The sequence below is a fragment of the Tiliqua scincoides genome, chromosome 11 (genome assembly GCF_035046505.1).
Source record: "Tiliqua scincoides isolate rTilSci1 chromosome 11, rTilSci1.hap2, whole genome shotgun sequence".
Taxonomy (NCBI): Eukaryota; Metazoa; Chordata; class Lepidosauria; order Squamata; family Scincidae; genus Tiliqua; species Tiliqua scincoides.
In genome coordinates this window covers 2,228,834-2,367,226 of record NC_089831.1, presented here as the reverse complement: position 1 = coordinate 2,367,226, position 138,393 = coordinate 2,228,834, and the positions used below count along the sequence as shown (strand labels likewise).

Here is a 138,393-nt window from a genome sequence, read left to right as displayed (position 1 = left end):
CTTTCCCATCCAGACCCTGAATGGTCATTTGCAGAACCTAGAGGTTGAAAAGGAGGCCTTGATGTGAGCAAAGGAACGTCTGGCAGGAGCGTGACTGTGTCAGGTGGAAGGATGACGACAATGATTAAAATATGAATGCACCACTTTTCAGTAAAAATTCACCCAGCATTTTACACAGTAAATGAATGAAAAAGGATTGTTCCCTGAACCTAAAAGGGCTCATGTTTAAGGAAAAAAAGATACTACTAGAGAGATACCAGCAGCCAGCACTGAAAATGGGGGGGGGGGGGGAATGTGTTGGACTGAATAAGGATAGTTCCTTCCTTCCTGTTAAATACGAGTGAAACATCATTTTAAAAGTGCCTCTTTGCCTAATTAGTCAGAGCCAACTTTAACCAGCTTTAGGTCATTTTTATAGCTCATAGGTGAGCAAAAGAAGATATTTTCTTAAAGGAGAATTGATGGCTAGTGATTCCTTGCTGCTACACGCAGCCCACCTGCTTGGGGGGAACCTGGAGAGAAGCAGTTGTGCAGTGCAGCTGTTGCCAGTAAAGGAGATAGATAGTTGCAACTGACTAGGGGAGGGACTCCAAGGAGAGACTTTTGGCATGGCTGAGGTGGGCAGAAAGAAATGGTGATGGCTTTGTAATCTAGAGGTGTAAGAACAGAAGGAGAGCCCTGCTGGATCAGGCCAAAGGGCTGTTCCGAATTCCTGTATCTCACAGTGCCCCACCAGATGCCTCAGGGAGCACACAAGACCACAAGATACCTGCATCCTGGTGCCACCCCCTTGCATTTGGCATTCAGATATAGCCTACTTCTAGAACCAGGTGGCTGCACATACCCATCATGGCTTAAGAACATAAGAACAGCCCTGCTGGATCAGGCCAAAGGCCCATCTAGTCCAGCTTCCTGTATCTCACAGTGGCCCACCAAATGCCCCAGGGAGCACACAAGACAACAGACACAATCTGCGTCCCGGTGCCCATCCTTGCATAGCCTGCGATAGGCGTTTCCTCCATAAATCTGTGCAATCACCTCTAAAAGGCATCTAGGCCAGATGCCATCACCACATCCGGTGGCAAGGAGTTCCACAGATTAATTACATGCTGGGTAAAGAAATATTTCTTTTTGTCTGTTCTAACTCTCCTGACACTCAGTTTTAGTGGATGCGTCCTGTATATGTCTGTGTGCCTGCCTGTTCCAGATTTTACACTTGCAAGTAAACAGGTGTGACACACAGAGCTCTGCTGCCGAGACTGACCGTTTCAGTGTGCTTCTCTGTGATACGCAGCCCCATCAGCCCAAAGGCAAGGACGACCAGAACAATCACCACCACGACCACCACCCCAATCAAGAGCTTCTTGCAAGGGAGTCCAGGAAGCCTGGGGGACGATGCCAAATAATCCTGCGAGGACAGAAGGAAAAGGGAAAAAAAGGAAGGAAGATGTCTCCACACATCCACTGCAACCCACTGCTCTCCTCTCTGCCACCCATTCTCCTCCACTCCCTTTCCCTCTTCCTTTGCCAACCCAAGGAGTGGGAGGAAGAGGAGGATCAATGGAGGCAAATGAGGAGGTGATGGTAGGTGCCCCCTCCCCAATCAGCTACCCCAGTTGGCCTAGTGGAAGAGACGGCTCTTTCGGTGGGGTGCATGCTGGGGAATGTCCTCTGCTGCCAGTGCTCCCCACAACCAAGCATACAGATGCTTACCTGGGGAAGACTGTCTTCTTCTTCCAACCATTGTATCTTCCAGTGCTGGAGGGCGGTGGCATAGCTGGAGGGGGGCAGAGCACTCAGTCCAGTGAGGAGGCTCAGTGGGGTGGGCAAGCGGCCCCTCCCTTTGGAGCCATTCCCGGCAGGGGGAACAAACGGAGCTTTTGCTCCTCCCGCCGGGAATGGCTCCAAAGGGGGGGCGCTTGCCCACCCCACTGAGCCTCCCCACTGGACTGAGTGCTCCGCCCCCCTCCAGCTACGCCACTGCTGGAGGGTGTGGGGTATCTGAGAATTGTTGAATAGCTCCAGGAAATGGCAAAGACTGTGGCCACCGGCTCCTCTCTGGTCCTGGACCCCTGGCTGTCTTCGGGGCAAGTCCTCTACTGCTGCCATCTTGCAAACACTTTGGCCACTGTTGCCCCCCAGTAAGCCAGCCAGGGGCCCAAGAGGGAGGTTTACCAGGGGGCAGCGGGGAACAGGTGGTGGTAGCAGGTGTGAGTTGTCCTTCATGCCATCACCTGTTACCGCAGCAGACAAGTAAAGGAGGACTGTTGCCCCTCTGCTGCCTGGTTCCTGGGCACCACATGGAAGGAGCATGTGCTTTCCAAAGCATGCTAGGAATTGAGAATATACAACTGAAGAGCCTTCACAGAGCTTTTTCTACAAGGTCCCCCATCCAAAAAAAAGCTGGCGTTCTGCTTTCAGAACTCCTATTAGTTTCAGTGGGGCTTGTGCAGGAGAACTTCCTGATGGACTGTGCTGTGTGTGAATAATTGGGTTCCTTCATATACAAAAGTGCAGGAGTACGAAATCTGCCCCAGGAGACTCACCGGCGGTGACTCCATTAGAAGAATCTTCTTGCTGTCACTCTCCATCTTGTTAGTTTTCTCACCAGCTCCTGGCTCTTGGTTCTGTGTTCCTCTTTGCACCCTGGCAGGTTTCTGACAGAAGGGAGCTCGTATTTATACACCCAGAACTCAAGCGCTGTGACTGACAAGGAGGTCCCCTGACCTTCTTGCAGCTTCTGCTGGCTGGCAGCCCAGGCATCTTTCAGAACCTTTCAGAAGGTGATGTTTACAGTAAGTGACACTTGAGCTTGTGACGCTTGAGAAGCCCTTAGGAAACTTGTCTGTGGGCCCAAGGGGCCTCTTGACGGCCAATGGCCTCTTGTCCTTCTGAAGGACCAAGTCAACTTGCTCTGAAGGCCTTGAAGGGCCTTACCCTGGTCAAGTGCAGCTCATTCATGTCCTCCTCGCTGATCACCTGCCGTGCGGTAAGTTCTTGAGATGTTCAAAGCAAGAATGTGAGCAGCTCAGTCACGTAGCTCAAGCAGGTGCAAAGCACTAAGTTTTGCATGAGCTTCACCATGGCATGCAAGCGGCCCCTCCCCCTCCGGTGCCTCCATTTTGATCTCATGACCTGGAATGGCTCTGAAGGGGAGGGGGAGGAGCTGCTTGCATGCCTCGGTGAGGCTCCCTGCAAAACTTAGTGCTCTGCACCCCCTCTGGCTACGCCAGTGGAGCAGCCCTCAAGTTCCTTTGAGGGAATAGCAGAACTCAGTTCCAAGAGTGGGGAAAGCACTAGCTTTTGTGCCAGTGGATGGCACATGTGCCAGCAGATCTACAAAGGCCTGCTGGAGGAGGGCAGCAGGTGCAGAGGTTTGGAGGGGGACAGGGAAGGGATAGGATGGGCTGGGCAGTGACAGGGGCAGGGAGAAGGGCAGATCAGGTCCGGGAGGGGGGCCAGATGGGAAGTGGTGATGGCACCCTGAATCCTGACCCCCTTCCTGGGCCTGATCTGCCTGCATGGATCAACTTGGACTTGTTCCAGTGACTGAGCTGGCACACGTCTGAATGGACCCGTAGTGGCTGCTGGGGACAAATGTCCCCTTACCCCGAAGAGACCTCCGGCAGACCCAGCTCCCCCAGTGGGATGCAGTGGAAGCCATGCTTGTGCTGCTACATTGCCATGCAGGGATTTGGATAGGATTGGGCCATTAGAGTGCTGCCCAGCACTCTAATGTTTACTCAGCAGTAAGTCCACTGTGTTCAATAGGATTTGCTTCCAGGTAAATTTGCCTCCAATTGTAGCCTAAATGTAACATGAGCAGGGCTGACCCTTTCATTAGGTCAAGTGAAGTGGTCGCTTCAAGCAGCAGATTGACGGGGGTTGCCCATGTCTGTTCACCTACTTGCCTCCACTCCTCCTCCTTCCACTCCCTGGATTGGAAAAGGTTTTCCAGTGGGCCTATGGCCTGATCCAAAGGTTTTCCTGGGCCTATGGCCTGATCCAGTGGGGCTGTTCTTATGTTCTTAAGAACAGCCCCACTGGATCAGGCCATAGGCCCATCTAGTCCAGCTTCCTGTATCTCATAACGGCCCACCAAATGCCCCAGGGAGCACACCAGATAACAAGAGACCTCATCCTGGTGCCCTCCCCTGCATCTGGCATTCTGACATAGGAAGAGCACAGGACAGGGCTGAGCTAGAACCTGGAAGTGAGAGGAGCAGGGTCTCTCCAGCACATTATTGGGGAAGGGGGCAGCATTTGGCATGCTGTGTCAGGAGGTCTTGGGTCATCCCTGAACATGAGTTATTGTCTCTCAGGCAGCCTTTAGAAAAAATGATGGCCTAGATATTACTGGTAATATTAGTTATTTGATTTTTCTCTGTAAACCACGTTGTGAACTTTTGTTGAAAAGCGGTATATAAATATTGCTAATAATAATTGCTAATATCAGTCCCTAGGCACATTTCTCAGTTTGCCTCTTGCTGAGCGTGGTGTTTCTTCTCAACACCTGAGCACTGCTGCTGGTGATGACATCATGGCTTCTGTGGCAGGAGAAGTTCTGGAGCTCCCCTCACTCACTGGTTCACACTCCTGGACCCTCTACGTACAAAGCAGATGCTTTGCCACTGAGCTCCATGCTCCCCCCCCCCCCAATGTGGCAAGAATGCACTTTAGAATGATTGCCTGTCTTGATATACTGATGGTTTTTTCCTCCATAATCCATCCTGCCCCAAGACGTGCGGAATCTTTCCACCAGGGAGCAAGCTGCTGGTATTTTTCTCCACTGAAGCCTTTGAGGGGGATGGGGGAAGGGCTTGTGCACCCCTCAGCCCTGTGCTCCAAGTGGCTAAGAATGGGTGGCATACATTTGTGCACACTTTGCCCATTGTTGTCTGGGACGCAGCTGCGCCTGGAACGAGGGATGTTTGCGACCGTGCCACACGCGGCTCTCGCCAGCAGCTCGTGTGCCATAAAATATCCAAAAGCAACTCTTGAGCCTGCTGGGATCATGGGGATGAAAGAGACAAGGCAATACGGGGGAGTGGTGGGGCTACAGAGATGATCAACATCCTTTGTGGTTATAGATGCCTCCTCTGGTTTCTTTCTTTGTCTGTTTGATAAGTGTAGGTGTGTGTGCATGGAAAAAATGATCACAGATAAAGGCATCTGCAGGACCCAAAACCAGAAGCGTCTGTCAGAAGACTCTGGCAGGCTTGCTGAGGTGTGGGGAGGCCTCAGTCAAATCCACATGTGCCAAACCTGCGGATAAGGACAATGGTACTCACTATGAACATTAAATTTACGTTTTAATCCAGTGGCCTCTCAGTTCATACCTGGTAAATAATTATAAACCTTGATTTTTTTTAAAAATTTACCTTTTATATTAATTGTGCTGCAAAAAGCAGCTCAGCCAACATATTTCTGTGAGCCACGCGTGAAATGTCAAAAAGCTGCATGTGGCTTGTGAGCTGCGGTTTGGCCACCCCTGCAATATGCTCTTGTGTGTACCACCAAACAGAGAGCCTCAGAAACCACCTGCTGGATACCACTGACCTGGGGCAAGGATTGAGCAAGCCCATCAATCGTCAGTGGCCTGCCTCAGTGGCCGTGCTGCACTGTCCGAAAGCTCTGATGCGCATTCTGAGGTGGCACATGCTGCTAAGAGCAGTGCCTCCAGCCTCATCTGTGACACTGGCGCATGCATCTCAGGTCACACCCTCTCCTTTTGGTTCCCCAAGGCACGGCTGGGCTTGATGGGACAGGCCAGCCCTGATGCTCTGCCTCAGACCATCCTCATTCCTTACGGACAACCGTGTACCAAGGTCATATGGCACCCGCGGCCCATAAATTTTTGGCAACCCCCCCCTCCCAGATATCAAAATTATTTTCAATAATAGTCATGACCTGAAATGAATAATAATAATAGCCACAAAAGAAGCTCAGAGTATATTTATACATAACTTTATAACTTCATATACGTATAGAATCATTCCAATAAAAAATCGAAAAATTGAAAAAAATGCGGCTAACCCAGGGTCAGCCCTGCCATCTTGGGGCAACCTCTCAGGCACCCCCCTGTGGCCTGGCACCCGCCCCCAGCCACCCCCTTCGTACTCTTCACTCTTCTTTCTTTAAGAAAGCTGGAAGTGCTTCTGATGGGCACAGCTGCTCTCTGCTGCCGTGCATGGCAGTGAGTGCCAGCCTGCCCCTTTCCCCCTCCCCACTCCCACTGACAATCCCCATGGCAGGGCTGCATCCCTAATAATGCTCTTACTCCCCCCCCCCCCAGCATCACTCAATAGCTTGGTGCTTGCGCTCTCGCTCTCTCTCCCTCCTCCACCCCCACATCAGGCAGAGAGGAGTGCAGGCAGGATCTTGCAGCCTGCCAGCCTGGCTGCTGCAGCAGCAGCCCTGAAGACACACAGTCGGCTGTGGAGGAGGAGAGAGGGCAACCGAAAGGGCACCTGCTTGGGGGGCTGCTCTTGAGGAGAACCCCAATCTGCAAGGTGTTTCTCCTCCACCAAGAAAGGAGAGGGGTCAGGGAAAAGCCATGGCTGAGCTGCAGTGGTTGGGGAAAGTCTTCCCTGGGGGGCACCTTCTCCTCCTCTGCCTGCTGGGCCTGGCTTGCATGTGGCCACCTGCCACCTCCCGGAGAGCCCCTCGACCTCCTCCCTGCCCCCCAAGCTGCTCCTGCACCAGAGACACAGCCTTCTGCGTGGACTCCAAGAGCATCCCCAAGAACCTGCCCCGGGATGTCATTTCGCTGTAAGTGACAAATGGGGAGATCTCCGGCAGGGTGAAGCTGGGGAGAGTGTGTGTGTGTGTGTGTGTGTGTGTGTGTGTGTGAAGGGGATAGTAGATGATTGAAACATTGCAGCAGTTGGGGTGCAAAGCAAGGGGTTGACCCTAACTCCGAGCTGGATCGCATGGGGTTCATGCTGAGAAGGTGGAAGAGCTGAAGAAATTGGGTCAGATTGAGTGTGCTAAACGGAATGGAGCTGTCTTTGCCTGAGCATCAGAGCGGTACTGGAGGCACATTTTCAGGAGTTCCACTTGCTTCTGGGAAGAGATTATATAGAGCTTCTTGGATTCAAACAATGTGTTGGAGTATGTCATGCTCAATTGAAACTGTGCATGCCTGAGATTGGGGGTTGTTTCACAGATCACGCACACACACACACACCCCCAAACACTCAACTTCTCTGCACTCAGCTCCCTGAATGTCATGCTGCTTTCCTGGCCCTTCTAAAGTGTTGCAGTTGAGCATGTGAAAAGTTCTCATTGTGGCTCTAGATCTACAGCAGTTCATTCAGGTGTCCTTGCTGGACGTTGCAGTACTCAGGAAAGTGCAGGCCTTGCTCTTCAAGGTGAGCATTGGGTGTGTAGGTGGGTGCAGACTGTCCTCCTAGTCAGTCCCCCAGTTCATGGGAGATCTGCTTCGCAAAGGGAAGAGAACTAGCCACCCCCCTCCTGCCCTCATTCCTCAAGTGTGTTGCTGGCAAACCACATTGCTATAATAACCAGCTCCCTGCAAAACAGTGGCGTAGCTAAGGGGGGGAGGGGTAAATTGCTCTAGGTACCACACCTTTAGGGGATGTCTTAGAGGCCTCCAAAAAGCACTTCCAGTTTTCCCCAAAAACCAGAAGTGCCTTTCAGAGGCCTCAAGACACCCCCTCAGGGTACCTAGTCTATGGGGGGGGGTGTTTAACATTTGGGGGGTGTTATGGGGAGTATGGGGTTTCGGGGTGCTAAAAATTTTTGTGCCCCTGGGTGCCTGATGCTTTAGTTATGCCACTGCTGCAGAATTGCTCTTGACACCTGGGGCAGTGAATGCTTCTTGGGGGAGGAGACTGGAGTGGGCCCTGAGACTTCCAGTGGCTCACCTTCCTAGCATATTGATGAGCGCATTTCAGATATTAAATTAGGGAAGGGGTTGAAGCTGTTGCATGCAGAAGGTCCCAAATTCAATCCCTGCAATATCCATAAAAGGCTGAAAGACACCCTCACCTGAACTTGAAAAACTGTGGTCAACATAGACAACGGTAAGCTAAACTGACTTGGTCAGACTTTTTAGGAAGAAGTGCTTCATATATTATACGTTGTAACTTCTTGCTGGGTGCAAGAACAATACACACTTCATGTGCAATGAAGTCAGAGTTGCATGCCTGTCACACAGCTATGGGACTGGGCGCATATACAGCACATTGGGTACATGGCATCAAATTAAGCATCACAAGTGTCTCAATATTTTTTTTTTAAGTTTCTAGCTCTTATGATTGTGGAGAAAAGCTTAGGGAAAAAAATGTTTGTGCAGTTAAAGTCACAAAATGAGATACTGGGAGAACAGCATGTCATGAGTCCAGCTTGCATATCCCGAATACATCAGATCCCTAAATGGTTGGCACTGATACAAATGAGATGTTCTTTCATATGGGGATGATTCATACATGCAGGCAGATTGCTTGATAACTCTCTGTTTGTAGGCAGTAGTGTAGCTAGAGGTTTTGCAGAGAACCTCACTGGGCAAGGGGCCCCTCCCCCTGGGAGATATTCCAGGTGGTGGGAGCAAAACAGAGGCATATGTCTGGACCTGAAGGGGGAGGGGCTGCTTACATGCTGCAGTGAGGCTCCCTGCAAAACTTAGTGCTTTGCACCCAGGTTGACCAGATACAATAGAGGACGGAGTGCCTGTACCTTTAACCATTGGATAGAAGAGGGAATTTTGGCAGGTACAGCTCCACATGAAAGGGCTTAAAAAGCTGCACCTGCCCAAACCCCTCTGTTATACAATAGTTAAAGGTAGAGGCACTCCGTCCTCTGTTGCATTTGGTCACCCTGTTTGTACCTCCTCTAAGCTACACCACTGTTTGTAGGGTTACACAGGCATGCTGAACCTCACCAACCAAAGATGAGAATCAATTGAAGAAGACAGCACAGGCTCTGCAGGCAACCATGGCTGGATCACACCACCATCAACTCCCTTGAAAACTCTTTTGTTTCTGACTTTAAAACGAGAGCTAGGAAGTCCTGAGTTCAAATGTCACCCCAGCCTCACAAGGTGGCTTTAAGCAGGATGCTCTTCTCTCAGCTCATTCCTCCCCACAGTATGCAAAACTGGGGTGCATAATCCTGGCCTATCTTAAAGGGCTGTTGTAGAAATCCCTAAAATAATGACTTTAAACTTCTTCTTCCTTAACACTCCTTAAACTTGCTAAAGCTATTTTATATGGAAACACCAATGATGCTAATTGCAGCTCTGAGCATATGCTGTGGCGCCTACATGATGCTCTATACCGTGCATACACCAGGCATGTAAATAGGAAGAACTGGCATGCATCCACGCACCAAAAATGAGGCACTTGTGGGGGCTGTGAATGGAGGAGCCTGGTGTTGCGAGCCAGCTGGGACACCTGGCAGGAAAAACAATCTGCCTGACTTTGTGGGAATGGGAGGAAGTGACATCAGGGATGGAAGGCAAGAGAACTTCACTGGTCGGTCCCCAGAAATATCTAAAATTTCCATCAGAATATAAAGATTTTCACCTTTTCCCTAAACTTTGTGAAGGCCACCACCGTTTTTGTCTTTAACATAAACCCACATTACAAGCATTACACAAAAATGAAGTGGCCAAATTCCAGGGATGAAGACTCGAGTTCTGTGACTTAAACTTGGGACCAAGAGGTAGAGACTCGCAATTCAGATTTTCCTGTCTGAGTTTCATATCTGAGTTTGCGCGTGTGTGCAAAAGAATACTAAGTATACATAGTTACTACAGAAAACTAACCTTTGAAGGTGTGTGTGTTGTAGTTTTGAATTCTTTCCCTCCATAAAAATTCCCTGCATGGCAAGGCTATGCTAATCCTCTTCCTCTGATAGGCTGGCCAACTTGGTTGCAGTTCTATATGCACTTACCTGGGAGTAAGTCCCATTGAATACAGAAGGACTTAATTCTGAGAAAACACACAGAGGTGCTGTAGATGTGAGGAACTTTTTACAGAGAGTAGTGGGATAGCATTCAAAAATATGACACCTCCCCTGGCTGCAGACTCCAGGGGAATAGACCATAGCGCCACAAAATCTCCTGAGCATCTGGAAGCAAGCACAATCACACTTCCTGCCTTGCCTGGGTGATAATGCTGCCACTGGTGACTCCAAACTGCCTGCAATACTTTGATCTCCACAAACAGCTGGATGGCAGAGCAGTACCAGCCATCAGGGGTGTGTTTACAACTCCCCACCCATACCCCACTACCGCCTTCCTTTTTTCTTTAAATTTGGCTCAGAGACTTAAGAGACATGGGCTCTAGACTCAACTTGAGAATTTGAGCAAGGACTTGAGGCTAGAGGCTTGAAACTTGACTCGAGAGTTGGGGTTAGGGACTTGAGAACATCAGTGCCAAATTCTGGCCTGTGCCACTACAGGTGGAATCTGCAGGGTCTTATACTTAGTGTGCCTCTCACATAACCCTCACTCCCAGCATATCACAGAGAAGCCATTAATGCAGCTTGTTCACTCCTATGTTAGTTTACAGGATATGGGATCTTTTTAGTGCACATGGGAACAGTGGCGTAGCTAATGATCATGTAGCCCTGTGCCAAGCTCAAATTTGAATTTAGGAATTTATTGCATAACCATTGGTCATTACAATGTATAAAAGCACATACTACAGTATACACATATAAAACAGGCAATAACATTTCAGCCTTCCAGACACATAAAATGGGACAAAGAAAATTAATACTCAACATGGGTCAGAATCATAAAATATTTAAAATGATTCAAAAGTGAGAAAGGCTTCAAAAATTGGAACAGAGCAATAATGTTAAATAAATATTTTGATCTAGGAAGCTCATATAAAGGGCACTTTAGTAAATAGTGAGAAATATCCTCTATTTCACCAGAATTGCAAATGTAAGTCCTGAAGTAATAGGGAGTATTTTTATATCTGCCTTCAAGGACAGTAGTCTGCATACACTGAAAGCGCAGAGCAGTAAAGGCTTTGCACAATGCTTGTGCCAAGCTCAAAATGTTGCCCCGAAAGTGATATCAAAACCCGAAGTGACATCACACTCAGGCTTTTTAAAAAGTGAAAATTGGGAGGAACCCACCTTCTCCCCCCAGCTGCACACCACCTACTTGGTCTGTTGCCTCCCCCAGTGGCATAGCTAAGGCATCTAGGGTGGGGTCAAAGAAGAAGGCATCTGCTACCTGGGGTCAAAGAAGATTTTATAGCCCCCCCCCCCATGCCGAGACTGAAGGTTGCCAACCATTTAAGAGACACGCCAGAGAAAGAAGACGAAGAGAGAGGCTGGTGAAGAATGTGTGACTGACATGCCCTCACTTAGACTTAACTACAGTGTAGGGATTAGGTGACCAGGTGGATTTCCTTAACTCAAAACTGACCAATGACCAACTAACCTATTATTGTTCCAACAGCCAATGAGGTGATATTAGATACAGCAGGGAACCAATAAGGTTTTAGTATAAGTCAGCTCTCATTTCCATATATCAGAGCTCATACTAGAGCTCTTATGCAGTGGTGTGAGTGTCATCAAGTTGGCCACCAGTTTTTGGCTGGTTACTGATTTTTGGGGTGACCTGTACTTTTATATATTCACACAAAGAAAGTGAATGGGGCTGTGGTGTAGCTGGAGGGGGACTCCACTTTGCTCCCCCTGCTGGGAATGGCTCCGAAGAGAGGGGCCGCTTGCCCACCGCACGGAGGCTCCCTGTCAGACTGGGGGCACGGCCCCCCCTCCAGCTATGCCACCGGAATGGGGTGACACCAACCCTAGTGGTGTCACTGCATTTATTCCGTGTGTATGATATTGTGATTTCTTTTGAATGATCTGGTATGAGAGGAGGTCCATCACAGGGGTGACGCAATGAGCTTTCGCACCAGGCGATGCAAACTGTAATGACGCCTCTGCCCGCAACCTTACTCTAGGTAGCAATTCCAGGAAAAGCCACCGTCTCTCACGCCCCGGCGTATTCCCACTGCGCATTTCTGGGACTCCCAGCGCTCTCGTCCCAGATTGCTCTGACTCGCTCAGTACGCGGGCCAAGGCTGATGCCTGCATTGATTTGTTTAAGTGGTTTCTGAGCCTTCCTCCAACGAGCCGTCATTAATCACAGCAAAACGGAGCGATCGTTAAATGTGACTTTTCTGCCAAGGGACTTTCTGCGTGGTAGTTGCAGTCACTGCAGCCTCGTCCATGAGGCCACCTGCTGCGGGCTGCATCAGAAAGCCCATTCGTTCTTTCCGTGGTCCAGTTGAAGGCAGGGATGAGGTCCAGCTCACCTCCCAGTGTCGTGATGTTGGGCCATGATTCCAGACTTAACACTAGTGCTAGATAGCAGGGATCTTTGGCACGAGAGCTTAGCTGTGGCAAGCATACTTGTCCAATTTTTATCCGTGAAATGTTGGTCAATGCCAGCCCTGAACTTTTGCAGGGTTTCAAGCAATCAGCCCTGCTCTGGTCCTTTTGCAAGGCTCGGATGCCTCCTTCTGCCAGCAGACTCTGAGCATCTCTCTTTACATCTTCTTTCCTGCAGGACACTGATAAATGCGGGCTTCAGCGAAATCAAAGAAGCCTCCTTTGCGCACCTCCCGTTCCTGCAGTTCCTGTATGTATTTCCCTCTGGCTGTGGTGGTGTCTTGGGGAGGAGGGCAGATTCCCGCACTGTCACTGCTCTCTGGGCTGCCTGCTGCACCAGTGGGGTGTCTGCACCTGGCACTTGGGGTGGAAGCACTTTTGCTGCAGCAGCTGGTGGCAGAGACCAGGCTGGGTCACTTGTCTGACCAGGCAATGGCAGGAGGCAGTGCCCAAGCTGCATTTCTCATATCTATGAATTTGAAAATGTGAAAAACCCCTTCTCTTGTTCTGGTGCCAGGCTGCTGCATATCCTGCAGCCAAGTCCTGCCCTGATGCCACCCCTTGGTATCAAATAGCATGCCTTCACTGGCACTGGTTCAGGGGATGCAGTAAGTCCAGCTACTGATCCCTGTCTCTGGTGGGGGCCCTTGTCTAGTGCATGACTGGAGCGACTCCTGACACCAGCCCTGCCCCTTCAGAGTCTCACCAGTCAGGTGAGTCTGGAAGAAGAAGCCACTGCTGTTCCTTGGTGCGACTCAAAAGGAAGCTTAACGCAAAGTGCTTCTGGGATTGTGCATCCCTGCAAACATCCAGCCTTTAACATCTTGCCTTTTTTATTTTGCAGCCTGCTGAACTCCAACAAGTTCACCATGATCAGGGACAACGCGTTCATGGGGCTATCGCACCTGCAGTACCTGTAAGGGCTTTGAGCCATCCTCTTAGAGTCACCACCAGAGCTGAAAGGGGATGGGGCACCCTAGAGCAGTAACTTTCAGCGCTTTGCTTCTCACTGTGCACTGAATTCAGTGGTCTTCTCTCTGGTCTTTGGCACTTGTGATGTCACTTCCGGCTTCTGGGAGACTCTTCCAGGTTCTGCAGCTCTGTTTCTAGAACAACTGTCTGTAGTAAGGAATTGGAAGGAATTCATTCTTCCTCCATTGGAAGGAATTCATCACTACAGGCAGTTACTACAGGCTCATTGCCCCACACAGTTGCCTTAAAAACAGAACTGCAAAACCAAGATGGGTTTTTTAGCTGTTTTCAAAAGGTCCCATGGACTTTTTGCAGCACATCAATGTGTCATGGGACACCAGTTGAAAAGCCCTAGAGCGAAGTTTATAGCCAAGGACAGGGGAAGGAGAGAGTTACAGCTGACACCTTCTGCCATGGACTGGGGGGAATCAGAAAGGAGCACACAGTTGCTGATCTGGCTTGGAGCCAGGCTGATCAGTCGGCTAGAGAGATGGGACCCTGATCAAGCTTTCAGGCAGTTTTGGAGTATCTCGCCTTGCTGTTCCCTGTGCACATTGAAATGACTAGAGCAAACATTTTGGGTGGAAGGGGAGGAGCAACTGCAAGGCTGGAAGGGACAGGAAGGGAACAGAGCAGGCGATGGGCTAAACTAGACATGCATCTGAATATGCACTGGTGAAATGCAATGGGCCCTAGAGAGAAATAATTATAACTATTATTAAGGATATTTATATACTGCTTTTCTATAGGAATAGTTCACAAAACAGTTTATGTAGTAAAATCAACAAATGGTTCCCTGTCCCCAAAGGGTGGGAATATCGCCAAACCCCTACCCAAGAGTGGTCATAGACCTGCCAGCCTTGCCTAGAAAATGTGCGCATACAGGCAGAGTGGTTCCCTCTGTTGCTGGGGGGGACACACATGGGAAAGAAGCATCTCCATTTCCTGAGAGTGGGAGTGGCGGCTTGAGCGACAGCATCCAGATGCAGCAGCTGGAAAGAGGACGTCTCATTCTGTGCCCTCAGGTTCATCGAGAACAACGAAATCCAGGCTCTGTCCAAGAACACCTTTCGTGGGCTCAAGTCCCTGACACACCTGTAAGTCATTCCTTGCACATAAGCCTCAGAGGGGCCTTCCTAACATGCGTTCCTTAGTTCCTAAGATCCCTTGCATGCTCCCAGGAGTTGTGGGACATCAATTAAGAAGCAAACGGAATGCTTATAGGCAACTGGGATGTGTCAGGAGGGAGGTTTCTCCATGGCACAGACACCTGGGGGGGGCACAAGTTGTCTCTGCACTAGGTATGCAGGCACCCCTCCCTTGGGGTCCTTAGCTGGAATTGCACCAGCATCCCCAAGAGCATCCCTCTGCTGGTCCACCCAGGAGTGATTAGCAACATTTCACGTGGACGGGAGAAAGTCTGCACTCAGGGTACCCTCGGACTGGGAGTTCCACTTGATCCTGCCCTTGGTCATTCCTGCTGCTGAGATTCACGCCTGAATGGGGCTGTCTTGGATTCTGTTGCAGCTCTTATGACTGCAAGCAGAGAGTTAACTGCTGTTCCCCATGCCTGATGATTAATGTCACATGTACTGTGGCCCTTTCTGCTGTTAAGGTCCATGGCAATAGACAAGAGCGCACGAGTGTGTTCTCATGCAATTAGCAGGCCTGCCTGCCCACCTGTGGTGCTTCACATACAATAGATGTGCCCACCTCCTTGACCGCCAGCCTAATTCCTTGATGACAATCTCTTGCCTTTGTCCTTTTTGTTAATAACTTTTGTTGATTTCCCCTCTTTGGTGAAAATCTTTGGGGTTTGCTATGAAAGGGAACAAAAGCTTTCAGGACTTAGTACTGCCCTTACATGAAATTGGTCTTGATTGCTCTCGGTGGTATCCACATGTAGCCAAATCTGATTGGCTGTTAGTATTGTGACATCATCATGTTCGCCATGTGATCCCTGATTAGCTAGCTATTCCAGGAGAAAGATGACCAGAAGAAGAAAGCACCAAAGCTGCGGGAGATTAAGGGTTTTTCCAGAAATGTTCCTCATTCTCCCAAAAGACTACCTGGAAAACTCAAGTGGAAGAACGTTGATCCTCCACAACACCAGGACAACCTGATTCTCCTTTCTTCCTTTGTTTTTAGATCTTTGGCCAACAACAATCTGCAGACCCTGCCCAAGGACCTCCTGAAGCCTGTGGATATCCTAAGTGACCTGTAAGGTTCCTCCTCACCTCGGTGCTAGTAATTTACCTCCCTGGTCTTTTCTTTGTCTTGTGAATTGAAGGATGAATCCCTGACAAGTTCCACCCACTCATATTGTAGCTGACTGACTTGCTGGCAGCCAGCAAATGCTACCCCCTCTTGCCTGGCAGTGCAGGAGCCATCGCTGCCACTTCTCCTTCTACACCCTCTCTCTGGAACCGGAAAGGAAGCCTGGAAAGGGATGGCGTGGAAGAGCAGGTGTGAAGGCTGGAGTGGAGTGTGGCAGAGAGTGGTCCGAGAGCGCCCGAGTGGGCTGGAGTGTCCAAGAGGGGTGTGCGATCTATGCTGTTTTCAATTCCAAAATCACCCTGCTGGAGTGGCTCTTTCACCCAAAGTGCTGTCATAACCAATGGCACTTGGGGGGGAAGGGGGTCAAATAGCCGGGGGAGGGGAAAATTTTCTGCAGAAAAATGGCACAGATGGAAGCAGCAGACATGTTAGGGCAAAACTGGACCCCTTACGTAGATGTCTCATCTAGGTTGGCTCTAAGTCCATTTTCAGTGTTTTCCTTCTCATGACACCCTGACTTCTGTGGTCTTCACCTCTTGTGATGCCACTTCTGGGAGATTTTTCTGGGTTCTGCAGCTCTGTTTCTAGGGCAACTGTCTGTAGTAACAAATTGTCTGTCCCTCCTGGTGGCCTATGGTGTTATGTAAGAGGTTGCCAGTTGCCTTAGAAACTTAGCCACCGAACCTGGAGGAGCTTTTCAGAGATTTTCAACTGCTATGCTTCAAACCCCTGCCACACACCTGTGGACCTTTCACGGCACACCACTTGAAAATTGCTGCCCTAATGAAATCCCCGTGAGCGATCGTGCTCTCAGAACACATCAGGCACTGGGCTCACCAGTGAGACTCAAGCAACCAGGTCGGATTTTGCACCTTTCCCCTGTAAGAGGCTGAGCATTTATACTTTGAGATCTGCAGTCCAGGCCTTTGGGATGTGCTCAGAGACTATGATCAGCTTTGTCCTGAGCAGGAAAGGGAGGGGCTCTGTTGGTTGAGTGATGCTTCCTGCATGGTCTCTTCCAAACAGAGACCTCCGAGGCAATTCCTTGACCTGTGACTGCAACATCAAGTGGTTGGTAGAGTGGATGGAGAACACCAATGCCAGCGTCCCTGCCATCTTCTGTGGGAGCCCTCCACAATACCAAGGCCAGAAGATCCGGGACCTGCCACTCAAGGAGTTTGATTGCGTCACCACAGGTATTGCGTCATTCTGGGAAAGGGGGAGGGGAGCAGGAGGGCTTGGCTCCTAAGTGTCAGAGTGAGAATCCAGCATCTTTCATTGTTTTTTTCCCGGTTATCTATCTAGCTTGAAAAATTTCAGGCTCAATTTTTAGTCATGCACCAGCCAAGATCATGTCCCTTATATTGATGAAGATGCATGTCATGCCTCATCTAGTTTGACCCCAAGTACTAATGCAGCAATTTTCAAAGTTTCCCTTCTTATGATACACTGACTTCTGTGGTCTTGTGATGTCACTTCCTGCTTCCAGGAGACTCTTCCGGCTTCTGTTGTAATGAATTCTCTGTCCCTCTTCCTCCTGGTTAAAAGTGTCACTGAGTGTGGTGGCCTTTTTGAAGCCACTGCAGACGAACCCCAAACTGCATGAAACCCAAAGGGCTCTGGCTCCACTTTCATTTAACAGCCCTGCCTCTATTCAGAGGCTGATGCTTCCAATGTAAGGCTGGTTAGGATGCTCAGGCTCACTGTGGTTCTTTCCTGCATCAGACTTTGTGGTGCACCAGGTCCTGCCTTTCCAGTCCGTGTCCGCAGAGCCGTTCACCTACTCAAGTGACCTCTATGTGGCCATGGCCCAGCCGAGCACCAGCAGCTGCACCATTCTCAAGTGGGACTATGTGGAGAGGAAACTGCGGGACTTTGACCGCATCCCTGGTAAGGAGGCGTCATGGCGAGCAATGGCAACCTCTTGCAGAACACCATAGGAAGCAGCCTGAGACCTGGTTATGTCCATTAGAAACTGGATTCACGTAGCTCAGGACTAGTGACACTAGGATTCCAGATGGGGATCTTCTGTTGTCCCACCTAGAAATTGAGCCTGCGGTCATCTGCATGCAAAGTACAGTAGTCCTCTTTATCTGTAGATTTGACCTACTACGGGTTCTAAACCCACATCTGGAGGTCCCACAGAGAACCTCCAGCACTCAACTGGAGGTTGCATCTGGGAGGTCTTCTGAGTTGCAGGGAGACAGTGTGTAGCCTCCCCATGACACCAAATGCCTGCCGGAGTCTTCTAGCAAGCATTTCCAGTTTTTGCTCATTCCAGGATTCATCTCTTCCACTTAAAACTGCTCCCAGGGCTCAGTTTTCCTGAGCTGCTGATAAAGTGCTGTGTAGGAGGGTGGTAAGACCAGAGCTGGACATTTGCATATGTTCAGAGGGGCACATTGTGTGCCCCGATGCTACAGAGTTCCATGGCTATGTGCGTGCTTGCTTGATATTTCATTCCTAATGCTTCTTACAGCTCACTCAGCCGTCTACTGCAAGCCAATTGTGGCTGTGTCGCAGCTCTATGTGGTGGTGGCCCAGCTCTTTGGCGGCTCCTACATCTACCGCTGGGACACCAACATCGACAAGTTCATCAAGATCCAAGACATTGACAGCCAGAAGATCCGCAAGCCCAACGACATTGAGGCCTTCCAGATCGAGGGCGACTGGTTCTTCGTCATTGCTGACAGTTCCAAAGCCGGCTCCACCAGCCTCTACCGCTGGAACCAAAACGGCTTCTACTCCCACCAGGACCTCCACTCTTGGCACCGTGATACCGATGTGGAGTATGTGGAGATAGATGGCAAGCCCCGCCTTATCATCTCCAGCAGCTCCCAGGCACCCATCATCTACCAGTGGAACCGCTCCCAGAAGCAGTTTGCCCCTCTGGGCGATGTGGCAGAGGTGATGGACGTGCAGATGGTCAAGCATTTCCGGAACAAGAAGGACCACTACCTGTGCCTGAGCCGCTACATCGGTGACTCCAAGGTGGTCAAGTGGGAGGGGCTGCGTTTCACAGAGGTGCAGATCTTGCCGTCCCGTGGCTCCATGGTCATGGAACCCTTCCGGATCTCTCAGCACCAGTACATGGCCCTGGGCAGTGACTTCTCCTTCACCCACATCTATCTTTGGGATGAAGAAAAGCAGAAGTTTGTCAGATTCCAGGAACTGTCTGTCCAAGCCCCAAGAGCCTTTCGCCCCATCCCCTTGGAGGGCATGGATATCCTCCTGGCACCCAGCTTCAAGGGAAACACGCTGGTCTACAAGCATATTGTGGTAGACCTCAGCTTGTAGGGTGGGTGGGTCCTGGCCTTCTCCTGCACACACATGCACCCCTGTGCACACACGGAGTTTCTTCCACACCAGGTACTCTTTGTGTTAAAGGGTCTCAGAGCACCAGATTCACTTGCAACAAGGCTGACGACTCACCATCCCCCAAACTGCCTCTCCCTGTATGTGCTTCTCCCCAGGGGGTGGGTGGATCCAGGCCCTCTGTGATGCATACACTTCTACAGAGTACGAAAGGGACCTAACACACACTCACACTCTTTTGCAGACTCAGATCGGTGTGCAACAACACACGTATAGATTTCACGCTTCTATATCCTGCTCTCTTGTTGGAGATTTTCAATAGTAGCTGGACAAGCTGCCTGTCAGGGATGCTGTCGCAGTTGCCTACACTGAGCAGGGAGCTGGGTAAGATGACCTCCAAGGTCCCTTCCATCTTGGATGTTCTATGATTCCACTATCTGTACCCACAACAAAATATCCCCAGCAGTCAGCAGGGACAAAATTTTGCATACATGCAAACTGTAGGGAAACTTTGTAAAAGTGCAGTTTTGGAATGTGAAAACTGATGTGATGATTGCTCCTGCTCCCTGACTTGTTTCCGATTCAAGTTAGAGAATCCAAATTAGAGAATTTAATTCGAATCAGAGAATCCAGCACAAGCAGCACATGAAGGTGACTGTCTTGCCTTTTCTCATCAGGAAGAAGGGTCCAAGGTATCAGCCACAAGGGGCATTCCTGGGACTTTGGACTGTGAAAGCCTGGATTTGGGGTGCAGAACTGGCTTCTTTTCCACACCGTTGAAATTCAGCCCTTGTCACCTCACTTTGAGCACTGACAGACAGCAGGCCCTCACGCATGCACCAGTAAAGCTCACCACCCTGACGGTGGCACTTCGAAAGCGATCCTTTGACTCCGACCAGTCAGGGAGTGGAACCAGGATCCTGTCCTGACAGGCCAGGAGCACACCCAGGGGGAACTCATGAATGTGAAGTGCCTCGTGGAAATAAAGCTAAGCTAAGGGAAGAAGCCAGAGCCCCTGTGGTGTGTGTTGCTGCTTGGAGAAATCCTGGAAATTTGAGTCCATTTATTAATTTATTCATTCATCTAAGTTCCATCTCTAATGTATTTATTTAAATTTTATATTTAAAATCTATTTTTTTTCCAGCCCTCAACACTGTGCCAGATGCAGCCCTCTGGATCTTTTTTTTTTTTTTTTTTACCGTCATTATTTTTTATACACGTCTCTCCACCACCTGGATTTTAGGTAGTCGGTGCCATTTCAGTAGGGCTGACACAAGGCCTCCTGAGCTGCCCAGCACCCAGAGGAGCAGTAATGCCAAAATGGCTACTGCTTCATCCTATGCATGCTGGGCAGCTGCCAGCGTCTCCTCAAGGGAAAGAGACAATCATCCCCTTCCCCGGGGAAAGGGTGCAGGCCCCGCAATGTCTGTGCCAGCTCAAGTTGAGGCCAACTCAAGTCTGTGCCAGCTAGTCTGCTGGTACAGAGTTGAGAATCCCCATGTTGGGCTGGAAGGCCCGACAGTGTTCAGGATATGGCAGATCAGAGCTCTGCAGATCCTGACCCCTCCACCTGGTTCCCCCCCTTCCTGGCCCTCCGCACACCATTCCCTCACCCCAGCTGACTTCTCCACCACCGGAGCTCTCCCCTTGATCCAGGGATGATGTGTGACTGGTCTCCAGCTGGTGCTGACCCAGCACTGACTGTCATGGATGTGCTTATGGCATGTTTGCAACACTCCGCACCAGTGCTGAGAACTCAGGACTGGGCTCTGAGGTGGCAGGCTGGTGCTGGCCCCTGACCCAGTGTTGAGCCAGCCTTTGCTCCCCCCACGCTCCTATGTTCTCGCACAGCACTCTCATTCCCTCCCCATTTCCTCCTCCTCTCTGTCCCCCACTTCCTTTTCCAACCCAGAAAAAGTTAGCGGAGACAAGCGGGAGGACCCATCACCAGGCTGCTGCCTGACGCCAACGCTTCATGGGTGGGACAGCCCTGCATCTTAGAAAAGCATTCCCCTTTCTCAGGAATGCTACAGCCAGGATGCTGTTGAGTGCAGCGATGGCCTCTTGCAGCTTGGTCTCTTTGTTGCAAGCTTTTCTTTGCCCAAGCAGGGTTTTAATTTTTACTGATATGCAAATGTAAGGAGATTTCATAGATAATTAATTGATTGAAATTCCTGCAATTAACCTGACTTAAAAGTTCCTTCACTGAGAGCTCGACATATCTGTTTGTGTGTGTGTGTGTGAGTGTTCTAACAGCACACGTTTATTTTGCAAGAATGACAAGTCACGTGTATATGTGCCTGTCAGAAACATCTAACAAACAGGAAGAAATTATGTAATGTTATGTGAGCCGGATTGGTGTGCCACAAATACCGAGACCAAAGGCACCTGGAGAGGAACATGACTGAGGGCACAATCCTAACCAGGTTTACTCAGAAGTAAGTCCTATTTTGTTCAATGGGGCTTGCTCTCAGGACAGTGTGGTTAGGGTTGCAGCCTGAGATGTATAAAGTTTTGAATGGGATGAATACTGTGGATAGAGGGAGGTTCATTGCCCTCTCACACGACACCACAACCAGGGGACACCCACTGAAATGGACTGGTGGGAGAGTCAGAACAGACAAAAGGAAACAATTCTTCACCCACCATGTAATTAATCTGTGGAACTCCTTGCCATAGGATGTGGCGCCTGGCCTAGATGCCTTTAAAAGGGGATTGGACAGATCAATAGAGGAAAACTCCATCACAGGTTACAAGCCATGATGGGCAACCTCCTGATTTTAGAAGTAGGCTATCTCTGAATGTTGGACATGGGGGGTGGGGGGGAACGGGACAGGATGCAGGTCTCTTGTGTCTTGTGTGCTCCCTGAGGCATCTGTTAGGCTGCTGTTTAAGATCAGGAGATCTTAAGATGTGTGAGATCCAGGAAGTGTGTCTCAGTGGAGGCTCTTCTTATGTGGTAATGCAGCAAGTACCAGCAGAGGCACCTTGCTGTCTGGTTCTGTGCAAAACCCAGGTAAAATTGTAACATTTTGCAGGAAGCACAGCAGGTGCAGCATCAGGAGACACAGCTAATTTTTTGGAGTGCAAACAAAAAAAGCGAACCCAGCGAACACTCCACGCCCCAGCCTGCTGCTGCTGGAGCTGGTGTGTGCCAAAAGCTGCTTCCCGGATGAACGCAAGAGCTTTTTCTTGCAAGAGGGACACAACTGACCTGCAACTCAAGTTGTTGGAATGCAATGTGAGTCATGGGTCAGGGGGGTCCTGACTTGAGTGTTTTTCAGTCTACACGCACATGACTCCCGAGTCCCCAAGTCACCAAAAAACATGCATTTTCACAACTCAAGTCAAAGTCACTTGACTCAAGTTCCCACCATTGTCCATTTGTAACTTTTTATTAGCTTTACACATACAATGTTGCTCTTTCCATTAGATACACCTTCTACTTCCAGATTTTGTTTGAGGATAGCATCCGCAGGGCTTGCAGCCTGTCTCCCATCCAGGTGCTCTCAGGTTCGGATGTGCCTGGAACACATGCCATACATTAATCTTGCTCTTCCCCAACACGTACCCATTTGGCTATTTCCCCCATTCCCACTTCTCAAACTACAGGCTCTCAAGTAACGTGTGATTTCCCTTCATTGTATTATTTGTGAATTAACCTCTGAAACAGGGACAGTATTTTAGTTTGGATGGATGGGAAGAGGCCTCAGATCCCACAGGCCTCAGGGCTACACCTTGTTTAGTTGGAGCAAATGCCCTCCCCCCAGTGGCATAACCAATGATTGTGTGGCCCGGTGCTGAGCTCAAAATGATGACCCAGAAGTGATGTCATGTCTGGAAGTGACGTCACACCCAGGCTTTTAAAAAAGTGACAATCAGGGGGAACCTGCTTCCCCCCCATCAACTCACCACTCACTTGCTCTGCCACCTCCCCCCCCAGCCAGAAGCATAGCTAAGGCATCTATCTGCCACCTGGGGCCAAAGAGGATTTTGTAGCCCCCCCACAACAAAATCAAATTTAATTAAGTAAATAAATAAAAAGTGTGCCCCTGATTGGTTAGAATCACTGTGCTGGGGTGAAGAGGGATGGTTATTCTCGCCCTGCTAAATATAAAAGTAGCACCACTTGAAAAAGTGCCTCGTTACCCAGTGAGAAGGAGTAACTGTATTACGATATGTGGAAATGAGAGCTGACTCATATTAACACCTTATTGGTTCCATGCTGTATCGTAATAACATCTCATTGGCTCTCAGAATAATCAGTCTCATAGGTCAATTTTGAATTAAGAAAATCAACTTTTTGTTCCATAAGTCAGTTATGTTTTCATTTTCTAGTTAATTGCCCATAACTTTTGATAGATGGGAGGTTGGCATCCCCTGCCTCAGGGACTCCGGCTCCGGATTTTGCCTCGAGGTTGACTCCTGAAGCCTCTTCCATAACTGGATGTAGCCACAAGGCAGGGGAGGTTTGGAATCAGAGTTTTCCTTCTCTCAGATGAGCTGCCTTCCCAGGCTAATGAGTCCCATCTACCTGGTATCTTTTGATAGATCCAATACAGATATTCCAATGTTTCATTGCATTCCACATTAAATTACCTTTTCAATGATATATAACATGATGGTATTGGGTGCCCTTCGGGGAGAAAGGCAGATTACAAGTCCAATAAATAAATAATAAATAAATAAGCATACCAAGATTTTCACAATTTGGGCCACTAGTGTCAATCTCAGCCTATTGCCCCCTAAAGCTTGTTGCCTGGTGCAATTGCTACCCCTACACCCTCTTAGCTATGCCACAGTCCCCCCCACCCCATTGAGTATCATGTCTTCAGGATGGTGGAGCAGTTCACCTCACAAGCTATTTGTTCAGAAGGGTGAGGCTATAACAGTGGTCCCCGAACCGTGGCAGGGGAGCCGCAGAACCCTTGCAGAAAACACCCCCCCCAATACAGTGTATAGGATTGTAGCTCTAATGGGGAGCCTCAGCCCAGTAGATCAAGGTTGCCACCAGTTGAAAAAGTTTGGGAACTACTGAACTATAACAATGATGGGCCGTTTTATTCTTGCCTGTTTTATATCAATCAACAGAACTGAAAGCCAGAAAACCTGCTGACTTCCTTAGCCTTAATCTTTCCACAAGCATTTTTATCAGGCAGCTGACACAACTGGTGGTGCCCAGGCTGCCTCCTGTCTTCTCCTGTTGATCTGCCTCCCCTGAAGTGGGGCTTTATTCCTAATTATATCGACTGATGTCAGACCTTGGTGTTGGAAAAATTTACCCCACAGGCAAGTTTTCCCAGTTGAGAATGTAGGGCCCAGGAGAAACAGCACTCAGACCAACACCAAGATGTATAAAAATCAGTGACGTGCAGTGAGATCCAGGCCGGGGCAGGGGGGGGGCATCACACACTCACTCTTCCCCAGGTGCTGTTAGGTTTGGGAAAGAGGAAGTGCTTTGTGCTCACATTTTTCCAATGTTCTAAGACTTGGGGAGCCCTGCAGAGGGCTGCACAGGACATCCTGCAACATCCTGCAACCATCAGTTGGTAAAAGCACATCCCTTGCACCCCTGTTAGTGATGTGATCCCCTGGATCCCCCCTCCCCCCCTCCCCTGCAAAGCCTTACCCTAGGAGTTGTTTGAGAACCACTGGTCTAGACAGTACAGACATGCCTGTAAGAGAGCGACTAAGATGATTACTGGGCTGGGGCACCTTCCTTATGAGGAAAGGCTACGGCGTTTGGGCCTCTTCAGCCTAGAAAAGAGACGCCTGAGGGGGGACATGATTGAGACATACAAAATTATGCAGGGGATGGACAGAGTGGATAGGGAGATGCTCTTTACACTCTCACATAACACCAGAACCAGGGGACATCCACTAAAATTGAGTGTTGGGCGGGTTACGACAGACAAAAGAAAATATTTCTTTACTCAGCGTGTGGTTGGTCTGTGGAACTCCTTGCCACAGGATGTGGTGCTGGCGTCTAGCCTAGATGCCTTTAAAAGGGGATTGGACGAGTTTCTGGAGGAAAAATCCATTATGGGGTACAAGCCATGATGAGTATGCGCAACCTCCTGATTTTAGGAATGGGTTAAGTCAGAATGCCAGATGTAGGGGAGGGCACCAGGATGAGGTCTCTTGTTATCTGGTGTGCTCCCTGGGGCATTTGGTGGGCCGCTGTGAGATACAGGAAGCTGGACTGGATGGGCCTATGGCCTGATCCAGTGGGGCTGTTCTTATGTTCTTATGTTCTTATGCCTCCATATCTATGAGGGATTCCATTCTGGAACCCCTCCTGGATACGGTGATTCCGCAGATGGGAGGAGGCCTAGCCCTACCCTCCAAAGTCAAGGAAAGCTCTGCTCCCCTTGCCTCTGGAGGATCCTCTGAGCCCAGCAGAGCCCACACACATCCATCCACAGCCTCTGCCAGGTTCAAACTGAGCTTTATAATGAAAAAGTCGTTTCCATTTTTTTTTTCTCGTAAAACTCTTGCCTCTTTGTATGCAGGGCTGAAGGTCAAACTTGACATCACAAAGAAGGGGCACTGGGGGTGGGATGGTGTAAGGACTTTAATTAGGATAGTGTCACCAGAGAGCGAGCATGCTCAGAAGCATCCTTACAACAAGCTGAAGCAGCTTGTCGTTAGGATGCTTCTGACCATCTAGAGGGTAGAATTTCCTCCCTGGCATCCTGAAAGATGTTCAAATAGTATTGTATTGGCAACCTTCAGTCTCGAAAGACTATGGTATCGCGCTCTGAAAGGTGGTTCTGGCACAGCGTCTAGTGTGGCTGAAAAGGCCAATCCGGGAGTGACAATCCCTTCCACACCGGGAGCAAGTGCAGTCTGTCCCTGGTCTGTCTCCCTGGCTATGGGCCTTCCTTCTTTGCCTCTTTGCCTCAGTCTGTTGGCCAAGTGTCTCTTCAAACTGGGAAAGGCCATGCTGCACAGCCTGCCTCCAAGCGGGCCGCTCAGAGGCCAGGGTTTCCCACTTGTTGAGGTCCATCCCTAAGGCCTTCAGATCCCTCTTGCAGATGTCCTTGTATCGCAGCTGTGGTCTACCTGTAGGGCGCTTTCCTTGCACGAGTTCTCCATAGAGGAGATCCTTTGGGATCCGGCCATCATCCATTCTCACGACATGACCAAGCCAACGCAGACGTCTCTGTTTCAGCAGTGAATACATGCTAGGGATTCCAGCACGTTCCAGGACTGTGTTGTTTGGAACTTTGTCCTGCCAGGTGATGCCGAGGATGCGTCGGAGGCAGCGCATGTGGAAAGCGCTCAGTTTCCTCTCCTGTTGTGAGCGAAGAGTCCATGACTCGCTGCAGTACAGAAGTGTACTCAGGACGCAAGCTCTGTAGACCTGGATCTTGGTATGTTCCGTCAGCTTCTTGTTGGACCAGACTCTCTTTGTGAGTCTGGAAAACGTGGTAAATAGTTCAAATAGTTCAAATAGTATGCAAGAAGATATTCAATAGTTGCAATCACTGGAGAGGCAAACTCAGGCACAGAGGCAATCAAATGTTCATGGATAGACTGGAGAGAGGGAAGTTCTTTTCCATGTTGCACAATGCAAGAACCAGGGACATTTGCTGAAATTGACTGGTGGGAGAGTCAGAACAGAATTACCCAGTGTGGAATCTGTGGAACTCCAAGCCACAGGATGTGGTGAGGGCTATGAAGCTAGATGCCTTTAAAGGGGAATGGACAGATTGATGGAGGAAAAGTTCATGATAGGTTACAAGTCACGATGAGTGTGTGCAGCCTCTGGGTTTTAGATGAATATCAGGTGCAAGGGTATGGAAATAAGACACAGGTATCTTGTTGTCTTGTGTGCTCCCAGGGGCATCCGGTAGGCCACTCTGATACAGGATGCTGGACATCCCAATTTCATCCCCACTTTGGCCTCTCCACTAGTGGAGTTACACGTAGTGCCCAAATGACATCTGGGCCACGTTGGTGTGTCTTCTTTTCAGTGTTGTGCTGTCATCTGTGGTGGGTGAGCTTCTACACTGGCAGGGCTGTCATTGCCCAGGTGTATGTGGCAACCTGTTGACATATTTCAGGGCAGGATTGGACATTCTGATGCTCCTCGGTTGGAGCCAGCGCTTGCCAGGTGTGTGTCAATTTTTGATTTATGTACGGTGCCTTGTTACCTTTATGTGCAGACATTATTCACAGGGTGGGGAGTCACAGGGTGGGGAGAGATGTTTCCAGAAGAAAGTTTCCTCTGTGTGTGCACATGCGCATTGCTCATCCTTGCGCAGTTTGCACTTGAGAGCAGTTTGGAACGGCGAGAGAGGAGGGAGTGTGCGCTTCCCACATGTAACTCTGCCTTCTCCTGCAAACAATGCCTAGCAGTGCAGCCCTCACCACGGGAAGGAGAGGTGGTGGCTCTCATGCGTCGTGCGGAAGGATGAATGGCTCCTTTCAGGTGCTGTTTGTCAGTTGCATAAGTTCATTTCAAGAGTCCCATTAGAGGGGAAGCCAAGCATGTACTTAGACACTCCCGGTGGAAATCAATCTGTCCAAGGGCATGAGGGCTTTGCAGGGCTGGCCTTAAGGCAATTTGACCAAATTGGGCCCCACGCTTGGAGGGGCCCCGCACTGGGGTGGCGAGCGAAGCGGCTGCTGCTGAGGGTCCCGCATGGAATCTTCCATGCTGAGGCATCGCAAGGAGAGAGCAGTGAGTGGAGCGTTGCTGCTGGACAGCCCTCTCTCCTGCCTGTCCCAGGGTCTGATTGGCTTGAAATTGTCCTCCCGGAAGCAGTTGGTGGGGCCACCACTGCTGGGTGCTTCGCCACTGTCACTCATCCTGGTGAGTAGGGGGTTCCAGGTTGGGGGGGGCATAAAATGTTTTGCATTGAGTCCTGAAGCTCCCAAGACTGGCTCTGGGGCTTTGGCTTGTATGCAGAGCCAGTCCTCCTTAACCTAATCAGTAGCTAGGAGGCGTATGCCTCCATTTTGCTCTAGTGGCCTGGAATGGCTCCCGAGGGGAGGGAGAGGGGCCTCTTGCATGCTGCAGATGAGGCTCCCTGCAAAACTCTAGCAGTCCTGTGGCCCTTTAAAGACAGAACTGGGCCACCATCCCTGCACTGGGGAACTTGTGGAGCACAGTGGCTCTGGGTCTGGACTCAGTATCCGCAGTTCCCTCTTTCAGCTCTTGCTTCTGCTGTGAGTTCAGGCAGTGGCCCAGCATCAGCTATTCCAGGCTGATCTATACCTGCCCCTAAAGTGCTGCTTCCTATTTTACAGACTGAAAACTGTCGGGACCCCTACACTGCGCTGCCCTCCCTCTCGTTCTGCTACCCTTCTGCTTGCCGAAGACTTCTGTAGAACTCCAAAGCTTGCTCTTTGATGATGGTTTATTTAGAACAATCCAAAAGTGCAACTGTCCTTGGAATTGTATTTCTTCTCGTGAATTAACACAGTCACAGACTTGGTCTGTTTGCTACCCAGAGGAAATATCGCTGCTTCGGCAGCAGAATAGGAGAGAGTGCAAGGATTTAGAAATGACAACTGAGCACCAGCAAAGTCAGCTCTGCAGCCAGCTCAGTGCTGTTGTGCTATGCCACAGATGTTGCACACTTACGTGGGTATTTCCAAACACATCATCCACTTGACTCCTGAACAGTCCCTGCCTGCCAGGAACTGGAGACATGGAGGCAGTGGCGACATTCCCAGGTGGAAGCTGAGCTCGAAGGCAGGTGACACTGAGGTTGCAGGCAATGTGGGATCTCTGATTGGGTGTGATTTCCCTAGAGCTTCCCCACTGGCTGGGCCTGTGCCATGCACAGCCCTCCTTGTCCAGCCGCACAATAAAAAGGAGAGCTGCAGGGCCTCTGGCACAACCACACACAGCATGGCCATGTTGCAACTGTTGCTGCTCACTCTGCTTGGGGGGCACTCAGGTAAGCCCACAGTGAGGGAGTGTGGGGTGGGGGGTGAGCTTTCTCCCCAACAGCTTGACGCCTGTTTAGCATGACTCTGGGTGAATGTGGCCATATCTCATGGTTTGCATGAAACCTGCTGGCAAGCTGCCACCTGTGTTGGCCAGTTGACGGCACCTGGTCATGCCTGAGCATGTGTGTGTAGGGGGGGGTGCAGGTGATCAAGTGGTCCTCCTCACCACTTGGCAGGTGTATGTGCTGCGAGGCGCTAGACAGGAACCAGAGATGTTGTACAGAGTGCTTTAGACAGTAGCTAAATGCCAAAAAGAGAGTTCTCTGTCCCTGTGAACTCACAGTCTATAGTTTGAATATTCAGGGAGGTCGCAGATGAAGAGAGCAAATACGGTTCTGTCTCCTTGGTTCTGTTCTGGCTGGGAGGGATGTGCCTGAGTTGACAAAGACGTCAGCCCAGACTCCACAGAGCTCTCCAGGATGTTGTGTGTGTTCCGTGCATCAAACCTGCAATTGACCAGTCAGACAAGATGACCAGCCTTTTGGGAGGCTCCCCCAAACCTGCTTTCCTGCTTGTGATTTCATTCATTGCCTTTCAGCTATTTGTCTTAGAATCCAAGCACCAGTCTTGTCCAAAGCTTTCCACTTCTTTTTTCTGGGCCTCTCCATTCAGAAATTGGTGACCCAATCAAGAGACCTTTCCTATGGTCCAAAACCAATTGCCTGGGCAGACCTTTCTTCTTTGTGTCCTTTCACTCCTGCACTCTCAGGGAAGGGAGAGTCAAGTGCTGGTGCTGAGGAGCAGCCCTTCTCTCGCTCCATGGAGAGGCCTCTCTTCAAGTGGCTCTGTTGTCCTCACCTCTTAAGGGGCTGCAGGAGACAAAGAGTCAACAGACCTGGAGGGTGTTCAAGGCTCCACCAATCACTGCTCGGCTGCCTCTGACTAGAGTTTCTCAGTATATGTTGACACAACAAGCCTCAGAAGTTGGTGAAGCTGAGAAGGGGTACCAGGGAGCAAAACCTGGCTGTTCATTGTGTTGTTTTTTGCCCCAGAGCTCAGCGACTACAATGTCACTCTCTGTTCCACCTCACTTGTTTTGCATGACACATTGTAAGAACAGTAGCAGAGCCCTGCTGGAGCAGGCGGGGGGAGGGGGATTTCTAACTAGTCCAGCACTGGTTTTGAATGGCAGCTAACCAGAAGCTCCAGTGGGCAGCACCCAAGCAGGCCTGAAGGCCACAGCCCTCTTTTGCAGTTGTCCCCTAGCAACCGGTCTTTAGAGGTAGACTGCCTCTCAACATGGAGGTTCCATTTTCTCCTCCATTAATTAGTATAATCCCCTTTTAACCACAACCTAAAGAGAGCTCTGCTAGTCCAGCATTCCACTACCCACAGTGTCCAGTTGGTTGCAACAATTCTTTTTCTGCTACTTGCTGCTTCTCCTTGCCCCAGCATCTGGTCCTAAGGAGAGGATCTCAAGGTAGCTGTCATGGCTAATAGCCACTGATGGACTTCCAGAGCAGCAGCAGGTATTTCCCCTCCCAGTAGAAAGTCTTCTTGATTACTTCTAGTGACTCGTCCCAAGTCCCCGTTTACCCAGAAATGACCTTTTGGCACAGCAAAGAAGAGGTGCAGGAAAAAGTGTGCCCATCACAGGTAGGCCCCCTGAGCAAGCCCACACTCAAGGGGCTGTTGGCACAAGCACCACTCAGCTCAATGGGGCTTCTGGACTACTTGTGCCCTCAAGGAGCCCCAAGAATCTGGAACGCCCGTTTCCAGTATGCTTGGCCAACACGGTGGAGGAGAGGGGCTGAGAGGGCAGAACTCCCCTTACTCAAGACCTGTGCCCCCGACTTAAATACAGCTTAGGTTTTGGAGGTGTGCACTTAAGTTTGTAGCGTTTATTTATTTATGCAACAGAAACAAAATTGTGATCCACTTTCAGTCATGGCTGAAAAACAGTAGAGAAATATCTATTGTATAGATTATTTATAGAAATAAATAATAATTTACTTCCTGGGTGAATACCAGTCTGTGGTAACCCTGCTTTTTTATTTTTTATTTTTGTTATGTAAGATACAAAATGGGACTTAGAGCCGCTTGCATTTTATAGTTCACAAGAAGTTACAATTTGTGTCTGTATTAGTTGGAGAGGAACACAAGCACAGTTCTATTCAGTGGTGTGCAGGCTCTCCTTTGTACCTCCTCTAGCTACACTACTGGGCGCAGCCAGGTTGCATGGACTATACCAGGGGTCTCTAAACTTTTTGGCCGAAGGGCCGCATCAAACATCTGGCATGGTGTTGAGGGCCAGAAAAAAAAAATTTAAATATAAAATTTAAATAAATACATTAGAACTTAGATGAAGGAATAAATGGGTGCAAATGTCCAGCATTTTTCCAAACACCAACACAGCCCAAAGCACACACTTAAACAGACCCCATCCCCCCACCCCTCAAACACAAGTGTGTTTGGTCATCCAGTTGTGTTTGGTCATCCGGGCCAGAGGCTCTCAGGGGATCAGAGGCTGGCTGCGGGCCAGATAGAGGCTCTCTGTGGGCCACATCTGGCCCCTGGGCCGGGGTTTGGAGACCCTTGGCCTACACTGTTGGGGACTGGCTGGAGGTCTCCTTGGGTTAAGGTGATATTTTTAACCTCCAGAATTAGCACATAGCAACAGAGAATCATGCATCAGGCCTGCTACGTTTGCTTCAGGGATCCTTCCGAGATCATATTCTTAACTCCTCTGGTCCACTTCACAACGCCACTCACGGAGTCCTGCCCTTTTCTCCCCCTTTCCAGCTCTGTCCAGCAAGGTCTCCAGCCAGAACGAGTGTGCCCAGGGTGCCACATACTGGTGCAAGAACTTTGTGACCGCCCTCCAGTGTGGTGCCTTCAACCACTGCCTGCAGGCAGGATGGAGCTCTGCCACCAATGTGTGTATTGCTGGTCCCTCTCTCCCACCTTGACTTCCACAGCTCTGTGGTCATTGCAGAACAGGGTGTGGAGGAACGCCTTGAGGTCGAGGGAGGTGCTTGGGGAGACAGGCAGGGAGTGGGGCCCAGAACTGCAGCAGGAGGCCCTGTGGGCTTTGGAGGCTTGGCTGCCCCCAATTCCTGAGATCCCACCTAACCTTTTCCTTCCAGGAAGACATGTGTGCAGACTGCAAACAGGTGGTCACCATCCTGATCCGCATGGCCAAGGAGTCAAGTTTTCAGGTAATTAAGAAAGCCAGAGAAGACACAGGGGGAAGCAATGGCTCCATGAGAAGCATCCAGCATACAACCCAACTATGTTTAAACAGGGTGCATTTTCAGAGAACTTGAGGTTGGCCCCTTTGTTGTGAACTAAAAGGGTCTTAAATGTCAAAATCTGTAACAGCAGTGAGATCCTGAAGGATCCTGAAGTAGTGCTCCCCCCCCCCCCCAAGCGAGCTGGCTTCAAACCAGAAGGGGGCAGTAATGTTGCCAGACCTACCTCCCTAGTGCCCACCAGCTGCCGGGCATGTGCATGCAGTGGTGGGGGTCCTGGGAGAAGAGCCTTAACCTCCTTCACATGTGGCGCTCCAGAACTCAGGCTTTCCCCATGCTTTGCTGGTCGTGTGAACAGTTGCAGAGAAGCTGACCTAGGAAGAGGCAACCGAACAGATTTTCCCGGGCTGCCCAGATGGGTCTCTTTGGCCCATTCCAACCTGCCCTGCTGTTCCCCTACAGAAAGCCATCCAAGATTACCTCCGGCAGGAGTGCACCACCATCCGGCTGCAGACACTGATCCCACGCTGCCAGGAGCTGGTGGACACCTACTACGCCCTCTTCCTTGCTAGCCTAGAGGCTCAACTTGTAAGTGACTGCGCTCCCTGCACCCTGGGTCCTGCTGAAGCTTGGCTGCTGCCTGAGGCAGCATCAAATGTTGCCCCCCTACTGCCTACATGTGCACCACTGCAGGAGATGGTGGACTGGAGGCAGGGATAGGGACAAACTCCAGATCGCTGAGCTCTGCCTCTCCTAGGTCACCTGGCTGCTTTCCTAAGCCACCAGGTGTGCAAGGAGATGGTGGATGCAGCATTTTCTGTCTTTCTCCAGTTGCTGCTGGAGGGAAGGTTGAACTGCCACTGCTGGATCCTGTTCAGCAAGAAGCAAGAGGCTCAGAGATTGGGGAGGAGCAGGCCAGCAGGCAGATACAGGGCATGGGGCACCTTTGCCACTGTCCTCAGCTCACCACTCCGCAGGAGCCTTTCAGTTGGCATCCTGAGTGGCCGGCCCTGCTGCTGTGGGGAGGGACGCAGGGAGAGGAACCCAGGCAGGCATTGCTTTGTCATGAGGCAAGGGGAAGTGGCAGGTTTGGACCGCCATTAAATGCTGCTGAGAAGAAGATGAAGGCATCTGGCCCTGTCCATTGGGAAGCTCTCCTGCACAAGCCCCTTGCCCAGCTCCCATTCATTTCAGCTGCTGCACAGGAAAAACTTACCAGCAGACTATGTCCTCCAGGGCCAGCTCTGCTCTTTATCTCTGGGACAGGCTGCCTGTGGCATTGAGGAATGAACGGTGTGTTTCTCAGGCCCTCACCCCTTTTGCCTTCCAGAAACCTGGCACCGTCTGTGCCAGATTTGGCTTCTGCCAGTCTGACCTTTTGTGGAGCAAGGAGACTCTTGACGTGCAGATCCCAGAAGCGAAGGCGCTGCTTCAGCTCCTGCAAGGCAAGCCTCTCGCTCGCCCCAACAACCGCACCCAGGTAAAGAGGACCCTGGAATCCTTAGCAGCACATGGACTAAGGCAGTGGTCCAGGGTGGGAGCAGAGTGGAGGAGGTGGTCAGGAGCAGCACTGCAGCCCTCCCTCCTTCCTCCTCATGGGTGGTCTGCTGCAGGGGACAGAAGGCATCCTATTGTCTCTCCTCTTCCCTTCCTAAAAGAAAAGGCAGGAAAGAGCAGAGGGATGCTGGGAAAGGAAAAAGGAGACCCACTACTTGACTATACACACACTTTCCTTGGAGTAAGCCCCATTGAAGATAATGGGACTTACTTCTAAGTAGACATGCATAAGCTTGCACTCTGTTTCATGTGCCCTCCAATCGTGCCTTGACAAATAATCCATTACCTGGCCTGAGATTCACATCTGGGCAACTGATTTGATTTGCTCATGTTCCACTTACTTATCAGAGTCACAGGACAGCTGCAGGACTGAATGAAACATGGCCTTTGATTTCTGCAGCAGGTTGATATTGGAGAGAAGCCAGATCGGGCACTGGCCAAGGACCCACAGTCATCACAGGACCCACCCAGCCAGGGCAGTGCCATGACTCTCAGCACTGGTGGCATCCCATGCACCTGGACAGAACACACCATGGGATGCCCAGTGCAGCCCAGTTCTACAGCAGTGAGACGAGGCCTGTGACAGCTGTTCTTATTATTCCTAGGGTGATCCCAGAGAGGAGTTTCCTTTCCCAATTCCACTGCCAACATGTTGGCTTTGCCAGACCATGATAGGCAGAATTGAATCCACCATCCCCACGGTATGTTATCTCTGTTCCTCTTCCTACATACCTATGTATGTCTGTATAACTGCATCCACAGGCTGGGATAGGATTCATCATCTTGTCGCTTTCATTGCAAAAACAAAACAACAACCCCCCCCCCCCCACAAGCTGCTAGTCCTGCAGAGTTCAGCTTGTGAATGTGGACAGACCACACTTGGAAACTGCACAGGAGGCAGGAAGGTCCATCTGTGGAGGATGTGCAACTGGAACTGCAGCATGTTCGATGGGGGGAGTCTACCTGGATAGTACTTTGTCTCTTCTCCACTGGTAATGGGAAGAGAGTAACTGTGAGAAGGAAGCAGAGGCAGGAGCCCACGTGGCTCGAACTGCAGGAGTGGCTTCCTCTTGATCAGTGCACACCACAGCACAAACCAGGCTGCCAAAAGCATAGGACAGAGCCCTTCTCTCCACACTCATATTTATTATTTCATATGTTTATGCCACTCTTCCCGCAAGGAGCTCAGGGCAACGTATGTGGTTCCTTTCCTCATTTTAGCCTCACAACAACCCTGTGGTGTGGGTGACATGGAGTGACTGGCCCAAGGTCCCCCCGGAAACTGCACGGCTGAGTCAGGATTTGAACCTGGACCTTCCAGGTCTAAGTTTGATTCTTGAATCACAATGTCATCCTGACTCTTATCTTGTGGCAATTGAGCTGGCACAGTGTGGACCACCAGAGGTTTCTCTCCCTCACTGCTTACTGTGACTGTGTGTCTTGAGATTGATTGGCAGAAGATTCGAGACTCACACACGAGGAGGACATTCATGGAAGGAGCCCTGAAAGGTGGAACTGGAGGTCACTGGCATAGATGGGTCTAAGTGAGGTTTATTAATGACTACTAGCCATCTTGTTGGCTAGAGGGACTCTCTGTGCTCAGAGGCCCAGGAATGGCTGTGGCAGAGGGCAAGGTGCCTCCCCCCCCTGCTTTTGGGTCAGCTGATTTGCTGCTGTGGGCAGAAGGACGCTGGAGGAGACCCAATCCAACAGGTCTCTTCTTATTCCCTTATAGTAGCAAGTTGCATTTGCCCACAGCCTCAAAGCTTGATGCCCAAGCAGTGTTAGTTCTTGTGACCGAGACAGGGGTCAGGCCCTGACAACATCACCTCACACACCTGCTCTTTCCCCAGGGTGCCATTGGCAAATCACTTGCCCAAGTCTGCCGCCTGATGCCGGGATCCATCTCCGGCATGTGCCAGTGTCTGACAGAGAAATACACGACCATCATTGTGGATGGAATCATGAGCAAATTGGGGCCACGCCTGATCTGTGGGATGATGCTCATGTGTGCCACTGAGGAAGAAGACGGCCCAGGTACAAACAAGAGCTGGTGGCCCCCTTTCAAACCAGTCCTGAAGCAGGCTGAGCAGGTGGGCACTTGCTGAGAGCAAGCTGGGTATTTCTTTACCCAGCGTGTAATTAAGCTGTGGAGCTCCTTGCCACAGGATGTAATAATGGCACCTGGCCTTGATACCTTTCAAGAGGGAGTTGACAATTTTCGGGGGGGGGGGGGGAATTCCCTCACAGGTTACAAGCCATGATGGATCAGTACAACCTCCTGGTTTTAGAAGTAAGCCTACCTCTGAATGCTAGATGCAAGGGAGTGGCAACCAGCTGCGGACATCTTGTGCTCTTATGTGCTCCCTGAGGCATCTGGTGAGCCACTGTGATCCACAGGAAGCTGGACCAGATGGGCCTTTGGCCTGCAGGGCTCTTATGTTCTTATAGTCAGGCTGGGCAGGTGGCAGGCACAGGTTCCCCTTTCACAGTCTTCAGTCGAAATCACACCAAGGGCACCTCTTGACAACTACTCCTTCCTTTCCTGTCGCCATCACTCCATTTCAGCCAGCTGTTCCTTGCAGGGGCTGCCAGCACGCAGGGTGTGTCCTGAGCATCTTCAGGGAACTCTCTGCAGATAATCTGTTACATCCTCTCCAAAGCGGCTAAGCCAACTGCCACTGCAGCTGTGCCAGAGAAAGGCAGTTGGGTCATAAGCATACGCTAGATTGGCTGCTTGGCCAAGGGCAGCTGGGAGAGGAAGGGGTTTTCAGTTGGCAAAAGTGCCACACTGCCCACGATTGCACCCAGCCCCAACCCAACCCCTGCCTTTCCAGAGCTTTGTGCTTCTCCCCTGCAGACACTCCTGTCCAGGCTGACCGATGCCAGACCTGCCTCGCTATTAGCAGCCAGATGAAGGCAACCCTTAAAGCCAACAGCAGCCAGGCTGAGATGGAGGCAGCCCTGCTCACCGCCTGTGGCAGGATTGACCTGGATTGGCAAGAGGTGCGTGTCCCCACGGCAGACACAGCTGGATCCCTTCCACAGTCACCCTTCTGCCATACAAGAGCTCGCTGCAGGGGATGGCTTTGGTCAAGCCCTGGGTGCTGGCATGATCCCTGGGGGCATTATTCCAGTTGGGCACTGTGGGAAGTAGGTGCTGGGAGAGATGGAGCCACTTTGGTCTGGTCCTCCAACAGCAGAGGTCTTCATACATTTGAGGAAGAAGCAACATACAACTTCTGTACAAGCAACAGTATAAGGCAGCAATTTTCAACTGGTGTGTCCACAGGTGTGCTGTACATGAGGTGTGTCCACAGGTGTGCTGCCAGAGTTTGGAACAGTCGAAAATCACTGAAAAACTCTTCCAGATTCTGTGGCTCTATTTCTAGGGCAACCATCTGTAGTAACGAATTGTCTGTCCCTCTTCCTCTGCTGGCAGAGGCAGGAGTCTCATGGGAATGGGAAGTGACATCACTAAGGTGCTGTGACATCACAAAAATCACTGCCCTAGAAACAGAGCTGCAGAACTTGCAACAGTTTTTCAGTGATTTTCAACCACTGTGCTCCAAACTCCCGCAGCCCACCTGCGGATCTTTCACAGCACACCAGTTGAAAATTCTCATACCATCAGCAGCAGCTGGAGGGATCCATCCTTATTCCACTGCTACAGCCCAAGTCACTTTGTCAAAATCAGCACTCCCAAAAGACCAGTGTCTCCTGCACCAGGGGAGGTTGGGGATGCCATTTCTGATGCTCAGTCACAGGACTGACTTAAGTCCCCACCCTCCTCTTTTACAGTGTGAAATCTTCCTTTCCCAATACCAGCCAAAGTTGTTCACACTGCTTGCTAAGCCTTGGACCGCCCAGACTACGTGCCAGGTATGAAGATCATGCATGCGCCAGTCAGCAGCACTCAGCCGACGCCTTTCCAGCTGCAGGTCCAACTTGCAGGACTGACACTGAAAGCCCCCTTAATGTTGCAAAGCACACTGATTGTCAGCTCCCCGTGAGAGGCAAGAGCAGTTTATCAGAAGGGCACACATACGTGCATTTGCTTGAGTAGGGGCTCTGTTTAGTTATCAAACTCTGTTCTTGAGTAGGGCAGAGACCCTGCTCACTCTTGCCCTGCACTTTACAGATTATGTTTGTTAATCCAAATAATGGGCAGTAAAACCCAGTTCACCTACAAGTTGTATCAATTGCTGTAGTACTTGAGAAGACAAATAAGCTGAATAAGTACTGATGCTGACCCTCAAGGGTAAAGATCACACAGACCCTTGGAGTTTTTCCCTCTTGGCATCTCTACCTCTGACTCCAAGCTCAGAATCCCCCCCCCCCCCATCACGCAGAACCCAGGTTAGGGCACCAGAGAGGAACACCTGGTGCTAGAAGCTATAGGGCACTCTCAGGAGTGGACAGCACAAACCACTCTGGTGCCTGTTTTTCCTCTCTTCTTTGCCAACAGGAAGTAGGTGCCTGTGCGACCAAGCTGGGGCCTGTGCCTGGAGTCTGTGCCCGGGGCCCAGCTTATTGGTGCTCCAGTTTGAGTGCTGCAGAGCAATGCAAGGTAAGAGTTTAGTGTCTGCTGCTGTCCTGGGGCATCTGAAAGCGGTTCTCACACCCTTCAATGAGTTTCAGTAAGTTTGGCCATAAAATAGGAAGTGCCCAGCTGCTGGCAGCAGGTGATAAAGGGGCCCATCAACCCGTTTGCACTGGAACCTCAGCTTGCCCCTTGTTTTCTTCCAGGCTGTAAAACACTGCCAGGATCACGTGTGGTTGTAGCAAACGGATGAGGATCCAGAGGCCTTCAGCTGTGGGATTAAGTTACTAGTCCCGGACTCAGTAGCTTGGATCCCTTCTGCAGACTGACTATCGGTGATGGGACTCTAAATGTTCACACTTGCATGCTCCTGAACAGTAAAATTAACTCCCAAAATGATGTTGTGCTGCATCACTCTTTAGCTGTCCATTATCCACACACGCCAAAGACAATGACTTTTGTGTGTCACTCTCACTTCTTGTAGTATAGCGGGAAACATGCCCTACTGCAGGCAGTGGGGGAGGGGGAGAAGAGGAGAGCACAAAGCAAGAAAGAGAAGCAGTGAAGGCAGGTCTGGGACAGGACAATGCTCCTCCCTTCTGAGAACAGCCTCCTATGGCAGCCATTTTCAATGGGTGTACCGCAAGAGCCTGGGGCAGAGCAGTTGAAAAATGGCTGAAAACTCTTGCAGGTTCTGCAGCTCTGTTTCTAGACAACTGTCTGGAGTCACAAGTTGTCTGTCCCTCTTGCACCACGGGCTCTGCCAGCAGAGGAAGAGGGACAGACAATTCCTTACTACAGACAGTTGCTCTAGAAACAGAACTGCAGAACCCAGCAGAGACTCACCTCACAAGACCAGAGAGAAGATCAAAGACATCAGTGTGCCATGAGAAGAAAAATGTGGAATATTGCTGTCCTCCAGCATGAACAGCCCAAGGGGTATCAGGCAGTTATCCTCTGACATTCAGGGTGTGAGTCTCAGAGCATTTAACCTGCCACCCTATCATCATACCCTTCATTAACGGGATCGAGTTCAAAGACTTGTTGTGTTGAATACTGAGTAGTCAGTAGGATGAAGCCCAGTTCAGAAGCCCAGTCCAAACAGTGAGAAACCTACCAGGCACACTCCAAGCACACTCTTGTCCCTGGTTGATGCACACTGGTGCCTCGCTGACTAGCTCTGCTGCTGCCAGTCCGTCACCCAAAGACAAATACAAAAATGAGAGGGCTTGCAAAATGTGAGCAACTCCTCTCCCTGACTCACCACTTCAAGTTTCAGACACCCAGGTCTGCCATGCTGTCATGGAAAATTCTTGGCACAAAACTGCACCCAGTTTGAGAGGAATTCTCTGGGTTGCTGCAGGATCAACTGTTGAATGCCTGCACTTGTCAGCCATATTCTTTTCTCAGAAAAGACAGCCAATATACAAAACAAAGTACAAACATTTAATGCACACACACATGGAAACACAAGTGTCCAACCCAACACATGGGAAAAGAGTCTCTCCCTGCCTCCAGGTTTCTTGAACTGACTTCTCCACCAACTAAGCCTCTAAGAGGATGAAATGTGCGGGGTGGGGGGTTCTGAGCTTCCACCCCATGAGCTCTTCTCAGATTGCAGAGACTGAAAGTGGCAACAGGCCAGGAGTCTCCCCCAGAAGACAGGAGAGCCAGAAGAGGCTTTGGAAGGGGCGATGACCTGGCAGGACCCAGACTCCAAGGATTGCTTCTTTGCAACCTCCATCTCGCAGGAGAGAGCTGGGGCCAATCACAGCTTCCTGTGCTCTCACTACCCTTTGGGGACTTCCACCTTGCCTTTTCATGCCCCTTGCTGGTTGGTCTCTTCTTCATTGTCTCGCCTCTTCCAGATCTACAGAAATAAAAAAAACCAAAGCCTGTGAGCTGCCTTTCTGGCTGCATGTGTGACTGCACTGAAAACCCATTCTCCTCCATCAAGATGAATTATTCACATCACACACACAGTCTGTTGAATTGGCCACACCTTATCCCAACACTGAACTTGGCAAAGCTTGGGCAAAATTCAGACAGGGAGCCCAAGGGGCTGTTGCCACTGGCAGGCAGTCATCGCTTACACTGGCATCCTGCCTGTCCCCTGGAATCCCGAGAGCCAGTGTGGCAGGCATGATGGACTGGAACCAGGAAGACCCAGGTCTGGATCCTGCTCAGCCACAAGACTCCCAGGTGGCCTTGGCCCTGCCATTCTCAGTCTAACCTCCCTCACAGGGTTGTTGTGGGATATGGGGAGGGGGAGCCAAGCACATCCCCTGAACTCTTTAAAAGGACAAAGGGCAGGGCAGGAACAAGAAAATAAATGAGAAACTCAGGGCCTTCTGATGCTCAAGGGCAGGGAAGCTCCTTAGACCTTCCCCAGCAGTGTGTCCTCACTGGGTACGGAGGTTCCTGGTGGATATTGCCCCAGTGCTCAAGACTCACCTGAATGTATGCCTCTGAGAGTGTGATCATCTGGGGGAGGATGTCTGTCACCTGCAAGTCTTGCAGTTCATACCACTTGCCTGTGCCCTGCAGGTCATGAGGAAGGGGGAGAGGTCAAGACATGGGAAAGCTGCACCTGATGATGAACCAGCAAGGAGAACACACTTGGCAGAAGGGGTCACTCTGGCTGGGGCTGAGGCCCAGGCCCATATCAGGGAGGCCAAGTGGCAGCAAGGCCCAAAAAGCAGCACAACGTAGCTACCAGGATGTTGGACGTAGCTACTACGACGTAGCTCCAACAGTGACCTGAGTTTCCCTCCCAAACTTTCTGTCACCATCTTTGGAGTTTTTCTCTTGTGTCCTTCCTAGCTTCTAGTTACCCACATCCAAAGCCCAGCCTTCTCTGGAAGATGAGCAGAACTGGCAGAGGGTACCACCGAGCTGTGAATGTGAGCAAGTCCAAAAAACAGAAGTCCCTCCTGGAACCCTGAGACCTGCCCCCCAGTCCATGACAAGTGGGAAGCAAGTATGTCCCTCAAGTGCTGAAGCTGCAAGGGAGAGCACAACTCCTCTGAAATCTGAGAGTGCTTCAGTGCCACTCCACATCACAGCAGGCAACACACACACACACACACACACAGGAAAGAGCTCCCCCCGCCAGGACTCACATGGTGCAAGACGTGAATCCTGTAAGCCCCCTCTGCTGGCTTCCCATCATGCACGATGTTCGCAATGAGGTCATAAGTTGTGTTCTTGTGCACGGCCTGCACTTCTTCCGACAAGTATTCCCGGAGATCCACATTCCTGCAGTAGAGGAGAAGACAACAGTCAAGAGGCCAGTTTTGCTTCACACCCATAAGACGATATAGGCTTCTGTATAAGTGATTTCCAATCGCTACTTATACAAAGGAAAAAGAGAGAGGCACCTCCTCTCTACAGATTCCAGAACCAATATTCCTATCCAAGGGTCAATATGGACTGGGTGTCAGAAAAAGAAATCTAATGGGAGGGACTGAAGAGCTCTCTCAGGGATGCTCTTTTAGGCTCCTGGAGATATTCCAGAGCCCACACCCAGAAGTCAAGACCCTGCTGGCAACTACAGTTACTTAGAGACCTCTGTCAGCAACTCATTCTTCAAGAGTCACTCTGAGGATGGGATGGAAGGATTGCGAGCCAGCTGCCTTCTCCGCCCGCCATCTCCACAAGCTAAAAGCACATGCTGTTACCACAGCCCTGACTCTTATTTCTAAGGCAACAGGCAGTTGCAAGAAGGGGAGGAGGAAACTGGTTCCCTGGGGAGAGAGATTTGGTCTTCAGCTATCTTGTTGTTGATCCCTGTGGTGAATGAGACTTGCTTCCCTGGCATGAAGAATCCCCGGGTTGCTGCCAGGTACGCCTGCCCGCCCCCATCTGCTACTGCTGCCATTTTCCAGGCCAGGGAATAAAAGTGGAACATGCTGTAAAAGTGCTACATGTTACAGCAGCAATTTTCAACATTTTTCTTCTCGTGGTATGCTGACCTCTGTGGTCTTTGCCTCTTGTGATGTCACTTCCAGCTTCCAGGAGACTCTTCTGGGTTCTGCAGCTCTGTTTCTGGGGCAAATGATTGTCTGGCAGAACCAGCAGAGGAAGAGGGTCAGAAAATTTGAGACTACAGAGAGTAGCCCTAGAAACAGAGCAGCAGAAACCAGAAGAGGTTTTCAGCCATTTTCAACTGCTGTACGCCAAACTCCTGCAACACACTGCAGACTTTTCTTGCACACCAGTTGAAAGTCACTGAATTACAGCCTCAGCAGCACAGTTCCCATGTGAAAAGTCAGTCTGAAGATCCATATCAATGTCACTTTCACTCCCAAAGTTCAGAAAAATGCTGGCAGCCAGTCAGCAGGTGCCCTCAGGTAGAAGAGAACAGGAGGCTAACACCCACCTGGCCATGGCACTCTTGCCCATCTCTCTTCTTGCCCCGGACGGACCTTCAAGTGCACAAGGAGCCCCACCCAACCAGACCCAGGAGGCAGAGCCCCATCGTGTGGAGAACAGTGGTACATACGTGATTGGGAAATTCACAATGGTGGGGTTCTTCTCCACAAAGAAATTGTTCTTGGTGAACCTCTTGATGCAGAAGATGAGGTAAGGAGGCAGCTTGGTGAGTTGGAAGCGCTTGAGGAAGTTCTCCTTGTAGGTTTTGTATTCCTGAAGGAGAAAGCAACACCTGGAGACGGATTTCAACAGGAATTGGAGGCCAGTTCATGCAGTGCCAGAACAGCAATGATGGGTCTTATGACATCTAGCACAGCCAAACTGTCCTCTTTCAGCCATGAACAGCCAATCATTTGAGTCAAGAACTAAAGCACTAAAGGCTGTCCCTGGAGAAGAACTCCAGCTGAGAATTCTAGCACCAGAGGCTAGGAGCAGACAGAGGCTTCTGCTGCAACAACCCACGCTGCTGCCTTTGTGTTCTCTCCCTAAGTTCAAAGGGGTTCCATCAGCCAGTGGGCACCAGAAGCCAGTGGCACAGGCATGGCAGGCCAGTGGCTCAGCTCTGGTCAACACTGCTGCTCCTCTCCCTGCAAGACGACCAGATACTCTGAGCATGTCTCTGCCCTTGAGACGGCAATCAGAGCACCGCTTGAACACTGAGAAAATGGGGACAGGGAAGATTTGGTCTGGCCAAAGGTGGGCCGCTTCCTTCAACCATCAAAGCAACACAAAGTCAAGTCTGATTCGATTCCCTCTAGCCCTGTATGGGAAAGACAAGACAGCATTACCTTCTCCATGATGCCGTTGAACTTGGCCAGGATGTTGAAAAGCGGCACCTGAGGAATGATGAGTTGCTCCTTCTCATCCTTGTATAAGGGGGCTGTGGGGAGGTCCAGGGTCAAGTACATGAAGGTAGACTCCACCATCTTCTCCTGGTACTCATTGTTCTGGAGCAGCTGCTCTTTCTCCTCTGCAGGCTGAAAGAGAAAGACGACTGTGAGCAAATCCAAGTGAGCAAGTCCTGGGGTAGACACAGCCGGCCTGAACACCAGACTGCAAGTTCCGCCCACCCCTCAGGTCTCTAGGAAGGAAGGAAGGAAGGAAGGGGTGTGCTTTGTGCCTTTGACAGATGCTTGCTGGGAGTCCCTGCAAGCCAGGTCACAGATACCGTATTTGGCTGCCTAAGAACACAGTATGAGTTTGGTTCTCCTGCTTTCTCTCTCAGAATATTTCTAACCTAAATGAGTGGTGGAAGAAAGCAAAGGAGCCATTTTGAAGAGGTCAGGAGGGGCTCTGGGAAGTGCCTGACTCCCCCAACCCCTTTGGAGCTTGAAACCTTCTAAGGCCCAGGGTGTCTGTGTATGCAAAACTCCGCCCGGCTTTCTGAGAGGGGTCTCCCTCTGATCCCCAAACACTGCTTCATAGAAAGTCCTTCAGTAAAAACTGTGGCAACTAGGATCTGCTGCTACTAAAGAAGCAAACACTCAATGTTCGTGAAGTAGCCCAAGAACCCTCTCCACTTCTTAACAAGCAGTGCAAGTGTGTTCCTTTACCCACAATTGCTATCAGGTGGGAATTCGACTCAGGGCACTAGGTGGTGAGGGAGACTATCCTCTGAACGCTGGAGTCCAACAGAGCAGAGACCTGAACAAACACTGCGCTGGCAAGCAGTTCCCTCTTCACTCAGACTTTTTTGGTTCTGCTATTGTGGAATCTTTTGATCCACTTGTTTTTAGTTCTGCTAGCCTTCTGATGAGAAGCCCTACTGAGGCCATCAACACAAGTCATCTGGAGATCAAGGAGGGAGCTCTCCCCTAAAAAGGAGACTGCTTCCTGACCCCAGAGGAAGGGGCCTAGAGTTTATCCCAAAGATAGCTATTCTCCCTTCAAGAAAAGTCAAGAAGAATTGCTCATGTCATCCATATGTTGTTTCTTAAATTGTATACATAAAAGGAAAGATTTTTTCTGATTTATGTGTCTCTTATGTCACCAACGAAATGCTTTCCTGCAGCAGCAGACAGCGCAAGAACATTTTCTCACCCACACCTTTTTCACTCCCTTACAGGCAAGATCACAAGCCATGCCAGGAAAATTACCAGATCGGGGTGTGGCAACTTCTTGGTGAATATCCGCATGGAGCCTTGGAAAACGTCTGTCACAATAGCTGCAAAATGACACAGCACACACAAAATGTTAATTAAGTATTCATTCGCTTGGTTCCCTCCCTTCCTCTAATTCCAAAAGTGCTTGACTGGGTTTTTCCCCCCTTGTAACCACTAGAGTTGTATTCTGCTGCTTAGGTGCTGCCCATGCTATGGACTCTGAGGGAGCCCTGGACACCATTCCTGCATGGGTTGCTGTTTCAACTTTACAAGTGGAGTGGTAGCTGCCTGGCACTGGAGCAAAAAGCACTGCATGAATAGCCATCTTGCCAGCACCAGAGGACTGGCAAGCTCCCTCCCTGCTAGATGGGACTTCCTCTTGTCCTGCTTCTACACAAGTCCTGGCAGAACAGCCAATTTACCCCTAGACAAGAGGGCACCCCGGAAAGAGGGCCCTTCCTAACAGAAGCTCATTTACAGAGTACAGTTCAGAGGGAGCTCAGGGGAAATGAATTAGCCCTGCCAACTGAACTGCAGCTGCAGTGCTGCAAAACCACAAGAGGGCATCAGGGTTCAATACACAGCGCCAGGCACACCAATGGCATGATGATGATAAATCATCTCACTTTTCTTCTTCTTCTTTGTTCCACCAAGAGCTGAGTGCAGGGCATTTAGGAACCAGGAAAGGAAGTCAACCCCATCACCTGCAACCAAGGAGAAGACAGAGATTATGAGTGAAAGTAAGCAACAAAGCCAAAATGCAAACTGCACTAAGGAGGCTCTGGCTTCTACAATAAAAACGGAAGCCTCCCTCCCACCATGGCTGTGCCTTGCCTTTGAGTTCCAGGTGCTGAGAAGCGAAGGCTATTTGCTTATATGCTCTCCCTCTGGGCTTTCTGGGTGCATCTGCTCAACTATTATGGGAAACAGGGTACAGGATTAGGCAGGCCCTCTCTAATGGAATCCTGCAGGACTCCCCTTCCAGAGTAGGCACTCACAGGTCCAAGACCAAGACAGCAATCACTCAGCCTATTATTTATTTGTTTAATAAGTAAACAGGTCCAAGACCAAGAAAGCAATCACTCAGTCTATTATTTATTTGTTTAATAAGTAAACGTGACAGCCTGGAGAAGAATTTGCAGTTTCAGATTCTTGTATCTGCCATTTCCTCATTTCTAAGCCTTCAGAACCTACTTGCAACCCATCACAGGAACAAGGGTGGCGAGAAACTTATTTAGAAAGTTGTAACACTTCCTCTTGTTACAAAATACACAGCACACCACCCAAAGCTCCATGAAGGACAGGCAGGACAAAAACAGGACAAGTCCACCCAGATTCTGGTTTAGTGCACTGCCTATTATGGGCAGAACCAAGTTGTAGCACAAGCGTTAAGCCTGCTGCTTCTGGCACAGTCTCTCCGCCACCTTCAAGGCCCACCTTGCTTGGTGATTTGGAAGTTCTTCTTGCTGCAGAGCACCACAGCCTGCAGCATTTCATGGGGAGAAACATGAGCCTTGAAATTCCGGGGATTCCATAGCTTCCTCATCAGCTCCCCAAACCTCTGAACCAGTAGAAACATTATGTCTCCCGGGGGGCGCTTGATGTTCTTGTAATTCTCCTCCTCCAAGAAATAGTTCCGCAGGGGCGGGACGTTGGACAGTGCCTAGGGAGCAGCAGCAATTTAAAGAACTAGCACTATGTCAATCGCTCAGATCAATATGCAACCATCATCATTCTGTCTCTGCTCAGCTTTGGTGTCTCACGCCAAACCTAGGATCAGGTCCCCAAAGCTCTGTTTTACCAACAGCATGTCTAAAATATGAACAAAATGACTAGTCCAGTCTTTCCCAAAGTGTGGGTCATGAGCCCATGCAAGGTGGGCTGAAGGCTGGGACTGTCTGCTCACGCTTGCATCTGAATGGCTCCAAAGCAGAACCATTCTGGAAGCATTTGGCAACCCTGGAGGTTTCTTATGGGTCACGCCAGGTTGGTGACCCACTCTACTGGCCTCCATGGGCTTCAGAATGGCCCAAAGAAGCCTCAGAAAACCACTACCGGTTTGCTTCCGAAAACTGGAAGTGGCTCTTGGAGGTTTCCACAGGCCAATCTGAGGCACCCGGAGGTCAGTAGAGTGGGCTGTTGGCCCAGTGTGATCCAGAGGAGGCCTCCCTGGCACCACCAGGAGCATCACAAAGGAGGACAAGTGGGTTGCAGCGCTGTTAAGATTGAGGACTGCTGGACCAGTTAGCAAATCATAGCAATGAGTAAACAGAATAGCATCCAATATTGTTATCCGACTATTTTCCAACTGCAAGAAGGTTTCAATGAAAAGAGTAGAGAAAGTTTATAGGGCCTTGAGCATCAAAAGATTATTTTGCCTTCACAACAAGAAAGTCCAAGAAGCGCTTCCGTACTCAGAGAAAGTGTTAGCCAAGTATTAACTCGTGAGCTTGCAGAGAACAGGACATACTCCTGAGGTTATCACGAGCCCTGCCTAAGCACCCCAGCCTGGTCTACACTTAAGAAGCCATAGTACCTGGAGGATAGCGTTGGCATAGTCGTTTGCCTTGATGTTGTTGAGTCCCACAATGCCAGGCAGGTAGGTGGTGCCATCATAGGCCCGGGAGAGCTTGGCTTGCTTGTCCAGGTTGGAGATGTGCTGCTTAGTAAAGGTAGGCTTCAGCACGTACTGGAAAGGCAAGAGAGGAGAGAGTTAGCACAAGCTGCCCCTGCTGAAAGCTTTGCCCTGAACCAGTGTAGCAGCAGGAGCTCAGCTCAGGCATGCTTGTCCTCCCTGGCAAGCAACCTGCTACAATAAATACTAAGATGCAGCCCAATTTACAGATGAGTAAAGAGTTTCAAGCATCTTTTACAATTCATCATCCTGAAATATTTTCAAACGTAAGCACAACTATTACAAGATATTTTAAAAATGTCAGTTGCTACATGTAAGGTGTGGGATGAAGCACAGACCCTTCCAGCTTGAAAGCAAATTTAGCTCTAAGTTTCCAGCCCAGAGACGTGCATGGCAAGCACATTCCTGCAATACAGCAGAAACTGTCCTGAAGCTCAAGCGAAAGGAAGTAGCTCTGGGAAGCGGCTCTTTTTCTTTTAAGTCAGGGGTCTCCAAACCCTGGTCCGGGGGCCAGATGCAGCCCGCTGCAAGCTTCTATCCGGCCCACAGCAAACTTCTGGTCCCCTGCAAGCCTCTGGTCCTGCAAGCTGTGCTCCAGTCACATCTGGAGGGTGTTCTGAGGGCCAGGGAGGTCATGCACCTCCCCTCAGAATGCCTTCTAAAGGCCTAAATGCATCACTTCCTGATTATCCTTAAAAACCAGAAGTGATGTTTTAGGGCCATCTGAAGGCCTTATGCTTCCTGAGATTTCCTAATGTATTTATTTAAATTTTATATTTAAATTTTATTTATTTTTCCAGCCCACTACACCATGCCAGATATTTGAAGTGGCCCTCTGGCCAAAAAATTTAGCGACCCCTGCTTTAAGTCAAAGTCCCCACACAGCATGTTGGATGAACATTCAGGGGCTTAAAGGACAAGAGCCACAGCCCTGAGCAGCACACTGGCTGTCTGTCTGTCCCCCACGTCTCTCCCTAATTCTGCACCAGGAATGCCACATACAGTGATATCCTCAAGAGAAGAGTCAATGATCTCATAGTTGTCTGGCAAACAGTAGAACTTCAGGGTATGAAGATTGAGGAAAACGTGGTGGCTGAACTGGACGCTGTGAATATATGCATGGGACTTTAAGCCCCGACCTATGGAGAAGAAAGGAGACAGAAAACATGGGGAATCCAAGAACTTTGCAAAATTTCTTTCTTAGCAGCTTAATTTCTCTGAAAAGATTTTAATATATATAATAATCTACAAGCATTTTCCCCCCCCCATATCTGTGGGTCCCATATCTGTGGTTTCACTTACCTACAGCTCACAAATTTCCTCTCACTGCACAGATGACTTATCTTTGTCTGATTGCAGCCCTGCTATTGCTGCTGTCTCTGTCCTGGACCTTTATGAAAACCCTGCCACTGAGCAACAATCTCCCTCTAAGAACAAAACTTAGTGGCAAACTCACCTTGGAAATATTTCCCACACACAAGACAGGCGTAGACGTTGATATGCGAGAGCGAAATTGAACACAGCTTCTCAAAGTCAAAGTCCAGAACGCTCCTACAAGAGCAGAAGATCAGAAGAGTCACTGCTACTGTTCAGCCTGTAACTGACATGCAAGGGGGAGGGCCACCCTTTTCTGCATGGGTAGCAGAGGGGACTCTCTTGACAGCCCGTCCCTAACCATATTCACATGAAAGCAAGTCCCATTTATTGCAGCAAGACTGGCTGCCAAGCACATAAACCAAGAACGGCACATTTGGAGGAGTGGAAGTCTCCCAAATCTAGAGATTGTCAACTGGTGTACCACAAAAGGTGAGCCATGAGGGTTTGGAGCACAGCGTTTAAAATTGCTGAAAAACTCTTCCAAGTTCTGTGGCTAAAGGGCGAAGCCAGCAGAGGAAGAGAGACAATTTGTTACTACAGACATTTGCCCTAGAGTTGCAGAACCCAAAAGAGTCTCCCGAAAGCCGGAAGTGACATCACAAGAGGTGAATACCTGAGATCAGTGTACGTTGTGAGAAAAAACACATTGACAATTGCTGCCACTCACAGGTGGCATCAAGGGATAACCAGGCCAGACTTGCGGCTGCTTTCTCTCACCCTCCCCATCTGCAAATGAGCTTCCTCGAGACAACCCATTTGGAAGTGGGAAGAGCAAGAGGAGGAGACAAAAACAGAGCAAGTTACTCTGTCATCAGCTCCATGGGTACAGACAGATACACACTTCCCTCATCAACATGAAGGACAAAGAAGCTCAGCCGCTGCCTTTCACCACTCATGGCCAACAAGTGGACATGCTCTTTCTACTGTATCCAGGAAATAATCTGCCCATCTCCAATGTAGAGATGCTCCTGGACTCAGAGCTGCCCCTGAACTTTCAATGATCACTGTGGCTAGAAGCACCATTTGCCAACTGTGGCTGGTTCACCAGCTGCAGACCAACCTAAACGATGGCACTCCAGTTTCAGTTATCCACACCTAGTTGCATCCAGATCAAACAACCATGACACACATTTTGTGAGGCTGCTTCCAAGAATGGTTTGGAAGCCCCAGGTGGTCCAAAATCTGGTAGCCAGAATATTATGGCCAGGAGCTGCAGGGTGCATAATCCTCCCACTCTGTGCCAGCACAACTGCACACGAAAACATTTCCAAGCCTAAATTAAAGTGCTGGCTCTGGCTTTTAAAGCCCAGATAGCCTGCGATTGGATCACCTTAAGGTGGTTCCACTCCCATGTGAACCACACCATTCATTAATAAGAAACCACCAATGTAACTTGGGCAACAGGACTTCTCTGTAAGTTTAGATTATTTCTGGTCCGCACACGTTTCCACCTTCTCCACAATTTAAAATGTTTTACTTCAAGAACAAATGGAAGGATTTTCCCACAGCCTTAGAATGGCAAAGATTGCACATCATTATTCAAGCAGGGTGAAAGCTGGTCTGAATTTACTTCCCACTATTAACAACATGCTTTTTCAGTTCCTGCACATGTGTCTTTTCTACAACATCATAGCTTACTACTTGTCCCTCCTCTCTCCATTCATTACTATACTGTAAACTGCTTTGTGAACTTTTTTTGTTGAAAAGTGGTTTATATAAATACTGTTAATTACGACAATACTTACTTGTTAATGGTATCCAAGTATGGGCAGTGCCTGCTCCGTCGGTCCTCTGGATCAAATCGGCCATACTTCACTGAAACAGGAGAACAGATGAGAAAAGTGAGATGAGTTCTCTAGCACCAAAGAATAAGCAAGCACATAGAACTATCTGTCCTCCCAGAAGTGTTCAGATGTTAAGACTATCAAAAATTTCACTTTAGTGCAGCAAAAAGAATTCCCTGCATTTATCAAGTTTTTAGTTGCTTCGGAAGCAGGAATCCAACAGAAGCACACAAACTGATATGCAAGAATTTAAGAGCACCTAAACCAAATACAGCACTCACAGGCACAACAGCATAAACTGTTGAACCCCTCTGCATATTTGCAGAAAAAAAGCAGCCAGAGTTCCTCTGAAGCAACAATTTTCAACCACTGTGCTGTGGCACACTGGTGTGCCACAGTTGGTCTACAGGTGTGTTGCAGAAGTTTGAGGGAGGGTCATTTATCAGTAGACCTGTTGGCGGGATGTGAGTCCCCACCAGCAGCAAGGTGTGACGTGCCACAGGCCACAAAACCGATGGTGTGCCTTGACAATTTTAGTGTCTTGTCAGTGTGCCATGAGATGAAAAGTTTGAAAATCATTGCTCTAACGGTCTGGGACTGTTTCCTTTGCTGGAACTTGCACTGCCTGTTGCCTTCACTCGCTCCATATGGGAAGAAAAGATGCACTTCCAGAATCCATCATTCACTATCTGTCTTCAGAAGTTTGTATTCAGAGGCAGGCTGCTCTGACTATAGCTATTTCTGTTAGAACCATATAAATAAGACCACACTAGTGTTCTGGGTAGGGAGGCAGAGTCTCCCCTCTGGAGTCCTTTGAAAAGTGCCGTTGCCACCATGTGAGGTGAGGCACAGCCTCCCTACTGGAGTCCTTCAAGAAGCACCACCGCCATGTGAGTGGAATCCTTTGAAAAGCACCGCCATCATGTGAGGTGAGGTAGAGCCTCCCCACCAAAGTCCTTTGAAAAACACTGTTGCCATGTGAGGGGAAGAAGAGCACCACTGCCATGTGAGGTGAGGCAGGTGAGGCAGAGCCTCCCCACCAGAGTCCTTTGAAAAGCACAGCTGCTGCCATGCGAGGTGAGGCAGAACCTCCTCAGCAGAGCCCTTCAAAAAGCAAAGCTGCTGCAGTGCGAGGTGAGGCAGGGCCTCCCTACCAGAGTCCTTCGAAAAGTGCCGTCGCCATGTGAGGCACTCAAGCACTCTCATCCCATGCGCGAAGCGAAATGAAGCGCATGGGATGAGAGTGCTTGAGCACCTCACACGACGACGGCACTTTTTGAAGGACTCCGGTGGGGAGGCTCTGCCTCACCTTGCACAGCGGCAGCTGTGCTTCTCACAGCAGCTAGGCAGGCTCTTCCCCCCCAGCGACCAAGCAAGATGCCTGCCCCCAGTCTGCCCCCCACCTGAGCCCCCCGACCCCACTTCTGCCCGGCCACAGATGGACACAATGGATCCCTGATGCGCGTGTGCAGGCTGGCTTCAAGCCCCGCACTCCTGTGGCAGGGAGTTCTGCAGGTCCAGGCGCCAAGCACGCACCGGTGGGCCCGTCCTCCTCCTCCTCCTCCTCCTCCTCGTCCTCCTGCGGCTCCCGCTTGACCCGGAGCGGCTCCTCCTCCTCGGGCTCCCGCTTCACCCGCACCGGCTCCGCCGCCCGGCTCCGGGAGCCTCGGGGGGGGCCGCCTCCTGCCCTCTCCTCGCCCGGCTCCTGCTTGATGCGGGCGGCGAGCGAGCCCCGCGGGGGCAACTGCCGCGAGTCCCGCTCCCGTTTCACTCGCCCGGACATCCCCACGGACGTGTCTCCGAAACACTGCGCATGCGCCAGAGCAGCTTTTCCCGAGGCGCGCCTTTCTGTGACGTCGGCGCAAAAGCGACTCCAGCAAGGGGCGGGTGAGCGGCAGGCTGACGCGCATGCACACAAGGGTGAAGCCCGGGCTCTGGCTGGAGCAGGCTGGACGCGCCTGCTCCAGCCAGTCAGTGGACGCGCATGCGCAGAAGGGTAAAGTCAGGCTCTGCCTGGAGCCCTGCAAAAGAGCCTGAGCAAGGAGCGCAGCTGCCGCCCAGTGGCGTAGCTTGAGGGGGGCAAAGCACTGAGGCCGCAACTCCAGCCACATTTACCTGGGAGTAGGACAATTGTCTGCAATGAGATTTACTTCTGAGTAGACTTGCACAGAGGCCACTGCAGCAAATGGCATAGCTAGAGGGGGGCAAAGCACTGAGGCTGGAATCCTATCCACTATCCACACTTACCGGGGAGTAAGACAATTGACTACAGTGAGACTTACTTCTGAGTAGACATGCACAGAGGCCATTCCAGCCAGTGGCATAGCTAGAGAGGGGTGCAAAGCATTGAGGCTGGAATGCTTGGAGTAAGGCAATTGACTATTATGAGATTACTTCTTAGTAGACATGCATAGAGGTAACAGACATTATCTCAAGAGGCTACTTGGTACATTCCCCTGGGGGCTGGGATAAGAATAGGCCCTCAGTTTGGCTGTACTTGTCGTAAGAGGCGACTAAACAGCCACCGGGTAGATGGGACTCTAGCCTGGGAAGGCAGCTCATCTGAGAGAAGGAAAACTCTGATCCCAAACCTCCACTGCCTTGTGGCTACATCCAGTTATGGAAAAGGCTTCAGGAGTCAACCTCGAGGCAAAATCCGGAGCCGGAGTCCCTGAGGCAGTTCGTGGCTGAACACAGTCACGTTCTGGCAACTCCTGCGACGCCGCTGGAACCAAACCTCTGCCTTTCCATTGGACAATTTCAGCAACGTGGAGAGGGGGGATTTGCTGCATGGGTAACAGCCTATCCTCCATACCTACTTTACCCGGGCTTCGCACACTGGAGAGGACACTCTGTTTCAGAACCACCATTCAGAGCATGACACCATAGTCTTCCGAGACTGAAGGATGCCAACATGACTTGGTACAGGGATGCTGCCTGGTGACTCCAGGGCTTGGATTACAAACACAATCTCAGAGCTGCTGGGCTTGGGCAGTGCTGGCCCCAGGCTATGTGAGACCTGAAGTGGCATGCCAAAGCCTGCCTTACCTGGGAGTAAGGAAATTGACTATAATGAGACTTACTTCTGAGTAGGCATGCCTAGGATTTCAGCTCAAAGTCTTGCACAGAGCCTTCCCTCCAGCATGCAAGTAGCCCCTCCCCTTTGGTTTATTCCCAGGTAAGTGTGGACAGGATTGCAGCCAGTGCAAAGCTAGACAGGATGCAAAGCACTAAGGCTGCAATCCTATCCACACTTACCTGGATGTAAGCCAATTTTCTTTAATGAGACTTACTTCTAAGTACACATACTTAGTAAGGATTGGACTGAAAGTCTTGCTTGGAACCTCCCTGTGGCATGCAAGCAGCCCTTTCCCTTTGGCTTACTTCCAGGTAAGTGTGGATAGGATTGCGGCCTATTAGCATAGCTGTAGCGGGTTGCACTAAGGCTGCAATTCTGGAGGAAAAGCCCATTGCAGGTGACAGGCCATGATGGGTTTGGGCAACCTCCTGGTTTTAGAAGTAGGCCATATCTGAGGGCACCGGGATGCAGGTCTCTTGTTGTGTGTTATCTGAGGCATCTGGTGGGTTGCTCTGGGATGCAGGAAGCTGAACTGGATGGGCTTTGCCCTGACCCAGCAGGGCTCTTCTGATGTTCTTGTCACTGTTCTCCGCTGCACAATTAGTACCATCTTTCCCAACCTTTTTCTTTCTTGCCAAGCAGCTGGGGAGGAGTGCTGAAGACTCATCTGGGTGTGTCGGGAGAGTTAGAACAGACAAAAGAAAGTATGTCTTTACCCAGTGTAGGATCAATGGAACTCCTTGCCACAGGATGTGATGATGGCACTTGGCCTAGGTGCTTTTAAAAAGGGATGATGGGAGACAAGTCCTTCACAGATGACAAGCCATGATGGGTCTTGGTCTGTGCAACCTGGTTCTAGAAGTAGGCTGTCTCTGAATGCCAGATGCAAGGGAGGACTCCAGGATGCAGGTCTCTTGTTGAGTTATGTGCTCCTGTAGGTATCTGGTGGGCCACAGTGGGATGCAGGAAGCTGGACTAGGTGGGCCCCCTTAGGCCTGACCCAGCGGGACTCTTCCGATGTACTCTGCTGAGCTCTGCTGGCCCCCTTCCTGAGACTGCTTCCAGGTGCATAACAACGCAGGCTTGGGTTCAGGGGACATTGCTGCGGGCGGGTGTATGGACAGGGCTGCAGTGGAAGGTGCTCCAGCCTCCATGGGGAGGTCGTTGCAAGGGCTGTCATCCTGTCCACACTTTCCTGGGAGTAAGCCCCATTGACTGTAATGGGACTTACTTCTGAGTAGACATGCACAGGATGGGGTTCTGAGGCTACACTCCTGCCCGCACTTTCCTGGGAGTAAGCCCCATTGACTGTAATGGGACTTCTGAGTAGACATGCATAGGATGGGGTTCTGAGGCTACACTCCTGGGAGTAAGCCCCATTGACTATAGCGGGACTTACGTCTGAGGAGACATGCATGGTGCGCCCCGCCGCTTGAGCGCAGAAGATGAGTGCCGCCGAGCATGTGCAGAGCGCGCCTCCTTTGTGCTGCCACCCGGGGGGCCGAGCTTGGGCGCCGGCTGGCTGGGCGGGCTCCATCGGCGGCTCCTCCTCCCCGGGGCTTGGCCGGGCTTCGCCTTCCGGAGGCGGCCATCGATGGACGCGGCTGCGGAGCAGGGGAGCCCCGGCTGGGAGGGCTGCCGGCCCGGGGGGCGCCTCGACATGAGCCACGGCTTCGTGCGCCACATCCGACGCAACCAGATCGCCAGGTGCGCGCCGGACCCCTCGCGGCTGCTGCTGCCGCCGCCTCCCGCCCGCTGGCCCCTCTCGGCGAGCCCCGCGGAGGAGATGCTGCCCCCGTCCTGCTGGGGGAGCGCCTCGTCCTCTCCAGCGCAGCAGCCCCGCGAGGTCGGCCCTGTTGCACACGCGCGCTCTGCGAGTGGGGAGCTCCGGGGGGCGCCTGCAAGCCAAGCCCTGGAGCGCCGGGGAAGGGAGCGCGCTGGAGCTCCCCACCTCATCCACGTGTGCGCTGCGCGCTCAGGAGCAGTGGCGGAGCTGGAGGGGGGCAGAGCACGAAGTTTGGCAGGGAGCTTCACCGAGGCGTTCAAGCAGGTGGCCAGATGCGGTGGAGGACTGAGTGCCTATGCCTTTGACCGACGTATAGAAGAGGGAATTTGGGCAGGTGCAGCGCAACATGGAAGGGTTTAAGAAGCTGCACCTGCCCAAATTCCCTCTTCTATACGTTGCTTAAAGGTATAGGCACTCTGTCCTCCATTGGATCTGGTAACCGTGGTGTGCAAGGGGCCCTTTCCTTGCATATGTCTCTGTTTTGCTGTCCCCCACCCTTGCAGGCTGCAGCAAACTTAGTGCTTTGCCCCCCCCCCCGCTATGCCACTGCTCAGGAGGCTGATTGAGCATTAGGGACAAAGTGAGAGACTCTCACATGCTGAACCCAATTGGAGGGGAACTGCATTCCTGGCTCACTTTGCAGCACCTTCAAGAACTGGTTCCTGTAATTTTAAGGAAGGTTCCCCATTGACACCAGCAATTTCTCCATCATTGCTCTCTGTAAGTTTAAGATTAGGCAGCCCCAGGGTGACCAGATCCAATGGAGGACAGAGTTCCTCTACCTTTCTTTAACCATGATTAAAGGGAATTTGGGCAAGTGCAGCTTTTTAAACCCTTCCATGTTGAGTTGCACCTGCCCAAATTCCTACTTCTATACCATAGTTAAAGGCATAGGCACTCTGGGCCCAATCCTATCCAACTTTCCAGCACCGGTGCAGCTGCAAAGCAGCCCCGAGGTAAGGGAACAAATGTTCCCATATCTAGAGGAGGCCTCTGTGACTGCCTCCCCACCACAGGATGCAGTGCACACCCCATTGGCACAGCTGCACCAGCACTAGAAAATTGAATAGGATCAGGCCCTCTGTCCTCCATTGGATCTGGTCACCCTGGGCAGCCCACTTGTGGCCAAACCTCTGTTGGGTGTAGGGTGTAAAACCAAAAGTTTTTAGAAAAATATGAAATCGGGCAGGCAAACAGATCCTTTTGTCTTCCTGAGGACTGGTATAGCCTAGTGACCTAAGAGGCTGAGCTGTGAATCAGGACTTCCTTCCCATCCCTCTGCCCAGAATCCACGAGGTTGCCTTAGGCAAAGCCACTTCCTTTCTGCCTCAACATTCCAATCTGGGATATGGGGATAATAATCCTTGCCTGCCTTTCAGGGTTATTTCAAGGCTGACAACTAGAGATAATATGTAACAACAATAATTCTAATGCAAATAAGTTCCTTTTAATACTCCGGAATGCTGAATAGATGCTAAGGATTATTATCCTCTTATTATTATTATAATTCAAAATTCACACAGTTTTATGTGTGAATTTAGGAGGTTTCCAGAGTAGCAAACAAATCTTCCCAAACAGAACAATGCTTGAGTTGCATCCTTTCCAAAAGCTTTGCCCTCCCATTTCCTTTCCAGGGATGACTATGACAAGGAGATGAAGCAGGCTAAAGAAAAAGTGAAGAAGAGGCACACACCAGCCCCACCCCGGCCCAGGAAACCAGATCAGCAGGTCTATCACCCCCGCCGAAGAAGTGAGTTCAGGCCTCCAGATGTCCTACTTCTTGTGCTTCTGCTACTAAGTGGCAATTAAGCTCTTGTAGGAAACAAAGAGGGTGATGCTTTTTTCCAGAGCTGGACTAACTAGCACATTAAATACTCCCAGGAGGTATGTACTGCATGATATTGTACAGGCACCCCCCATGTCCATGGATCCCATACTAGTAGTTTCATTTATCCATGGTTCTCAAATCTCCTTGCCCCCCCCCACTCATGACTCACCCCACAGCTGCTAAAGAAAAGCTACAGGAGGTGCTAACAGGAAGTGCTCTCCACTTCCTGCTAGAGTTTTCACTGAAGTCTCCTGTAGCTTTCCTCTAGCATCTATGAGTCTAGCTTCTCAGTGTTTCCTTTCTGTCCAAAGCGAAATGAAGAAAAGTCATCCTTTTGAAAAGCATGCAAATGAAGAGAGGAGAGTCCTGAGCATTGGGGGGTGGGGGGGAATGTGAGTAGGGTTTGCTGCTATCCATGGTAGCTGCAGGAACTTATCCCCTGCAGATTCCAGGGGACACCTGTAGTGACCAAATTAGGATGGATGAGATTGAGGCAAGCAGTGTGGGCGCTTTTGCCTGTGACCCCCATATCTGTGTGAATACTAAGCAGTGGGAAAAACAGCCACTTCCTCCCAGGTACTTATTCTTTGCTTTTCAGGTAGAGCGGAAACCGCATCTGGTCTGGAATATGAGGGATCAAGCGAGAGCAGCTCCAGTACTGACCCAGACCCTTATGGACCGGCTCTCTTCTGCCTGGAATTCGAAGCTGACAGTGGCAAGATCACCTCAATTGTTGTACATCAGGTATGTGGCTGCCTGCGGCAATCAGGGGAGCCAGGGATCAAAGCCCCTTGCCATGGGAAGGAAACGTGATCTCTAGCTAGAATTCACAGGTGCCTATCAGAAATGAAGGTTTGAATGCTAAGGGAGTGGGTAAAAGGGGTTGCTTCCCCAAACAACTATTTTTGTTGCAATTAAGATCACTAATTCACTCCCATCTCAGTGGAGCTCCCAGGCCACACATTTGCCCAACTGTATTGTTCCAGTGTCGTCTGTATTGACCTACCTTTCTACAGATCTGGTTTGTGACAATTTTTCTGACTTTTCCTGTGATGGCTGCATCAGCCTGTCCAGTGTGAACTGGCAAAAGCAACATTGACACTGAGATGAGAGGCCCATGAAGTAGCTGGTGGTCTTGTTGACAGTTCCCTGCCTTTCTGCACTGCTTGTCCTAGTGGCACTGCCAGATCATACCAGGCTCTGTGGCCTCTTCCCCAACAACAAGTTCTGCTTTGCGTGTACTTGAAAATAATCCACTGCCTTGTTTCACGGAAGCATGTTTGGACTAATAAAATGGAGCAAATGGTGGAATGGGCCTGGTTGCAAAGATTTCAATCCCTAAATCTTTCTGCCATTTATTAAGAATATTTATATACCACTTTTCAACAAAAAAGTTCACAAAGTGGTAATTATCAGTTTTATTATAGACCAGGGCTGGCCAAACTTTCTTAATGCAAGAGCTATATATGATAAACTCCAGATGTCTGAGACCCACAGGAGAGATGTTTGTGAGTCGCAATATTTAAGAAACATTCAAATTCTGAAATATATTTACTCACCATGAACATTAAACTCATGTTTTAATTCAGTGGACTCTCAGATTATACCCAGCAAGTAATTATAAAGCTTGAAATTTTTTTGTTTACTTTTTATATTTATTGTGATGCAAAAGGGAGCTTAACCAACCTGTTTCTGCAAGTTGTATGTTATATGTCAAAGAGCCATGTGGCTTGCAAAGAGCCATGTGGTATGGCTACACCTGTTCAAGATCAACAAATAGCTATTTGTAGATGTTCCTTATGGGCCCCCTACTAAAAGTCTGGTGTAGTAAAATATCAAATTGAGCCAGTTCTCTTGTGTTTTTGCCTTCATGCCAGAACACATCTGCTCTGAAAACACTGCTACACAGTGACAAAGCACTTGGTGCTTTAGTCAACAAAAGCAAAATAAAGCAAAATTCAACAAAAAGGAAATAAAATTCAGAGCCAACATTTTAATTCCAGCTTATTGAAAAATGCCTTAGCAGTGCATAGGGGTCAAATGTGGAAAGGACGTGCACCTCTCCCTTTTCTTTCTAAGGATGAGTGAGCCACAATGTGTGAAAGACAGGAAAATTGATGGCAGGCTGAAGCATTCCCTGACGTTTTTCCCAGACATGTTTGTCTCCATTCTCTGTTTGTTTCTTCATGCAGGACCATGATCCAGAGGAGGTAGCAGAAAAAGTCAGTGCCCAGAACCAGTTGGAACCAGCTATGCGTGAGGCCCTGAGACGGCGGGTGCAGGAGGAATTGGAAAAGCGGCGAGTGAAACGCTGAGAGCCCAGCAGGGATGCCTTTGCTGTTTGCCTTGCTGGAAAATATTTTCTGAAAAAGAGGGAAAGGGAACTTGTCCCATCACAGGTGGTGTTGAAGCTTCACAGGGATCAGGGAGTTATTAGAACCCATAGCAGGCACAAGGGAGGACAGTCCTTTCCAATTTCTGCCTGCTCCTCCTTCCTAGTGGTGGTGAAGGCACAGTTGTCTGTGCCCTAAATGCATGATTGGAAGGAAAGGTGGCTACAGAAAGCAATTCTCAGTTGGGAACAGCCCGGGATTTTTTTGAAAGAGCTGCACAGAAAGAAGCAGTCCAGCTGAAACCTGGCCAGATGGCCCCTTATAGCCCTAGTCGTGGGCTCCTTCTTTCCTCTTAAGTCTTGGTAGCCCTCTTCTACTTCGACTTCTTTATTCTCTCTTGTGAGTAGCTGAACTGCCAGCTGTTATAGCTCTATGCTAGGTGAGTTCAGATCAAAGCAGGTGCTTCACAGTTTTATTTCACATAGCATCGCTGTGGATGAAAAGTGCCTGGACATCTCCAGTAGCAGTTGGAAAAGCGCTTGGCCACTTTCCCTAGTTTGCTTAGGAATATCACATAGGTGGACAGTTGTGCAGCTAGAATTCCCTAGATCAGTCATGCGGGGACTCTAGAGCACATTGGTAGAGGGCAAGAAGAACCACAAAGATTAGAGAGTTACCTGTTGGACTTGGTGGCAGTGAACCTAATGGCACTTGGTCCAGATCCACATTTGCCGCAACACATGTCTTTCTACAGGAATCCTGTTCCCAGATCTGTTGGTGGGATCTTCCTTCCCGAAATAAGGCTGCATTGGCTGACTTTAGCATTTTAGCACTGATGGAAAATGAGGCACTTGTGAGTGTTTAGGCGGACTTCAGCTGGGGTTTCGGGGGGCTGTTGTGTTGCATCGTTCTCACTGCTAACTGCTCTGAAAAATGTGCCACATGACTGTAAATAAATGCACGGAACTTGCTGCTTCCTTCTAGTTCTCGGCTGCAGCTAACAGCAGAATCCTGGAATTTGTGCTCTGTGTTTGTCTTTTGCCCCAGACTGCACAGATCTTTCTAGCTACCTATTGGATTCCTGACGTCGTCCTTTGTCCCTGTTATATTCCAGATATAATGGCATTCACACAATACCCAGCTTTCAACAATGTCAGCCTGACCAGTTTTGAAAGTAACCAGATGCTTATGCAGTTCATCTATCTGAATAATCCCAGATCTAAAATTTGACTGGTGGAAAATCACCTCCTCCAGACAAAGCCTAGTCTCATTGCTCAGGTTAGATGTACCTTGCTCATGAGGACAAGGCATGCAAACATACTGTTGCCACATGATAAGACTGGGAAATACAAATGTGATCTTGTATCTGCCTTATATTATTATTACTATTATTAACAGAATTTGTATACCACTTTTCAACAAAAAGTTCACAAAGCAGTTTACAGAGAGAATCAAATAACTTATATAACCCTGCATATAAGACAATGTGTCTAGATTTTTTAAAAAAGAGGAAGGAGCCATAGTTCAGTGTAAAGAACAGGCCTGACAATGTCTGGAGCTTCTAGTTAGGATTCTTGTAATATGTGTTGTGAAATATGCTTGCAAATCCATCTATGCTGAGAGGCCTTTCAGTCTGATCCTTGATTTTTGGAAGTCAGGAGCAAGTCCATTGTGTTCAGTGGGACTCAAGTAAAACCCTTTAAATTCTTACCCATGGAGTAATCCCCACTGGATACACTGACATTATTAAATGTTTCTAGCAAAAAACAGTTCACACAGTGGTTTATACAAGTAAAAAACCAAATGGTTTCAAAGGACCCCAGTCTTACCAAAACATGCAGAAAAGACACTAGCAAAAAGCACAAAAGATGCTTTGCAGAATATTGTGCCCAGTTTGGGACGCCATATTTTAAGAAGGACATTGATATGGTGGAGCCAGTTCATAGGAGGGCAACTAAGATGTACTTGATCGGGAAACAGTCCTTTTGAGACGCCATTAAAGGAGCCTGGTATGCTTAACCTGGAGAAGACTAACAGCCTAATCCTAAACTGCCTGGTGCCCAGAGGAGCAGCAGTGCCAAAATGGCTGCCACTGCATCCTGTGGGAGCTGTGGCAGGTGCCAGGGTGCAGGCCCTGCAGTGGGACTCCTCCAGTCTGCTCTGGCTATTTTGCCAGACCGGAGGAGCTCCGTGTTGGGCTTTCGAGTCCAACACAAAGCATTGGATCCGGCAGACCAGGGTCTACCAGTCACTGCCCCCCCATCCTGTTCCTCCCCTGCCTTCTCCCCCCCTCCACCTCAACAAACCTTACCACTGCCTGGAGGTCATCTCTTGCTCATGGAGGATGCTATAAATGTGCTTTATGGCAAGTTTGTGACACCCTGTGCCAGCAGTCCACTCATACTGCTGACACTAATGAGCTTAGGATTGGGCTCTTAGAGCTGTAACAGCCATCTTCCAAGTGTCTAAAGGGCTTCTTGCGGAAGGAGAGGACTTGCTCTCTGTCTCTTCCAAGGGCAGAACAGTGGTGCAGCTAAGGCATCTGCTACCCAGTGTCAAAGAAGATTTTGGAGCCTTCCCCTCAACAAAAATCAAATTTATTTAGGGCACAAGCCTAACAAGGTCTACTCAGAAGTAAAGTCCAATTTTGTTCAATGGGGCTTACGCTCAGGAAAGTGCGGTTAGGACTGCAGCCTAAGTAAATAAATATGTTTTCTGGCCATAACTTTTGATAGAATATGGATATTCTAATGCAGTTTGTTTCATTGCATTCTGCATTAAATTCCATTTCCAGTGACATATATGATGGTATTATTTGTACCTATCAAAGTTTTCACAATTTTGGCCACTAGTGTCAAGCTCAGCTTGTTGCCCCCCACCCCCAAAGCTTGCTGCACTGTGCAATTGCCACCCATACACCTAAGAACATAAGAACAGCCCCACTGGATCAGGCCATAGGCCCATCTAGTCCAGCTTCCCTGCATCTCACAGTGGCCCACCAAATGCCCCAGGGAGCACACCAGATAACAAGAGACCTGTATCCTGGTGCCCTCCCTTGCATTGGCATTCTGACATAGCCCATTTCTAAAATAGGAGGTTGCACATACGCATCATGGCTTGTAACCCGTAATGGATTTTTCCTCCAGAAACTTGTCCAATCCCCTTTTAAAGGCACCCAGCCCAGATGCCATCACCACATCCTGTGGCAAGGAGTTCCACAGACCAACCACATGCTGAGTAAATAAATATTTTCTTTTGTCTGTCCTAACTCTCCCAACACTCAGGTTTAGTGGATGCCCCCTGGTTCTGGTGTTGTGTGAGAATCTAAAGAGCATCTCTCTATCCACTCTATCCTTCCCGTGCATAATTTTGTATGTCTCGGTCATGTCCCCCCTCAGGCGCCTCTAGACTGAAGAGGCCCAAATACCGTAGCCTTTCCTCATAAGGAATGCCACTCATTAGCTTCGCCACTTAACTAGAATTGACAGGTTGAAACTACAGGGAAGTAGATATAGGCTGAACATGAGGAAGAATGTCCTGATTGCAAGAGCTCTCTAGCCCTTGGAACAGTCTGCCTCTGCCTTGTGCAGCTGAGGGAGATTTTCAAGCAGAGGCTGCATTGCCACCTGTTCAGGGATAGTGCCACTGACTAGATATGGAGGAGGCTTGGTGTGGTGGTTGAGCTGAAGGCTGCCTGAAGAATGCTAAGCAGGAGTGGTCCTGGTTGAGTTCAGAATGAGAGACTGGAAAAAGTTCACAATCTCCCCTAAGAAGGACAGAGCAAGGAGGAGTTGCTCTTGTGATCTGTGACTGTGAGAGAGTAACGGACTCACGGAGCATGGAGAGTCAGCTTCCAAGAAAGAAAGCAAAACAGCTTAGATGACCTGAAACTGCTCCTGCTGTAAGCTCAGAAGGCAGACCCAGATATCATCTGGAAGCGAAGGGCTCCATGAGTGTTCTTGCAAAAATCATTTGAAATAGATCAGTTTAGTCTGACTGTGAACCAAGGGGACAATCCTAACCAGGTCTACTCAGAAGTAAGTCCTATTTTATTCAGCGGGGCTTACTTTCAGGAAAGAGTGGTTAGGATTGCAGCCTCTCACACTGTGTTGTGAGCTCCCAAAGGCCTGGATGCCTCAAAAAGGGGATTGGACAGATTGACTGATGACCACCTGCCCTGCACCACTGACCACTGAATCCTCTGCTCCACCCCTGCCCTTTCTTGACCCTGCAAGTAATTTATCTGTGGAACTCCCTGCCACAGAATGTGCTGATGGCTCCTGAAAATCTGGATGCCTTGAAAAGGGGATTGGAGAGATTGACTGATGAGCATCCGCTCTGTGCAACTCCTTGCCACTGTATGTGCTGACACATGTGCACCAAAAAGTCCAGGAGCTGGAAATGGGATTCAAGAGGAGTGGGTGCCTTCCAGCTGTGGGCTGTGAAACAGGGGCGTGTGGTGAGTGGGGGTGGGGGGCAGGTGAGGCAGAGCCTCCCCACTGGAGTCTTTTGGAAAGCGCCACCGCCTTGCGAGTTGTGAGTGCTTGGGTGCCTCCCCGGCGGCGGCGCTTTCCAAAGGACTGTGGTGGGGAGGCTCTGCCTCACCTGCCTCCCCACCCACCACACCTCCCTGATGCCACAGCATCCTGCTCTGAGCAGGGGCTGGATGACCTCCAGGGCCCTGCCAGGCCTGCATGATGAGGCTCAGCCCAGCCCCTGCTCACCCCAAAAGCTCCAGAGCTCCACCCCCCAGCCAGCAGTAGCTTAACTGTGGCCCCCCTTCGCGTTTGCACCGTTTGGCTCCCCGCGGCCACCGTCGCCTGCCAGGAGCAGGCGACCCATCTGGACTACACTGCGCATGCTCACAGCGCCTGAAGACCGGAAGTAGCTGTGGAGGCGAACTACGTATCCCAGTGTGCCCCGCGCGCTCGCCCCTCCCCTTCTCGAAGCGGCGGCGAGGGGGGAGGCCCTCTGGAGGTCCGTCCGTCCGTGAGGGACAAGGAAGGCGTCGCGGCGGCTGGCCGGGCCGAGCGGTGAGGAGGCATGGAGGCGGCGAGAGAGGCCAGGCAAGCGCCCCCCACCTCCCCAAAGCCCCCACAGCCTAAGCTAGCCCGGGCGAACGGCTGCCTGCCTGGGTGGGCTCTCCGGGGCTGCCGAGGCCTCCCTGCGTGGCTGGAGCTGCCCCACTCCCCTCTCCTCCGCACTTCCGCTCCCCCGGCTGGAACAGGAAGTGTGGAGGAGGGGAGAGAAGAAGGCTCACTTGGGCTGCAGTCCTGTCTACACTTACCTGGGAGTAAGTCCCATTGACTAGAATGGGGCTCACTTCTGAGTAGACATGCCTAGGATTGGGCTCTAAAGCCGCAGTCCTGTCCACACTTAGCTGGGAGTAAGCCCCATTGACTAGAATGGAACTGAGTAGACCTGCCTAGGATTGGGCTCTTTAGGGCTCTTTAGGCCAGTTTTCTTCAGCCTTGGGGTGGGGATCCCAGTGGGGTCACAAAGCCTCAGTTGTGGGGTTGGAGCAACTTTGGGTATGATAAAGGTTGAAGACCACTGAACTAGGGCAGTGTTTCTTGAACCACCAGTGGTGCCTGAGGTGGTATCTGGTGGTACTTGCAGGACTCCTGAATACCTGCTGCTTGGCAGTGAGACCAGCAGCATGACATGATTAACAGTGGTAGGAGGCTCAGCTCTGTTGGCAGAGCTTCAAACCATGGTTTTCCTCTCTCAGAAAATCCCTCCCGTCTACACTGAGCCTCTTGCTGGTGTTTGTTGCTCTGCATCTGGCCTCCCAACCCGGAATGATAAGAGTTGGAAGGGGCCTACAAGGTCATCTAGTCCAACCTCCTGCCTGTAGCAGGAAATCCTCCCTAGAGCATCTGCAACAAGTAGCTGGCGATGAAGTCCTCATCATTTACTTCCAGTGGTACTTTGAATAGGCGGACTGTGCGAAGTGGTATGGTGGAGGACAAGCACTGAGAAACATTGGGCTGGAGCACCACACCAGGTAAAGGGGGAGGCATCTGGTGTACCCCTTTAGGAACCAGGAGATGGTGTCCCAGTCCTGCTCAGGTTCTTAGCCCTTGGGCTAAAATAGCTTTCATTAGTGCTTTCACTGCTCCTTTTTCTGCTCTTTCTAATATTTGGTGACAGTGAACAGTGCCAAGAGGGTGTAACAGGTGGGTGGTGGGTAGATAGGGTCCCAGGAGATGTTTGGGATTGATGGTGGGTCCCCAGACTCATACTTTATTTTTTGGGGTTGTGGTACAAAAAAGGTTGAAGACCACTGGCTTGCCTTAGACCAGCCATTTTCAACCACTGTGCTGTGGCACACTGATGTTCTGCGAGTGGTCCACAAGTGTGCCACAGGAATTTGGGGAAAGGTCATTTATTAGTAGGGCCAATGGGAGACATGAGCCTCCCCCCCCACACACATACACACTGGCAGCATGGTGTGCCTTGTCAATTGTCAAATACCTGGTGGTGTGTCTTGACCATTTTAGTGCCTTGTCAGTGTGCCCTGAGATAGTAAAGGTTGAAAATCACCTTTACTATTGAAAATCACCTTTACTTAGACTATTTTGCTCCCTTTGCAGTCCAATTGGGCAGAAGGAGGAGAGGTAAGCACATTGCCAAGCAAGAGGGAGGTGCAGCATGCAACAGACTCCCTTTGTGCAGGGGGGTTTCAAGCCAACCCTGTTGGCTCTTTTCTCTCGTGCTCTTCCCCTGTTGGTTCTAGGGCTGCACATTCTCTGCCCCCTTTTTTGCTGTCACCCCTTCCCCGCTCCCCCGGAGGCTTTCACAGCTGTTTTCCCCAGGGCAGCCGTCCCATCAGGAGGCCAATGTCTTGAAAACAAGTGCTATGAGGAAAGAGTGAAGACACTTGGTATTTTTAGTCTGGAGAAGCCTGTACATGATAGCACTTTTCAAGTAAACTGAGGGGTTGTCTCATGGAAGCAGGCAAGGCTGCCCCAGAGTGTAGAACAAGATCTAGAGGGCTTAAGCTGCAAGTAGGGTGATTTCCATTGGATATCAAGAAGAAATTCTTAATGAAAAGAGCAGTTCAGCCATGGAGCTGATTACTGAGGGAAGTGGTCAGTTCTCTCTCATTGGAGGTCTTCAAGCAAAGATTCAATCTTTGGAAATGCTCTAGAGAAGATTTTCCTGCAGGGGTTTGGACTAGATGTCCTTAGAAGATCTTTCCAACTTTATGAGATGAAATTCAGGGTGGCAAGACTGGAGACAGGCCAGTGTATATGCTTCACCATTCCTTTTAGCGGGGCTTGGACTAGCAAAGGAGAGGGAGCTGCATTTGGATTTTTCAGCAAAGGGCAACCTTGCTGTCCAGTTAGTTCCCATCTTGGAGGCTGTGCTGATCTACTCTGGGGTAGCAGGCTATTTGATTTGATCTACTGTGGGGTAACAGGCTATTTGATAAACATTGCTAAGGTATTTGTGTAGACCAGGAGTGGCCAAAGTTGCTTAACCTAACAGCCGCATATGATAGATACATGAGAGCCACAATATTTAAGAAGCATTTAAATTCTTAAGCATTGTATATTTACTCACCATGAATATTAAATGCTTTTTAATCCAGTGGACTCTCAGTTTATACCCAGTAACAAGCTTGAAAATTTATTTACCATTTTTATTAATTGTGATGCAAAAAGGAGCTCAGCCAGCATTGCTGAGAGCCACACATTATATGTCAAAGAGTCACGTGTGGCTTCCAAGCCACAGTTTGGCCACCCCTGGTCTAGGCAATGCAATGTAGTGAATCTAAAGGTTTTCTATGTTCCTGATACCCCTTAGGCTAGGACTTTTGAGTATGCCCCCTCTGTCTAGGGTAAGTGTTGACAGTTTGGCCGCTTCTGGATGGACAGGACTTTGTCGGAAATCTGCACTGACATCCTGAGCAAGCAGGGAGCAGCAACATGTTGTCTTGTCTCTGCTGCTTTTGGGCTATGTCATAATCACGGGTCTGATCCAGTGGCTGCTTTGCTGTGTGTGTTGTGCCATTGTTTTTGTTTTCACGTTCACAAGTGACATCACAGTGAGGACGGCCCTTGCCTTGCACGGCTTGGCTGCAGTTCTCATCCCTGCTGAATTGTTTTGAATGCCCCTGCCCCCCACCACAGCCCCTGGTAATATGCAGAACAAATATTTGCTGTACTGCTATATAACTTGGCTAGCTAACTCAGCTGAAAATCTCCAGCCCCCAAAGAGCAGTGGAAACATAGCATTATGTGTAACTAATGCTAGAGGTTCAACCTGCAGTTTGCTCAACCAGAGACGGTAATGTTTGTAAGGGGAAGGGGGAGGTAAGTGCCATGGAACATTTAAAGAGAATGATGAGAAGAGTGTGCGAAGTGCCCACAGTCTGTGGCTGTCTAAGCCAGGCGGGTTTGTCTTTTGCTGCACTGTTGTCCTGAGCAGGCTGGATTTAACCAGCAGGGGTTCACCAGTCTGGTCCCTGTGGTCTGTCTTTTCTTACTCGTCAGGTGGACGGGCACCATTAGGAAGCATTGGCAAGAGGCATACTAAACTATAAAATGCTGTGCCGTGTCTGTAATTTATAGTAGGAACCCAGATGCCCTGTGAGCGGGATGGTCTAGTCTAGTGTTTCTCAACTGTGGGTCGGGACCTACTAGGTGGGTCGTGAGCCAATTTCAGGTGGGTCCCCATTCATTTCAGTAGTTTATTTTTAACATTAGACTTGATGCTACCATGGTTTGTGACTGCATTTGGGGAAATGTTACAGACCTGTACTTTTAACAGGCTACTATGTATATTATTTTAACAATGATAGTAAATGGGACTCCTGGTAAGTGTGGGTAGGATTGCAGCCTAGGATTGTTAAAACTTTTTCTGCTTGATGATGTCACTTCTGGTCATGACATCACTTCTGGTGGGTCCTGACAAGATTCTCATTCTAAAAAGTGGGTCCCAGTGCTAAATGTGTGAGAACCACTGGTCTGATCAGTATCAGCAGCAGTCGCAGTTCACTTCCATGGCATCACTTTTTATACTGTCTACAGCAGCCAGTCTTAATATTAAGAAGAGCCTTGCTGGATCAGGCTAAGGCTGTGGTTTTCAAAGTCACAGGGAGTTTGAGGACTGTAGTAAGCCCTTGCAGGGGTGGCGGGGGAGGGGAGGGAAGCAGCAGGGGTGGGGGGAAGGTAGCAACGCGATCCCAAGGATTGCGTCGCTAGGGGGGCTGCAGGATGCGCTCCCCAGTCCCTGCAGCTGCCTGTTGGGGGTGCGGGGAGCCCTGCGCGAGTGTCTGCAGGGCTCCCCATCCTTCTAAAGGTGAAAGCGGAGCGATTGCGCTCCACTTCCGGTTTTGCGGAAGTGGAGAGTGATTGCTCCACTTTCACTTTTGGAACGTCAGGGAGCCCTACAGACGCTTGCTCAGGGCTCCCTGCACCCCTGACAGGCAGCTGAAGGGACTGGTGAGTGCATCCCAGTCCCTGCAGCCCCCTAGCAACACGATCCTGGGGATCCTTTCCCCCCCCTGCTGCTTCAGATGTTCAGGTGCATAAGATCCCACCAACTCCTGTAAGGGAAAACAGCAACTGTGGAAACTGTTGGGAGGCAGTTTTTAGGGTATTTAACTCACCTTTTAAACTCTGCAGATGGCTGACACAATCTGGGTAACAACTGCTGGAAATGCCATTCCCCAACCTCTGTGGACAAACACGTGTTACGTTTTGAGAAAGCAGATGTCGCCGTGCGCTTAATGCTGTTTTGTTTGCTGATCTCAGAATTGGAACTAGGAATTTTGAATAGATGCTGCTACTAAAATTTTGCCCATCTTTCAGAGTAATATGTTGCCAGGTAGAAGAGTAGAGGTTCTGGACGAGACACACAAGTACTGGGAATTAAGTGTGCATGATGGACTTCTGTGTTTTAATGACAAGATCATAATATCAAAGGCTTAAGAAATACTGTTCACTGCCTCAGGGCACAATCCTAACCAGGTCTACTCAGAAGTAAGTCCTATTTTGTTCAGTGGGGCTTACTCTCAGGAAAGTGTGGTTATGATTGCAGCCTCAGGGCCCAATCCTGTCCAACTTTCCAGAGCCAGTGCAGCTGCAGTGCATCCCCGAGACAAGGGAACAAATTCTCCCTTACCTTGTGGAGGCTTCCGTAACTACCCTCTCACCACAAGATGCAGTACACACCCCATTGGCACGACTACACCAGGGCTGGGAAGTTGGATAGGATTTGGCCCTCAGTCTCCTATGGGGATGCTTGTTTTGTTTGCTGCTGCACTATGTGTGTGCTGCAGCTTAGGTCTTCAGCAGGTGGACTGGGACCCAGAAGTGGGTCATAGCCTGACCCCTGGTGGGGTGCAGCAGTGCTAGCCACAGCCATTTTGGAGTCAAGCTTAGGACTGCATGCTCTGAAGAGCAGTCAGAGCTCAGGGTCCTAGATTAGGGCAATCTCACTGGCTGCACTGACTTCAGAACGATGGCTTTGGCCAATTCCCCCCTCCCATCTTCAGTGCCCCTCCCCGTCTCCCCCCATTTGCCTGCTTTCCCCTGCCACAGAGCTCCCTCTACTGTGTCTCATGTCCTCTTAACAATCCCTCTGCCTTTCAGCTTTGAGTGAACCTCATTGGTTTGGAAGGACCAGAGGAGCAGAGTAACATGGTTGGCAGCACATGCTGATTGATGACCATGGCCACTTGCTACTCTTGCTCACTTGGCCCTTGAAGGGGAGAGAGTCCAGTGTTGCAGGTTGGGGTTTGAGGTGGTTCCCAGTTCCCGACAAGTTGAAGACTTTTGTATTATGATATCTTCTGTGTGTGTCACAAGTAAATTGATTGGAGGAGAAGGATCTGAAGTATTAAAAACAGATTTGCCAAAATGGTTTGTTGAGTTCTTGGAATCAAAGGAATTCTGTTCTTGGTGCTTAGATGGTTCAGGGAGATGCACATCTAGTTAAACAATTTGCTGTCCCTAATGTTGATCTTCAGCTAGGCTGCTCTGGGCCCACCAGATCTGACTGAATCAGGATATTCATCTGATTATCCCTTGGAGACTCCCAATTCGGCCAGCGAGGAGCCCCCAGTCTCCAATGAGACTTTGGCCCTCTAGAGACTTGCTGGAGCCCGCGCTGGCCCAACACAACTGCTCTCAGCATGAGGACAACTGTTTGACCTCTGGCATGAGCTGTGGGACGAGGGCTCCCTCCACTGCTTGCTGTTTCACGTCTGTGATGCAGCAGCGGCAGCAAAGGAAAGGCTGGCCTTGCTTTGTGCAAGGCCTTTTACAGCCCTTGTGCTATTGCAAGACCTTCTTTCATTCATATAAGTTCAATGTCTAATATATCATTTATGTAAATTTATGTAAACTTATTCAATTTTAAATGTAAATTAATTCTTTTTAGACCCCCACCTTACTCAGTCTGCTGTGCATGAGCTTCAAGGCCTCAGGCAGGTGGGTGTGCTGAGGATGAAACCTGGATCCTTCTGCTGCCAGTTGTGTGCTCTACCTGTAGAGGGAGAGCCTGCAGCAGCTGAGAGAGTCCATCTTCTGCTTATGCCTTAAATGCCTGCTGATTCTCTCAGACGTCCAGGTCAAGGATAGACAAACTGAGGCCTTGAGAGGGTTTGTGTCTATGGATGTGACATATTTCTGGCACAGGCAGAAAAAGGACAGTGATATGTTAACCTGTTGTAGATAACCTGCAGTGTTGCTGTTTCCACCCAACTCTGGCACCCCTGTACTTTGTATGCAGCAGTAGAACTGACTTTTGCCGAGATAAAGCTTGACAGGTGCAGTCACAAGAACTCTGGCACAGGAGTTCTTCAGTTCAGTGCACCCTCATTCACCCTTGTTCTTGTTGTGGTTGTTGGTACTTTACAAACGGACTAACCGGCTTTTCCACCTTCTGTTTCTCTTTCAGGAGGTGCCTTCTGATGGTTCCGGTGGGAGGCCTCTGCTTATAGCTAGCAGCCGCCTGCCCCCTCCCTCTTCCTCTCCACTCCCCCCTCCCCTCCCTCCTCATCTGATTCTTCCCCCTCCCCCAAACACATGTTGGGTGCTGCACTCACTAATGACAGCGTGGATCGTCCTCCCCATCAGTCTCTCTACCTTCTCAATCACTGGAATATGGATTGTGTAAGAGCTCCTAATGTCTGCGTGGGGAAGTGACTGCCTGGTGGCTGCAGGCAAACAAAATGCAGTTTATTTGTCTCTTTGTGGGCTCTGGCCTACTATTGAAGACCATGCCTGATGCAGGAGTGGCAGAAGGTAGATCAAGACCTCTGGGTGATCTGCAGTAGGTAGCAAGGATTTCTGTTTAGCAATTTGGCTTGCTAACAATACACGAGCCAGATAAATGCCAGTTAGTAGAATTGTATATGGGTATTAAGTTATAAATGATGCGTTTTATAAGTAGGCTACTTCAGAATTATATGCAAGGGAGATAAGAACTGGATCAGGCCATAGGCCCATCTAGTCCAGCTTCCTATATCTCACAGTGGCCCACCAGATGCCTCAGGGAGCCCACAAGACAACACAAGACCTGCATCCTTGTACAAATCGATGTATGATGGTTGTCGCCGCCTTGGGTGCCCTTCGGGGAGAAAGGCGGAATACAAATCCAATAAATAAATAAATTGTACAAATCGATGGTAAGGCCACACCTGGAGTATTGAGTCCAGCTCTGGTTGCCACATCTCAAAAAAGATATAGTGGAGATGGAAAAGATGCAAAAGAAAGCAACCAAAATGATTGCTGGGCTGGGGCACCTTCCTTATGAGGAAAGGCTACAGCGTTTGGGCCTCTTCAGTCTAGAAAAGAGGCACCTGAGGGGGGGCATGATTGAGACATACAAAATTATGCAGGGGATGGACAGAGTAGATAGAGAGACGCTCTTTTCCCTCTCACATAACACCAGAACCAGGGGACATCCACTAAAATTGAGTGTTGGGAGAGTTAGAACAACAGAAGAAAATATTTCTTTACCCAGCGTGTAATTAGTTTGTGGAGCTCTGCCACAATGATGGCATCTTGCCTGGTTGTCTTTAAGAGGGGATTGGACAAATTTCTGGAGGAAAAGTTCATTATTGGTTACAAGTCATAGTAGGTATGTGCAAACTCTTGGTTTTAGAGGCAGGCTGCCTCTGATTGCCGGATGCAGGGGAGGGCACTGGGATGCAGATTGTCTATTGTCTTGTGTGCTCCCTGGGGCATTTGGTTGGCCACTGTGAGATACAGGAAGCTGAACTAGATGGGCCTTTGGCCTGATCCAGCAGGGTTCTTCTTATGTTCTTATCCTGGTGTCCTCCCTTGCATCTGGCATTTTGAAGTAGCCTACTTCTAAAATCAGGAGGTTGCACATGCCCATCATGGCTTGTAACCAGTGATGGACTTTCCCACCTTAAGCCTATCTAATCCCCTATTAAAGGCATCTAGGCCAGATGTCATCACCACATCTTGTGACAAGGAGTTCTACAGACTAACTACATGCTGGGTTAAAAAATACTTTCTTTTGTCTATCCTAACTCTCCCAACATTCAATTTTAGTGAATGTCCCCTGGTTCTGGTATTGTGTGAATGGGAAAAGAGCATGTCTCAATCCTTCCCGTGCATAACTTTTTATGTCGATTGAGACATGTTCCCCCTCAGGTAACTTGTTGTCTTGTGTACTCCTGAGGATATGCCAGGCCACTGAGATACAGGAAGCTGGACTAGATTGGCCTTTGGCCAGAATCAGCAGGGCTTATGTTGATTTTATGCTGCTAAAGCAATAAATAAGTTTAAGCATGATATGAAAAGAATGATAACATATATTTCCATTTTTCCCAATGAATTTCCATTTTTTCAGTCAGTCAGTCAGAAACCTTTATTGGCATAACACACAGACAAACGCAGACATCAAGACGTTAATAACATCAAGTAGAAAAATCAGTCAGGCCTATTCCTCTGCACCTTACTACCAATTTCAGAAAAATAGCTACTCTCCCTAATATCTTGACATCCTCCCAAGATAGGATGCCCCATATCTTATCTGGATCAGACCATCCACTTACCTTTGTTTTGAAAAAACATTTTTTTGCTGTGGCTTCAGAATTTCTGGAAATTTTTTATTCTTGGAGGCAGGAAGAGAGTTTACATAAGATGTAGGAGTAGCCTGTGCACAGGCAGGGCATCCCCTCTGGGAGCACAGGAGAACAGGTGTTTTGTGACCATTCCAAAACCACTGAGCAACTCTTAGCCCCTCGGAGAAGAGGCTTGGAGGGCTCTTTACCAGGTGCCTAGTGAACAAAAAAAGCAAAGGCCTGACTTGCATGCACACGGATCCCAGCAAGTGGCCGCATTGGAATAAGCTTCATGCCTCTTGGACCAGACTTGTGCCAGTCTGGCTTTCCTTTGGCCTGCCTGCCTGTCTTAAGCACCAGCTGTGGTGAGCTAAGGGACAAAATGGCAGCAGCACTCGCAAAACTCCTCTTGGCCCCAGGGCAAAGCCTGCCCAGTTGACGTGGTTGCTGCTTGTGATCAGGGCACCTTGTAGCTGCAGGAGCCTTGGAGTTGCCAGGAGAAGGGAAGGCTCTGGGCATTTTGAGCAGGTAGCATGACAGAGTCACCCGGGGGCCCAAGTGGGTATGTTGCTGTGGCCACTACCTGATCCAGTGGTGGCGCAGTATGTTCGTGTGGCTCTGAAAACTGGGTGTTGTAGAGAGCACCATTGTATTCATCTTCTGCTTAGGGAATTCCCAAAGGCATCTGGTTGACCAAGGTGGGAAAGTAGGAAGCTGCACTGGCCTCTGAGCTGCATCAACAGGGCTTTTCTTTCCTGAGCTTTGGCAAAGCTCTCCAGAGGGAAGCTGGCTTCCTCCTCCGGCAGATCCCTGCTCTGCTCTTGGCAAGAGCGACTCCCACGCGCATGCCACATCTGGCTGGAGCTCAAGGGATGAGTTGTCAGCCTAAAATTGGAAGTGGCCTATGTAGCTGAGCATGTTGAAACAGAGCACCAAGCAGAGGTCAAGGGTCACATTTTTACCTAGCCTTGTGGAGGCTGCTTTGATGCAACCCTCCTTGCTTCTGTTACAGCTGAGCATGTGGGTGACGCAGAGGACATTTTTATCTCGCCTGCTTTGGCACAGGCCTTGCTTCTGTCTCCTTACAGCTGGGATGGTTTTTGGTAAAGAAGACAAAAACAGAACAGGCTAGAAGCCCAGATCCTAAAGACTTTGAAATTGCTGGAGCCTTTCCACAGTGCTGGGCACAGAGGTGGAAATTTCCAGGGTTGTTTTTCCCACATTTTACTTCAACTGTAAAATGAAAAAATGTAAAAATTTTCTGGCTGCAACGCCAGCCTCTGGTTCACAATTTGGACATATGGGGTGGGTAAATGTCCCAGGGCAACTGGTCATGTGAGCCAGGCCTCGGAGAATGGGGAACAGGGCTGTCCCTTTGGATTGCCACCTTCCTATTCAGTGTTGATGTTTGGGGTGTGGAGAGCAGTTGCATTCTTGGAATTGCACTTGGCTTTTCTCTAGCACCCCTTTGAACAACTGTGATTGTGATTCATTGACCAAATCCCTTTTACTGCCAGAGCGCTCTGGATTAAATGAGGTCATGCCCAGCTTGAACACTCACCTCCCTATGGCAGTCCACTGTTGGTAGTGAGTCTTTTCCTCTCTGCTTCTCACAGGTATGCCATGGCAGTGATGAACCAACATGTGTGCCCCGTTGAGAACTGGTGAGTCTTTCCATAGATTAGGAGGACAACAACAACAACAGTATTTATATACCGCTTTTCAACAAAAAGTTCATAAAGCGGTTTACAGAGAAAATCCTTTAGTAGAGAAAATCCCATAAGTAGTCCTTTTTCCTATTCTCAGCAGCCCCAACTAATCTGTCCAAACTCCTGCAGGTCCTACAACGAATCCTGCTCTGCTGATCTAACCAAGCACAGCTACCCGAAAAGCTGCTGCACCCTGGAAGATATCCCTTTAATCAGGTGAGGTGGACAGAAGTGTGGCGGCTTCAGGAGCAAGTGGGGCTACTCTGGGAGAGCCACCCAGGGGCTAAGGCACTTCTGACAGAGGGGCAGCTCCAGTGCAGTCTGTGCCTAGTTTGAGCAGTCTGCCAAGAGGTGGTATCTTCCACTGGTACTAGAGGTTCATAAGCTAGGCAGCCATCAAGCACATGTGATAGGTGAATGTGTCTATGCTAGCCCCTCTCAGCCTTGCCGACTCCTCTGTCTCTATTCCTTTTCTTGCAGTAAATGTGGCACCTATCCTCCTGAGAGTTGCCTCTTCAGCCTTATTGGAAATGTTGGGGCGTTCATGGGTAAGTACCACTCCCAGTTTTATGGGGCACTTGGGAAATTCTGGAGCCTGCACACTGGTCCAGCCCATGTCATCTGCAGCTTCTGTTCCTTCCTGACACATCTAACTTCCCAAGACAGGCCCTTCCCCTCCCCCCAAAGAGCAGGATTTTCCAAAGCATTTTCCTGGCCACCAAAAAGAGTGCAGGAAACCACCTTGTGTTGTGAGGGGTCATAGAGGAAATGGCGCCTGTCTGGCAGTTTACACAACCTTGGCCCATGAGGTGCCTGCAGGAGTGGGAAAAACCCATCAAGCAGCTGCATTGCCCTGGGAGGAACATTCCGGAGGCTGACAAATGCCTTCCTGGAAATACTGCTGTTCTCCATTCAGGCCTTTCAGCACGTATGTATTGAAGAGACCTCTCAGCCCATCCTCTGTTTTTTCAAAGCAGTAATCCACTAAAACATGCAAGTAGAACGTCTGCAACATTAGAAGCTTACTTTACAGGAGTATTGTTTAAAGCAGTGGTTCTCACACATTTAGTACCTGGAGCCACTTTTTAGAATGAGAATCTTTCAGGAGCCACTGGAAGTGATGTCATGACCAGAAGTATCATCAAGCAGGAAAAGTTTTAACAATCCTTGGCTGCAATCCTACCTGCACTTACCCAGGAGTAAGTCCCATTTACTGTCATTGTAAAAATAATATACATAGTAGCTTGTTAAAGGTTCAGGTCTGTAACATTTCCCCAAATGCAGTCACATACCAGGGTAACATCAAGTCTAATGGCATCTGTTTTGCCCTATCATGTCTAGTTCTGGAGATATAGTATAGCCTCTTTAGTGAATGGTTCAAGCAGCTTCCTCATGAGGAAAAGGAAAACAAAGGAAAAAGGAAGATTGTCAGTTTGTCCATTTCTGCAAAGTCCATAACCTTCGCACCATTCTTCTATTAAGTGTCTAGTTTTCAAATATTGTGCATGAAGTATTCTAGCCACACTTATCATACATAAAAATAAAATTCTGAATCTTTTACCCTCATATTCATCTATCATACCCAGCAGAAAGACTTCAGGTTTCATTTGTATGTTTGTTCTTACATGCACAGATTTAGTTGATTTTTTCTGTATCCAGTACTTTCTTGTTTTAACACATGTCCACCACATATGGTAAAAAGATCCCTCCTGTTTTTACTTGGTGTCATATACTATCTATAAATCATTTTATAAACATTTTCCTTGATGTTGACACTTAAAGTAAATTTCATATGCTTTATCCATCATTTCTCCCATTTTTCCATAGAAAGCTCATGACTCACATTTTTAGCCCAATGAATCATACATTCTTTAGCCTGTTCATCTTCCCTTTCAAATTTCAGCAACAACTTATAAATCTTAGAAATTATCTGATCTAATTTTAATTGTTTTTTAAATCAAATCCACGTGAAATCCATGTAACTTTTTAACAATTTTAAATCTTTCTGATATTTGCACAGCAGCTTGTTTAATTCTTGATGCACTTAGCCTAATCTGCCCTGGCAGTTTTGTGACTGACCAAAAATTGGGTCCCGCTGGGAACTGCTGCACAGTTTGGGAACCGCTACAGTAGAAGCTTGCTTTTTAAAACCATAAAAGCAGAGAGTCCCAGGCAGCTGAACTCTGTCTCCAGTACCACATCCTGTGTGGGCAAGCCATGTTGTGTCATGTACTGCAGGTCTGGGGAACATATGAAAAGGCAGTCCTGACTGAAGGCCCTGCGTGCACCGGCCTGCGTTGCCCTCTCAAGAGCAGATTCACTGGAACCTTCCCCCATCTTCACTGCTTTTCTTGTTTCCCCCCCCCCCCAACAGTGGTGGTGGTCTGTTTCCTGCGCTACAGCCAGCTGATTGAGCAGAGCCACAGTTCCTGGGTGAACACAACAGCACTGATCACAGGCTGTACCAATGCTGCAGGCCTCGTCATGGTTGGCAATTTCCAGGTGGGCTGAGAGGTGTGGAGTGGCCTCAGGCCTGGGTGGGGGGAGTCTTGGGTGGCAAAGTCGCTCCCATGCGGGAAAACCACAGTCGAGCTTGCTGTATGTCTGCATCTGGTGTTGCCACTTGGGCCCTTTCAGTGGGCAGAGCGAAATGCTTTCCCATGCTAGGAGAAGAAACAGAGATGCAGAAGAGGTGCTTTGGGTGGAAGGACAGCAGAGGCTGCTTACTAGCTCAGGGGGAAGGGAGAGAGTGAGCCTTGGCAGGAAACAAGGCCAGGAGGTGGATTTGGGGGCTCTGTAGAGGGTAGCAGCAGACAGGGTGGCAGCTCCCTTGGTACAGCTGTGGAGCTGCAGTGAGACTTTTGCCAGGTGCATTGTGCCTCCTGCTGGTGGAGAATGTGTCAGAAGGGTTGAGTTTCCATTTAAATTCAGGCACCAGAATGTCTCAAGCTAGCCCTCTGGCCATGGGGCTGCCAGGGTTTTCCTAGCACAGCTATGTAACCTAGAAGCCAATCTCCCCTCTAAGCTATGTGACCACACTGCTGGACCGGAAGTTTCTCTCTTGGCAGCTCCTGGGCAGCTCTTCTCTAGGCACTCCAAAGGTAGACAATGCTATCCTCTCCTAGTGCTCCAGGGCAGCCCCTTGGGAGGGGGCTGTTGCTTACTATTGTAAACCTAGGGGGGTTTGGGGTGCTCAGACTTCTTGGTTCTCAAACCCTAAAGCCCTCAAGGCCCATCTGCTCAGTAGTACTGCCACCACCCTGTATGTGCCAGTGCCTCTGTCCAGGGACACTGAGACCCTCTAGGCTTAATTCTATCCCTTGCAGGCACTGAGCGCTTTCTCCAATTAAAGCTTCAGTCCTCAAGTTACTTTGACCTTAATGAGTACTTGGTAGCTTGCTGAATGGCTATGCAGGATTCTGAACCTTTGCCCCAACAGACAATGAAACAGCTTAGTAAAAGATATTTTAGTTTACTAAGTACATACGGTTACATAAGATTACAGTAAGGCAGCAAATGCTAGAGGCATAAACATCTAGGAAACATACCAGCAATGAAATAATAAAGCTAGCTGGCTATCTCTATTAATCCCTATCTCTCACCTGGGTCAGTTACTCTTGTAGATCTTTTAGCTCCAGGGCTACCTATGAGGCCAGGTGCCCATGGTGGACAATGGAGCTCACAGCATGCAGGATGTGCACCCAAAAACTCTGTCCAGGAAGGAACTGGACACACCCCTTGGGCACTCATTATTTTACTTCTCATGCTAACAGTACTGAGGTGACTTCATACTATTTAGATTGTCCAATCAGACCCTTAGAGGAACAGAACCTTCCTGAAGTTGGCCTGGTTGTTAACTCCTCCTAGTTCTCACCCCTCCCAACTGGAGATCCATAGCTGCACTCCATCAGCTTGATCAGGTGCCTCTCTGTCTGCTAAGGTGCTGAACATTCCAATGGGTTGTAATTCTTATTGTCTGTCCTTTCTGGCCAGCAAAGGAGAGAGAACAATCTTGTTTATTTACTCACAGTCTTACAGCTAGGAACTGCTAGCAACTTCTCTGTTACTGACTTAGTTTGGTTCAGGCTTCACATGCTAACCTAGGCCTAACATGTACGTATTCATGACACTTACTCCCCTTGAAAGCTAGAGGAAGCATTGCTGGAAGTGTGTGCTACTTCCATGCAGACAGACTTGGCAGCTCAGTTCTTGGCATCTTCCATTCCTAAGAATTGGGTTGACTAGATCTATCCTGCCTGAGAGCCTGGAGAGTTGACAGCCCTGGTGCAGCTGAGGCAGCTTCCAGGTTCCTGTCTGGGAAGGTGAGTCTCCCGCTAATGGAGCGCGGCGACTTCAGTGCCTCTGCCTGTGCCGTAGGTGGACTATGCCAAATCCCTACACTACATTGGAGCTGGTGTGGCCTTCCCCGCGGGCCTGCTCTTCGTCTGCCTTCAGTGTGTCCTCTCCTACCACGTGGCCGCCTCTGCTCTGGACTTCTGGATGGCGCATCTCCGCGTTTTCCTCACCACCGTGGCCTTAATCTCCCTTGTCTTCAGTATCCTTTTTCTCTGGCTGGCAGGGAGGGCCAGCAGTGCCGCAAGCACCCTTCAAGGATTTCCTTCCATCTTCCTACAATGACTTCCTTTTTCTGGGTAACATCTGTTGGCTTGAAGGGAGTTTCTGTGGAGAAACCACAATGTTCTCCTTCTCAGAAGAGAACTGGCTGGTTTAGACAGGAGCGCCCTCACCCGGCTCTCTCATTGATTTACCCTCTGTTATGCCTATAAAATGCCCACCTTGAACCTGCCTTTTGTATGTTATGTACTCCACATGCAGCAGTACTCCTGGAGAGCTTTCTACAAGTAGCTCCTCCAGCCCTCCCCCACTTCACACTCTTGCCCATGCAGGCTAGGAAGGCAAGCCAGCAGCTCCCACTGTGCTGGACCCCCTCCTGACCCAGAGGTTTCTCGCCTGCCCGTTTCTTGCTGGGGACCTGGTTTTCTGCAGCGTTGGGTCACGCAGTGTTAGGGAAACTAGCAAGTGCTTCATTTTCACAAGGTTCTGATTTTTCCAAGCTGAGTGGAATCCTCATTGGGCTCCCCCTCCCTCCTGAGCCTGCTGTGGACTGGAGGCTAGGCCAACCCGCTAGGGCTCCTGCCTTTCCTTGACACCCTTGCAGGTGGCATCTTCTTCATGCATGAAAGCTTCCTTCTGCAGCACCTGGCCGCCATCTGCGAGTGGGTCTTTGTCATCGACATCCTGGTCTTCTATGGCACCTTCACCTATGAGTTTGGCGCTGTCTCCAATGACACCATGGTGGCTGCGTTGCAGCATTCGAACAGCAGGGGGTGCAAGTCACCTGGCAGCAGCAGCACCTCCACACATCTCAACTGCAACCCAGAGAGCATTGCCATGATATGAGGGTGGGCGGGAGGAAGGGGCTACCCCACACCACGCAGCTACTGCCCCAGTGGGGGAAAGAGGGGAACCTTCTCCTTCCTCCCGGTTTTTCTTTTGTACTAAATGGTTTTTTAAAAAATGTTCCTGCTGCCAGCGCTCCCCCCACACACTCCTCACTCAGTGCCACTGTCATGTGTGGGAGGCTGTACCTGCCTTTCTCTCAGCAAACAGCCCCTGCTCTACCTGTCTCTTGCTGGCAGCTATGGAAGCAAAGTCTTGCAGGGCCAGTAAATCAGTGCCAAAGGGACAAGCAGTCCTCACTTCCCTCCCACATGCGATTAGGAGTTCCTGTTTGGGTGCCTCTGAACTCCAGCTGCTCAAGTAAGATTGCATCTCACTGCCACTCCCTCCCTCCCTCCCTTGCACAGCCACAGAGTAAAGACCCAGAGCTGCTGCAGGGCAGAAGGGGAGAACAGGTGCGTTTAGTGCCAAAAGCTGCCTCCTATCCCTCCAAGGTGGAAAAGTTCCTCATCCCTCATATCTAGGAAGCAACACCATAACCCATGGTGTATTGGGGGGGGGAGGAATGGGACTTGCCCCGGGGAGAAGGAAGCTCCGTCACTCACTTCCCATCTTGTCAGTAGGTCAGAGACATGGACATCTCTGCCCTCTTCTGCAGCAGATACTGACTGGGTTGGGAGCCCATGGTTGGAACACACCTGGCTGATATCTGAGCTGGTTGGTTTGGGAAAATGTTTTGGTATTTTTTAGAACTTTTTTATATATCTCTATATAAAATGTGTATAAAGAGAACTGTATCTGAGCAGCACTGTCTTGTCTTCTCTCTGGGGGGAGCAGGAGTGTGCAGCATCAGATCCCTACCTGGCTTGCTCACAGGCCTCCCTATGCTCAGTGGAACCAGCATTGGGGTGGGAGGTGGCTAAAGCCTCCAGTGAAGCAGGAGAAAGAACATAAGAACAGCCCCACTGGATCAGGCCATAGGCCCATCTAGTCCAGCTTCCTGTATCTCACAGCGGCCCACCAAATGCCCCAAGGAGCACACCAGATAACAAGAGACCTCATCCTGGTGCCCTCCCTTGCATCTGGCATTCTGACATTACCCATTTCTAAAATCAGGAGGTTGCACATACCCCATAATGGATTTTTCCTCCAGAAACTTGTCCAATCCCCTTTTAAAGGCGTCTAGGCTAGATGCCAGCACCACATCCTGTGGCAAGGAGTTACACAGACCGACCACACGCTGAGTAAAGAAATATTTTCTTTTGTCTGTCCTAACCCGCCCAACACTCAATTTTAGTGGATGTCCCCTGGTTCTGGTATTATGTGAGAGTGTAAAGAGCATCTCCCTATCCACTCTGTCCATCCCCTGCATAATTTTGTATGTCTCAATCATGTCCCCCCTCAAGCGTCTCTTTTCTAGGCTGAAGAGGCCCAAACGCCGTAGCCTTTCCTCATAAGGAAGGTGCCCCAGCCCTGTAATCATCTTAGTCGCTCTCTTTTGCACCTTTTCCATTTCCACTATGTCTTTTTTGAGATGCGGCAACCAGAACTGGACACAATACTCCAGGTGTGGCCTTACCATAGATTTGTACAACGGCATTATAATACTAGCCGTTTTGTTCTCAATACCCTTCCTAATGATCCCAAGCATAGAATTGGCCTTCTTCACTGCTGCCGCACAGTGGGTCGACACTTTCATCGACCTGTCGTCCACCACCACCCCAAGATCTCTCTCCTGATCTGTCACAGACAGCTCAGAACCCATCAGCCTATATCTAAAGTTTTGATTTTTTGCCCCAATGTGCATGACTTTACACTTACTGACATTGAAGCGCATCTGCCATTTTGCTGCCCATTCTGCCAGTCTGGAGAGATCCTTCTGGAGCTCCTCACAATCACTTCTGGTCTTTACCACTCGGAAAAGTTTGGTGTTGTCTGCAAACTTAGCCACTTCACTGCTCAACCCTATCTCCAGGTCATTTATGAAGAGGTTGAAAAGCACCGGTCCCAGGACAGATCCTTGGGGCACACCACTTTTCACCTCTCTCCATTGTGAAAATTGCCCATTGACACCCACTCTCTGCTTCCTGGCCTCCAACCAGTTCTCAATCCACGAGAGGACCTGTCCTCTAATTCCCTGACTGTGGAGTTTTTTCAGTCAGGCCTAAGGCAGGCCTAAGGACACCCAGCTTTGCCCCTTCTTGCAGAACAGGGCGCTCACATGGAGCTAGACTCTGCTGTGACCAGACTGCCCATTGCCTTGTAATTTCATAGAGACTGCATGGTGGAGTGATGCCTCTTGCACTCAGGACAAAATGAGAAAGGAAATGGACACAGGACTGTCTTGCCAGGTGCTTCCCCCACTTTTGCAACTCTGGTAATTTTCCCCTGCACGGTGCCTGAGCTTAACTGACTCAGCAGCAACAGAGGAGTCTTTCCTCAAAAGCCATTCTTGTAACTAAGGCAGTCTTTCCAGTTACCTACAGTCAGATGTGAACCAGAAGGTGGTGGGGGGCTCTGTCTGCCAGAGGCCTGCACACAGGTTGCTTCCAAGAGAGTATTTCCAAAACATCCCGTGTGCATACACCCATTTTGCTGCCATGCAGCATGGCTTCTCGCTGTGCGCTCACAGGGCAAGAAGCACAGTGTTGTCTTGTACAGCTTGAGATGGCCTTTATGGCTGTAATCTTGCCCCACTCAAGGGCAAGAAGCAAAAGAGGGGAGAGGGTTCCTTAATTATCAGTTTCCTTGCAATACAGGCAGTTCCATGAGTCAGCTTCTCCAAGCTTGACCCTTGCTCTCCTTGATGTAGGAAGAACACAGACAGTTTGCTCAAAATGATTCACTTCCACCAGGCCTGAATAGCTGGGGCACCCAGACAGAGAAGAGAACCAGATAATTCAGAGAGTGTTTATTGCTATTCTGCAACAAGCCTTCGGAAGGGTGGAAAGAAAGAGGAGAGTTGCCTCTCTTGCCCCCTGAGTCCTGGTCCTGGCCCATGTGGGAGAGGGTGTAGCAGACAACTGTGCACGGGAAGAGAGCAAGGTACGGCAGAGAAGGGGGTGTCCTGTCAGGTGTACATTGCACCATGAAGATACTCCAGTCGGTGTACCTGCTGCTGTCTCCGCACCTGGGAAGATCAAGGTAAAACAGTGTTAAGGACATGATTCGGTGGATCAGCCCTGGCTAGATTATGCCAAGCTTCTCATGCAGAAGCACAAAATCTGGGATGGGTTGCTGCTGAGCAGCTTTAGGAACAGGGCAGCTCTTGGTCCTATTTGCTGCAATGCGTTCACGGCACAACTCTGCCAGCTTTGGCCTCAAGTTCAACAGAGAGACATCAGTTCGAGGCCAGTCCGGCACCTGTGGGCAGCAGCAAGACCACCTGCTCCTGCCCCCCCCAAGACACTTGCCTTGTCCTTCTTGTACTCCTCATAGCTCTCATCGTCAGTGGGCAGCTCGTGGCGGCAGAGGGGGCAGGAGTTGGTCTGGACAAGAACAGAGAAGATAGCACCAGCCAGCCTGCTGGACAAGGAGCAGGCACAACCATTGCCCCGCTCCCCAGCAGAGGGCCTCACCCTGCCCTGACTCCTACCTTTCCAAGCCAGGGAAGGATGCAGCCTGCATGGAAGAGATGCTGGCAGGGCATCTTCCGGACCACTTCCTCCTCGTCAAACTCGAGCAGGCAGACGGGGCACTTCAGGCCTTTATCTGGCCCACCAGGAGCGTGGAGAAGGGAGAGAGAAAGACAGTTCTGTCAAGTCAGCCTGGCTACGATACCTCAAATTCTGTGATCAGAAATCCCGCAGGCTGGCTCTGAAGACTCAACCCCTTATACCCAAACACTACCCTGTCTCCCCTAAATGTGGTCTCACTGCAGGTGCTTTGCACAGCATCAGCCCTTGCAGATTTTGAAATTGTGTCAAGGAAGGGGGGAAGGCGCAGTCCCAGTCACTGTGGAGGGCAGTCAGTTCATGCTCTGGACACACAGACTTGCTGCAGCCACAGCCAAAATGTCTTCAAAGGTTCTTCACACCCATGAGGAACAGAACCTTGTGAGCATTTTGCTATTGCAAAAACCAGACAGGCACAGCACTTTGCTCTGGGTAGCAGATCCTACCCACTGCAGAAACAGACCAGCGAATAAGGCTGGATGTAACAAAAATGGTCTGTGTTGTATTTTTAATGTTTCTTCTGCAGAGGCGCTGATTCCAACAGAAAACTTAGTTTTTTTTGTATCATCAAAAACTTTTTTCGTTATCTTAAATTTTGTGTTTATTATTAATCCTATTACCCAACACATCGTAATACATCTGCATAGATCTTGGACACCAGAACCAGGGGACATCCACTAAAATTGAGTGTTGGGAGAGTTAGAACAGACAAAAGAAAATATTTCTTTACTCAGCGTGTGGTTGGTCTGTGGAACTCCTTGCTGCAGGATGTGGTGACGGCATCTGGCCTGGATGCCTTTAAAAGGGGATTGGACAAGTTTCTGGAGGAAAAATCCATTATGGGGTACAAGCCATGATGTGTATGCGCAATCTCCTGATTTTAGAAATGAGTTATGTCAGAAGGCCAGATGCAAGGGAGGGCATCAGGATGCAGGTCTCTTGTTATCTGGTGTGCTCCCTGGGGCATTTGGTGGGCCGCTGTGAGAAACAGGAAGCTGGACTAGATGGGCCTATGGCCTGCTCCAGTGGGGCTGTTCTTATGTTCTTAACTACAATTTCCAGGAGGCCTTGCAGGTCTCTTGTTATCTGGTGTGCTCCCTGGGACATTTGGTGGGCCGCTGTGAGAAACAGGAAGCTGGACTAGATGGGCCTATGGCCTGATCCAGTGGGGCTGTTCTTATGGAGTAGTGTACTTATTGATGCTGTGCCAAAAACCAGCAGCATTTTTGAAATCCTCACACCAATGTTAAAAAAGAAACATTAAAACATTCAGATAAACAGGAAATTGTTGAAATTTTATTACACAGTATCAGAGCCAAGAGCAACTGAGAGTTGCTTGTGGTAAGAGGCCAACATCCAAGCAGGCCCAGGAGGATGGATGGAGCACCAGCAGTTAATTCCATGTGGGTGTAACATTGTCTTGAGTGCAGGGAGGGAGGAGCCCCAGCTTGGCATTGCTCTTGAGCCCCTCCCACATGAACCAATACCTGGCTAGTCTTTCCAACCTCCCAGGCCAGGGTACAAGACCCAAGAGCTCATTTCAGTGACACTGCTTTTCTCCAACATACAGACCAACTCCTGGTCATGACCCTGAAGGGGTTAGCCCAGCAATTTTCAACCTTTTTCATCTGACTGCACACTGACAAGGTGCTAAAATGGTCAGGGCACACCATCAATTTTTTGCCAGTTGATAAGGCACATCACACTGACAGTGGGGAGCTCACTCCCCCCCTCAGCCTTACTAATAAATGACCCTTCTCCAAGACAAACTCCCAAGGCACACCTGAGGCCCATTTGTGGCACACCAATGTGCCATGGCATCCGTGGTATAGCTAAGCCTTCTGGCACCCAGGGGCACAAAATCAAATTACATGCACACACACAAACTCAAGTAGACTTCAGAGGGCTGCTTTTTTTGCATTGTGTCCTCCATTGGGGTGTGGGTTGGCCCCCCCCTCAAGGTGTGGTACCTGGGGCAATGTACTCCCCCTTAACTATGTCACCACACAGCGCAATGGTTGAAAATCACTGCATTAGCTGTTCAAATAAATACAAAGTGATGACATATACCCTACCAGACTCTTTACCTGCTTGAAGTGGGGTCACCTGCACGGCAGGGAGGCGCTCCACAGCCTGCTGGGCAGCTGGCGGGGGAAGTCTCTGGTCCCAGTCCTCACTGTCCAGGGAACCTAGGTTGATCTCCAAGCCATTGAAGAGCGACCTGCACAGGTTGGAGGAGAAAAGTCAAAACCCTCCATCTTCATCAGGCTCCTTGCTTCAAAAGGCCTCCTGGACCACTCAAGAGACTGCAACCCAAGGCCAAAAACACAAAAGAGCCCGCTTGGGATGCTTGAGGATCATCTCTGCTTTGCTTACACAGTGTTTCTCTAACTGGTTGGGACCCACAAGGTGGGTTGCAAGGCAACTTCAGGTGGGTCACGCAGCACCCAGCTCAGGCGCTATTGGAAATACAGAGCTGAAACTACAGGGTACACATAGCTGCTGGGCTCCCAGTGGCAATGAGGGCTGGTGCTTTGCCCTGAACAGGGGGGGAAGAGGGACACTGGAGGCGGAGAGGGCTGTGTGGGTGGAGAAGGATCCAAGTCTGCCTCCTGCTTTGACTCCCGAGCTGGAATGTTTGAATTGCCATAAAACTGCAGGATTGTGCTGCGTCATGGCACCTTTGGCTGATGGGATGGATGATGTCACGTCGGACTGTGACGTCACTTCCAGGTTCATGACATCATTCCCAAGATCCTGCCTACATTCTCTGTTCCACAGCCTGGCCCAGGCGGCAAGGAGGGGGCCACCCATCAGTGGCTGCTGTGGCCCAGAGAGCTCAGCGAGCCTCCCTGTTCAGAGGCAGTCTACCTGCAGAGCGCAGCAGCAGCGCGCGGGACTGGGGGTCCCGCAGGACCTGAGCCCGGGGGCGCCCCACTGCCAGCAGCCCCCTGACCTGGCCAGCTCCAGCAGCGCCTGACGGTGCAGCTCCTCGCGCGGCCCGGAGCCCGGCTCGCAGTCGTGCTCCTCGAAGTAGGAGGTCATGGCGAGCGCTGGTGCGGCTCCTTCTCCGCCTCCCGCGGGCGTGACTCGGCTCGGCTCGGCGCAGCTGAGCAGCCGGGCGCGGAAGCCGCGGGGCGCGCTCATTGGCCGGCCGCCTTCCAGGGGCTGCGCGCCGGAGCCAATCAGGGGCCTCCCCTCCGGGCTAGTGCGAGGCGGAGCGCCTGCGCCTTTGGGTGGGGCTGCAACCCACCCCTGCCGTCCGGGGGGTTTCCCACGAGTGCTCCTCGGGCTGCAGCTGCTTGTATTGCACTTGATTATTACCTGATATGATTGTTGTTTTCTTCTGTTTTATTGTATTTTATAGTAATTTTAGGAATTTTTTATAAGCTGCTGTGGGCACCCAAATAAGGAGGGGGGGTATAAATATTTTAAGTAAAATATTGGACACTTGTGTAGTGCTTTCTGACAGCACAAGCCTATGCATATCTACTCAGAAGTAAGTCCCATTGATTTCACTACCTACGCCACTACCTACACCAACCACATGACAAATAATTCTCAGCCAAAGTTACCACTTTCTCCATACATTTGCCCAGTGTCCTTTCTCCAATCTGTGAGAATCGCCAGTCTCGAGTCAGTGACCTCTAATGGTGCTGTGGACCAAGAAACCCATCCTTCTCTCTGCCCTGACTCTCTTGCTGGTCAGTTGCACTGAATGGCAAAAGGAAAACTCCTCTCTCCCCACTTTCAGCTCACCATGCACTGGGCCTGTTCCCAGTCGTGCCTGCCGAGGGCTGCAACCCACATGAGACACAGAGGCCAGACCAGTGATTTTCAACCTTTTTCATCTTGTGGCACACTGGCAAGGCACTAAAATGGTCACGGCACACCATCATATTTTTGATAATTGACAAGGCACACTGTGCTGTCAATGGGGGCTCACATCCCGCAATGGTCCTATTGATAAATGACCCTGTCCCAAATTCCTGCGGCACACCTGGGGACCATTCATGGCACACCAGTGTGCCACAGCACAGTGGTTGAAAACAGCTGGGCTAGACCGTAAACAAGTGTGGTGGATATTTTCTTTGACTACAGATATAATTTCAACTTACTTTAGGAATGTTCATATTGTGTAAACTGCTGCGGTCTCTTGGATCAGCAGTCATAAAACAGTCAAATAAATGCCTTGTGAGAGGCTGGAATGCTGACCCACAAAGCAGGGAGCAGGGCCAGCAATAACATCTTTGCTTTGTCTTGGGGAGTGCAGATTCGCAGGCAGAAGGATTTGCCAGCACCACATCTTTGTGGAAATGTGTAGGCCCATCACAGTGAATGGGAAAGCGAAGCCAACCAGCTGGCCTACCCTCAAGGAGTGGCATTGGTCAGACAACTGGTGACTTGACAATGTCCAGGGCTGCCCATGGGTTCAGGACTCTCCATCTGTGATTGCCCCATTTGGGGCAAATCAGTACCATTTCCCAAAGCGCGGAACAACCAGCAACAAAAGTCAGGCAGGAATCCCAACTAGCACCCATGCTGATTCAACCAGGATGTTGCACCCGGGCAGTGAAGAGGAGGCAGGTGGCATCTGCAAGGTTGTAATAAGGACTTTAGGCCACAATGAGCTGACAGGCTGGAGAGCAAAAGCTGAGAGCTTCTGGCTGTGTCTTGTTCTGGAGGAAGACAACCCTCTGCCCTGGAAGGCAGATTCAGGAGGAGTAGGATCCAGGTGAGCATTGACCACCACTTCCCATCTCCACCAAGGCTAACTCGCAAGGAGACCTCCACCCTCCAGCTGTGCTGGCTTTGTTTGCTCCTGATCCTTCCCAGAAAGCCTCTGGGGAGCACCACGCTTACAGACTCCGGCCCTGGAGACATGCAAGCGTCATGGGGCAATGGTTGCCCCATCAGGCTTGAGATGACTGAGCCCCCTTTCCTCCCTTCTGCTCTACCATCTCCCTTGAGGAAAGCCTCAGCACAAGGTTCAAGAAGTAAGGGGCTTCCCCAAGACACTTTTGACTCAGCACCACTGCAAAAAGACCACGTGGCCAAGCAGAGGCAGGCTGTCCTGTAGATTTGCTGACTTCTTAGTCTGAGCCCAGCCAGGACATTAGCCCTGCCAGGCCACCTGCTAGGACAATCGACTGGGCATATAGGGCAGAGGGCAGAAAGGATGCTCAGGTGGCAGTAAACAATCTGAGCCTGGGTGTCTTAAGGACAAGCCTGAGGATGCTCAGAAGTGTGTTGTCTTGGCTGCTCTGGAGAACATGTCCGTGCGTGGCCACCTTCTCACCCACCTCCTGGGAATCTGAGAGGTGTGAGGGACTCTTCAGGCTGATCCTGGTGTAAGTATCATGTAGCAAACAGCAAAGTTTAGGCATGTTTGAGAATTATTTGGCGTTCAGGTTTGCTTGTATTTTGTGGGGTTCTGCAGCTTGGCATTGCCAGAACCCATCTATTTTGCAAGCCTGTTTGAGGTGCCCCTCTTTGCATTATTCATCCTGCCCTCACCCACTTCTGTTATTTTAAGCTCCTCTTACATTTTCACACTGGAGTTGGTCGAATGCCATCAGAGCCTTGCCTGGTCCTCCTAGGCCCTGAACTCTACAGCCTGGATTTGCAGGGAATGAGCCACATTGTTACATGGCTCTTAGGAGCCTACTCTTAGGAGGCTTCTGAAGATGTTTTTCTCTGCTTGGCTTTATCCTGATGATGGCAGTGGAGTCTACAGTTTTGGCCCAAGCATGGGGCAAATCTGGGGAAAGAAAGGCAGCACCAGCACTCCACCAGGCATTGGGGCTCCTCCCTTCTCTGATAACCATAAGAGCTTTTGGGAACCAGAGTCCTGAATCCAGACAGGCGTCTTGCATCCTGCTTTGGAACAGGGCTCTGTCCTCTCTTTGAGAGCCAGATCTCTGCCCTGTTCATCCCAGCTTGTTTTCTTGGCCTTTCCTCTACTTCTTTGACAGTTCCTTCCCAGCAGATGTGACAACATCACCCATTGTTACAAAAGAAAGCACCTTTTACTATTCTCAGCAGACAAGGCAACTCTCACAGTACAGAAAGAACATGCACAACAAGCCATTCTACACTTCTGCCACACAATTTGACTCACATTACATTGTACAGTGCATTTAAAAAAAACACAGCAGGCATCTAGATGAGTTTCTTACCCACTCTCCTCTTTAAAGACAAGGCACTTTTCAGCAATTAGGTAAGGCAGCATTTATACAACTGACCAACGTTAATTGCAGGGAGAGCTGAAAGACCCCAGCCACCCAGGCACAGGGAGCGGCCCAGCACTGGGGGTGCTTCTGACAAGGCACATCCCAGTGAAATACATAACTTTTTCCTCCTAATTGTGTCTCTACAGAACATCCATTCCTGTTTGCAAGACCTGACTCTTCCTTCTCCCTACAGGATGTGGGTTTGGTGACTATTGTTTCGCTGGACCAATTTGGTGTATAAGACTGGCATGTCACTAAATACCTGGACGTGGGAAAAACTGGAAAGCCACAGAAAGGTGTGTAATGATCAACTGACTAAACAGGCAGCCATGCAGGCAGGCACCCCCCCCCCCAAAGAAAGAAAATGCAGAAAAGTATTGATCTATTAAGAAAAATGGCTCAGTTGGTGGACATGGGCATTTCAAAAAGGGATTCTTGGCCCAAAAGACCAGGGCAGGAGAAAATGTCAATGTTTATCCCAGTGGTCATTGCAAGTGCTAAATGACTTAGCAGGGAAGATGAGACCTCTGTGAAAGGTTCCTATTTTAAAAAAACCACAGGCCTACAAAATTGAGGATCAGAAACATTTTTCCCAAACTTTATGGTGGTTTGATATGAATTTGGGGTGCCGATTCCAAAAATGGCATCCGTTTTGCCCTATCATGTCTAGTTTTGGAGATATAGTATAGCCTCTTTAGTGAATGGTTCAAGCAGCTTCCTCACGGGGAAGCCAAGGTGTAGGCTTCCTCATGAGGAAGCTGCTTGAACCATTCACTAAAGAGGCTATGCCATGCCTCCAAAACTAGACGTGATAGGGCAAAACGGATGCCATTTTTGGAATCGGCACCCCAAATACACCCAGGAATTGGTGTAACGTTTAAGGAAGCAAAATGTGTGTTGGCCTGTGAAATCAGTGGCTTGCAAGATGTCTAAAGTGTCAAGTGTGCAAATGGTGTCCAACAGAAGAGAAACAGTATGAAATTAGCCCAGACAGACACAGCCCCTGCTGCAGCCTGAACCTTCCAGCTCACCACAACTCCTGTTTCAGCCCCATCCCACTCAAGATCTCCAGCAATGTGGCTTGTTGCTTCCCTGGGCTGAAGCCACATTTCCAGTTGTGATGAGGCAACCATGCTGGGCACTCTGGCAAATATTACAGAATTACAAACTTACAGGTTTTGTAAGTCACAGACTCAAAAGGTTTTGGATCCTGACCGAAAAGCCAAATGACACCTTCTCCCCACTGCCTAGACCTCCACTGGAGGCCACGATCCAGCCCCACTGGAATGACAGGACCTGCAGAAGAGCCCAAAGGTGCCCCTGGCTCAAATCTACTCTGCCCTTGGCACTCAAAGCAACCACCCCTTTTACTCTCAGAACTATTGAGCATCACACTCAGAATCTCCATGCTGTGGTGGATTCCAGAAGTGGATACAGAAAATTACAGGGAAACCCCGGCACACTCCCAGCAGGGACGCCTGGTGGTTGGCTGCCTCACTGTGGCAGAGGAACAAGAAGGTCTGATCAGTAGAAGGGGGTCCTTTAATCCAGAGGGTTGGTAGGATGCAAGGCCTGGACTAAGCTCCAAGGAACACACAGCACCCAGCTAAACAGGACTGCAAGTGCTTCACGATTTGACATTTAGAACTGAGCAAAGCTACTGTTTTGCTGGGGCACATAATCTAAGCACAGCTGCTGAAGAAGAGCAGTGGTGAGTTTTACTCTCCTAAATGGTGCCATTGCTGCTGTTGCTCTAACTGATCTGGGACAGGAGTTCTAGGCAGGACTGCTTGAGTCCCAAAGAGCATCTACAGTGCACTGAGGGCACAACAGTGTCCGGTGCTGGCGAAGACCCTGGGGTTGTCCGAATCAGCCACTCAATTCCCACCAGCGCTGGTCTTTGATGCGGCCTCCTGGTCCCCAGGTCCAGGGATGAGAAAGTAGATAAGTATTCCCAGGAGGATGAGAAGGACGGCAACAATCACAACCCCCAGAATGATCTTCCACTTCATGTTCCTCCACTGCTCCTGCCGGGCCACAGTCTTTGTCGTCTTGCAGAAGGCAGAGCTCTAGGGTGAAGCACAGGCGGTCACTGTCTTTAATACACAGCCATCATCAGCAATACCTCGCTTTGGCACCGGGCTCTCTGCAGTTACTGATCCAAGCCGGCGTCCCCTTTGCATGAGCAATGCTGCGCCAAGCCCTTTCACTGGAACTCACCAAAGAGGCACCAAGCCCAGTCCTGTGCATTGAACACAGGAAAGGCAGTATGGTGGACTATCCATGGGTTCGGCATCTGTGGATTTGAATATCCGCAGATACCAAGCCTGCAGCTGGAGGGCTTCAGAGAACTTCCTGGACATGACCAGAAATGTCTTCCAGTCGTGCCTGGCAGGTCTTCTGAGCTGCACGCAACCTCCCAGCACCAGGAGGCCTCCCAGGCACTTCTAAAAGCCACTTCCAGTTTGCCAGTATAGGCCTTCCTCAGATTTCATTATTCATGGAATTCAGGACCCATGGCGCTCCTGGAACGGATCCCCCTGCAGATATCAAGGGCCCATTGCATGAGCAGCTGCATTGTCTGCTCTGACTGGCAGTGGCTCTCCAGGTGTGTAGATCGAGAGAGGTCTTTCTTGGTCCTACAAGAGATGCAAGGACTGAACCTGGGACCTGCCACAGGCAAAGCAGGGTGGCTGTGTCACTCAGCTATAGCCCCTCCCCAGGAGCTCACCAAACACTGTCTCACCAAACACTGTCTTGGAAAGAGCTTCTGTGCCAACAATGATCACTCCCCCCTCGCCCTGGTACCTGGTTGCGAAGTTCCTCTGCCCTTTCGTCCAGTTCGCTCAGCTTTCCCTCACGGTCCATCACCTTGTTGAAGTTGTCCAGCATGATCACCTGCACCTCGTCCGCTTCATCCTGGCACCGCTTCAAATTGTTGTCCGCCTACCAAGAGAAGCGGAAAGAGAAGTGGATCAAAAAACTTGGTCCCTGACACCATGGGGAGGAGAAACTCCCTGCGTGGACATGACAGCAGAAATCATGACCGAAGGCCCCATCAGAAGGCCTTGTAGTGAGGAGTAGAAGTGTTTATTTATAAGTGATGCAACTGAATAGTTTGCTGTTTCTGCATTGAAGACTGGAGTGGAATGATACTGAAACTGATGCCAATGCTTAAGAATTCACACCTGTGAATAAAAACACAAAATACTGTACCACATTTTGCATTTTAATTCAACACATTTTCCAAACACCTCTAGTGCTAAGTGCAGGAGGAGGGCTGTGAACCTGAAAGATTTGCTGCCCTTTCCAAAGGCAAAGGAATGCTGCATCTGAGTGTTTACAGCACTGATTTGGCTGCAACCCGTGACGCCATAAAACCATCTCTGTTCCTTCCCCAGAGCAGTTGTTCAGCTACTTATAAATTACTCTTGCTTTTCAAAACACAGTCTCAAACCAAAGGCATGAATGGAACAGACATGCAGCACTAAGGACAGAGAGAGAGAGAGTCCGCCTTTCATTTTTCATAGATAGCCATGCTTCAGGCAGTCAAGTCTGCAGAGAACTCCAGAGGACTCCAGAAAACCCCACATTCCTTGGGAGTACAGAGAAGTACAGAGGACTCCAGAAAACCCCACATTCCTTGGGAGTGATCCAGTATGCCTCAGAGAACGTTTGCCTCCCCCACTACCACTCCTGGGTAATATCGCTAATATACGGCTGTGCCGTATGGGTGGGTGTTGCTGTTGGGTGGTTCAGTCTGGTCCACGGGGCACAAATATGTTAACCACCTCACTGGTTTTCAATCTGGATGCCTTCCAGCACTCCTCTCCACAGAGACTTGTCTGCAAAGGAGTATCCTCATGGAGTGTCCATATGTTGCAAGGGATTCTGGGCCATGTTCTAAAACCTATCTATTGAATTGGGGGATGACTTGGTCTGGAAGGCCTACATGGACTGGCCGGTCACTCTGTGGTCACACAACTCTTTAAACCATGGAATTATTATTATTATTATTATTATTATTATTATTATTATTATTATTATTATTATTATTATTATTATTATTATTATTATTATTATTATTATTATTATTATTTATGTACCACTTTCCAACTAAAAGTTCACAAAGCGGTTTACAGAGAAAAATCAAATAACTAAATGGCTCCCTGTCCCAAAAGGGCTCACAATCTAAAAAGATGCAAAGGAATACCAGCAGACAGCCACTAGAACAGACAGTGCTGGGGTGAGGTGGGCCAGTTACTCTCCCCCTGCTATAAAAAGGAGCACCCACTTGAAAAAGTGCCTCTTACCCAATTACTGTTGGCAACCTTCAGTCTCGAAAGACTATGGTATCGCGCTCTGAAAGGTGGTTCCGGAACAGCGTCTAGTGTGGCTGAAAAGGCTGATTCGGGAGTGACAATCCCTTCCGCACCAGGAGCAAGTGCAGTCTGTCCCTGGTCTGTCTCCCTGGCAAACTGGGAAAGGCCACAGCCTGCCTCCAAGCGGGCCACTCAGAGGCCAGGGTTTCCCACCTGTTGAGGTCCACTCCTAAGGCCTTCTGTTTTCTGTTGCATGGTGCAGAGTTGTCGATCCGCTTGTCGGTTTTCACCCTAAACCCCACGCACCCCATGAGGTTAATGGACCGTGGTGAGGCAACACCTTACTGACTGGGGACTGCCCAGCTTAAGGCAGGCGGTAGCTGCCCAATGAGATGCAATGATCTCTCCCACCGTTGGAAGCAGCCCCTGGTGTCATGCTCTACGCCAATCGAGCAAAGACTTATAACCGGTAAACTGCTGCTTCCCGTGTTGTGCCGACGCCGTATGGCGAAGTTGGAGTGTCCTCTCCAGTGCGCGAAGCCTGGGTAAAGAAGGTATGGAGGATAGGCTGTTACCCATGCAGCAAATCCCCCCTCTCCACGTCGCTGGAATGGTCCAATGGAAAGGCAGAAGCCAATACGGTTGGTTCCAGCAGCATCGCTGGAGTTGCCAGAACGTGACTGTGTTCAGCCATGAACTGCCTCAGGGACTCTGGATCCTGATTTTGCCTTGAGGTTGACTCCTGAAGCCTTTTCCACAACTGGATATAGCCACAAGGCAGTGGAGGTTTGAGGTCAGAGTTTCCTTCTCTTAGATGAGCTGCCTTCCTAGGCTGACGAGTCCCATCTACCCGGTATTGCAGAGGGAGAGCAATACTTCCTCCCTGCTCCCCCTCTGCAATCCCTCCCTCTCCCCCTCTTACCCAATTAGCAGGGGGGAATTGATTGCTTCTTGGGTACATCCATATCCTGCTTGTCAGCTCATCTTGGCTCTTCAAGCACTCACAACAATTACATCCCAACACAGAAGTCTGTTATGTTTCTAGGAGGAATATGCTTCTAGGAGGTGCCTGGTCATTGATGCCTCGTTGATGCCACCATCCAGGTCCCAGGCTGTCAGTTCCCTGGCACTGGGACAGATGCCCAGGAGTTCCATGGCAGACAAGTCGATGTAAAAAGAACTCCCAAACCACAGCGCATTTGGAAGGCCCTGCATGAGCCCAAGCCCACAAGCACCATTGACAAGGAGCAGAAGCTGGCCTGCCTTGATGGCTCCTGAAGTGCATCTCCCAGGCCTGCTGGAATTGCTCTAAGGAATCACCTTTCCACACAGAAACAAACAGGAAACCAATTGCCTGCTTCCTGCTGCTGCTGAACAGGCAGTAAGCCACAGCAGAACACTGGCCAAAAACAGCAGGAAGTGCGAGCCCTGGACCCCGTCAAATGCCACTTCTTGCGTGCTTGGCCTTTTTGGAGTAGTGGCCAGGAGCCAAGCCGCCTCCGGCTCCGTTTCCCAGCACCAGCCAGACTCAGATAGGCCAGGCTTGCTGAGTGCCAGGGAGAGCTTCCCATGACCTTCCCTTTCTGTGCTCTCTGGCTGAAGAAAGAGACTCTCCATTGAGAGCCTCCAGAATCCTTCACATTTGGCGTGGAACAAGGAGCAAAGCTGCAAGGAGCAGAACGGCGACTGCGGCACATCACTTGGGGTGTGGACGGCATCATCAGCAGTCCCCTGGATCCATGGAACCACTTGCAGAAGCCCTGATGTGCAGCTGTCTCTGAGCCCAGATTGCTTCACCAGCTCTCTTTGCTGCTTGAGAAAACAAAATTCTCTCACACGCAGAAACACAGGGAAGATTCAGCCTGACAAGCAGGGTTGGTCCTGGGTCTCTTTCGCTCCTTGTGCTTTTAGGCATTAGCTCCACTCCTCTCAGGTTACTGTTTCCAGCTGCTCAAGCCTGCCTGCAGCTCTAAAGAGTCCACCCCCACCCGCGACCCAGAGAGAACACCTGTTCTTGATTATAACTCAGTCCCTTGGAATGGATTCAGGAGGTCAGCCCAGGCTATGAGGCAGGACTGTACATTCCTCATAAGACCCCGTTCTGTAGTTACTCCCAAGCAGGCACCCAAATATTTATTTTAAAGCAGAACTGTGGATTATCATCTATCTGTGACCTATGGCAGTGATTTTCAACTGGTATGCTGTGGCACATGGGCATTCCGTGAAAGGTCCACTGGTGTGCCATGGGAGTTTGGAGCACTGTGGTTGAAAATAGCTGAACGTCTCTTCCGGGTTCTGTGCCTCTGTTTCTAGGGCAACTGCCTGTAATAATGAATTGTCTGTCCATCTTCCTCTGCAAGCTTAGACAGTTGCCCTAGAAACAGAGCTGCAGAACCCAGAAGAGTCTCCTGGAAGCCGTAAGTGTAAACACTGGAGGTGAAGACCAGAGAGAAGACCCTAGAGGTCAGCAGTCCATGAGAAGAAAAACACTGCAAACCTATGGACTTCAAAACTTTACCCAAAGCATTTAAGTGCATAAAACCAACATGCACATTGCATTCCATCACACACCAGCCACACACGATGCTCTCCCTATGATTATCTGTTAAAGGCATGATTCACTGAGAAGTTCTCCTGCACTAGCCCCACTGCACTGAGTGGGAGCTGCAAACAGAAGTACCATCCTGACCTTGTGCTTCTGGTTCCCTCTTGTTTCAGTGGGGCTGGTGCAGGAAAACATCCTAATGGATCATGTCCTACAAAAGCATCCACACGCCTGCTCAGCTGGGTCAATGGGCTCCCACCATCTGACATTCTGGCCAATGACTTCAAAGGTCCCGGGAATGGCTGACAAGGACTTACCATTCCTTTAAAAACTGCATTATTGATTTGGTTGCTTGAAGTGAAACAGATTGGATGACACATCTTTAGATTTGGGGGGGAGGCTCTATGTGGACTTACAAGCCCCTCTTCCATGCTTCAACCCTCCACCACAATGGCCTTTGCTGCAAACCTAAGAAATGCGGGCATCAGAAGACACATCCCAGAAGCATGGCTTAACCCCACACTTTATTTCAGATGGCGGAGAACCCAAAACATAGTCCCAACCCCAAAGCACAATCCTTGCTGCAATGTGCTCTGACAGAAAGCTGCACAGGACACCTGCTTCTCATAAGACCTGCTTAGCCAGATATTGTGTGGAATCTCCATGGCCTGCAGCCTTTGGACAAACAAGCACAGGGAGATAGTTAACCCTTCCACTACTACCCTGCGGGAGCTTACTGGAACCCCACAGTGGCCCTGTCTGGTGCAGGGCAGTGTTGGTCATACTTTGTGAGCTTGCTTCCTTCTTGGTCAAAACAGAAGACCATTTAAAGAATGCATGGAGACTTGCCCCCAAAGTGGCAACGCTCTCCCCCTGCTGCAAGCAAAAAGCTGTGGTTTGGGGCATATGGAACCATTATTTCTGCAGAAGTGCCCCCCCCTCATCCCAGTCGTATCCTCCCTGCCACTAGCTTGCCTGGCACTTCTCGGCTTTGACCTGAAGAACCCGAAGACAGAACTAGGCCCTCCTCCCTTCTCCAGCCCTCCTCCCTCCAGCCATCGCTTGCCAAGTCCCCACTCTTGGGGCCTCCAAAGAGTGAAAGAGGAAGCCGCCAAGCTGCCTGTCGCACTCATTTATTTACCATCCCAGTTCAGTTAAGCAGCTTTCAGTTATTAAGGAAAACAAGAAAAAACAGGAAAAGGCTCATTACAATCACAGAAGAAAAAGCATAACTAACAGGGAGGAACCATATTCTGTTTGGCAGCTGGGATTTTGCCAAGTTCTGGTGTGATCTTGTTACTGGAGGTTTCTGTTTTGCTTTCTACTGACCTCTTCTAGTCTTGACACTGCAAGTCACTTCAGATGAATGCAATGCAGACATCCCTTTAAAGCAGGGGTGCCCAAGCCCAGCCCAGGGGCCACTTGCGGCCTTCAGGGGTGCTCAATCTGGCCCACGGGGAGCCCCTAGTCTCCAATGAACCTCTGGCCCTCCAGAGACTTGCTGGAGCCTCTGCTGGCCTGACAAAACTGCTCTCAGCATGAGGACGACTGTTCGACCTCTCACCTGAGCTGTGGGACGAGGGCTCCCTCCACTACTTGCTGTTTCACGTCTGTGATGCAGCAGTGGCAGCAAAGGAAAGGTCGGCCTTGCTTTGTGCAAGGCCTTTTATACGCCATGAGCTATTGCAAGACCTTCATTCATTCATATAAGTTCCATCTCTAACAAATTTGTTTATGTAAATGTATTCAAATTTTAAATGTAAATTAATTCCTTTTTTCCCCAGGCCCCCAACAGTGTCAGAGAGATGATGTGGCCCTCCTGCCAAAACGTTTGGACATCCCTGCTTTAAAGACAAGGACCTCCAAAGGTGATCTTCTCTTGCACAGACCTGCCCACTTGTTTTCCTTTGAGACCCTCCAGAGGTGCCACCATGGAGGTGTGGCTGGTGTGAGCCACACTGGGTGTGAGTTTCAGCAGGGATGACGCCACGCCACCCAAGCCTCCATTCAGCAATCGTCAGCATTCTTTGGGCCCAGCTGTCTCATGGACAATCATGTTCTTGCCGCTCACCAGAGAGAACACAAAGTGACTGCAATGGGAGGGGTCTGAAGATCACCAAATGGAGGCAGTTCAGAGGCAGGCCTATCGCATTAAAAGTTATGCAATAGAGCAGAAGGCTGGGGGTGATGTGATTATGTTATCACCTAACCCCAGAACTTCCAGAACGCCAAGCTCCACACGGTAAGCACCGCAAGAGATGCAACACACCCTTAGGACACCTCTGTCTCCCTCCCTTCCCTCCTTTGGTCCCCCTGCCTTCAGAGGTGAGACAGGTGATGACCCAGGGGGAGCCCTTTCTGTCATACCATCTTGTCTGTGAAACACTCTCCCCAGTGAGGCCTGCCTGGCACCATCTCTGCTTCCTTTTCACTGCTGAGTTTAGGACTTTTCATTTGCCCATCTTTTCTAGATGTTCTGTTTTTAGGTATTTTTAATGGTTGTTGGTCACTCTTGAGCTAAATAGAAGGGCAGGAATACTCTAAGTAAGTAAGAACTAAAACATGGGGGGGGGGGAGAAGCTTTGACAGAACAAAGTTCCATTCCAAGTACTCTCTCTTGGGGGCAACAGGCCAGCCATGTCCATGATGCTGCAAATGTCACTCTCCTCAGACTGTCTTGCAAGGACAGGCGAGGAAAGCCACTGGGAAGACCCATCCCAACAGGCCAGGAAGCCGCATCCTCTGCCTGGAGTGCTGGGTTTCCTGTGAGCAGGCGGAGAGGTTTCCTCCAGCCTGCCAAGTTCCTCTTGTTTTTCTTTCAGAATGATGGATGTGGAGCCGGAGGAGCAAATGCCAGACAAGAAGTGGCTCAGGTGCCAAAAGGCTGAGGCTCCATAACAGACTGACTTTGGCACTTCAGCCAAATAATGTCCACACTTTTACCAGAGCAGCACCTCTAAGGCGGCTTCCCAGGTTCCTCTGAATCACATTGGAGCGGTCCACCAGATGCCTCAGGGAGCACTGAAGGCAACAAGATACCTGCATCCTGTTGCCTCCAGCATTCTGAGGTAGCCTACTTCTCAGGGCTTGTAACCTGTGATGGACTTTTCATCCATCAATCTGTCCAATCCTTTCTTAAAGGCATCTAGGCCAGGTGCCAGCACCACATCCTATGGCGAGGAGTTCCACAGACACTCTTCTAAGATAAGCTGAGGAGGCCCTCTTGCGCATCCCACCTCTACCTGTAATGGTGGCAACACATAAGAGGATCTGTTGTTGCACCTGGCTGTGGGACCCTCTGCCCCGCGAGATCCACCTGCTTGGTATCAGGAAGCAACTAAAGATCTCTGTGCTGCCAAAGCATTTGGCCTGGCTGCGCCCAGTTTTGTCCGGGGTATATACTTTTTACGGCCTGCTTACATCTGTTGGCTTTTAGAATGTTGTTGATAGTCTCCTTGGGCACTTCGTGCATAGACTAACACATGCAAATAAAATAAAAGATACTTCATTCTCCCCACTATCAGCTAAGCAAGCTGATTACACAGGAAGCCAGCCAGAGTTTCAGCTCACTAGGCTTGGGTGTTTCTGAAGCAAACAAGAAAACCACATCCGCCTTCCAGGTTGCTAAATATGGTCTCTGAAGTCTGAAAATATCCATTCAGTGCAACAAACATTTGTACTGGGGCTTCCGCACAGGTGCCTACCTGACCTGACCTCAAAACAACCTGACTTATTTTCTGCCCAGTAGAACTCAACCAAAGCAGGTGAAAGTCTAGTGCAGGGGTGTCAAACATAAGGCCCATGAACTGGATGCAGCCCCCCGGAAGCTCTTTATCTGGCCTCCATTATAATTGGGCTATCCCAGAGCAACCCTTTCAGCAGCACTGTTTCTGCCAATGCTCTGGTAGGGAGAGACGGAAGGTGGTCACAGAATGCAAGGGAAAGGATAACACTGCAGGGTAAGGGGCTGACCAAGAGGGTGAGATGCTGCCGAGGCACTGAGACAACCCAGTCATTATGTGGGCCACCCTTTCAGCAGCACCAGTTCTGCCAAGGCGTCACTTTGCAGACCTCACAGCTGCTGAATTGCAAAGTGACTCTGTGGCAGAAGCAGCACAGTTGCAGGGGTGTCCCCCGTGATAATTAGGTCTCTCAGATCTTGAAAATATGATCAAGATCTGCACATTTTCTCTTCTGATCTGCAGCTAATGAGCTGCTATATTAGACCAAAGTGCTTATTTCTGGCCATCATTTGCGAAATGACATCACTTACTGCTTAATTATGTCCCTTCTGGCCCTTAGCAGGCACCCACTATATGAAACAAGTTTGGCACCCCTAGTCTCAGAGGCGGTCCTGGCTTTCCTCCACCCAGAGCCGCCTCTCAGTTTGCCACCCCCCCAAGACCCCTGACCCTGTTGTCCCCCCAGATACATCACTGCCTAGTCTAGAGGACACGAGTGAGAGCTGCACAATCCCTGGTTCAAATTCTACCTCATTGCTTGCGGCCTGATCTGCAATATGGGGAAAAGAATCCTGAACAGCCTTCCATACTTGTGCGGATGTATGTAAAACGTGAGAGACTCAAAAATGGCTCTCTTTCCAGGACTGTGGGAAGAGGCTGTGGGAAGGAGACCCCTGTCTGCAGAAGGTCCCGTGAGAACATCTGCTGGATCCTATCAAACTGGGTCCATCAGTTCTGGCATCTCATTAAGAGACCAGCTACTTTTCTGTTTACCTGACGAGGTTTTTCTTCTTGCAAGGGTAAAATTTACTCCCTCCTTCTGATAAGAAGCTCACCCCTCTGCAACCCTTATGGCTGGACCCTTAAATAAATGGGAGGAAGGGAACTTTTCACAGTCAGAGTGTGACTCTTTTTAATCTTCCAGCTACCAATATGTATATCAAGACAGGGCTGGCCTTAGGAGCTGCAGGGTCCAACTGGTAGCATTTTTTGAGGGGGCCCAAATTCACAGACAATGTCTGTAGAATCTTAGAGATATAAATAAAATTTAGTATAGACATTATTATCTCTGCAGCAGTATGGAAAGCAATCAATAATAATAATAATAATAATAATAATAATAATAATAATAATAATAATAATAATAATAATAATAATAATAATAATGTTGTTGTTGTTGTTGTTGTTGCTGTTGTTGGCAACCTTCAGTCTCGAAAGACTGGTATTGCGCTCTGAAAGGTGGTTCTGGAACAGCGTCTAGTGCTCAAAATTGGCCTCTTTTCAGGCCAATTCGGGAGTGAATAATAATAATAATAATAACAACTTTATTTTTACCCCGCCTTTCTCCCCGAAGGGACTCAAGACGGCTTACAACAGGTTAAAACAGATTAAAACATAATTTAAAGACAGATAAAAGCATATTAACACATATAATAAAAACAGTAGTCAGATAAAAAGTAGCAAAAAGGTAACAAGAGCATAAAGCAGCAAGTCATAAAAGAATCAGGCCTGTAAAAAATTAAAAGATGTTGAAAAGATGTTAAAAAGGCCAAGAACTCAGAAGGCTTGTTTAAACAAAAGGGTCTTCAGAAAAGTCTCAAGAGAGGGAGCCATTCTTAAGTCAAGGGGAAGGGAATTCCATAGCGTTGGTGCCACTACTGAGAAGGCCCTATTTCTAGCCGCTGCCCCACATGCTCAAAACGTGCTCTTAAAAAGCACATGTGTGTTAATGGACCAAATGAATCTTAAGTACTTTTTAATATAAAACTGCATACATGTAAGCCTACAAGTCAACAAACAAAATGTGTAGATTATCTTTGAAAGTAAATAGTAAAATCTTGTTTTAGTGACTGTGAAATGATTTAGTAAAAATACTGATTTTATTTTTTATTTTTGCCCTAGCTCTGGGCCCCCTTAGGTAACTGGAAGCAAATGGTCCAATTGGCTTAAAGCCAATCTGTGTCAAGAACAGCCCCCCATCACCCCACTATGGGGTCTGTTCCTTCCAATTATAACTCCACCACAACTTTAGAAAACTAAGATTAAAAGTTTGTGTCCTCTTCAATGCACTTTGCCTCTTCTGTGCCCCCCATTTTTGTTGTTTTTTTTCTGTTGCATTTGCAAGGAGAGATGTGAAAAAAAATATGCAGAGCACATAGCTGAAAACAGCAATGCAAGCACTAAAAATTTCTTTAAATGCATCAAAAGTAGGAAACTTGCCAGGGAAATGGTTGAACCATTAGACAATAAGAAAATAAAAGGGAAGTTTGGGAGGATATGGAGATTGCAAAGAAGCGAAACGAATTCTTTGTATCTGTCTTTACTACCGAAATCAGGTAGACAGTAGAGCAGGTGTCTGAACTGCCCTTCTCAAGGACGCAGACTGAAGAACTCAGGAGAGTCAAACTGGAAAACCAAGGGATTAAGTTCTACTGACAAACTAAACATTAACAAATCACTAACAAATCTGATTGCACAAGAGTTCTTAAGGAACTCAAAACTGAAAATTGCAGAGTTTCCCACAACAATATGTATTCTGTTCTTTAAATCAGCCTCAAGGCCAGGGGACTGGAAGGTAGGGACCCAGGCTAGTCAACATAAGGCCCAATCCTATCTAACTTTCTAGCACCAATGCAGCCACAATGCAGCCCTGAGGTAAGGGAACAAACATTCCCTTACCTTGAGGAGGCCTTTGTGATGTCCCCACACTGCAGGATGTATCACAAGCCTTGCAGAAGGAGAATCTGCAAAGTTTCTGCATGGGACAGAAAGTTTCTATCTCATGCAGAGGACAGTCCTGTCTCACTAACCTTCTAGAGCAGTGGTTCTCAAACTTTTCGCACTGGGACCCACTTTTTAGAATGAGAATCTATCAGGACCCACCAGAAGTGATGTCATGACCACAAGTAACATCATCAAGTAGGAAAATTTTTAACAATCCTAGGCTGCAATCCTACCCACACTTATCCAGGAGTAAGTCCCATTTACTATCATTGTTAAAAGCATATACAGAGTTGCCTGTTAAAAGTACAGATCTGTAATATTTCTCCAATGCAGTCACATGCCATGGTAGCATCAAATCTAATAGATTTTAAATGATAAAATATTGAAATGAATGGAGACCCACCTGAAATTGGCTCATGATCCACCTAGTGGGTCCCATCCCATAGTTTGAGAAACACTATAGAGTTCTTTGAGAGTGTTGTCAGGCACCTGGATAGATGGGAGTCTGCTGACACTGTATACTTTCAAAATGCTTTGGACAAATTCCCTCACCAAAGGCTGTTGTAGAAATTTAGCCGTCATGAATGAAAGGTGGGTCTTCTTCTGGATTTGGTAGTGGGTTAAAGAACAGAGAGTAGGAGAGTAGGAAAACTGGGCAGTTTTCACAGGGGAGGGAAGTTGGAAGTGGGATCCCCCAAGGATACAGCTTGGGACGGGTGGTTTTCAGTATGTTCCTAAATGATCTGGAGCTGGATGTAAACAGCCAGGTGGCCACGTTTGCAGATGACTCCAAACTATTTAGGGCAGTAACAAAACAAAGAAGGTTGTGAAGGGCTCCAAAAGGATCTCCCAGACTGAGTGAATGGGCAAACAAATGTGGTTCAGTATCAGAAAGTATCAAATCAGAGGTGTCCCAAGGGGACATGACACTCAGTGTGTCCATCACCCCCATGGGCCAACCCCACCCCCTCCAGGCCTTGCACCAATCACTTCTGGGGCAGACCAGCTCTCACATGAGCTGCAGCACAATCTTAGGTACCCGCAGGCAAATGGGTCCTGGGTTAGCTGAGCCAGCTTAGCAGCTTCAGGAGCTGCAGAAGTGCAAGGGCTGCTGGCACACCAAGAGAGGCTCTCCATGAGAGACAAGAGGTGCACACTCCTGCAGCTGCCACCTGGGTCTTCTGGTTTTGTCCAAACACAGAGCCAGCAGCCGCGGTGCAGCAGCTGGATGAACTAGAAGAGCCAGCTGGCAGCTGTTGGAGCATGTGTGTCTCACCTCTCTTGGCAACATGGAGGGGGGGACATGTAGCACCCTTTTATGGTTGGTAGTCAGGGTGGACCACTCCCCCAACCCATGCTTGCTATGCTGCTATATCAAATGATGCACACTGAGGCCAAAAATCCCACCTTCACATCAAAACTTCACATATAGGCTGATGGGTTCAGAGCTGTCTGTGACAGATCAGGAGAGAGATCTTGGGGTGGTGGTGGACAGGTCGATGAAAGTGTCGACCCAATGAGCGGCGGCAGTGAAGAAGGCCAATTCTATGCTTGGGATCATTAGAAAAGGTATTGAGAACAAACAGCTAATATTGTAATGCCGTTGTACAAATCAATGGTAAGGCCACACCTGGAGTATTGCATCCAGTTCTGGTCGCCACATCTCAAAAAAGACAGTGGAAATGGAAAAGGTGCAAAAGAGAGCAACTAAGATGATTACTGGGCTGGGGCACCTTCCTTATGAGGAAAGGCTACGGCGTTTGGGCCTCTTCAGTCTAGAAAAGAGACGCCTGAGGGGGGACATGATTGAGACATACAAAATTATGCAGGGGATGGACAGAGTGGATAGAGAGATGCTCTTTACACTCTCACATAACACCAGAACCAGGAGACATCCACTAAAATTGAGTGTTGGGAGAGTTAGAACAGACAAAAGAAAATATTTCTTTACTCAGCATGTGGTCAGTCTGTGGAACTCCTTGCCACAGGATTTGGTGACAGCATCTGGCCTGGATGCCTTTAAAAGGGGATTGGAAAAGTTTCTGGAGGAAAAATCCATTACGGGTTACAAGCCATAATTTGTATGTGCAACCTACTGATTTTAGAAATGGGTTATGTCAGAATGCCAGATGCAAGGGAGGGCACCAGGATGCAGGTCTCTTGTTACCTGGGGCACTTGGTGGGCCGCTGTGAGATACAGGAAGCTGGACTAGATGGGCCTATGGCCTGATCCAGTGGGGCTGTTCGTATGTTACTGACGGGGTCTGAGATATTGGTGAGGAATCAGGAAAGGGATCTTGAGGGCCATATTTTTGTTGAGCTCACTCTTCACCACAAGAGCACCACAAGAGCACCACAAGTGAAGGGGGCAAAGTCCATGCTGGGGATCACTGCTGAAGGAGTCAGCAAATAACACGCTGATATTATATTGTTCCTACATACATCTATGGTGCCACCAAATTCAGAATACTGTACCCAGTTCTGACCACATTTCCAGAAAGATTCTGTAGTGCTGAAGAGAGAGCAGTAGAAATGAACCTCAAGGAGAGTAGGAGCACCTTCCTTGCAAGCAGAGGCTGCAAAGATGTTTAGGGTGTTTTAGCTCAGCAAAAAAGGCAAGGAAGGACGGTCCAGATGAGGTTTAGGGCCCGATCCTATCCAACTTTCCTGCACTGATGCAGCCCCAAGGTAAGGGAACAAACATTCCCTTACCTTGAGGGAGGCCTCCATGACTGCCCCCCTCCCCAGGAGGCAGCACACACCCCATTGGCATGGCTGCATCAGCACTAGAAAGCCAGATAGAGCTGGGTCCTTTAAAATTAGTTTTCAGGCAGACAGGAGTCACCTTCACACAGCACAGAATTTATCTGGCATATTTGCAGACACCAGGTGTGGTGACTGCTCCTAGCTTAGGTGGCTATGAACAAAGATTAGGGGGGGGCGGACCCACCACTGGCTACTAGGCATGGTGGCCATGTGCTTGCCAGGAAGCAATGGGGGAAAGTCTGCATCTCCTGCTTGTGGGCCCTTTGGGGGCAGTTGGTGGGCTACTAAAGAACATAAGAACATAAGAACAGCCCCACTGGATCAGGCCATAGGCCCATCTAGTCCAGCTTCCTGTATCTCACAGCGGCCCACCAAATGCCCCAGGGAGCACACCAGGGAGCACACCAGGGAGCACATACTCTGCAAAGCAGGCTAGACGTGCCTCCTTGACTGGGCTCTCATGAAGGGGGAGCAGCTGCACTCCTCCGCGCCAGGGGCCATGAGACAGGCATGCAAGGAGTAATTTGTACCTGGGCCCAGGGTTAAAAAGTGTGCCCAGAAGTTAGAAGGAGGGGGCCCAGAAATTTCCTGGGATCTTACATTTTCTGATCTCACCCAGACTGGCTGCCCATGAGTGATGCTGGGGGCACTACCTCAGACATGATTGGCAGCTACTGCCACAAGCTATACCGACCTGGCCTGGAAATGCAGACATTCCTGGTGTCACATCTGGGAGGAGACTGGCCTGCTACAGTAGCTCTTTGGCGTGTAGATCCACTTGTAATGAAGGACTGTATAGGAGCTCAGGGACACAGCTGCGGGGCTGCAGCTGCTGCAGAAACATGTTTTGGTGCACACAGCAGGGACGTGAGGTGGGTGGGGAGGCAGGTGAGGCAGAGCCTCCCTGTGCAGTGGGTGAGGGGGCAGGTGAGGCAGAGCCTCCCTGTGTGGTGGGTGGCAGGTGAGACAGAGCCTCCCTGTGCGGTGGGAGGGCAGGTGAGGCAGAGCCTGCCTGTGCGGTGGGTGGGAGGGTAGGTGAGACAGAGCCTCCCTGTGCGGTAGGTGGGGGCGCAGGTGAGGCAGAGCCTCCCCACCACCACCGGAGTCCTTCAAAAAGCGCCGCTGTTGAGGGCGGCTGCCAAGCACCCACCACCCACCCCCAGCCTGGCAGACCTGGGCTCCCCAGACTCTTCTGGTTGCCCTCCCTTTGAAAGGGACCCAAAAGAAACTTGGTAGCCCCGAACAAACCTCCCGGGGAGGTCCTGCTCCCTGCGGGGTCCTTGGAGGGGCGCGCCCAGAAGACGGCCTCGGAACCAGCAGCTTCCCCGGAGCCGTCGGAAGCCCAAGAGCCGAATCCTGACCACACTTTCCTGGGAGTAAGTCCCACTTGCATAGGATTGGGCTGCCAGTGGAGCCCGCGCCTATCCTTACCATGGCCTCGGGGAGCCGTCGCGGGGTGGGTCGTGGGCGGGTGGGGTGGGTCGTGGGCGGCAGCAGCGATCCCCCCTCCGGCTCTTGGCTGGGCTGCAGCGCCTCCTCCCCGGCAGGCAGCAGAGTCCGGGCGCCGCACCGGCCCCGAGGGGACTCAGCCGGGCTGGCAGGCGCCTCCCCTCGCCGCCGGCTCCACCCCGAGGGGGCGAGAGAGGAGCGGGGCACGCCGAGGGGGAGGGCCGGACCTGCCAAGGGCTGCCACCCCTCCAGTTGTGTCCCCGAAGCAGCCGCGAGACGCGCCTCCCCAGATGAAGACAGTGGGGGGAGAGCAGGGCTGGACCTGTGCCTGGGAGGCCGGTGTGCTCTGCACGTGCTCAGAGGCACGCTGGTTCTCCCCCCTCCCTAGTTCTGCTCTCCCCCAGTTGTCTTCATTTGGGGAGGGGGGAGAGGGAAGGGCGTCTTGCTTCTGCTTTTGGGACTCAAGGGGGGGGGTCGGACCAGTGGTGTAGCGGGGGGGGGCAAAGCACTAAGTTTTGCAGGGAGCCTGCGCCTCCCGAAACGGAACGCCAGGCTCCGAGGGGGAGGGGCCGCTTGCACGCTGCGGTGAGGCTCCCTGCAAAACGTAGTGCTTTGCCTCCCCCGGCTACGCCCCTCCCTTGTGCCCCAAAAGCAGCAGCAAGATGCCCCTCCCTCTCTCCAAACGAAGGAAACTGGGGAAGAGCAGGACTGGACCTGTGCCTGGGAGGCCAGTGAGTTCTGAACTCTGCACATGCACAGAGGCACGATGGTTGCTTAATGTACCTCCACCACGCCAGCCACAGTTTTGCAGGGGGGGGGGGTGTTGAGATTCCTATGGAAAGCAAAGCAGATCCCACAAAGCAAAATCCTGACATCATTGGAGAATACAGTCAGTTCTCACAGTGGCATAGCTAGCAGGGGTCAGGGTGGTTGGACCCAGGTGCCACCTTGGGGGGTGACGTGACACTACTAGTAACCAAAATCACTAAAATTGCCATTGTTAGGAACAATACGATCAAGTTACATAACATTCGATGTGTAATTTACACCAGAATGCAATGAATCAAACTGGAATGAAATATCTTCGTTCTATCAAAAGTTATGGCCAAAAAAAACCAGAAAGCAAAAATGCAACTGTCCTATGTAACAAAAAGTACAATTTCATTAACTCAGAACGAACCAGTGAAACTGATGGTTCAAAGAGCCAGTGAGATGTTACTATAGCACAGTATGGAACCAATAAGGTGTTCGCAAGGGGACACTGTGGGGGGGTGACACCAGGGGTGGATCCAGTGTTTGTGTTGGGGGGGGTGAGCACTACCTTAACTCCAGAGCCCAGGTCAACCAGGCCTGGCTCCTGTTTGAACTTTGGAAATTTTTCCAGAAGAAACTGGAGGGCCACCTGTCAAGGCTGCTGTAGTTGCCTGTACTGAACAAGGAGTTTGACTAGATGACCTTTATGCTCCCTTCCAACCTGCCACATTCTAGAATTTGACACAGATATTGCAGACACAGACACAGAATATGACACAGTGATATTTAGGAGATTAGGAAAAAACAAAGTTGAAAATACAAGCAGTATACTGTATAGGAGTCTGATTAAAACTCTCTTCTAAGCAACAGCCATGGAAAGACTGAAACCCGAGCATGCGCCTGCCTTATAAATGTTTAACAAACATTTAACAGGAAATATCTCCAGAAAGCACAAATCTGTCTTGCACAACAGCAGAACAAGAGTCTTCGGGTAACACAGAAGGTGTTGCTTCCACTCCTGGGCTCCTTGGAACCCTTGCACTTCCTGCAGGGAGTCAGCTGGTCTGATGTCGCTGGGGAAAGAACTGCATTAGGTGCTGCTAGCCTCTAAATACTTGCATTAATAAGTAACCTTAACCCCTTCTTATTTAAGCCAAGACAGAACTATGTGTTTGTGTTTATAATCAGCCATGCTTCCTTTACAGTGGAAAAATAATGACCTTGAACATCTTCTTGAAAAAGAACCATTTCCTAGACTGTACGTTCCCAAGGAAAACCACTTCTTCACCTTGTGAATCATTCAGAAAAAACAGAGACTTCTGGCATGAGCGCACACCTTGTCCTCATGCAAATGCCCAGTTTTCTAATGGGAGCAGATTTGAGGAGCCAAGTCTCCAGGAACCAGCAGCAATCTCCATGTAACTCCTGGAGATTTTAACAGGGTGCCCTGGTATGATGACATGATGTGACACTGGAAAAGAAACTCTCCAGAAATAGCTTCAAAGTGGGCGACCCTAGATTGAATGCAGCTCTACCCAGCAGTGGTGTAGCTAAGGGGGACCAGAGGGGGACAATGGCCCTGGGTACCGTGCTTTTAGGGGGTGTCAAAGGAGTGCCTTAGAAAGGCACTTCTGGTTTTTGGTGAAAACCTCCAGGAGGCCTTCTGAGACCTAGAGGGATGTATGCAGGGTGTTAAACATTTACGGGACTTGAGTGCCAGCTATGCCACTGCTCCCCATATAATCTCCCAAAAGGGCAGTAGAAGTTTGCACCAGGGCAGAGGGAAAAATCCTAGCCAAGGAACATGAAGAAACTATCAGTGGCATAGCTAGAGGGGGTGCAAAGCACTAATTTTTGCAGGGAGCCTCACTGTAGTGGGCAAACAGCCCCTCCCCCTCCGAGCCATTCCAGGCAGTGGGAACAAAACTACTCTGAAGGGGAGGGGCTACTTGCATGTCAAGGCTCCCTGCAAACTTTAGCGCTTTGCACCTCCTATAAGGAATTTTCCATTTGTCTTTGAGTCTCACAGAATCTGTGCATGCAAGTTGGAAAGCAGCTAATGAAAGCAAAACCCAAGACAATTTGGGAAGCACATCACCAATTCCCTAGTCCCAGATCTCTCTCTCTCTCTCTCTCTCTCTCTCTCTCTCTCTCTCTCTCACACACACACACACACACACACACACACACACACAATCTAGATGTTGGCACTGTAATACTGTGGACACTATTCTTATACCTCCCTGTATTACAATCTCTGCACATGAACTGGAGGTTGTCCATGACTTTGTGTACCTTGGCTCAACGATCTCTGACACTCTTTCTCTCGATACCGAGCTAAACAAACGCATCGGTAAAGCAGCTACCACGTTTTCCAGACTCACAAAGAGAGTCTGGTCCAACAAGAAGCTGACGGAACATACCAAGATCCAGGTCTACAGAGCTTGCGTCCTGAGTACACTTCTGTACTGCAGCGAGTCATGGACTCTTCACTCACAACAGGAGAGGAAACTGAATGCTTTCCACATGTGCTGCCTCCGACGTATTCTCGGCATCACCTAGCAGGACAAAGTTCCAAACAACAGTCCTGGAACGTGCTGGAATCCCTAGCATGTATGCACTACTGAAACAGAGACGCCTGCTTTGGCTCGGTCATGTCATGAGAATGGATGATGGCCGGATCCCAAAGGATCTCCTCTATGGAGAACTCGTGCAAGGAAAGCGCCCTACAGGTAGACCACAGCTGCCATACAAGGACATCTGCAAGAGGGATCTGAAGGCCTTAGGAGTGGACCTCAACAAGTGGGAAACCCTGGCCTCTGAGCGGCCCGCTTGGAGGCAGGCATGTGCAAGTTTGAAGAGACACTTGGCCAACAGTCTGAGACTAAGAGGCAAAGAAGGAAGGCCCATAGCCAGGGAGACAGGCCAGGGACAGACTGCACTTGCTCCCAGTGTGGAAGGGATTGTCACTCCCGAATCGGCCTTTTCAGCCACACTAGACGCTGTTCCAGAACCACCTTTCAGAGCGCGATACCATAGTCTTTCGAGACTGAAGGTTGCCAACTACTATTCTTATACATACGCTTTGGTCATGGTCTGCAGTAGGTTGCTTTTGAAGTGAAGTTATTAATATCATAAATACCATTTTATAGCAACCTTTGGTATTTATTGATGCATATGTTATTTTATCTACCTGCAGCTTGGAGGTTAATTATGGCTCAACGGAAATGAACTCTTTCTGCCCTTACGATGGCTGAAAGACTGATATTAAAGAATTAGAAGAAAAAATGCCCTCCTATTATTGTTTAGTGGATGGATAGCTTTTTGATTCAATTGACTTTTGAGCGAATTACCAATGACAATTGCAACTGGATATACGACTATTTCAGACAATTTGAAAGCCATTTCTCTAGAAAATGTCCATAGCCATGGGAAGTATGTAATCTTACGCAATATGTTTGATTGCTTAAATATCTTTTAAACCAAAAATCTCATTTATTAATGATTAATTTTGTATTCATAATAAGTCCAGCCTATTTATGCACGGATTTTTTATACACGGATTTGACTTAACACGAATGGCCCCTGCAAAAGAGAAGGAATGTGCTGATCCCTGGAGAAGGGGAAAAATGCATCTCTTTAAAATCAGTTAAAAAAACTGAACAGTCCTTTAACAACAACCTCCTTAATGAGAATGAGAGAGAGAAGGCAGCTGGCTGACAATCCATCAATCCTTCTCTCTCCAGCAGCCCCTCCCTTCCCCCCAGCATATTTGCATTGGTGAAGGGAGGGGCTGAGTGAAGTGGTTGGAAGACTGATTGATGGATTGTCTTGTTAATGACTCTTATCTTACATAAGGTCAGCAAGGCTGTTTTTAAATCACTGGAGCAAAGAAACTTTGTTTTTTAAATTGATTTGCTGTAGTGTGGTTTTTTGCCATCCAGGTGAGTGCTTGGAAAGGAACCCAAGCGAATAATTAGTCTCAGCCTGTATTCATAATACTTGTGTGGTTTTGTTTTTTTGTTATGTCTTAGTTTATTTTGTGTATTCTATATTTCTTTTATATATAAATGAAAATAAAGCATTAAAACAAAACAAAAAGGTTTTGGAGCTACCCAGAGATCTGGCCTCACTCAGCCAGAAATGGGCTGCCCCACTTCCCAGGTTGGTTGCTTCCCATCATTGGTTCCCACTTCCCATCATTGGTTGGCACCTACCCAGACCTCCCATAACAATCTTTGCCAATCTTGCCCCCTCACCTACTTTTGGTTGGCTCTGGCACCAACATGCTTTGTCACTGAGACTGTTCAGTTGACAAAGATCTTTTTCTACACAGCCCCAAACAAAGCTGTTCAGCCACTCAGAAAGGCTGTTCCAGGTCCACAGAAACTTCCTGAGTTCCTGCTTCTGAGGCCCTTGTGGAGGGTTAAGAGCTCTGCTAAGCATTTGAGTGCAGAGATGGGGGACTGAGAAGGCAGTGGAGAAACCTTGGAGGTTTTCCTGCATGGAAAAACTCCCTGGAAACCTCCAGGATCTGACTGACAGTCTGATCCTCCCCCGGTCTGCCTGCTGTCTTCCTTCTTTTGGTGTTGTGGTGGAGTTCAACTGAGGTTTTAAGAATGATGTGCAAGAGCTCTCATTTGGGGGCCACTCTTGAAACCTGTGCATGTTGCACTCAGCTGAGCTGAGGGCGCTATGCAACAAAGGGCACATCTCCCTCCCTCACCCTCTGGCAGCTTTCCCTTTGGGCAGGCAGCCTGTCCATGGCGGGACCCAGCAGCTTTCTATCCTAGCTGGTGAGGACAGTGAGCAGCTATTCTTCAGCTGCTGCTGCCATCAATTTTTGTACAACCTAGCCTGCCTCCAAGAGGTGAGGTGTGTGCCCACACCAGCACAAACACACACAGAACACACAGTGACGACTTTCTCTTAAAATGTTCAGCGTCTATTCAGGGGGGGCAGAGAAATAGAAAAATGCAAGAGACATGGCAATGGGGGAAAAATATTTCCCCATGCATGCAAAGCGATGAAAGGAGGAGACACAGATGGCAAGAAGGTAATTGATATGGGCAGTTCTTAAAATCATGCATTAGCTGACTTTCTCTTGCATACCAGTAAAAAATGAAATAACTAACTATATGGACAACAAACCCATGTTATATATCCCAACCCTATTATTATTTATCCCAGCCATAACCCTATCTTTGCATTTTAAAATTTAAAAGTACACCTAATAGAAATATACATATATTGGAACACAATTGCAAAAAAAATAAATAAATAGGTGCAAATGTCCAGTGCTGGGATGCATTTGATCGGGACATGGTTATCCAGGATACAGTGGTCTTGTCACTCTCTTGACCCCCGAGGTGGCATGCCAAATGTTGCCCCCCTTACCCAGCAATGCCCTGGCCTATGCCCCCCCCCACTCCCGGATTGGAAAAGCAAAATGGCCCAGACAAGAAAACATGAAGAATGGTGAGCTCTAGAGCATCTGCCTCTTCCACTCCACCCCGCCTCCCTTTTCCAATCCAGGGGGTGGAAGGACACAGGTGGGCCTTCAATTGGCTTGCTGGATGGGCCAGACCCTGAGACACGAATTTCAGGAGGCAGCAAAACATGCACTGTGACATATTCTATAAGTGATCCAAGGGGGAAGGGCAAGGACTGAATCCCAGTGGTGCGATGGGTTCCTTCACAGCACTTCCCGAACAGGTTCAGATCTTACTGGCATCACACCCTGCTGGGTACAATCCAGTATCAAAATCACACATACCATTTCTTTGAATGGTCCAGTCCACCATTTTTCAAATGGTGCATTTGAAAAAAGTATTTCTTCTTTTTGCTTCCTCTTTCAGAATTGGCTGTAGTTAGAATGTGCATTTACAGAAAAAAATAAAGTTAATTACAGTATTATTTTTCAGTCATCTTTTTCCTGAAGTTTTCTATTCGGACAGTAGGGGGCAGTCATATCCTTTTAGCCAGCTCAGAAAGCGGTTTCCAAGATTTCTGCCCTTTGTTACTTGCTAAAAGCTCACATTGTATATTTAAAAAGCCAAAAGATTTTCTTGCAGTCTTGAGTATGCTAAGCCAATCTGAGGGGGTAACAAATAAGAGCAGCCAACCCACCCACCCCATGGAAGGGGAGGGATTTATATTGGTGGGGTATATCTTCCAGTCTGGACAGCAGAAAGAATCCATGAAGTTTTGCATAAATAGTGAAAACTGGGAAGTCTTGTCATTTTGGGCCCAGTCCTACCCACCTTTCCAGTGCTGATGCAGCTGTGCTAACAGGGCATGTGCTGCATCCTTTGTTGCGGGGGCATCACGGAGGCCTCCCCAAGGTAAGGGAACATTTGTTCTCTTACCTTAGGGCTGCATTGCAGCTGCATCAGCACTGGAAAGTTGGAAAGGATTGGGCCCTTTGTGGGATTGCTTTTTTTTTTTTTAACCTTAAAATATTTTAGAAAGGGGAAAAGTAAAGTTAAAAATTTCCCTTTTATAGACAATAAATCAAGACTTATTTCTTGATTTCCAACAGGAGAGGAAGTTTCCAACAGGAAACTCAGTTTCCAGTTTTACTCAGTTTCCAGTTTCCAGTTTCCAAACTCAGTTTCCAAACTCCAGTTTCCAAACTCAGTTTCCAGTTTCCAACAGGAGAGGAAACTGAGCGCTTTCCACATGCGCTGCCTCCGACGCATCCTCGGCATCACCTGGCAGGACAAAGTTCCAAACAACACAGTCCTGGAACGTGCTGGAATCCCTAGCATGTATTCACTGCTGAAACAGAGACGCCTGCGTTGGCTTGGTCATGTCGTGAGAATGGATGATGGCCGGATCCCAAAGGATCTCCTCTATGGAGAACTCGTGCAAGGAAAGCGCCCTACAGGTAGACCACAGCTGCGATACAAGGACATCTGCAAGAGGGATCTGAAGGCCTTAGGGATGGACCTCAACAAGTGGGAAACCCTGGCCTCTGAGCGGCCCGCTTGGAGGCAGGCTGTGCAGCATGGCCTTTCCCAGTTTGAAGAGACACTTTGCCAACAGTCTGAGGCTAAGAGGCAAAGAAGGAAGGCCCATAGCCAGGGAGACAGACCAGGGACAGACTGCACTTGCTCCCGGTGTGGAAGGGATTGTCACTCCCGGATTGGCCTTTTCAGCCACACTAGACGCTGTGCCAGAACCACCTTTCAGAGCGCGATACCATAGTCTTTCGAGACTGAAGGTTGCCAATACAAATACAAAATCAAGACTTGATGCTCCACTTGCCAAGAATACCCAAAATTAAGGTTTCCCCAGGTGCAAATCTAATTTCTCAGCCACAGAATTACACCAGCCCTATTTACCGATCATCTCTACTGTTACCTTGTAGATGCCCGATCTCATCTGAACTTGGAAGCTAAGCAGGGTTAGGCCTGGTTAGTACTTGGATGGGAGACTGCCTGGGAATACCGGGTGCTGTAGGCTTATACCATGATCTCGGAAGCTAAGCAGGGTCAGGCCTGGTTAGTACATGGATGGGAGACCGCCGGGAATACTGGGTGCTGTAGGCTTATACCATAGTCTTTCGAGACTGAAGGTTGCCAAATATCTACCCCACCTTCCCTCCCATGTTCTACCAACTGATCCAGGAGGAAGCAACCCACCCTCTCTCCTGCTCCAAGACTTCCAGGGGAGAGGCAGGCCTCCTTGCAGTCTTTGTTGTGGCCTTGCCACTAGGTGGCTCTTTCCCTACAACTTTCAAAAACAGGAACTGCAAATGACCACCAGGTTTGTTTTCCATTTGTCTCTTGCCTACCCAGAAAGTGCAGCTTCATTTGGTTGTTGGCAAAAACAACCAAACAAGCAGGCACCATGGGGTGCAAAGGAGGTGGTAGCACTGACAAGGTGCTAAAATTGTCAAGGCACACCATCAGGTTTTTGAAAATTGGCAAGGTACATCATGCTGCTGGTAGGGGGCTCACATCCTCCAACAGTCCTACTAATAAATGACCCTCCTCCAAACTCCCGCGGCATACCTGTGGATCATACATGGCACACCATATATGGCACACCGGTTGAAAATCACTGGTGTAGCGGCTGAAAGCGCCCGAGCTCTAAAGCGCTTTGATCAAGCTCTGAGCCAGGACATGACCTGTTCCAAGTCACGCATCAGTCTTAATCAAGCCTCCCCCTTCCTCCCTATGCCAGACGGAGACAATAATATGAACCTACACTACAAGGTTGCTATCGAGATCACCGAGAGCAGAAGCATCGCAGGCAGGCGCTGCAGAAATGGCAAGACTTGCTGCCTCCACATCTCACTCTTCTGCTTTTCAGACAAAAAGGGCCAATCCAAAATTCAGCACTAGGCTGGATGCCCTGCAAAAACCCAAAGGAGAAAAGGCCCCATCGCCAGACTTGCAAACTCAAATGACAAGATGCACCTGGGGGAGGGAGATCACTTGCACAGGAAGCTGCCACACTGAGTCAGATTCTTGGTTCATCTAGGCCAGTGTTTCTCAAACTGTGGGTTGTGACCCACTAGGTGGGTCACAAGCCAATTTCAGGTGGGTCCCCATTCATTTCAATATTTCATTTTTAGTATATTAGACTTGATATTGCCATGGTATGTGGCTGCATTTGGGAAATGTTTCAGACCTGTACTTTTAACAAGCTACTATGCATATTCTTTTAACAATGATATTAAATGGGACTTATTCCTGGATGAGTGTGGGTAGGATTGCAGCCTAGGATTGTTAAAAATTGTCCTGCTTGTTGATGTCACTTCTGGTCATGACATCATTTCTGGTGGGTCCCGACAGATTCTCATTCTAAAAAGTGGATCCCAGTGCTAAATGTGTGAGAACTACTGATCTAACCCCTGCTAATTGGGTAAGAGGCACTTTTTCAAGTGGGTGCTCCTCTTTTTAGCAGGGGGAGAGTAACTGGCCCACCTCACCCCAGCACTGTCTGTTCTAGTGGCTGTCTGCTGGTATTCATTTGCATCTTTTTAGATTGTGAGTCCTTTTGGGACAGGGAGCCATTTAGTTATTTGATTTTTCTCTGTAAACCGCTTTGTGAACTTTTAGTTGAAAAGCGGTATATAAATACTGTTGATTGATTATTGATTGATCTAGGCCAAGTGGACACTGACTGGCAGCTGCCTCTGGCCAATGGAAGCAGCCCCAGTGCCCATCCTCTCACTTCCACCCCCAGGGCAATTCATGCATCACCACAGACCTGACATAACATATAGGATGGGCTTTGCGCATGGAGGAAAAAGGGCTCTTATTAGACACAAGGCCAAACTGAGTGCTACAAAACGAGAGCCACAAGCAAAGTTTCTTCAATACAGATCTCTGTATTAGCCAGGAATCTGATTTAACAGTGAATTAACTTTTCATTACAGCTAGAAAATCTGTAGGTGAAAAGGAAGAGGCATCCATGTGGGGAGAAGACCCCCTAAAAATCAGAGGCACTTGATCGGGAAAGGTGGGAGAGTCAGCACAAATCAAAGGGGAGTGGCAGATAGGTTGGGGGGGGGGGCGCAAAGGTGGCACCAGCCTGACCAGGCAGGCAGTCTTGGTCTTGGAGGAAGACCCCTGTCTTGCCAGTATTGAGAGACCAAGACATGGGGCCTGAGCTCCAAAACTGGGGAGAAAGCAGAAGCTGAGAGCATCTTTGAAAAAGGAAGCAAAACTACCTCTCCCACAGTTTAGTACAAGTGTCCCCCTATCTGCAGGGGTTCCATTCTGGAACCCCCCCCCCCCCCCGCAGATCCTGTGTATCTGCAGATATTGGGGGACCACTTTAACAACGTGTAGGAAGTTTTTTTAAAAGCCCCAGATAGCTTCCCCTACCATTGTGCAGTGAAACGGCTGCATTTTGTGGACTCCAGGCCATCTTCTGAACTCCCTGCAGCCTCTTCCAGGTCACATGGAGACCCTTCTCTTTGCCCAGGCTCATGATGCCTCTGCGCAACCCAGAAGAGGCTGCGGGGAGCTCGGAAGACTAGTCTGAGCCCTCAAAAGCTATCTGGGGCTTTTAAAAAAACAACAACTTCCTACACACTTTTAAAGTGGTCCCCCAGTATCTGCAGGAATCACAGATAACTGATTCACAGGAATCACAGATAACTGAAACTGTGGATGGCAGAGCTGCAGATATGGGGGGGGGGGAATACCTATATTTTAAAAAGGAGATCAGGCACAGACATCCTTTCCCCCTGGAGTGTTCATGGGAGCCTCAACAGCACAGGTACATCTCATTAATGCCCTTCTGGTTTTAAAGGGATGCATGGTCCTTCTAACATTAGGAAAGCTCTCAACAGAGAATATCCCCCCCCCCCCAAAATGGAAGGCACTGGATCTGTGTGCACAGGCCTTCTGGAAGGGGTGGAGTGCCCAGAATCCATGTGGCCAATCAGAAGCTAGCTAGGATCCTTCTTTGGCACTTTCAGTGACTACACAGGGATGGATCCCAGCATGTGCTCCAGGTGGAAGGGACTGGAGGAGGACCCCTAAAATGCAGTGACAGAGGCTTGATCTTTGGAGTAGAAGATTAAGGCACTTACAGCATCAGACTCTAGATATGCTGGTGGGTGGGGAGCAAAGAGAGCTGAGCAGCTGCTAGACCCAAACAGGAATTGAAACAAGAGCAGCAGCTTGCACCAGAGTCTGTGGGTCTAGGGGTCAAGGAGGCCCAGGGAGCTTCGGACACAGCTGCAGGTGTGAGGGAACTGACTTCCTGGCGACTAAAGGAAGGGGCAGAGATTCTCACTGCCCTAAACTGGGGAGAGGGACAGTAGGGGAGGCGGCTGGGCTCCCCTCCAGATAGCATAGTGGCAGGTTGGAAGTGGTCATCCTCCGGAAGCACCAGAGATCCCAGGGCTACCACACTTGGCCAAGCATCCTGTGATTCGGTTCCAGATTTCAGCTATTAATGGGAGGAGGTGGTGTGGGAGACAAGGGGGGCTGAGAAGAGAACATCCACAGCAGGCTGGAGACTATGAGGTGGGGATGACCCCAGTGGCGAAGAGGATGATGAAGAGGATGATGATTGCAACGATGATGCAGATGATGGCGATCATCTTGACGTTCTTCCACCAGTACTTGCGGGCCACCTTCTGTGAGGTTGTCTTGAAGTGCTCCGACTGCAGGGAGGGGGGGAGAGAGAGAGAGAGAGAGATGTTCAGTGTCAGCCTGGGAGTGGAGAGGCATACTGGGAGTGGAGAGCTCTTGGGTGAACCTCTGGCAATGAGCCTTGCCAACCAGGAGGTATTCAGGACAGGCAGTATGAAGTCCTTCCCAGCATGCACAGTCAGTCTATGGAATTCAGAATTGCTAGACGTGACAGTCACCAGCAGCCGTGATGACGGCTTCACAACAAGGAATGAGGGGTACTCCAGAGTCAGAGGTCTTGCATCTTCTCAACATCAAGGCAGGGCAAGCCCAAGCCATTTTGCTGTTTGGCACAAAGGTTAAGATGGCCCTGCCCAACCAGTGCCAAGTTTCATACATTGCAATCCCCACCAAAATCCTTAAACCCACCCACTCTCCCTCCCCCCCTAAATTGTACCCTGACACACCCTCCCATTGGCCTTCGCTTTTCCATCTTGGTCCTGTTTCCCCATAATGGGGCTTCTGCTTTTTGTCCATCCTGTCCCCCTTTGATCTGTCTCCTTCCCTCTCTCCCCATATTAATTTTCTACTTTTTATTTCTTTCCCTTATCTTACCTTATCTTCTCTTGCCTGTTATAAAAAAATCAACCATTCTTTTAAAGACAGCATTTCAAAAGCAGCATTTGAACCCAATGCCAATTCAAGGTAAAAAACACTGCTTTGCTGGCTTACAGGTACCTCTAATCCCACAGTTGCCAGACAGATGCTTGTGGTTGGTTTGTGGAACTCCTTGCCACAGCATGTGGTGATGGCATCTGGCCTAGATGCTTTTAAAAGGGGATTGGACAAGTTTCTGGAGGAAAAAGCCATCATGGGTTACAAGCCATGATGTGTATGTACAACCTCCTGATTTTAGAAATGGGCTAGGTCAGAATGCCAGATGCAAGGGAGGGTACCAGGATGCAGGTCTCTGGTTGTTTTGTGTGCTCCCTGGGGCATTTGGTGGGCCACTGTGAGATACAGGAAGCTGGACTAGATGGGCCTATGGCTTGATCCAGTGGAGCTGTTCTTATGTTCTTATGCTTCGGAACACAGGGCATAAGCATAAAGGCCACAGCCCTTCTTTGTGGCTTGTGTCCAGCACCTGGTAGGGTACAGTGCCTCAGCACCTGGAGGTTCTATTGAGCAATCATGGTTTATAGCCATTGATCGACCTGCCCTTTTCCATTTATTTGTCTAGCCTTTTAAAAGGCTGTCTAAACTAGTTACCATCATCACATCTTGCGGCAGCCAAGTCTATAAATTATGACTTGGGCTTAAGTTTTAGGATTTAATTCCTAAGGAATGCTTTGTGATATTGCACATTGCAAACAAGGCAGCTCAGGGTGGCTTGCTTTAAAAAGAAAAGAAAAGAAGAAGCAAATTTTGATATCCAGCAAGCATCAGGCATCCTCCTGTTTCAGCAGAGATGGAACTGAGTGCTTCTCTCCTAGCCCACTTCTGGATTTCATTAGTTTTGTGAGTTAGAGAAGTGATTTTCAATGTTTGGACTTGCTTCCAAGCAGCCACAAGTGCTGATGTGCACCCAGGGGAGATCAGAGCAGACTGGAGGACATGCAGGTGGAAGAGACAGAGAAAATTTCAAGCAGGGTGGACAGGCATGGGGAAGGGGAGGGAGGGGGAGCCAGGAGTAGGATGGAGGATGTCAGGGAAATAGGGACCCTGAGTAAGGGAGTCCCAAGCAGCAGCTGGGACAGCCAATAGGGGCATCGGCGGAGGAGAGAGGCCGAGGGAAGCACAGGACACATCGAAGGGAAGGAGAGTAAGATAAATGAAGAGGCAAATGCAGAGGAGAGTGGATGGAGGGGTGGACTGAGGGAGCCACACACCCTGGCCTGCAGCAGAGGCTGCCACACAGGGAGGAAGGGAGCTCCCTGGGAGACACTGGTGGCTGTGGCGGCAGCACCAAAAAAACCAACCAACAAAAAACTGCAGTGTTGTCTTGCACCCCCTTCCTGGACACTCTTTTAAGCCATTTCTGCCCAACGTTGCATATACACAACAGGGACCAAATGTGTGCACCTGTGGACCGGACAGAAATGGGTCAAGTTGAAACAGAAAGTGCCAGTTGTGCTACAAAAACCCAGCCTGCCCTGTTACTTTAAGGGGGCCACAGCCAGGAGCCAGATAGGGGGCTGCCCTCTGCCCCTTCTTCACATGGAAAGAGCCATGTTTTAAAGGGTGGCACAAGGAAGAGGCAAGATGAGTGGGGAGGGAAGTGGAAGCAGATTGGCACAGCTTGGTTTGCAGGGGCAGCAGACTTGGGGTGAAGGCCACCCCAAATCCACCGCCCCCTCCCATCCCCAGCAATCTGCTGCTCATGTCACCCATCTCACCTGGCCTCATAGTCAGGCTGGCAGCACACCAAGGAATTGGTTCTGTGGTCATAAACACCAGTGCAGAACAAAGGGCAGAGCGTGGCCAAGCTGCCATGCAGGGCTTACTCAGTCTTCATCAGCTGTTCAGCAAACAGCTCTGCCCAGTCTGGGCTTGTATGCCTGTGGTTCAGAGGGCTATTCTCTGTCTCTTCAGCCCCCCCCCCCCCCCAATCCCAGACTCTGGTCACATGGCTGACTTGGACAACCAAGAGTCTAGAAATGATGAGTCGGACCTTGCTTGGAGGAGGGGAGACATTTCCAGCTAAGAGATGTCAGGAAACTTATACCAGGAAGAAGCAGTGCAAGGCAGGCAAACACGTCTGCATTCAGAACAGACTGGACAGAAGCTCAGTTGCGTGGAGAGAGGCACAAGACCCTCTCCTTGATACATGGAGGCTGTCAGCCCTGCCAAGGTGGCTGCCCAGGAGTGCACATAAGGCAGCTGTGTGTTTGATTGGCTCTGAACCTTCAGTTGTGGTTACTTAGGGGCAGAGGTGACACTCAAGGAAGACACCAGCTGACACAAGAAACAGAACCAGGGCATGCGATGCAGCCACCAATTATGGAGCAGCTTTGAGTCTGCAAGATGGTTGAGAGATGGGAAAATGTTTCAAAAGAAATGCACGTTATTTACAACTCGCTGGTAAGTAAGAAGGGGCTGTAGCAAGTGGTACAGCCATTCCCTGCAGAAGATTCTTTGTTCTGTTCCTCCTTCGCCCAAAACCTGAGACAGCCACTGCAAGTCAAAGGGAACACCAAACTGTGCAGACCTCAAGCAGATCCTCGGGCTCCATCTGGCACAACTGGGCATACACCTCTAGATTTTATCAGACTAAGGGCACATAGAGGCCCGAAGTGGCTCAACCAGAGGTAAGGGGAAAGTTTCCCCTTATCCCTGGGTAAGGCACCTTGGCCCCTATCGGTCTCCTCAGACTTGCACCACCTCCTGAGGTGGCACATGTCCGAGGACAGCGGAGCGGCTTCAAGTCATTCCGAGCTCCCCCAGAACAGAGGTTGGGATCTGACGTAACTGGCATAGCTGCTGGGTCCCAGCCCCACCTCCTGCCCCTCACCCACCAGCCCCGGAGTTGCCCACCACCTGCCCGCCTCCTCCTCACCTCCTCCTCGCGCACCCCAGAGTCTTTTGTTGGCCAAGCTCAGCTGAAGCAAGACTCGGAGCCTCCATCAGCACGGCGGCTTATTCCAGCCGCTGCAGGCCGGCACACCTCTGCGTGCGGGCCTTGCCAACTCCCTAGGACACGTTTGTGACCCTCCTGGGCCAGCACAAGGGACTTGCGCCAGCCCAAGTGCAGCTCAAAAGGTCTGGAGGTGTTCTGAGGTGCAGGGAGGCTGCTTGTGACCTCCTCATGCCTCAGAAGACCTGTGAGAGGCACTTATGGTTTCCCGAGAAACTGAAAGTGCCTCTCAGAGGCACAGGGAGGCTCTGCAGCCTCCCTGCACCTCAGAATACCTCTGGATGCAACCGGAAGACCGTTGGTTCGGTATCCACAGAGGGGTCCACAAACCTATCTCCCACGGTTACCAAGGTCCTACCTGCATATCAAGAAAAAGAAAATACTAATTATATTGTTCACTGGAAAGTCAGGGATATTGAAACCCGAAGCTGCCTTATCCCAGGCGAGACCACAGCCGCCACCCCATCGCACCCGCAGTCAGTATCATCTCACACAGACTGGCTCTCCAGGGTCCCAGGCAGACAGAAATATCACCTGAGTACTTGCTTCTAGTTGGAGGCGAAGCCAGGGACCACCCACTGAGCTCCAACCCCTCCTATCGTTGTGGCCCCGAGAGAGAGACATACCTCCCTTTACTCAGTCCCTCCTCTCAGGAGAGGCTCTCAAGCTCAGGGCCGGTTTCTCCAGGCTAAGAAAGAGTTGCTGTAGTTTTCCGGAGTATCTAATGGGCCCTCCAGACGAGAGAACAACTTGCAGAGCTGGTTGTAAATTATCACCTCCACGTCTCTCGCTTGGGGGGAAGAAGAGGCAGCAGATTCTTCCTGGCCGCTGGACTAGTATTCTGCCCTCCTCTCCAAAGCACTACGTTTGCCCTTCCTCGGCATTTAGCGAGGCCCACCCCTCACTCGAGAACCACCGTCGCACTCTGGCTGGGTCTCAGAGCTCACCGTGGCTTCCAGGTCCTCCGTCTTGTTGCGCAGGTGGTCGAGATTCTCACCCCTTGCCAGGATCCGCTCCACGTTCTGCGTCATGATGTTCTTGACACCCTCCACCTCGCTCTGGAGGTTTTTCATCCGTTCGTTCCCCATGCCGGGGCCACTTACGCCACCACCCTCCTGCGGAGAGAAGAAAACGGGCTTAGGAGGGGCTGAGAGACGCAAAGCGCTATTTGTTCTCTGAGGCAGAAAACACTAAGACGGGACACCTCTCCAATGGAACGCTCCTCTGGACAAGCCTTACAGAAAGAAACAAAAGCCTCTGTTTCCAGGGCAATTGTCTGTAGTAACAAACTGTCCCTCTTCTTCCACCCCGAACAGTCTCCCAGAAGCGGGAAGTGACATCACAAAACTAACAAAAGTTAGTGTGCTATAAGAAGAAACATGTTGAAAATCACTGCCATAAGACCATTTTTGAAAGGGAGCATACAAGGCCACCCCAAGACCTTCTGGTGTCCGAGGTGACATGCCGAATGCTCCCCCCCCACTATTTTGTGATGCACTAGGCTCTGTTCCTCCTGCTCCCTGGATTGCCTGACACTCTAGCCCACCACTCTCCTCTCTTCCACACTTCATCTCCTGCTCCCTCCCCCTTTTCAGCTTCTACTTCAGAGGCTGTGAGAAGGAACAGCAGCAGTGGAGGCAAGACGGCAGGCAGAAGTGGGCACCCACCACCAGTCGGCTGCCTGAAGTCAGCCTGGTGCTCAAGACATGCAACAAGGTACTCAAGTAGCCAAAGAAAGGATTTCAAGGAAAAGAGAGAGTCATAGAGTTGGACCCAAAGGGTCATCAACTCCCTGGCTGGCTATAGTAGAGAGGAAAGGTGTGCACAGTGATAACAGCAGCTGCTTTGATTTGCCTGCAGGAAGTCCTAAGGAAGATTCATTCCTTCAGAAAGCATCCAAATACTGGTGGGATGGGGGAGAAAAGAGAGAACAAGACTTCCACCCATCTGGACCCAGACCTTCACCCCCAACCCATGAATCTCCCTCCTGCCTATTCAAGGAAGCTCTCCATCTGCCAGCCACCTTCGCCAGATCAGGAGGCTGGAGCACAAAGCTCAAAGGCTGGTCTTAGAGAATTAGCACACTTAAGGACAGCCTCTTGGCACATCAAGCTGTGCTGACAGGAGTGCTGCAACAAAGTCCAATGTATTCATTTGCCTCTTCACCACCATGTCAGAGTCCAGTAATTTCTGCAGAGGACACATTTGTTTGACCAGATGCGGATCCAAAGGTGGGTTCCATCTAAAAGATTCTTCCAGGAGAAAAATGAATACTCCCTTCCACGCAGCTCTATCCAAAGTCATTTTAAAAGAGGGGACCCCATTTGCCTTCAATGAAATTCAATGTCCGTTTTTAAGTGTATTATTTCTCTAGTGCATCTAGTTACACGGCGTTTGACAGAGCATCATAAACGCAAGGAGAAGGGGAAGGAGACACAGGTCCCTGCCCCAAGGGGGTTACAATATTCTCCTGTTCCAGAAGAATGTCTTATCTATTTCTGTAAGAATCACTGACTGAGGTGTGCCTCCTGACTGTCAACACAAGGCTAAAACAGTGACTCCTGCAGAGAGGCAACAAACTGCCTCCTAAGAGCCAAGCACTCCAGCGAGTCTCTGCATCTTGGGTAACTGAATGGTTCAATCACCCTATTACGGAAATGTAGGAATGACTTGCCACCAAAAGAAGCTAATGAAAGGAGCAAACACAGACACCCTTTTGGCCCACAGGAGCCAAACTGAATCTCTTTCAGGACATCATTTGGGAATTATTGCTCTTTGAAGAGAGACCTGAGGAGAAGTGGGATTGACTCATTGAGTCAGACAACAGGGGCTGAGCTCAGACAGTGGCCAGGCTTGCATTTCTGCTGGCTGTGTGCATAGTTTGTGTCAAGACAACAAAATTTAGAGGACAGAAAAACATTGGAGAAATTAGACCCCGAGTTCTGCCCCCCTCCCCCCAGCGCTGCCTTCCTCTTGGTACCCAATTTGATTGAGAGGCAAATCTGGATGGCTCCAAAGAGGTCCCGAGACTTCATGTTCAAGTGTTCCCAGCAGGAAGCTTTTTAGAAACAGGCTTTACTTCCCGGCGACAACCAGGATGGGTTCTAATGGTGGAATTTTGCAACAGAGATAAAACCTCCTGAGGTTTAGGGACAGCGACCTCCTGTTTCAGATTTGGTGTTGCCAAGTTCTGAACACAGACCTTTAACCTGGAGCCAGAGGACTCCATATCCCAGATGCAAGGACATTCCCCCCCCCCCCCACACACACACATAACACTCTCCCACCTTTGCCTCCAGCTCTCAAGGTGGTGGTGCTTCTGGGGGCAAGGGCAAGAGCTGCCAGGTGTGTTGTGCAGCCACTAGAGCAGGAAGAAAGGGGGAGATCAAAACAAAGAGGTCCTGGGCAAGTCCTGAACTGGAGTGACGCACACACAGACACCACATTCCACAGGGTGAGTAAAATATGCCAGGCATCTCCCAGCAGAACCAGCAGAACCACTCTTGGCAGTTGCCACCCTGCAGTGAGCATCTCAGGCAAGGCAAGACTCAGGTCAGGTGTGCACTGCTGGCAGGAGGGCTGCCTGGGAAGGATACCCTTTACTGGAACAGCTGTAAAACGTCTCTTCTCCCAGAGCACAATCCTCTAGACCAGCAATTTTCAGCATTTTTCTTTTTATTGCACACCGACCTCTACAGTCTTCTCTCTGGTCTTATGATGTCACTTCCAGCTTCCAGGAGATTTTTCCAGGTTCTGTGGCTCTGATTCTAGGGCAACTGTCTGTAGTAACAAATTCCTCTGCCAAGAGAGGAAGAAGGACAATTTGTTACTACAGACTGCTGACCCAGAAACAGAGCCGCAGAATCCAGAAGCTGAAATTAGTTTTTCAGCTATTTTAAACCTCTGGGCTCCAAACTCCCATGACACACCTGCAGACCTTTCATGGCACACCAACGTGCACACTGGTTGAAAATTGCTGCTCTGGAAGGGCTGCCATGTACATTCACATAACAGAATCAGGTGTCCTTATTTCACCCTTTTCTTCCAGACAACTGTGTGGCTTCAAGAGGCTCATCGTTTTGGAATGTTCACCTGCCCATGCACTGAGGTCATCTTCAGAGGCTCTTATCTTCCATATGGCACCAACGCTGAGGGGTTGGGGGGAAAGGCAGACGCAAGAGCTTTCTCCATTACGGCACTCTGCCCTGGGAATTTTGTCTTCCCTCCCCCGAGGGTGTTTGGTGAAGACAGTTTTTTTCTGCTGGGCTTAAACAACTCCTCCCACATGTTAGCATTATATTGATTTGTTTTGGTTCGTTAGATTGTTGTTTACCACCTCGAAGGAACCTTTTGGGACGGACAGATACTAATTTACACATAAATATGGTCTTCGACAGGGGCCCACAGGAAACCCCAACAAGCATGCAAGCAAGAAGAGTTGGGACAGATGAGGCTTTACTGTGCAAGCTTGTGGTGCGCTTTGCGGGGGATGAGTCCCTAAACATTGCTGCTTTTTTTTTAGCTTTTAGCCAGTTCACCTGATAGTGCAAAGAATACACCAGATTTCCACTAATGTCACACCATGACACAAGGGCAGGTCAGTGGCATAGCGAGAGGGGGGTGCAAAGCACTATGTTTTGCAGGGAGCCTCACCGCAGAGTGCAAGTGGCCCCCTCCCCCTCGGAGTCATTCATGCCTCCGTTTTGCTCCCACCCCCCCAGAATGGCTCCAGAGGGGGCCACTTGCATGCCGTGGTGAGGCTCCCCGCAATTCCACCCCTCTAGCTATGCCAACGGGGCAGCCCAATTTCAGTGTTGTGGGTCTGCTTTTAAAATTAGATAAGCCCCAGACTCCTGAGGGGCCATCAAATTGACAATATGTCCCACTGGATCAGACCAAGGTCCACACATTGGTCCAGTCTTTTCATGAATCCCAGCAACCAACATGCACCAGATGTTGCCCTCCCCCCCCAGCCCAACATTGGCCATCATCTACCACTCTTGCTACTATAGTGAACTCTCCAGGAGAGAGGTTGGCTAGAACAGGACTGACTAGCTCCTACACTCTCAGCGGCCCTTCCATTCTCCAGATTCTACCCTGGGAGCCAAAACACTCAAGTTCATGGATGGTCAGGCTCTACTAAGCAGAAGTGTCATCACCCAGCAGTCACAGATCTGAAGCATGTGTGCTCAGAGGATCTGAAGTCACCAGCTGGTGGGGGGAGTTGAGGAACAAGTGGACTTCCTGAAAATTCCTTCCAGCAGCCAGAGCTAGGCCTCTTTAACATGTACCAGAAGGTGCTGGAGATAGGCATACTGAGCACACACAGAGACTCTTTGTTCTTTCCTTTGCAAGCGGAAATTGTGAGCAGTAAGACACACGCACACCAAAGCTGTGCCTAGATTAAGATTTGGCAGTGGGGGGCGGGAATCACCTGGGGCCCATTCTTGAAGGTAATGGGGGGGGTATGACAGACTGCTGCCTACTTTTGGTTGCCATGGAAAGTGGAGAACAAGCTCCCCAAAAGGGATGAGAGTTGCAGCTGTACACAGCGCCTCCTGAAAGTGCCAAGGGCACCTCTGCCCTACGGCAGGGAAGGACATGCCAGCCAAAGTCCCGTCCAAGTCCAGCAGCTGTAAGGCCATGCCTGCCAAGCTCAGCAACTGCACAACCATCCATCAAGGCTTTGAGTCAGTTTTGTGTGACTTGTTGAAAAAAAATGGGGTGATCCATGGTGATTCCTATATTTTTTAATGCATGTTGGGCTTAATTAGTCCTCTTCTAGGAATCTTACAGCATAATTTACTTTGTTCTTCAGCAGGTGAATTTAAGTATTAGAGCTCGGTGACAGAATGCAAGAGTTGGAAGGAACCTTGGTGGTCATCTAACCCAACCCCCTGCTTCAGTGTGGGTGACTGTGATAACATCCCCAATAGGGGGCAGTCCAGCCTTTGCCTGAAATCTTCACCCAAAGGTCCAATTACTAACTCCTAAAATAAACTTAAAATTAATCTCTTTTATGAAAGCATTAAGATGTACACAATTTCTGGGTAGGAAACCAATACTGAGGGTTTGCCCCCCCCGGGGGGGAGCAACAGAGACCAGAGTCAAAGATTTCTTGGCTGCGCTTGGAAGAGGAAGAGCAGGGAGGCAAGTAACAGAACATTACCAGACCCCAAGCTCGTGAGCTGTGATGTGTTCCTGGGAAAAAGAGGTGTTTGGAACTCCAATGGCCTGCACCGTAAACATTATAGTTAGAGATTGAGAAGCAGAAGACGGGGTGCTCTCGCGGGGGAACAATCAGCAGGTGGGGGTTGAACCTCACCTTGATCTCCTTGATCAGGCTCAAAACTCAAAGGGGAGTCTTGGCTGGAACCTTCCTGGTAGCACAGGTGGGATTAAACAACCCTCCTCAACAAACTGCCCCCCTCCATATTAACATTGGGCGGGTGCTCTTGCCCACAAATATCAGGCTGGGGTTGCATATGTTTTTCAGCTAGCAGAGCTGGAGAGTAAATCTCCTCCCAGCACGCTAAGGTCACATATGTTTTTTAGCATCTAGCACGCTCGCAACTTTTCCTTCAAGCTTGAAGGTATTAAACCAGCGGCCTCCATGCATGTATGTCAGACACCATTTTCTGTGCTTACTGCACTCTGATGCAAGTTCAACACCATGTCCATCATCTGTTTATGAATCGAGCGAGAAGCATGCTAGAGGCCTACTAGTGATAGTCATATCCTGCTAGCATCTAGTTGAAAAACACATGCAGCCTGGGTTCCTCCACCCTCAATGCTGGTTCCAGAGAATTCAGGAAGTACAAGAAGAAGGGAAGAAACAGCAGCAGGATCTGGGTTGTGCAAGGAGGCTCTGGGGTTCTGCTTTCCAAGAAAAACCTGCGGTTCAGATACCCTCAATCATTCAGAAAAAGCAAGAGGTAGCCCCCTCAGTCCTCGAACTCTCTGGCAAAGGTGCCTAGGAGACCAGGAGCTTCATGAGTTCCCTCTCAGAGGAGCATCCCACACACTCAGGCCTGGAAATAACAGCAGCCATCTCCTGCAGCCCAGGCCCAGAGATGCCAGGAGACAGAGAGCCTGGATCAGGGCAGCCCTGGGGTTAACCCCTTCTAGGCACCTCCCCACAGCCTCTGAGCACACTCCTCCTTGAAGAAGCTGCAGTTATTCCAACAGCCAGGGATGGAGGCTCTCGGAGAGGCTGCTTGGCTCAGGTCCACTCCAGGGAAAGACTCAGGGCCCTGCACCAGCAGCAGGCTCATGGGACCAATCCCTCCCCTTCAAGCAGCCTCAGGCCTCCATGTTTACAGAAGGAATCTCTGGCACCAAGGAGGTGGCCTAGAGCAGTCGTTCTCACACACTTAGCACTGGGACCCACTTTTTAGAATGAGAACCTGTCAGGAACCACCAGAAGTGATGTCATGACCGGAAGTGACATCTTCAAGCAGGACAATTTTTAACAATCCTAGGCTGCAATCCTACCCACACTTACCCAGGAGTAAGTCCCATTGACTGTCACTGTTCAAAGAATATGCGTAGTGGCTTGTTCAAAGCACAGGCCTGTAACATTTCCCCAAATGCAATCACAGACCAGGGTAGCATCAAGTCTAAAGTGCTCAAAATCAAATACTGAAATGAATAGGGACCCACCTGAAATTGGCTCACGGCCCAGTTTGAGAAACAGTGGCCCAGAGCCAAGGACATTGAGGCTCTTCTCAGCACACACAAGAATTAGAACCATTGGGACGCACATGTGAGGTTAGCCAGAGGTTGGCATGCCAAAGGAAACGAGGGGACCCCCTAGGGCTGGCCCATACAGGTTGGCAGGGGGTGCCACTGCTCTGCCCCAGCTCCCTGGGTTGGAGAATGAGGAGGGTAGGGTGGGGGTGCCAACGCTCCAGCCCTCCCCACTTCCTCTTTTTGCTCCACCCCCCCCCTTTTCCAGTCCAGGGAGCAGAGGGTGATGCGCCACACCAGGTCAGGGGGGGCTGCCAGGAGACTCTGGGCTGGCACTGGTTACCCCCCTCCCCAGGCACACAGATCAAGGCGTGTTTTCCTCCAGCACAACTCAGAGGCAGCTCAGCCCAGCGCTGTAGGAAGGAGGCTTGCAGGGCACCGGGAGCCCCTTAGTTTGGGGGGCCTCGGAGGCAGCCACGCCTTGGAGAAGGGGCTGACACACCTTCCCTCCGGCCCCGATCCGCCTGCTGCCTCGGCCTCCTCCTCCTCCCCCCGCTCGCTCCGCCCACCTGCCCGGCTCTACCTGCGGAAGAAGCCTCGAAACTGACCTCGATGGCGCCGGAGCCCCGCCCGATCGCCCCCCCGCCAGCGGCTGAAGCGCCCGTCGCCCCCCGGAGCCTCCCCCACCCGAAGAGGCGCGCTCGGGCGTGGGAAGCAGCCGGACCCGCGTCCCACTCGGCAGGGCGCGCGATGCCGCAGCCCCGACGGCAGGCAGCCGCTCCGGGGGCTGCAGGGGGCGCCAAGGACCGCGCCTCTCGGGCATCGGCTGCCCCCGGTGGGCACCTCCAGCCCCGATGGGACGGACGGACAGCCCCGGGGAGGCTTACCATGCTGCGCCTGGAGGGTCTCCTGCTGCTGCTGCTGCCCTGGGCGGCCGCTTCCTGGTGCGGGGCGCGGAGGAGCGCAGCGAAACTGCTGCTTCCTCCTCGGACAGGGCTGGGCTGCGCTCCTTCCAGCCCTCCCCTGGGCGGATCTGGCGGCTTCCCTCCGGGAGGGGGCGGTGGCGTAGCTAGGGGGGCAAAGCGCTAAGTTTGGCAGGGAGACTCCTCGGGGAATGCAAGCGGTCCCCCCTCCCCTTCGGAGCCGTTCCGGGCTGGGGTGCAAAACGGAGGGGCCGCTTGCACGTCCCGGGGAGGCTCCCTGCCAAACTTAGCGCTTTGTCCCTCCAGCTACGCCACCGGGAGGGGGCACGCCCATCCCCCGCCTTCAGATGCCAAGACAGATCCGCCAGTGGGCAGGGGTCCTCTTTTTAGCCTCCTGTCCTGGAAAAGAACTTAAACGTCCTCCTTTCCCCTGTGAGCAGGCAGTGCAGAGCCCTCTTGGAATTAACAAATTAGATGTAGTATAATTTTAAATTTAATAAGCAACAGAGTGTTTAAATTAACCACGTGAAATCAATATATGCGTGTTTTTAGCTTTTATTTTATCGTATTCTACATTTTTCTTGGATGTCCTACATTTTGAGGTGCCTTGTCCTCTTTTGCAGTTAGGACATCTGGTCACCCTGCCCGTGAGTGATGATCAACCCGACACATCAATGTCTCACTTGGCAAGGGAGGCTCTGAAGACACCTCCAACCAGCCTGTGACCAGCAAGGTCTCCTGCATTCCAGGCAGTGAGCACAACCAGCTCTCATTTACACACACACACTTACGCACACTTGTGAATGTGACAAGGGGTGCTATAAATTGACTGCGCAATCCCATACGGAAGTCAGATCCTCCATCTCCAAAGGGGGCTACTCCCACAGGCAGGCCCAGTGGCATTGCTTGGGGGCATGGGCTGCACAAGTTGGCACACTTGGGGGTATGTGCAACACCACTACAGCCAAAATTGTGAAAACCTTCATATTTTCAAATAATACCATCATGTACCTTTGATGGGTAATTTAATGCATAATGAATGAAACAAACCACCCTGAAATATCTGCTTTCTATCAAAAGTTAATGACCAGAAAAGGAAAACACAACTGCCTTATGGAACAAAAAGTGGATTTCTTTATAGCTCAAAACTGACCAATGAGTCTGATTGTTCTGAGAGCTAACTAGGTGTTTTATTATGACACAGCAGGGAACCAATCAGGTGTTAGTCTCAGTCAGCTCTCATTTCCATGGATCAGAGCTAATCTTAGAACTCCTATTGAGTTGTGTGAGTGTCATCAAGTTGGCCACCGGTTTTTGGTTGGTGACTGATTTGTTGGGTGACCTGTACTGTTCTATAGTTAAATAAAGTTAAAGGGGGTGACACTAACAACGGCGTTTGGGCCTCTTCAGCCTAGAAAAGAGACGCCTGAGGGGGGACATGATTGAGACATACAAAATTATGCAGGGGATGGACAGAGTGGATAGGGAGATGCTCTTTACACTCTCACATAACACCAGAACCAGGGGACATCCACTAAAATTGAGTGTTGGGAGAGTTAGGACAGACAAAAGAATATATTTCTTTACTCAGCGTGTGGTTGGTCGGTAGAACTCTTTGCCACAGGATGTGGTGATGGCGACTGGCCTGGACGCCTTTAAAAGGGGATTGGACAAGTTTCTGGAGGAAAAATCCATTACGGGTTACAAGCCATGATGTGTATGTGCAACCTCCTGATTTTAGAAATGGGTTATGTCAGAATGCCAGATGCAAGGGAGGGCACCAGGATGAGGTCTCTTTTTATCTGGTGTGCTCCCTGGGGCATTTGGTGGGCCGCTGTGAGGTACAGGAAACTGGACTAGATGGGCCTATGGCCTGATCCAGCGGGGCTGTTCTTATGTTCTGATGTTCTTATGTTAATGATTCCCCTGCATTTAGGTTGTGCATATGATATTGTAATTTATTCTGTGTGGTCTGGTAGGAGAGGAGGTCCACCATGGGGTGACATGCTGACCTGCTGCATTGGGCGACACCACTTGGCAGGTCCAGGCACAAGACCCAGAGAAGCAGTTATCTCAAAGCACAACCTGAAGGATATTTACTTGGAAGTAAAATCTGCTGAATTCTGTGGGGCTTAATTCCAGGTACCTCAGGCAGCAGACTAAAAGAGGGCCCCCTCACTCCCTGAACTGCAAAAGGAAGGGGAGGGCAGGAGAGCAGAATGATGATGGGCCACCACTTGGAATGCACTCACCTCCTCCACACTTCCTCTCCTGCCCCACTTCTCTCTTCTTGTTCAAAACATAGGACAACCTGGGCCGGCCTGAGGAGGTGTGGGGTCCAATTGGAAACATTTTTTGTGGGGCCCCAGGTTCACAACCAAGGTCTATAGAATCTTAGAGATATCAGTACAATTTATGATAGACTTAAAATCTCAGTGGTAGAATGGAGAGCAATCAAGGCATGCGCTTAAAAAGTGCATGTGAGTTAACAGGCCAAATGGATCTAAAGCACCTTTTAATGTTAAATTGCAGACATGCCAGCATACAAGTAAACAAACAAAATACCTACTTGTTTTTGTGACTGTGAAGTGATTTAGTAAAATTATATATATATATATATATATATATATATATATATATATATATATATATATATATATATATATATATATATATAGTGTTGGCATCCTTCAGTCTCGGAAGACTATGGTGTCACGCTCTGAATGGTGGTTCTGGAACAGAGTGTCCTCTCCAGTGCGCGAAGCCTGGGTAAAGTAGATATGGAGGATAGGCTGTTACCCATGCAGCAAATCCCCCCTCTCCACGTCGCTGAAATGGTCCAATGGAAAGGCAGAAGCCAATACGGTTGGTTCCAGCAGCGTCGCAGGAGTTGCCAGAACGTGACTGTGTTCAGCCATGAACTGCCTTCGGGACTCCGGCTCCGGATTTTGCCTCGAGGTTGACTCCTGAAGCCTTTTCCATAACTGGATGTAGCCACAAGGCAGTGGAGGTTTGGGATCAGAGTTTTCCTTCTTTCAGATGAGCTGCCTTCCCAGGCTAACGAGTCCCATCTACCCGGTGGCTGTTTAGTCGCCTCTTACAAGAAGTACAGCCAAACTGAGGGCCTATTCTTATCCCCAGCCCCCAGGGGAAATATATATATATATATATATATATATATATATATATATATATATATATATATATATATATATATATATATATATATATATATATATATATATAAATTTTTCACCTAGTGTGTGGGCCTCTTAGGTGCAGGAGCAATTGGTCCAATTGGCTTAAAGCCGGGCCTAAGGGCAGCAGAGGCTGGAGCATTACCAGATGGGGGAGGTGAGATTGGGCATTCTGTGCCAGGCTTCAGCTTGCCTTGCTCCCATGGAGGCATGCTTTGGCTTGCAGCCTTTTAAGATTGCGCAGTATTGAGCCAGCTTTTGAGTTTCACAGAACTCTTTCTCAGGTTGAGAACAGAAAGTTCAAATCCCTGCTCAGCTCTTTGGAGGAAGGGTATAGACTGCTTTTCAACAGAAAAAGTTCACAAAGCAGTTTACAGGCAAAATCAAATAACTAAATGGCTCCCCATTCTAAAAGGGCTCACAGCCTGTTGGAGGAGCATTGGGGTTGTGGCATGTGGGGAAGGGAACTCTTGGCTCCTCTCTCACCCCACCCCCTTTCAGGGAAAACTAGCATCCCAGAAAAAGACAGTTGTGAGCTGAGACTAGCATCCTGAGGAGTCAGCACTGCAGACCACCCCCTAGTCTTAAATGCCGCCCCTCCCATCTTGCCGCACTGGGTCAAGGGCCACCCACTGCCCTGCTGGGAACTGCACCTGCACTTATGGCAGGAAGTCTTGCTGCCATCCAGGCTCTGGGACAGTCACAACCAGGGCCCATGAGAGGGAGGTTAAGGGGGTAATTTGTACCTGGGCCCAGTGTAAAAAAGGGGGTCCAGAAGCTGAAGGAAGGGCCCCAGAAATTTCCTGGGATCTTATATTTTCCTATCTCACTTGGACTCACTGCCTACATGGGATGAGAGCTGCGCAGCTGCTGCTGCTACCAAACGCCATATGTGCTGGGCCAAGGAATGCATATGTGACACTCCTTAACACAATGTCAAATGTGGGAGGAAACTGACCTGAGACAGTAAGACTGGCTTGTGCATCCGCTTGCTGTGTTGTGTAGGAGCTCAGGGACACAGCTGCGGGCTACAGCTGCTGCAGAAGTAGGTTTTGGTGCACACAGGACACTTTCCATTCTAATCCGAGCCCAAATACCATGATGTTCATTCACTGCAATTATTTTCTCTTTTTAAAAGATTTTACTCAGGAGTGCATTTGGTTTTCCATATTACTGCATGTAGCTGCTGATGCTGCATGGGCAGGTAGACCAGGGCTCTGTAGCAGGGACATGCAGGCAGGTGAGGCAGAGCCTCCCCACTGAAGCGCTGCTGCTATGGGAGGTACCCAAGCACCCACAAGCCATGCGCTCTGTGGGGTCTGGGATCATGCTCACGCATAGGTTGTGGGTGCTTGGACACATCCCACAATAGTGGTGTTTTTTGAAGTACCTGGTGGGGAGGCTCTGCCTCACCTGCCTCCCCACTCACCCCAGGTCCCTGCTCTGCAGTGGGAAGCCCACCTCCCAAGATTTCTCCCGGTGTCACTAGCCTTCCTCCTCTCCTGCTTTGCCCCCTCTCCCTTTGGGAAGGGGCGCCCAAAAAACTTTGTACCCCCTGAAAAAATTCCTCTCTGAAGCTCTGGACGCGCCCACAGCCACCAGAGAGCGCTGTGGGAAAAGGAAACATTTCCCAGCCAGCGAAAGAACGAAGGCGGCCGGCGCCTCCCGCAGTCGAGCCCCGCTCCCCCACCCGCAGGGAGTTCCCTAGTTACTTCCCCTGCTACCGTTGGTTTTCTGATGCTGCTCCGGCGGGGAAACGAGCTATCGCTTCCCTCAGTGCTGCTGCTACTGCTAGCATCAGCTGCCCCCACCCCACCCGTGATTGCGTTTTCCCAAGAGCAAGGCGACACGTGTTTTAATGGGAACCTGTGCAGGTTGTTAAGGAGCTCCCAAAGAGCTGCACTGGAAGATGGAAGCCCATCCGCTGCCTTGTCCCTGGTGGCTGCTGGTTTGGATACCTGCACTCAAGCCCCCCGCCCAGTCCGCCTTCATACTGTGATTCCTCCCGCAGTGGCGTAGCTAGAGGGGGGCAAAGTACTAAGTTTTGTAGGGCTTCTCACCGCGGCGGGCAAGCGCCCCCCCCTTCGGAGCCATTCTGGACGGTGGGTGCAAAACGGAGGGCTATGGCCCGAAGGGGGGGCCGCTTGCACGCCGCGGTGAGGCACACTGCAGAACTTAGTGTTTTGCCCCCCCTCTAGCTACGCCACCGGTCGGAGGAAACTATAATCCTGTACACACTTACCTGGGAGTAAGCCCCATAGGAATTAGTCAGGCTTACTCCCAAGTAAACCTGCTTAGAATTGTTCCGCAAGTGTTTTAAAACTTGCAGGGAAGGGTTTTGGCTGCAATCCTATGCACACTTTCCAAAGAGTAAGCCCCAGAGGGGAAGACAATGCGACTTACTTCCGAGTAGACAAGCCTAGGCTTACCGCGTCTATGCATGTCTACTCAGAAGTAAGTCCCATTAGAGTCAATGGGGCTTACTCCCAGGTAAGTGTGGCTAGGATTGCAGCCTGACAGCCCTATCCTTGTGCCCCGTGTCTGGCTGGGGGGGCTCTGGGGCTGCGGCTTCGCAGGGATCCGCTGCCGCCTTTCCCCGCACATGGCGGAGCCGAACGGGAGCCGGAGGTGGGTCTGGCGGGAGGAGCCTCCTTCCCTCGCAGCTCTTTGGCGC

The 138,393-nt window shown here is 49.9% G+C and overlaps 9 protein-coding genes and 1 pseudogene across 13 annotated transcripts in view; 5 read left to right on the top strand and 5 right to left on the bottom strand.

The window, feature by feature from the left end:
* The window catches only part of SFTPC (surfactant protein C), a 4,964-nt gene extending 2,003 nt beyond the window's left edge, over positions 1-2,961 (bottom strand). The window contains exons 1-4 of the mRNA XM_066639635.1: positions 2,938-2,961; positions 2,547-2,657; positions 1,265-1,408; positions 1-37 (exon numbers count right to left, since the gene is read on the bottom strand). The exon at positions 1-37 is cut by the window's left edge and continues 104 nt beyond it. Of these exons, the coding sequence (XP_066495732.1) occupies positions 1-37; positions 1,265-1,408; positions 2,547-2,657; positions 2,938-2,961 (316 nt within the window). The remainder of the gene's footprint in view (positions 38-1,264; positions 1,409-2,546; positions 2,658-2,937) is intronic.
* Positions 2,962-6,556: 3,595 nt separating this feature from the next.
* Positions 6,557-18,930, top strand: LGI3 (leucine rich repeat LGI family member 3). The gene is made up of 8 exons (XM_066639520.1): positions 6,557-6,771; positions 12,563-12,634; positions 13,229-13,300; positions 14,382-14,453; positions 15,505-15,576; positions 16,660-16,829; positions 17,359-17,523; positions 18,113-18,930. The coding sequence occupies exons 1-8, from the start codon at positions 6,557-6,559 to the stop codon at positions 18,928-18,930; spliced, it is 1,656 nt and encodes a 551-aa protein (XP_066495617.1).
* A 9,883-nt stretch (positions 18,931-28,813) lies between these two features.
* On the top strand, positions 28,814-38,482 carry SFTPB (surfactant protein B). The gene is made up of 11 exons (XM_066639633.1): positions 28,814-28,862; positions 31,657-31,790; positions 32,001-32,096; positions 32,595-32,693; positions 33,436-33,585; positions 34,268-34,363; positions 35,516-35,699; positions 36,523-36,668; positions 37,464-37,544; positions 38,131-38,232; positions 38,412-38,482. Exons 1-11 carry the CDS (start codon positions 28,814-28,816, stop codon positions 38,445-38,447), a joined length of 1,173 nt encoding a protein of 390 aa, XP_066495730.1. The 3' UTR covers positions 38,448-38,482.
* A 1,148-nt stretch (positions 38,483-39,630) lies between these two features.
* USP39 (ubiquitin specific peptidase 39) lies at positions 39,631-52,363 on the bottom strand. The gene is made up of 13 exons (XM_066639616.1): positions 52,074-52,363; positions 50,499-50,568; positions 48,833-48,927; positions 48,379-48,515; positions 47,278-47,430; positions 46,179-46,404; positions 45,368-45,445; positions 44,736-44,803; positions 43,428-43,616; positions 42,710-42,852; positions 41,328-41,463; positions 40,660-40,746; positions 39,631-40,075 (listed from the first exon to the last, which is right to left on the bottom strand). Exons 1-13 carry the CDS (start codon positions 52,318-52,320, stop codon positions 40,025-40,027), a joined length of 1,680 nt encoding a protein of 559 aa, XP_066495713.1. The 5' UTR covers positions 52,321-52,363; the 3' UTR covers positions 39,631-40,024.
* A 2,842-nt stretch (positions 52,364-55,205) lies between these two features.
* C11H2orf68 (chromosome 11 C2orf68 homolog) lies at positions 55,206-60,522 on the top strand. The gene is made up of 4 exons (XM_066639617.1): positions 55,206-55,323; positions 57,037-57,152; positions 57,829-57,974; positions 59,423-60,522. The coding sequence occupies exons 1-4, from the start codon at positions 55,211-55,213 to the stop codon at positions 59,543-59,545; spliced, it is 498 nt and encodes a 165-aa protein (XP_066495714.1). The 5' UTR covers positions 55,206-55,210; the 3' UTR covers positions 59,546-60,522.
* A 3,986-nt stretch (positions 60,523-64,508) lies between these two features.
* TMEM150A (transmembrane protein 150A) lies at positions 64,509-81,548 on the top strand. Of its 4 annotated transcripts, none has more exons than XM_066639756.1 (8): positions 64,509-64,629; positions 71,477-71,691; positions 75,233-75,280; positions 75,455-75,541; positions 75,806-75,873; positions 77,700-77,827; positions 79,703-79,880; positions 80,505-81,548. In XM_066639756.1, the coding sequence occupies exons 2-8, from the start codon at positions 71,627-71,629 to the stop codon at positions 80,744-80,746; spliced, it is 816 nt and encodes a 271-aa protein (XP_066495853.1). In that variant the 5' UTR covers positions 64,509-64,629; positions 71,477-71,626; the 3' UTR covers positions 80,747-81,548. The 4 variants fall into 4 exon arrangements, with proteins under 4 accessions (XP_066495853.1, XP_066495854.1, XP_066495852.1 ...); XM_066639757.1 differs by having other exon boundaries at positions 64,513-64,596; XM_066639755.1 differs by lacking the exons at positions 64,509-64,629; positions 71,477-71,691 and adding an exon at positions 71,723-71,851.
* A 2,094-nt stretch (positions 81,549-83,642) lies between these two features.
* On the bottom strand, positions 83,643-87,528 carry RNF181 (ring finger protein 181). Of its 2 annotated transcripts, none has more exons than XM_066639493.1 (5): positions 87,377-87,528; positions 86,496-86,641; positions 84,342-84,457; positions 84,160-84,234; positions 83,643-83,876 (listed from the first exon to the last, which is right to left on the bottom strand). In XM_066639493.1, exons 1-5 carry the CDS (start codon positions 87,463-87,465, stop codon positions 83,817-83,819), a joined length of 486 nt encoding a protein of 161 aa, XP_066495590.1. In that variant the 5' UTR covers positions 87,466-87,528; the 3' UTR covers positions 83,643-83,816. The 2 variants fall into 2 exon arrangements, with proteins under 2 accessions (XP_066495590.1, XP_066495591.1); XM_066639494.1 differs by having other exon boundaries at positions 86,508-86,641.
* Positions 87,529-91,451: 3,923 nt separating this feature from the next.
* VAMP5 (vesicle associated membrane protein 5) lies at positions 91,452-108,576 on the bottom strand. The gene is made up of 3 exons (XM_066639702.1): positions 108,404-108,576; positions 93,462-93,599; positions 91,452-92,722 (listed from the first exon to the last, which is right to left on the bottom strand). The coding sequence occupies exons 1-3, from the start codon at positions 108,404-108,406 to the stop codon at positions 92,531-92,533; spliced, it is 333 nt and encodes a 110-aa protein (XP_066495799.1). The 5' UTR covers positions 108,407-108,576; the 3' UTR covers positions 91,452-92,530.
* Positions 108,577-116,527: 7,951 nt separating this feature from the next.
* On the top strand, positions 116,528-116,641 carry LOC136662764 (5S ribosomal RNA; annotated as a pseudogene).
* Positions 116,642-118,497: 1,856 nt separating this feature from the next.
* Positions 118,498-132,600, bottom strand: VAMP8 (vesicle associated membrane protein 8). Its single transcript, XM_066639476.1, has 3 exons — positions 132,487-132,600; positions 124,858-125,025; positions 118,498-120,308 (listed from the first exon to the last, which is right to left on the bottom strand). Exons 1-3 carry the CDS (start codon positions 132,487-132,489, stop codon positions 120,162-120,164), a joined length of 318 nt encoding a protein of 105 aa, XP_066495573.1. The 5' UTR covers positions 132,490-132,600; the 3' UTR covers positions 118,498-120,161.
* Positions 132,601-138,393: the final 5,793 nt, after the last annotated feature.

Excerpts from the sequence above, each read along its gene's own strand:
- RNF181 (XM_066639493.1), bottom strand. The coding sequence starts at position 87,465 with ATGACCTCCTACTTCGAGGAGCACGACTGCGAGCCGGGCTCCGGGCCG. Across the intron at positions 86,642-87,376 it reads GCGCTGCTGGAGCTGGCCAG|GTCGCTCTTCAATGGCTTGG; the intron begins GTCAGGGGGCTG and ends CAACCTGTGCAG. Across the intron at positions 84,458-86,495 it reads TCAAGCAGGTAAAGAGTCTG|ATAAAGGCCTGAAGTGCCCC; the intron begins GTAGGGTATATG and ends CTGGTGGGCCAG.
- C11H2orf68 (XM_066639617.1), top strand. The coding sequence starts at position 55,211 with ATGGACGCGGCTGCGGAGCAGGGGAGCCCCGGCTGGGAGGGCTGCCGG. Across the intron at positions 55,324-57,036 it reads CGACGCAACCAGATCGCCAG|GGATGACTATGACAAGGAGA; the intron begins GTGCGCGCCGGA and ends TTTCCTTTCCAG. Across the intron at positions 57,153-57,828 it reads CTATCACCCCCGCCGAAGAA|GTAGAGCGGAAACCGCATCT; the intron begins GTGAGTTCAGGC and ends TTTGCTTTTCAG.
- USP39 (XM_066639616.1), bottom strand. The coding sequence starts at position 52,320 with ATGTCCGGGCGAGTGAAACGGGAGCGGGACTCGCGGCAGTTGCCCCCG. Across the intron at positions 50,569-52,073 it reads GGAGGAGGACGGGCCCACCG|TGAAGTATGGCCGATTTGAT; the intron begins GTGCGTGCTTGG and ends CTCCTGTTTCAG. Across the intron at positions 47,431-48,378 it reads CTTCTCTTGAGGATATCACT|TACGTGCTGAAGCCTACCTT; the intron begins GTATGTGGCATT and ends TTGCCTTTCCAG.
- VAMP8 (XM_066639476.1), bottom strand. Across the intron at positions 120,309-124,857 it reads CGGAGGACCTGGAAGCCACG|TCGGAGCACTTCAAGACAAC; the intron begins GTGAGCTCTGAG and ends CCCTCCCTGCAG.
- LGI3 (XM_066639520.1), top strand. The coding sequence starts at position 6,557 with ATGGCTGAGCTGCAGTGGTTGGGGAAAGTCTTCCCTGGGGGGCACCTT. Across the intron at positions 6,772-12,562 it reads CCCCGGGATGTCATTTCGCT|GACACTGATAAATGCGGGCT; the intron begins GTAAGTGACAAA and ends TCTTTCCTGCAG. Across the intron at positions 15,577-16,659 it reads GTGGATATCCTAAGTGACCT|AGACCTCCGAGGCAATTCCT; the intron begins GTAAGGTTCCTC and ends TCTTCCAAACAG.
- TMEM150A (XM_066639755.1), top strand. The coding sequence starts at position 71,751 with ATGCAGTTTATTTGTCTCTTTGTGGGCTCTGGCCTACTATTGAAGACC. Across the intron at positions 71,852-75,232 it reads AGACCTCTGGGTGATCTGCA|GTATGCCATGGCAGTGATGA; the intron begins GTAGGTAGCAAG and ends TGCTTCTCACAG. Across the intron at positions 75,874-77,699 it reads AAATGTTGGGGCGTTCATGG|TGGTGGTGGTCTGTTTCCTG; the intron begins GTAAGTACCACT and ends CCCCCCCAACAG.
- SFTPB (XM_066639633.1), top strand. The coding sequence starts at position 28,814 with ATGGCCATGTTGCAACTGTTGCTGCTCACTCTGCTTGGGGGGCACTCA. Across the intron at positions 32,694-33,435 it reads CTAGCCTAGAGGCTCAACTT|AAACCTGGCACCGTCTGTGC; the intron begins GTAAGTGACTGC and ends TTTGCCTTCCAG. Across the intron at positions 38,233-38,411 it reads GTGCTGCAGAGCAATGCAAG|GCTGTAAAACACTGCCAGGA; the intron begins GTAAGAGTTTAG and ends GTTTTCTTCCAG.
- VAMP5 (XM_066639702.1), bottom strand. Across the intron at positions 92,723-93,461 it reads CAGAGGAACTTCGCAACCAG|AGCTCTGCCTTCTGCAAGAC; the intron begins GTACCAGGGCGA and ends GCTTCACCCTAG.